We start from the raw sequence: 121,896 nt of genomic DNA, 5'->3' as shown, positions 1-121,896 counted from the left end.
TCCTTTGATCCAATAGGCATGAGATACACGTGATTGGCGTTTAAAGGTACCAATGAGCGATCAGCAAGCGAGGTTGACGTCCCGCTCGACCAACCGGCTGCGGGGAAGGGCTGATTGACCAGTCAGGGTGGGGAGTTTGTGGGATGAGTGGCACCGAGATGAACAAATCAGGCGGCCGGATTCTACGCTTGTCGTCGGCTGTTGTCCAATGGGGCGCGGGGAGGGGGGCGTGGCGGGGGGGGGGGTTGAGTTCCCGCCCAGTTCCGGCCTGCTGATCCAGGCGCCCAGTGACAGGCGGCGGCGGCGGCGGCAGCGGCGGAGTGAGTGAGGCCTGGTGTGCGACTCCCATTGTAAAACACCCTCCCTCCCTCCCTCCGGCCAGCCCGCCCGCCCGCTCGCTCTCTTCCGCCCGATTCTCCTTTGACCGAGGCGGCAGATTGTAACCCGAGAAGATGCCGGCGGTGTCCAAAGGCGACGGGATGAGGGGGTTGGCGGTGTTTATCTCTGACATTAGGAACTGTAAGTGGCTGCAGATGGATTTTATTGGGGGTGGGGTGGGGGTGGGGTGTGGGCAAGCCCTCCTCATGTATAATTCATCTGCCCTCTTATTTTTAAATATTGATTAGCTCCTTGCCTTCTTAATTAGTTAAATTTTAATGTGTCCATCATATATGTTTTATTATTGGGTTGTGGCCGAGGTTGGGTTGGTTTTAGTTGGGGTTGGGGGGGTTGCATGGTTTCCAGGGTGATGGCGCGGTGTGTTGTCGCCCCCAATGACAGGGATGCCACCGAGTACAGTCACACCCCGTCGGGGTGGTGTTAGTGCTTCTCCCGGGAGTTTTTTTGGACTGTTTCCAGTGTGTGTGTGTGTGAGGGTGGAGAGCTGGATAGGGGCGGTACATTTGAGGTTGATGTTGCTGCATGCCCCCCACCCCACCCAATCCAGCTCTCTCCCAACTCCTCTCCCTAGGGTCTTTGCTGTGCTAAATAAATGCGGGCAATCGTATTTAGCTCTGCCCTTGGAGACACAGGGCATTCATGTGCCTTGTGTGGGCACAGCACTCCATTTTAAAAGGAACAGGTACACCGTTGATGGAGCTGTAGATTGAGTGCTGATGCTCTCCCTCTTCCCCCCACCCCCCCATCCTCATGACAACCGTATCTAATTCTTGCATTTGTTCTTGGTATCTCTTCCCCGAGCCTATCTGGGATGCAGAGCAGGACCGGCGAGGTTGCAGATAAATGAACACAACAGCGAGTGCTGATGCTCAAAATGCAGGATCTGTCATTGAATAAGATGCCCAAAGGCAGAATTTTGCAACAAGGGCAAAAGCAAAGCTTTTAGTCTCCTTGAGCTTTTTGTCACAGTGTGTGCTTACTTGGGCTAATGCATTGAAGTATCCAGTGATCCAGCAAGATCAAATCTGCTGAGGATGTTGTAAGGCTGTTAATTGCATTCATCACAAAATCTGTAGTTAATGCACTGAAAATTACTGCAGCCCTGGTGTGGTGACTATCGGTTGCATTATTTCCTTGTTTCTCAATAGCCTTGCTAATATTGAACCTTGACCATCAACATCAGAGTCGCAAGTACAGCTCTACTACGAGACCACTCAAAAATGTTAATGACTGCACACTTCAGTTCCACGACAATGTTTGGTCCCTCTTCTGTTTTCGGAAATGTATCCTACTTATTTTGCTGCCACACTTTAATGGTCTGCTGAATACAGTGCCATCCGTATGCATTAAACTGGAAGGAATTGTAGATGTTGGTTTGCACTGAAGATAGGCACAAAATGCTGGAGTAACTCAGCGGGACAGGCAATATCTCTGGAGATAAATTCCTTCTCTCCAGAGATGCTGCTTGTCCTGCTGCGTTACACCAGCATTTTAGGTCTATTTGCATTAAAGTGTTCATATTTTTTATCACTAACTAATTCCAGGTTAACGGACAGCAATGTCCACATTTGCGTAAAGCATTATGTCACAATCCCAATTTCCAAAAGTAACCGCAAAAGGACTAGAGTCTTATCTGGACATCCCACTGTCGGCTTTAGTGTTTTCGTTGAGCAAAATTGCAAAGCCAAAGTCCTTTACAGTTTGTTTGTTCTGATCCACTATGTGTGCTTTTATTCATTACCTGTACGTTTGCACAGATTTTTGGTTTCTCTGCAGTCTGTGGGCCACCAGAATGCAACTTGAGTGAATATTCTGCATACAAAAACCTATATTATATCTATGTCATATGATCTCTTGATGTTGGTATATTTGCATCTTCTACTGGAGATTGTTAGATTGTGGTCAGTGGAAGTCTGGCTGATGGTTTCTCTCTTTTCCTTTACTTCCACTTTGCTTCATCTGAAGCCCACTGTTCACTTATGACATTCTGTTGGTCACTTTATGGATCAGGATCTCTACACTTACTCACAGTGGCCCATCTGTCTGAGCTTGGCACGGATTGGGGGCAGTGATAGTGGGATTTTCTGATCGATATAGCAGGTGATTCCAGTATCTGCTGGGCCATTGCCAGTATTGAGATCTTCCTTCCTTGCCCTGTTAAAAGTGCCAATATTATTTCTGAGGACTTCAGAATAGTTTTAAGAAGTGAAATTAATCAATATTGAAAGAAGTAAAATAGCTGATTATACCAACAATATGAAGAATGGATTCTCCAATTTTAGTGAAACCGCTGACAACTCCTCCTCCCCGTCCCCTTTCTCCCCAGCACCTCACTTTCTTCTCCCCCCCCCCCCCCCCATGCCTGGTGGCCCACCTAGACTTGCACCCATTTCTCCCCTCCCATCCACCTTTACTCCATCTAGCTTCACATTTTATACTCTTTAATCCTTTTGATCGCACCTTTTTTCATTTCTTTGCTTTGTCCAACCATCTACCTATCAAAACCCTCCCTTGCGTGGTTTCACCCATTACCTGCTATGCTTTGACCTGCCCTACTCTCCCAGCTTTCTTCTCACACCCACTGACTACCCAAACAGTCTGAAAAGGGTCCCGATCCAAAATGTCACCAATCCGGGTTCTCCAGAGATGTTGCCTGGCCCACTGAGTTACTCCCAACGCTGTGTGTCTTCTTTTTTCAGAAAATATCTGGCAGGTTGGGACCAAATCTGTCTGTTGAGATGACCCAGAGGTTGTGATGTTGGTCAACCAGTCTACTTCTGTGGCATGTAATTCTAGTCTTCTGTGTCTGCATCCATTTTGCATAGGGTCCACTTAAAATGTGGTAACACACTGGTCATTTACGGCACATCAGCCTCTGAATTCAGTACAGCATGTTTGCAGACGAGACACTGAAAATTGCGATTGCAACTGCCAGGATTTATATTGGATGGAAAACTATCTTCTGAAGAGAATAGCAAATCTTTGATCAAAACTGTAATTAAAGATCAAAGATCCCAGGCAGCATCCATTGTTGAAACCTCATAGTTACGTCAGGCAGGACCAGTTATTTTGGGTCCTATTATTAAGCTTGTGGGAGTTCAGTTGTTCAATTGAGTGCAGGCGGACAGCCATGTGAGCTCCTTCAACACCAGTCAATGATCTTTGGAAAATGTCTTGGGGAAAATTACTTGCATTTCCACAAATGCCATTTTTCACTTTGGGATGTATCGAAGTTCTTCACTGTCAATGACGTTCTTTTGAAGTTTAGTTTCAAAATGCAGTGTGGAAACAGGTCCTTCACTCCACTGAGACCATGCTGACCATCGATCACCTGTACACAAATTCCATGCCATCCCACTTTTGCCTCCAGCACAGTGGGGGCAATTTACAGAAGGCAATTAACCTACAAACCCACATGTCTTTGGAATGTGGGAGGAAACCGGAGCACCCGGAGAAAAATTCACATGGCCACAGGGAGAACATGCAAACTCCGCACAGACAGCACGCGAGGTCATGATTGAACCCGGGTCTTTGACGCCGTGAGGCAGCAGCTCTACCGCTGCGCCACTGTGCCATCCCAGGTGCAGGTACTATCACTTGTAATAGAATCAGACAAACTTAGAGCATAGGAAGCCATTCGGATTCATTCAGAAATAACATAAAGAAATGGCAAAAACAAGAGGGCATAACCTTAAGGTTATGGAGATGTGCAGGGCATGTTTTTTTACATAGAAGGTGGTGGACACCTGGAACACATTGGTGCTGCGGAAGCAGGTACGACGGTGCTGTTTTAGAGGCTATTAGATGCACACATGGATGTGCAATGGAGCGATATGAATCATGTGCAGATATGAGTTTGTCGGCAACGTGTATGGCACAGACATTGTGGGCAGAAGGGCCTGTTCCCGTGCTGTACTATTCTATGTTTTAAAAAAAAGGAGTTACTGTGATTAAGCCCCCTTCCCACCTTTCTGCAATCTTGTGAGCTCACCTAGATACTTGTTAAATTTAATGTGGGTTCAATAGACAATAGGTGCAGGAGTAGACCATTCGGCCCTTTGAGCCAGCACCGCCATTCAATGTGATCATGGCTGATCATCCCCAATCAGTACCCCATTCCTGTTTTCTCTCCATATCCCCTGACTTCGCTATCTTTAAGAGCCCTATCTAGTTCTCTCTTGAAAGTATCCAGAGAACCAGCCTCCACCGCCCTCTGAGGCAGAGAATTCATACCTCTATAGCCTCTTCAGGCAGAGAATTTCAGAGCCTCTCTCCTGTGGGTTTTTTAAAACAATTTGCAACACCTTTCTTCCTGCACATGCGCACACAAGCACGCCTTTTACCATTTACTTTAGGTCTATAACCAGTAGCTATTGACCGAGATCCGACACAGACAGTATGGGTCAGCTGTATTCAGCAGACCAAACCTCGCGATCGAAGAGGTCTGCACCCACACCACCGAAGGGCAAATGGAAACCATCACAGTTGCCCTCCCAAACATCTCTGTCACATCAGTGTATAAACCCCCCCAAAGTCCGTTCCTCCACTCTGAACTGCCAGACAGATGCAAGAGGAAATACCACATTAGCATTGGGGACTTCAATGCCCATAGCTCATTGTGGGGCTATGAAGTGAACAATCAAGATGGAGATGAAGTCGAAACCTGGCTCGAGTCGAAACACCTGACCCTGATCCATGACGCCAAACTGCCAAAATCTTTCCACAGTGCCAGATGGAAACGAGGATATAACCCAGACCTTGTTTGTGTGAGCAGCGAATTATCATCCAGAGCTGTGAAAGAGGTCCTGGACCCTATCCCCCATACGCAACACCGGCCAATCACCATAACCATCCCCTTCTGCAGAAGGTTCAATCTGCGGAAGGCCGACTGGCTGTCATTCCAACAGTAGATCGAAGACTCCATCCCCAGCATTCCATCACACCCCAACAACTATACCATGTTCACAGAACTGCTGAAAAGGTCAGCCAGGCGACATATACCAAGAGGATGCCAGACCGAGTACATCCCCGGGCTGTCGGAAACATCCAGCGATCTACTGAAAGCCTACCACAGGGCATACCACGAGGACCCTTTCTCCTCCACCACCATGGAACTCGGAGAGACCCTGTTGAACACAGTCGGGGAGGACCGAAGGCAAGTCTGGAAGGAGTTGATAGAAAACACCAACATGACCAATAACAGCAGGAAGGCATGGGCCACAATCCGCCGCCTCGGTGAAGACCATACCACACCGCCCACACTCACAACAGTCACAGCAAACTCAGTTGCAGCACAGCTGGTGGCAAACGGTCGTAGCCAAAACCGGCGCAGACCCACAGGAGAATACCGCCGGACCAGCCAGCGCTCTCACCAAGCCCTTCGACCTAGAAGAACTCGAAGCTGCAATGAGCATGCTGAAACCTGGGAAAGCAGCAGGAATCGACGATGTACTGATGGAAATGATACAGCACCTTGGACCTAAAGCATAGACCTGGCTCCTAGCATTGCTGAACTCATGCATGGCACAGAAAACAACCCCACCTGTATGGAGAAAGGCCAAGACTGTCGCAATTCCCAAACCTGGAAAGGACCCATCATCCCCAAAGAGCTACAGACCCATTTCCCTCCTCTGCATCACCTACAAGCTCTACGAGAGACTACTACTCCAACGCCTTATGCCACTTATAGACTCCAAGCTTACTAAAGATCAAGCTGGCTTCCGCCCAGGCCGCTCCTGTGCCGGGCAACTACTGAACTTCACCCAACACATTGAGGACGGTTTTGAGTGCAAACTCATCACTGGAGCAGCTTTCATAGACCTCACCGCTGCCTACGACACTGTCCAGCACTGCACCATGATCAGGAAACTTTTTGACATGACTGGTGACCTCGACCTGTGCCAAGTCATCAAAAGCCTTCTCAACAACAGGCGCTTCTTCGTTCAACTAAACGACAAGAAGAGCAAATGGAAAGCCCAAAAGAATGGCCTACCACAAGGCAGCGTACTGGCCCCCCTCCTCTTCAACATCTACACCAACGACCAACCACTTCCCCCACAATGCCGCCGCTTCATCTATGCTGATGACCTCTGCATCACCACCCAACAGGAGAACTTCCAGAAGATCGAGTCTGTCCTGGAAAGCGCCCTCCAAGAGATGACATCCTACTACAATAACAACCACCTGAAACCCAACCCATCAAAAACCCAACTATGCAGCTTCCATCTTAAAAATCAAGATGCAGGAAAACAACTGAGCATCTCATGGGATGGCCACAAACTCTCCAACCACTTCCACCCCGTGTACCTCGGAGTCACACTCGACAGGACACTCTCTTTCAAAACCCACCTTCAGAACACCAAAGCCAAGGTCAACACTCGCAACAACATTCTGCGCAAACTGGTAAACTCAAAGTGGGGCGCTGATCCACCAACCATCCGTGCAACTGCCCTAGCCCTGTGCTTCTCCACAGCTGAATACGCGTGCTCAAGCTGGAGCCGCTCCCACCACACCAAACTGGTCGACACAGCCCTCAACGGCACCTGCCGCATTATCACGAGATGCATAAAGACAACGCCAGTCCCGTGCCTCTACGCCCTAGCTGGTATTGCCCCTCCCCATATCAGACGATCCATCGTCGCCCAAGACGAGCGGAGAGCACAGGAGATCGATACCAGGCACCCCCTGCACAGACACACAGCACCTCCACCCCGACCAAATCCAGAGCCAGTTTCTTGCAGACAGTCCCACCTCTCCAGACAACCAAAGAAACAGTAAGGACCAACATCTGGAAAGATGAATGGAACCAGCTCAACACACGAGCCCACGACTGGATGGAGAGAGGAATCACTCCGACTGAATGCCTCGCTAGCGGGCACGACCTCCCATGGCCAACCTGGAAGACCCTCAACAGATTACGAGTAGAGCAGGGGAGGTGCAAAGCACTTATGAAAGCATGGAACTACCAGGCAGAAGACACATGCAGCTGTGGAGCAGTACAGACAATGTCCCACCTACTGGAGTGTGACGACGCCCCCCAGTGCAGCCCCCAGGACCTGGCTGAACCGACCCGACCAGCTGTGACCTGCGCCAGATACTGGCAGAACGACATCTGAGATTGCAACGGACTCGAAGAAGGACTCGAAGAAGAAGCTATTGACCTTTTGTCTAGGAGAAGTGGGCCCCAACTAAGCCTATCATAATTTTATACACTTTGCCCTTGATAATCTGTGTTAAAAAGAAAGTGAGACCAACCTGTCTCTCATTAGTAAAATGTTTCAGTCTTGTCAACATTCTCTGTACCACTGTTGGAAATATGGTCACCAATTTGTGCAGCCAGCTCTCCCGAACAGCAGTGTTATAATGATCTCGTTATCTGGTTTAGTGATGTCCGATGAAAGATAAACGCCGGTCCACACAATGGGCAGTACAGTGGTGCAGCAGTTATTGCTGCCAGCTCACAGCCGCATCCAAACATGCAGTCTGGATGGAGTTTGCACTCAGACCATTTAGGTTATCCCCATGTTCCAGTTTTCGCCCACATCCTAAAGACGTGGATTAATTGGCTACTATAAATTACCCTTTCACTGGGGGTAAATGGTGAAGGAATCAATGGATGCAAAAAGAGAGAACAATTTGCCGGATTGAGATTAATAACAAGAAACTGCAGATGCTTGTTTATACCAACGGAAAATACAAAAGGCTGAAGTAACTCGGCAGGTCAAGCAGCATCCCTGGAGAACATCGATAGACAAAGTTTCAGGTCGGAACCCCTCTTCATTGACGGTTGAGAGATGATAGGCTGAAAGGAAATGAGAGAGTGAGTAGGCATGGAGACATAAGGAGCTGCCGATGAGACAAAGTGCTGAAATATCTCAGCGGGTCAGGTAGCACCTCTGGAGAATATGAATAGGTGACGTTCGGCTCGGGACCCTTTGTGATGGTTTTGCTCTGCTGGGAGCCTGCATTGATGGTGCGTTGAATAACTATATTCCAGATCATAGTTAGTAATTTATAGGGAAGAGCTCCCAGCTCTTCTATATAATAGCCAGGGGGCCTTTAGTTCCCACCTGAGTAGTGAGAGGGAGTTTTGATTTAATGTCACACCCTCTCGGCTGTCAGTCTAGGATCAGTGCTCGTCTTTTTGTGGGTTTTATCCCGACCATCTGATTCTGAGTTGAACGTGCTACCTACCTAGCTGAGCAAGAAACAGACTGCTAGAGGAACTCAGCAAGTCAGGCAGCATCTGCGGAGCTATAGTGTGGAGTTTTCAATTTAGGAGAGGAGTGGATCATGGGGAAGGTGAAAGCCCTGGATGTTGCTGCTGTATGTGGAATAGGAAAGTTTTACATGTTATCTTAGTGAAAACTTGTTGCCAAAAGCCTGTTGCTTGAGGTGTAGGTGGTCTTCAGTTTGTGCCAAACTGGCATTTTTTTCTTTAGACTGCAGAGCTTTGGGGGGGGGGAAAGTGTGAGGAAAGTTATAGTTTGAGGTGTATAAGCGGGAAGAATTTGCGATTGAAGCTGAGATTTTGAGATGCTGATTAAAATACCACTTGTATAAGAATGTGGATCTTCAGTAGTGTTATGTTCAGTGTGGATAGAGGTCAGTGGGTAATTGATCTAGGGTGTAAGGGATTAAATTACCTATCTTAAAATAATAAACCAAAATGTGGAATCTAATAATTAAATTGGACAATTTGGAAAGCAGAGAACATTGTTGGTTGGATTGTAGGTGATTTTTTTCCTCTGTGGAGGATAATATGCCACGCTATAACCATGAAGTATGCAGTATGTTTAGTTCACATTAGCAAAGTAAATGCTTGAAGTAGCATAGGTTGACACAGTAAGACTAGAACTTTTAGATCTGGTTACATCAAGACGAAAAGCTGTTAGATTCTGATGCTGCTGCTGTTTGAGAGAATGATAGAGAGTGTGTTACTCCGAGGAATGACAGTGTCGCCTTGCAGGGTCATCTGTGTGGGATTTATCTTTGGGTTTTTGATCAATGCTGTCCACCTTTCTCGAGATGGATATGATGTCCAACATGCTAGCAAAGCGGCTGAAAGGCCTGCTCCATTTCCTGATGCTTACTGAGTGAAGAGGATGTTCTGATTAAAATGGTTGATGTGAAAGTCTGGGGTGAGTTATTGCTGGGATTTGGTGCATGGTGTGGATTCTTCTGGATCGAAAAAAAAAAAAAAAAGCTTTCTTGAGAAAATAAGGTTAATAGTTTTCTTGCCCTCTCCCCAATTTTTTTTCCTTCCCTGGAAGTACTGGGTCACAGTGGTAATGCAGCTCTCGAGAGCCTCATTTCATGGTCGAGTGCAGGTCAACAGTGTTGGCAGAATTAGTTGCTGAAACTCTGTTGCCACCCAACATCCACAGATGTGTTATCTACCAGGTCATCACTTCCCACTGTGGGTAACATTTTATTTCTTCACCCCGGGAGTCTGAAGGCCTGTTTTAACACTTCCTACTGCCTAATTCAGCATTGGGAACTTAACCTGGGCCTCTGACATGAGAGACTCAGTTCACTACTGTAATGCAGCTGGAAGTGTTTTGTTAAAATATTTTTGTGCCACTTGTGCGTAATGATATCATCGCAGATGAGAATTCTGGCTGGGGACCTTTCCCCTAATCACCACCGCGCGCTGCTTTTACAAAGCAGGCTTTTGGGAAAGCTGGAATTATTGACAATGTAGTATAAATGCCTCTCAATCTTATTTAAATACACATAATAATATTTTAAAAGGCTGTATTTCCAGATGTTTTAAACTAAGAGTTTGGCTCATAAATGTGTGGTATTGAAGAAGTCATTTTGTACTGCTCTGTGGAATATCAGACTTTGATCCACATATTGCAGCACATAGATACTGAAAGTACCTACATCACCATTGGGAGACGAGCATGGACCTTTGCCTGTAACTTAACTAATTTCTGCAACCGAAAGAAAGTACTGCTTGCTTGAAAGAAATCCACTGCACTTAAACCTTTTGTGATGAATGAATGAATAAGTTTATTGGCCAAGTATTCACATACAAGGAATTTGCCTTGGTGCTCCGCCCGCAAGTGACAACATGGCATACAGTGATAGTTAGGAATGACTCATAAAACATTAAACAATAATAATAAAAAATTATTGATTAAACATTTGCATTAAATAAAATACCAGAGCAAAAGGAGGCGACATATTTTTGGTTATTGAGTCGAGCTACTACTCGTGGGGAAAAAAAGCTGTTTTTATGTCTGGCTGTGGCAGCTTTGACAGTCCGGAGTCGCCTTCCAGAGGGAAGCGATTCAAAGAGTTTGTGGCCAGGGTGAGAGGGGTCGGAGATGATCTTACCCACTCGCTTCCTGGCGGGTGGGAATCTGCATGTTGGGATGACTAGATAAAAGGCACAGAATTTCTGCTCAAAAGTGGTATCAAAGGATTATGTCTGGGGAACAGGAATTTTTTGAAACTTTGCCAGTCGGGAATCAATATTACTGGCAATATTTCAGAAAGATTTCAAAAAGGTTTTTCCAACTTAAAAACTACTGCTTGCATCCTCTCTCTTCCTCTTATGGGAGAAGAAACTACTTACTGTCTCTGCCAGCAGTAATTTTTAGATGTGAGATCTTCCATCTCATTCTTCCTACGCTGATATGCAGATTTCCTTCTCCCTGCATCTCTGTGGTCTTGAAATTGTCAGTAATGCTTCATCATCATCATCATCGTTGAAAACATCAACGGGCACGGTGTCTTACAATACTATGTACGACAGTGATCGCAACTTCTACTGAAGTGTGGATGGCCGTTGGCTCGCTAGGAGCTCATCCGCCTTTTGACAGGTCTTGTTTTTAGTCCTGCTGGGGGTCCACAGCCCCCTCCTCACCTGGCAAACCAGGTGGGGGTGACGGCTTAATCGCCGACTATCCGACCATGGAGCAGGTAGCACGGGATTACATGGTACCCTTGGCGGGGGGAACTCCCCCCCGATCTGACCTAATGCTTGCTCACATCAAAAGTTGAGACCTAGATAATTCCTTACCTCCTATCTTCTTAGAATTTATAAAACTCCAACTTGCTTTACAGATAGCTTCTTTTCTGAAGAAGCCGCCAAAAGACATAACTTAGACATCTTGTCTAAGAGATAATATCTTGAACAATGCAGCAGTCCTTCAGTACTGCAGAGGCACATTGGACTTTGCTTTTATCTGAGGGAGCCAGACATTAGACTGCAGTATGTAGTCTAAGGCTGAGCTTCAAAATCCAAACAGTGCTAATTATAATTTCCTGGGATCCCCCCCCCCCCCCCATCACTGCTATCTAGCACTGAGCCTGGCATTTCACTAAAATATATTTGATTACTCATGTATTTTAAGTATTTAACTGAATTGGAAGGAATCAACACTTTTTTTAAAAATTGCCCTTGCCATACTCTAGAAAAATATTTCGCAATTCCGTCAACCAACTATGTGCATACTAATTTATTATCGATGCTAAACCCATTTTTGGTTCACCATTCCCTATTGTGATGCCATTAGATTGATAAAACTTGGATAAACTTGTGGAACATTTTGTCTGTACATTCAGCCTCTTATTTGCCCATCTGCATATTATATGTGATTTGAAGCAGAATATGGAGCACTTCAGTTCTCGTTGGCTCAGGATGTCCCTGATTCATTAGACTTTGTCTGCCCTCTAGCCCTTGGAGATCTAGCTAATGCTGGCATCTTGCATATCTGTTATTTGGTCCACCATTGGTGCCACACCTTTGTTTCCCTCTGCCTTTGATCCTGTTATTTCTAACCCCCTCCAACCCAAATTCTACTCTCCATCGTTTTAAAAGGCTGCTTAAATCTATTACTGGTCATCAGTCTTAATACTCTTTATGTTCTGGTCAAATTTTGTTTGATCCTGTTCATGTGAAACACCTGGGTTATCTTCACCATATTGAAAATAGTAGCCAAATGCAAGTTGAAGTTATCGGAGTTAAAAGAACAAGTAGAACCTTACTCCCCTCACCTGTCTGTCCAGATTCCCGTATGCCTGATCCAATATTTAAAAAAAATCTAAAAGATACCCAATTGATTTCCTAACCAAGTTTTGAAACAGTGTCTCTGTCACGTCTTTCTACAGTTTAGAGCAGTGGTTCTTAACCTTTTTGGCACCAGAACGCGCATACGTGAACAAAACACTGTGTGTGGTATGTACCTTTGTTGGGTTCCTAAACATGGGCTCAACAAATTGATATGGTATTTGTGTCCCCTTCATGACCCCCGGCAAAGCCCCAAACTACCCCCATAGTCACGACCCCCAGGTTAAGAACCACTGGTTTAGAGGGTGTTTTCATGGTCTTCATATTTGAAAGAAAATTATGTTGACTGAAATAATTTTTCTCTCTGGAATCCAAATGCAGAAGGTTCTCTGAAGAGCGATCAAATTTAGTTCTAGTTGCCCGTTCTTTATTTATTTTTTAATGTTATCCAATTCCTTTTTGTTGCTGTTAAATTTGCTTTTGCTGTTCTGCTTGTACATTTTTGTTTGTTTCCACATTAGCTAATTAGTGATCCTCTTACTAGTAGAATCTCATTCACTCTTCTATCGAAGCTCGTGATTTTGATCACATTATATCTCCGCACTGCTCCAAGTACAGGTATATGGTTTGCTAGTTTCCGTTTTCTTTTACAGGCAAAAGCAAAGAAGCTGAAATTAAACGCATAAACAAAGAGCTGGCAAACATCCGATCGAAGTTCAAAGGTACGTGCGTCCATTTGTTGATAGGAAGCTCCTTAAGAGAGAGATCAAGATGGTGGATATAGAATGGATTTTAGTCACTGACCACAGACCAGTCAAGGATTCCCCAACTTAATTGTCTGCAGAGGCAGCATTGGCAGAATATGAAGAGATGTATGATTTTTTGGGGGGGAGGTTCCTGGAGGTCTTTTTTCCACGTACATGGCCTTGGCGTTGACCTTGAGAGTGGATGGGTGTAAAATCGGTTGTAAAAGCTGCAAGCCAGCAAGTTTGGGGAAATTATACCCTTCCTTGGCCCACACAGCATTTGCAATCATACCATTGAATAAACCACAAGGTGGAGGCTATTTGCTAATCTTTAAATATCCACCCCCATCCTCCCTAATCACAGTGAACTTGTCTTTATTAACCTCCTGATGGCTTGTGGATAAACTAACGCACTCAGATGGAAGTCTTGATTGACGGATGTAGTGTGGAGATCGCCACAGACATTGTCACTGCTTTGGAAATTAATGGGAAGAACAGTACGTTCAGAACTTGAGAAACAAGCTCGCAAATTTAAAAAAAACGAATAATGTGCAAAAACGAATAATGTGCGGCTGTGCTTATTTCCTCAAGTGGAACTCGTTACCACAGCAATTGTTGAGCCAAATACATTTAAGGGGAAGCTAGATAAACACGTTATGGTGAAAGGAACAGAAGAGTTTGTTGATAAGGGGTGGGAGGAGGCTGGTGATGCAGAAGTGCTGATGTGAACAACCTATTTCAATGCTGGACATTTTCAATGCTTACCTTCCTGAAAAGCAGCGCATAATTCAAAAATATATAAATTAAGCACATACATTTAAGCGGGCATAAACTTGAGTGTGTCAAAAATACAGCATGTCAATTATGTTTTGGTATTAATTAAACAAGCCTGTTATTTAAAAAACTAATGCGTGTAAAACGTGAGGTGCCTGTAGTTTAACATTAGCTAAAGACTTTAAATTAACCAAAATATTTCACGAGTGCATGTGCGTGTGGTTGAAGCTTCATTCTTTCTTCCACTGGAGCTTTACTAATTATTGTGCGTGATGTTCACTGATGTTTGGTTCAGAGGTGATAGGTATAGAGCAGTAAATTATTTTGTACCTACTTTTGCAGCCAGTTTAGCGGGAGAAGGGAATTGTGAAGGATTAAATAGTGAATAGCTTCAGCAGAACCCATTAACCGTGTTATCTTTGGGCAGAGTTCTTGTACTCCGGTCCACCAACAGCTGTTGGTGTAATCCATAGTTATACAGCTCTTAAACAGGATCTTCGGCCCATCGTGTCCATGCTGACCATCCAGTTGCCATCTCTATTAATCCCATTTATCAGGATTTGGTTCATTCCATATCTTTTGCTTTGTTGACGCGAGTGCCCATTTTTCTAATGCCCAAGTACCTACCCCCACCACGTTTTCAAGAATTGCTTTCCAATTTGCAACCATCCTCGTATCCCCTCTCTTGATCCTCACCTTAAACCTGTGGGACCCAAAACATCACCCATTCCTTCTTTCCAGAGATGCTGCCTGTCCCGTTGAGTTACTCCAGCTTTTTATGTCTATCTTCGGTTATACCTGCCACCCTTCTTGAACAAAGCTACCACTTTCTCCGTCATCTGTAACCTTGGCTGCGGCCAGCAAAAGTGTTAAAAATTTTTATCAGACCTTTAGCGATCTCCTATGTTTGCCTTCCCTAGTAGTCTAGGGCAAACCAGAAAGTGCTGGAGCAACTCAGCGGGTCAGGTAGCGTCTGTGGAAGGAATGAATAGGGATATATCTCAACAGATTTATCCATGTTCATGCCAACTAAGACATCTAATGGATTTTTTTTTTAATGTTAACATGCATCAGACTATCCAGAGCCCCCTCCCTAAAATCTGCAAGCATAATGATTAATTTGCAATTATTATTGCTGCAAATGTCACAAACTGATACCAAAATCCTTTAAAAAAAAAACTTTAAAATCCAGTGTCTTACCTGGAACTCTAGCTTGCTTCCAATTCAACATTGCAACAAAACAAAAATAAACCAAGGTTCACTTGCTTCACCTTCCCCGTTCTAGTTTAGTTTAATTTAGCGATACAGCGCGGAAACAGGCCCTTCGGCCCGCCCAGTCTGTACCTTCCAGCTATCCCCGCACATTAACACTACCCTACTCGCACTAGGGACAATTTTACATTTACACCGCCAATTAACCAACAAACCTGTACGTCTTTTGAGTGTGAAACCAAAGATCCCGGAGAAAATCCACGCAAGTCACGGGGAGAACATACAAACTCTGTACCGACAAGCACCCGTAGCCAGGATCGGACCCGGGTCTCTGGTGCTGAAAGGCAGCAGCATTACCTCTGCACCACTGTGCCGCCCGAATAGTCTAATGATGCAGTAATAATGGAATTGAGTGATGGCGTCGATCAATCTGTTAATTTGTCTGCCAGTGATGTGAGTGGAAATCTCTGGAGGTGAAGAGCTTTGGGAACCACGGACCCAGCGTCATCTATTCATCCCAATCCAAGTTGTACTCAACACGCTTCCTGTCTCAAATTACTGGCATTCCGAATTTTAGAATCTTGTTTTGTGAGATCAAGCATCTGATTTGCATTTGAATGGAAATTCCACAGTTTCTCCGGGGAGCGGTTTGTTGGATTCATCACTTGTTCCTGAGACAAACGTTTCTGCAGATCAGATTTAAAATTGTCCGCTTCAAGTGTAGTCTGAACCCTCTGTTTCTCTTGCTGAAATTTAAAAAATGCTGAAATCAAAAAGATAAAAATGCCCGAAACACACAACAGGCCAGGCAGCATCTGTGACAGTGATGTTTTTTAAGGTAGACAAAAATGCTGGAGAAACTCAGCGGGTGAGGCAGCATCTATGGAGCGAAGGAAATGGGCAACGTTTCGGGTCGAAACCCTTCTTCAGACTGATGGACATTAGTTGAAGCTGCTAAATTTGCTTGGCATTCGCTAGTCTTGATCAAATACTGAAAAAACAGACATTCTATTGCTTTTCAACATTTGCTTCACATAGTAGTTCCTCCAAATCTAATGAACTGGTGCACCCAGTCAGTAGGTTGACTGCAGCTTGATGGGAAGAATTTTGGGAGGAGGATAATAGAGCAGTTCATGATGGTGAACTTTAGACAATAGATAATAGGTGCAGGAGGAGGCCATTCGGCCCTTCGAGCCAGCACCGCCATTAAATGTGATCATGGCTGATCATCCACAATCAGTACCCCGTTCCTGCTTTCTCCCCATATCCCTTCACTCTATCTTTAAGAGATCTATCTAGCTCTCTCTTGATAGCATCCAGAGAATGGGCGATGCCCATTCCTTCTCTCCTGAGATGCTGCCTCACCCGCTGAGTTACTCCAGCATTTTGTGTCTACCGTTGATTTTAACCAGCATCTGCAGTTCTTTCTTGCACTCTTTCATCTTAAAGCTATGTCCTCTGGTCCTCGATTCCCCTATTCAGGGCAAGAGACTCTGTGCATCCACCCGATATATTCCTCACATGATTTTGTGCACCTCTATAAGATCGTCCCACATCCACCTACGCTCCAAGGAATAAACACCTAGTCTGCTCAACCTCTCCCCATAGCTCAGGCCCTCGAGTCCTGGCAACATCCTCATAAATCTCTTCACCCTTTCCAGCTTAACAACATCTTTCCTGTAACTTGGTGACCAAAACTGAACTTAATACTTCAAATGTGGCCTCACCAACGTCTTGTGTAACTGCAACATAACCTCCCGACTTCCATACTCAATACTCTGACTGATGAAGACCAGTGTGCCGAAAGTCTTTTTGACCACCCTATCTACCTGTGACGCCTCTTTCAAGACATGGTGGAGAAATAACTGTTAACATTTCAAGGTGAAGAACTGATGAATAATCTTCAACCTGGAATATTGACCCGAAACATTGCCAATTCCTTCCCCCATAGATGCTGCCTCACCTGCTGAGTTTCTCCAGCATTTTGTGTCTACCTTCGATTTTACCAGCATCTGCAGTTCTTTCTTAAACATATTAACTCTCTTTCTCTGTCTGCAAGCTGCTGAATATTTCCAGCATGTCGTTTTATTTCCGTAATGGAATAACTGTCAGTGGAGAATTACAAAGTTGTATTCTGTCTTCAGTCAAGATTCAGTACCTAGAAATCTGTCAAGCAGAATATTTTGGTTTTGATTTCCATGCCCATTTTGTTCTGAAAGGGGGCCAGTTTTCAGTGTTACGCAGGTCCTGGGTTTAGCAGGAACTTGGATTGGGAAATTATTTAACATGTTAAAATTGGAGAACTGAGTTGGTTTAGTAATGGTGCTCACTGTAATCTGAGCGGCTGCAGAACCGGTGCGGTGAACCAGTCAGTGTGGGGCTGACTCCCTCCTCCCCACACACACACACACACACACACACACACACACACACACACACACACACACACACACACACAGTGGGTCAGCGCTTTTTTTTTGGGTTTCCTATGTTATTCTTTACCCTGTCCACCTAAGGATAAATGCAGCCAACTCGTGGAACTGAAAGAAAACAGCAACTTCCCTCAGCACATCCTGGCTTCCTGTCGCAGTCATGAGTCAGCTATTCTCTGAAATGTTCTCTCTCTGTTGGGGAAAAGGTCAACCATGTGCCTGCGGCCTGATCTGTACCAGGCTTTGGAGAGCATGAGTGGGATTTAGGTGACATGTGAAGGAGGGGGGGGGGGGGGCAAAAGTCCACAAATCCAAATAAACTCCTCTCCATTTATCATCAATGGGACTGAGAATGTTTGTACAGTTTTATGGATGCTGCATAATCCTCTCAATACTTGCCTAATTGACCATTTTCACATCCTAGAACCAATGTGGCAAATGGACAAGAGGTGCAGGAGTAGGCCATTCAGCCCTTCGAGCCAGCACCGCCGTTCACTGTGATCATGGCTGATCATTCACAATCAGTACCCCGTTCCTGCCTTCTCCCCATATCCCTTGACTCCTCGGTAGACAAAAGTGCTGGAGAAACTCAGCGGGTGCAGCAGCATCTATGGAGCGAAGGAAATAGGCAACGTTTCGGGCCGAAACCCTTCTTCAGGGTTTCGGCCCGAAACGTTGTCTATTTCCTTTGCTCCATTGATGCTGCTGCACCCGCTGAGTTTCTCCAGCACTTTTGTCTACCTTTGATTTTCCAGCATCTGCAGTTCCTTCTTAATCCCTCAACTCCTCTCTTTTTATTCAATAAAAATGTATTACAGAAGAGCCAAATCTTTTTCGTTAGGCCATGGTTTAATGGACTTCCTGGTTGCTACCCATTTTAACTCCTCTTGCCATTCCCATACTGACCTTTCTGCCCTGGGCCGCCTCCATTGCCAGAGCACGGCCACATGCAAACTGGAGGAGCAGCACCTTGTATTCTGCACGGGTAGTTTTCAACTCAACGGTATGAGCATTTGAATTCTCCGATCTTAGGAAACTAACCAAACGCCTTCTCTTCCCCCCCCCCCCACTCGGACGCATGCTCATTCCTCCCCTCCTGACCCCCCTCCCCTCATCCCCTTATATTCCTCCTCCTGGCTTTACAATTCATAACTCATCTCATTCATATCTCATACCTTTTTGTTTTTCATCTCTGTCCAACCACCTGCCTATCAAAAACCTCTTTTATGTGTCCATGTCACTTGTCGGGCTTTGATCTGCCCCTCTTTTTCAGCTTTCTTTCTGCACCCTCCACCCAACCCCCGCCCCCCTCCCCGCCCCCAATAATCACTCTGAAGAAGGGCCCCGACCTAAAGCATCACCACCTGAGATGCTGCCTAGCCTGCTGAGTTCTTCCAGCACTCTGTGTCTGCTCTTAGTCTTCCCAGAGGCCATTAGGACTGTAAACTCCTATCTCATCAGGGACTAACTTTACAGGACTATTTTACTGTTTTTTTTAAATTGCTGTTTTTTTTCCTTTTTTCTTCCGCCCACAATATTTAATCTGTAAAAGAATATGTGATTCTGTTCCATTCTGTTTGTAGTTTGTTTGTTTTTTGCACAAAGTCCGCGAGCATTGCCACTTTTCATTTCACTGCACATCTCGTATGTGTATGTGACGAATAAACTTGACTTGACTTGATGTCTACATAATTTCCACCAGAGGTTACTGCAGAGTGATCAGGATTATGAATTTGGGGTAATTAACCTCCCCCATCCACTTCTTCCTGAGGTGGGGTATGGTGCTGTGGCTGCATTAGGTATCCTGTGCACTTCTGAGAATCTCTTTTTTTCTGGTATAGGAGACAAGGCGCTGGATGGTTACAGCAAGAAGAAATACGTCTGCAAGCTTCTCTTCATCTTCCTGCTTGGCCATGACATTGATTTTGGCCACATGGAGGCAGTCAATCTGCTCAGCTCCAATAAGTACACAGAGAAGCAGATTGTGAGTATTTATTTGTGCTCGGTTAGAACTGTGGGGAGGGCCACTGCTGTGATTGTTAAATGCAGAGAAAGTTAGATTGAAAGGAAACGGGTCTGGTAAACACCAGTCACCAAGTTAGTTCCTCATTCAGCTTCACTGTTCAGAGATCGGGAAAAGCTCGTGACTCTGTGGAACAAGATTTTTGTTTAGGAATTTATCTTTATGAAATCTGGTTGTACTCGATGTTTCAACGCAAAACAAGGGGGTCACGAATCCTTCAACTAACGAGGATAACATAGCCAAACTGATTCTATATTTAAGCTGCACACAGACTTGCTCAAGCAGACCATTTCTTTAAATACTTTCCTTTGTATCACAAAACACGTGTGTGCTCGCTGCTGTGTGCAAGGAGAGGTTGTCACCAGTTTGAGCACAGTGAAGTCCTACACACAGTAATGAAATGATCATCAGTATCAACTAAGGTAGACAAAAATGCTGGAGAAACTCAGCAGGTGAGGCAGCATCTATGGAGCGAAGGAAATAGACGTTGCCTATTTCCTTCGCTCCATAGATGCTGCTGCACCCGCTGAGTTTCTCCAGCATTTTTTATCTATCCTTCGATTTTCCAGCATCTGCAGCTCCTTCTTAAACATCAGTCAATAGACAATAGGCTGCAGGAGTAGGCCATTCGGCCCTTCGAGCCAGCACCGCCATTCAATGTGATCATGGCTGATCATCCCCAATCAGTACCCCGTTCCTGCCTTCTCCCCATATCCCCTGACTCTGCTATCTTTAAGAGCCCTATCTAGCTCTCTCTTGAAAGTATCCAGAGAACCGGCCTCCGCCGCCCTCTGAGGCAGAGAATTCCACAGACTCACAACTCTCCGTGTGGAAAAAGTGTTTCCTCATCTCCGTTCTAAATGGCTTACCCCTTATTCTTAAAACTATTTAAGTACTGTAGTTTGAGAGAGAAATATTGGCCATGACAGCAGGGAAAGCTGCTTTCTTAAACTTTTCTTGCGTGTATACATTCACAAGTCAAATCAACTCATTTATTGATGTGTGTGTACATTTCTGATATTCAGCCCTGTAGGTTTTTGATGGGATGTACTTTGGTGTACGTGATTGCAAATGTGCTAAACATGGTACATGGGCCACAGAGGTTTCTCTTGTACATCAATGATTATTTATCATGAACTATTTGATTCTGTTGGCATTAACCCTCCCGTACCATGATTTGATCTAAATGAATACTCCAGATTTACATTTTTTTGTGCTCTTATCTCTTTTGGAAAATTTGTGTTGCAAATCCAAAGGTGTCAACAATTCATTCCTGGTAATTCAATATTTAGTTTAGAGATACAGTGCGGAAACAGGCCCTTCGTCCCACCGGGTCCGCGACAACCAACGATCCCCGCACATTAACACTATCCTACACACACACACTAGGGACATTTGAAATGTTACCAAGCCAATTAGCCTCCAAACCTGTGTGTCTTTGGGGTGTGGGATGAAACCGGAGCACCCCAAACTCGGGCAGGCACGGGGAGAAGGTACGTACTCCATATAGACAGCATCCATAGTCGGGATCGAACGCTTGTCTCTGGCGCTGTAAGGCTCTGCCACTATGCTGCCCTAGCTTTGTCAAAGCTTGGACATTAGAGATCAGTTTGTGATTCTTTCCTGTATCAACTCGAGCGTCAGAGTATCCAAATTGTGTTATGTAACAGGACCTTTGTAGCTCATTTACAATTTCCTCCAGGTTTCAACTTGTGTTTAGTCATGTCAAGCATGAATCTTCCAAGACTCCAATGGTCATCATTTGTATTGTGGCAGTTCTTTGTGACTCCAGCTTGAACGTGTGTTTTGTCTTCTCAGGGTTACCTTTTCATCTCTGTACTGGTGAACTCAAACAGTGAGCTGATCCGTCTGATTAACAATGCCATCAAGAACGACCTGGCCAGCCGCAACCCTATCTTCATGTGCCTCGCTCTGCACTGCATTGCAAATGTTGGCAGCAGGGAAATGGCAGAGGCATTTGCTTCTGAGATTCCCAAAATCCTGGTGGCTGGGTATGTAAGTCCTTCAACTGCAGTCTGCAATTGATATTTTTGTTTGTAATGAAATGCATTATCTGTAAAATGATTGCTGTGGCGCTATAGATAATGGAATTGAGTACTTCAACCTTTTTTTCTGGTCATAAGCAGCAGATTTAAACAATTCTCCATTTACTCCTAATAAACATTTTCACCAAAAAGGTTGAGTAATTTCTGCTGTGAAGAAATAGTTATATGCTATTAGAACATATAGCTCAGTACCTTACCTTAGGTGACAATAAAGGCAAACTTGAACATTGATACTAAGACCTGTTCTTCAGAAATGGGGAAGTGGATGAATTGTTTAATTATCTAACCAAATCTGTACCAGTCGTGGAAGTGTTTGATGAGACAACATTGAGCAATAGTTCCTAACCTAACCCCTCACTTAACAGCCCCACTGTCCACCCACTTGTTATTTGGGAAAGGTGGGCAGGGGTTCTGGGGTACTTCGATAATATTGGGCTAAACGGAAAAATAAATATATATATATAAATATACTCAGCATGTTAGCTGGCCTGGCTATAGGGTGCCAGGGGTCCATGACAAAGCTGTAACTCATTAAAAAGGAGAGACATGATCTCCCAGTTGCTAAACACTTCAACTCCCCCTCCCTTTCCCACACTGACCTTTCTGTCCTGGGCCTCCTCCATTGTCAGAGTGATGCACAGCGCAAATTGGAGGAACAGCACCTCATATTTCGCTTGGGCAGCTTGCACCCCAGCGGTATGAATATTGATTTCTCTAACTTCAAGTAACCCTTGCTTTCCGTCTCTCTCTCCATCCCTCCTTCTTCCCAGTTCTCCGACCTGTCTGACTGTCCCCCGATTACATTTTATCTCTGTATGCTTCGTTGTCACCTTCTCCTAGCTAACAATGATGTATCTTGCACGTTCCTTGAAGCACCATCCCCTTTGTTGTCTTGTTTTCACACCTTATCCTTCCTTATCTCTGTGTCTCCCTCTCCCCTGACTCTCAGTCTGAAGAAGCGTCTCTACCCGAAATGTCACCCATTTCTTCTATCCAGAGATGCTACCTGTCACGCTGAGTTACTCCAGCATTTTGTAATGTTGCCAGGTATTTGTTGGGGGTCCATATTTTAGTGTGCATAAATAAGAGATTTGGTTAAGAATGGGGTGCGAACTACTGAGATGTTGATGTGACCTCAAGTATCCATATAAGAAAGAACTGCAGATGCTGGAAAAATCGAAGGTAGACAAAAATGCTGGAGAAACTCAGCGGGTGAGGCAGCATCTAGTGAGCGAAGGAAAATAGGTGACGTTTCGGGTCGAGAGTCTGAAGAAGGGTCTCGACCCGAAACGTCACCTATTCCTTCGCTCCATAAATGCTGCCTCACCCGCTGAGTTTCTCCAGCATTTTTGTCTACCGTTGAGTATCCATATAAGTGTGTTTTGTGCCTACTGTGAAAATCATATTTCATATAACTAAATATTGCGTTTAAAAATAACATCCGATTTATTGCATTCTTTTTCTTGTGTGCATAGGCTAACTAGGATGTTCCAAAGCAATAAAAACAGAAAATGCTGGAAAGAAACTCAGCAGATCTGGTATCATGTGTACAAAGAGAACAAGAATTAGCATTTAATGCGTCAATGTGGCTGTTACACATCTTTGCCTGCAATATTACCCCTCTAACAACTCCTATAACTCACTTAATTAGATGGTCTGTCCAACGTGTGCCTATGGTAACCCTTGTGTGTCCTATCACATATATTCACTTAGTCCTATCGATCCCTCTGCCACCTTCGCTGCATCTTAACTATCTTTTCATCTCCTCTCTTCCAGTTTTGGCAAAGACCTGAAACCTCACTGTTTCACTATCCACAGATGCTGCCTGACCTGTTGAATGTTTCCAGCATTTCTGTTTTAGTAATTTAGTATTTACGGCATCTTTGTTTGTTTTTGATTTACTTTCAACAGCAGGATTCATTTCTGACCTTGAATCTGTTGACTTTATGTTGCCAGTGATACGATGGATAGTGTGAAGCAGAGTGCCGCTCTGTGTCTGTTGCGTCTCTACAAAACCTCCCCAGATTTGGTGCCCATGGGAGAGTGGACATCCCGAGTCGTGCATCTACTGAATGACCAACATCTGGTAAACAATGTTCTCTCTGCTTTTATTATTCTGTATAAATTGATGAATATAGTAAATTCTTCTTCCATTGTCCCCACCCCTGTGTGTGTGGGAGGTGGTTAGTGTGGAGCCGCAGCCACCCCTCCCCCTCTCCTGCAACCGCACGTTAAGGGAACGGGACCCAGCGGTCTCCCCTCCCTCCCCTCTCCCCACCCCATATCCCCCCCCCCCCCCCCCACCGTGCGTTTGGGAGGAACAGACCCAGCGGGTCTGCACTTGGTCTAGTTGTATTATAGAGCTGTGCCAAACAGTAAGACCCGACAGGTACACAAAAAAGCTGGAGAAACTCAGCGGGTGCAGCAGCATCTATGGAACGAAGGAAAAAGGCAACGTTTCGGGCTGAAACCCTTCTTCAGAAAGACCTGATATTTGGTGGTTCTTCTGCCAGAAACTGTAATTACCCAACTAACTCATCAAAGGGAAGATATGTTAGTTGGTCATGGGGTTTCATTCATTTTGAGCGCTTGAAGGAGTCTGAAGAACAGGAGCATGCACACTGAACCCATCTGTGTTTCAATATTCCGTGGGATCACGACCAAACATGTACCTCGAGTCCTCATTCCCATCGGATCTCCATGGCCCTTTGCTCGAGTTGTGAATATTTTCAACAACCAAGCATCCATGCAGGTGTATTACTGGTGGAAAGAAGTTTAAGTGTGATAGATGGTTTGCAGACGAGAGGAGAGTTGGACTAGTCTCGGCAACTGGAGAGCGTTCCATCATATCTGGATGTGCCTCGCAGATGATTTGAGGGCGGCATTATTGGCCTGTCCCACTCAGGCGATTTTTTTTTTTGGGCGACTTCCGCAAAATTTCCAACATGTTGAAAAATCTTCGGCGACGGTGGCGACAATTTTTGCTGTCGTAGGTTGATGTAGGTGTTGTCGCCAGGTGTCGTAGGTGAATTCCATTAAAACTAGTCCCTGGCAGTCGCCTAAGTGGGACAGACCCATTAGGAAGTGGGTAGCTTGGTGCAGGATAGCCTTGGCCTATGTTGATCTTTGAGGATGTAGCCTTTGTTGTTGAGGGTAGGACTCGTTGCTGGAGTCGCCACCTTGAACTACTGCAGTCCCTCTGTTGAAAGTGCCCCCACAATGCTGCAGAGTACAATGTTCCAGGATTTGAACATGGGAACGGTGAAATATTTCCAAGTCGGAATGTATGTGACTTGGAGGGGTACTTACGAGTGGTGATGTTGTGGATGTACTGTTGAAGTAGCAAAGGCGAGCAACTGCAGTTGTGGGCGGTGCACACTGCAGCTACAGCGTGCCAGTGGTGAAGTGAATGAATACTTACTGTGGTGCTTGTGAAGTGCGATTGTTTCTAGGTTCTTGCATGCTGTTGCGGCTATACCCTTCCAGACGTATAGAGAGAGAATTCCATAATTCTCTTGACGTTCCATGGAGATGGTGGGATGGGTGTGGGGTGGCAAGAGGGCTTTGGGATGGCACGAGGTAGGCCATTTGCTGCAGGATCCCAGCCTCTGATCCGATGTTACAGCTGCTGTCTTTATGTAATATTTCTGGCCATTGATGACTTCAGGAAGTTGAAGGCCAGGAACATGAAGGGGGCAGCACACATCATTCTGATAGACAATAGACAATAAGTGCAGGAGTAGGCCATTTGGCCCTTCGAGCCAGCATCGCCATTCAATGTGATCATGGCTGATCATCCCCAATCAGTACCTCTTTCCTGCCTTCTCCCCATATCCCCTGACTGCTATTTTTAAGAGCCCTATCTAGCTTTCTCTTGAAAGCATCCAGAGAACCTGCCTCCACCGCCCTCTGAGACAGAGAATTCCACAGACTCACCACTCTCTGTGAGAAAAAGTGTTTCCTCGTCTCCGTTCTAAGCCTCCTCCTCAGCACCCTTTCCAAAGCCTCTACATCCTTCCTGTAGTGAGGCAACCAGAACTGTAAGCAGTGCTCCAGATGGGGTCTAAGTAAAGCCCCTTAAAGCTGCTTGTGACTTCCTGACTATGTGTCAACAAATAAAAGCAAACATACCGTATTCCTTCTCTACCACTCTACCTGCTTGTGTTGCCACTTTCAGGGAGTTAAGGGCTGGAGCATCTACATGTGTTAAACCTGTTTCACAGGTGTGTCTGTTCATTGCAGGGTGTAGTAACAGCTGCTACCAGTCTTATCACCTGTCTGAGCAAGAAGAACCCTGATGAATTCAAGACGTGCGTCTCCTTGGCCGTCTCCAGACTTAGTCGGGTAAGTCATCCTGGAATCATGGAGTCTTCACATTCAAGCCTCCCTTGCTTTTGTGAAAATTGATGTCTCTTAGCTGATCTTTTTGCTGTGTTTTTGTGGAAACCATGTTTACTGCACTGACTGCTAACCTTCAGGAGTGATAGGAGCAGAATTATGCCATTCAGCCCATCAAGTCTACTTCGCCATTCGATCATGGCTGATCTATCTTCCCTTCTCAACCCCATTCTCCTGCCTTCTCCCCATAACCCCCGACACCTGTACCAATCAAGAATCTATCTCTGCCTTAAAAATAGCCATTGAATTGAGACTTCAGAGGACCCCATTGATGAAGCTGCTGTCTATTGTGTCTGAAGAAGGGTCTCGACCTGAAATGTCATCCATTCCTTCTCTCCAGAAATGCTGCCTGTCCCGCTAAGTTACTCCAGCTTTTTCTGTCTATCTGCAGTTCCTTCCTACACATTTCGTCTAATGTGCTCAGTCATAAAACTGGAAAACATTGTACAGTTTGGCGTAGACAAAAATGCTGGAGAAACTCAGCGGGTGAGGCAGCATCTATGGAGCGAAGGAAATAGGCGACGTTTCGGGTCGAGACCCTTCTTCAGACTTACAAACATACAGTTTGGGATGATTGGTCATCTTTCAGGACAGTAATTAATTACAAGGCAACAACAATGTCGACTGGGCCTCTAACTGGCAAATAAATTGAACACAAGTGAGGTATTGCATTTTGGTAATAAAATAAATGTGCATTTACTTGGAAAATTGGGATCTAAAATAAGGAGAGGGCATGTGAGAACAAACTCAAATATGATTGCCATGGTTATTGGCACAGGGCATGAAAAGAAAACCATGTGCTTAATATTTGTTACTAGAGACACAGAACTGAAAACGTACAGAGGTTATGCTAAGTATATCAAATCTTAGTGTGATGGCACTTGAAATCCTGAGTGCAGTACTCTAAACCACATTATCGAAAGGATGAAGAAACGCTGAAGGAGGGATGCAAGTATTTACTGGGATAGATGTCTACTGGCAGATGACAAATAGCTGCTTTATCTTTTTGTAGCCTCACATATCTATTATAAAATGCTGAAGAAAGGTCTCGACCCGAAATGTCACCAATTCCTTCTCCCCAGACATGCTGCTTGCCCCGCTGAGTTACGCCAGCATCTTTGGTGTAAGCCAGCATCTGCAGTTTCATCCTACATATTATAGCATTCTTTTGGAATTATGGAGTTTCTGTTTAAGATAGCACACAATTTCTGCTTTGTAGTGGAGCAAACTCGAGAGCCTCAATATAAAATAGGCACTGAAAGCCTCGTGGCGAATTCTTTAGATAAAGAGTGGTGAGAATTTTAAACTCGCTGCTATCGTAAAGACGGTTTGTGATTGAATAGATGCATTTAGAGGGAAGGCAGCGGAGGGCTGCAGTGATAAATAAGGAAATACAGCAGGATGTTCGAGTGGAATATAAAAACGGCAACGACCAGGGCTGAATTGCCTGTTTCTGTGCCATACGCTCCTTGTAGCGTGGAAAGCACACAAATAGACTTGCACCTGGCGGCTTTGGCAGGATGTCACAGGATGTACTGTCTCTGTGGGGTTGTATTCCAGTGAACGTTCTTTCAGTGGGACAAGTGATGGATGGGGTGGGAAGGAAACAAATGGTAGTGTAGACAATTTCTCTTATGTGACAGCGTTCATGCTTGCTTCGATGCGGGTTCACCTTTAGATCACCACTATTTGAGGATGGATAAAATGCTGAGTGCAACTATATTACCCTCACCTTGTTTAAAATAATGGAAGTCACATCAACCATATTAATGTATTTTCCATCAGATGCTTATATAGAGCCCTGTGCCCCACACTCCTCCTCGATCAAGAATGTCACTCGCCTTTAGATGTGTTGGTTTACAATTCAAATCCAAATGGTGCAATGGATTAAACACTGATCAGTAAACATCAAATTGATATCCTGCCCAAGCTAACGGGATCCCTGCAATCGTATACGGAATATACATATATTTCATTCTATGTGAAATGAGATTTCAATCCACCAAGTAGTGTAGAAACTGCAGAGGCTGAGGAAGGATCCTGACCCGAAACGTCACCTATCCATGTTCTCCTAAGATGCTGCCTGATCCGCTGAGCTACTCCAGCACTCTGTGCTTCTTCTCTAAGTAGTGTACTTTGGCCCTCAATGTAAAAGGACTTCAAAATTGCAGATCAAACTCCCTGAATTAGTCCGACCCAGTTGCAAAATGTTACACATTTCAAAATGGGGTACTGTTCTGAAGCTGGGGTCAAGGGAGACAGTTGAAGCAAAATAACAGGCATAATGTTAGTGAGCTGGGAATGATCAATGCAGACGATTGCCCACGATGAAGAGAGTTCATGGGGAATGGAATCAACATTTCTCACGAATATAAAAATCTAGATGTGTGCAGATGACCTGCTCAGTCTCACAAAGAGGGTTTGCTCACAAGGCACAGATAGGAGGAGTTTGTTTTCTCGTACTGAGTCGGGCTTTGGAATCAGGAAATAATAGGCGATGAGTCGTTGAGAATATTCTTGGCTCAGATTGAGAGAGAATTTTGGACTGTCAGAGAATCGATGGTTATGACAGCGGGAGAGAAAAGTATTGAGGTCAAAGATCAGATTCACAATAATATTGAGTGCCATTGTAAAAGAAAGATTATATGGCCTATTATGCTCTTCCGCATGATTTAGAGGTGCTTTCTCCACATGGAACAACTAGTTTCTCATGATCTTGTTCCTTGCCTGTTGCAGATTGTGTCATCGGCCTCCACGGATCTACAGGATTATACGTATTACTTTGTTCCAGCACCCTGGCTTTCTGTGAAGCTGCTGCGACTCCTGCAGTGTTATCCCCCACCTGGTAAGGCACCCTCACTGCTTATGGTTGTGCCCTGTGTTGTGATCAATAAATCTGAACGTGCTAGGATGCAATCTACCCATGGATCAGTACATACACATATACAACGGGTAACCAATTGGTTATGTTTTTATAGATGTCCGTAAGTCTATTTTGTCTGTACATCAGAAAATGCACAAAATCTGTTTGATATGGTAACCGTACCTCCATACTATTGTAATAAATGGCATCAATGGCACATAACACGCTAATAGTGAAGATCAATTACTCCAAGCGAAGATACAGGAAACTAGTTCTGCTACTCGTATGAGCGAATGTATGTACGCACATTTGCTTTTGTTTTTGTATGAATATGTACAAAATATATGTATATACTTGGTGTGTGTGTGTGTATATATGTAATATACACAGACATGCGCACACAAGGCATGCGGGTGCACACAGACACACATAAGCAGACACACGCGTGTGCACACACACATGTTTCTACCCGAAACGTCGCCAATTCCTTCTCTCCATAGATGCTGCCGCACCCGCTGAGTTTCTCCAGCATTTTTTGTCTACTTATCCTCAGGCCTGGACTAGCGACCTAGTGCAACAAGTGAACTTGTGAATCTAGATTGTTAGTCCAGGTGTGGAGTTTGAAGCCTGGTAATAATCTGGAAATTTACCATCGACCCAGTTAAAAAAAATAAAATAAAGTTACGGGAATGTTGCAAGAACCTATTTGGGGGTCACAGATGCTCCACAAGGGGGTGGGGTGGGGGGGGGGGGGGGTAGATCTGTCATCTTATCCTGTTTGGCCTGTCAGAGTTGGCTGGCCTAGAAATGCACTCTTTTCAAAAGTCGTGGAGGCAGGAACAATTACAACATTGAAGACATTTGGGCAGATGCATGGATAGGAAAGGTTTATTGGCCAAACATAGGCAAATGGGGCTTGTCAGCTTGGATGGGGCATCTTGGTTGGCATGGACGGGTTGTGCTGTCGGACCTGTTTCTATGCTAGACGACTCTGTAACTCAATTAGGAATGTCCCTTAAAAGCTGATGTTTCCTGGATCCTGAAATACGGTACACTTATTAAAAAAAAAATAATTAAAAAAAAGGTTAGGTTGCTTGATTGCGATGGATATTGAACTAAGTTGCACAGATGGACCCGGGTCAGATTGCTTGCACGCTGATGAATGCTTGGAACTTCCTTAGTCAGTCGGCGAGGGTGATTGTTTTACCAGGTTGCTTTTGCATCCTCTTGCAGAGGACACTGCAGTGAAGGGCCGGCTAATTGAATGTATGGAGACGATCCTGAATAAAGCTCAGGAGCCACCAAAATCCAAGAAGGTTCAACACTCCAACGCTAAGAATGCGATTCTTTTTGAAGCCATCAGCCTTATTATACATTATGACAGGTAGGTGAAACGGTGATCGTGTACGGCTTAACGGCATGGATATTTTGTGATGTAAATGATGCAGCTCGGACATTTGTTGAGAGGATTTGGCTTTGATGCTTTCCGTAATTATCTCAGGCTAAGGCTCCGCTCCGATGCCCGACCCCCGGGTCACTGTCCTTCACCTCCACCGGACCCCCATTTGATCACCCAATGCCGATGACTCTCAATCTGCCGATTGAGTGAAAGCAAATGACACTCTTATCAGTTTAGTTTATTGTCACGTGTACCGAGGTACAGTGAAAAGCTTTTGTTGCGTGTTACCCAGTCAGCAGAAAGACAATACATGATTACAATCGATCCATTTGCAGTGTATAAATACATTGTAAGGGAATAACGTTTAATGCAAGGTAGAGCCAGCAAAGTCCGATCAAGGATAATCCGAGGGTCACAAATGAGGTAGATAGTAGTTCAGCACTGCTCTCTGGTTGTGGTAGGGTGATTCAGTTGCCTGAGAACAACTGGGAAGAAACTGTCCCTGAATCTGGAGGTGTGCTCTAGAATTGTAATCCATATATAAGCATGGAAAAGAGAGTTGGATCTGTGTAGGAAGGAACTGCAGATGCTGATTTAAACCGAAGATAGACACTAAGCTGGAGTAACCAAGTGGGTCACGCAGCATCTCTGGCGAGAAGGGTTCCGAGGAAGGATTTCGACCCGAAACATCACCCATTCCTTCTCTCCAGAGATGCTGCCTGTCCCGCTGAGTTACTCCTGCTATTTGTATCTATCCTCAGAGAGTTGGATCTGATCTCCAAGATGGAAGTATAGATGAGAAACCAAGACTTGTGATAAAACATACCCTATGTCTTAGACTAGTTAGATCATTGATTCCAGCTGTGATTAAATGGAGCGCTGATGAAAAGTAAGTTGGACAAATGGAAATGGAACGACTGTGAACGCTCTGAGCCGCTGGCATGCAAATTGTTTCTGTTGCCATGGGTGCTCCTGATTCATGAGCAAGATTAGTTGTTCAAGTTATTGAGAGCAAGCATCCCTGCAATATCGGGGTGGAGATTGACTTGCTTTTGAGAATTAATCTTTTAACAGCAACTTTTTTTAAATTTCCTGGCAGCGAACCTAACCTGTTGGTGCGTGCGTGCAACCAACTTGGCCAGTTCCTGCAGCACCGTGAAACCAACCTGCGGTACCTTGCACTGGAAAGCATGTGCCTGCTGGCCGGGTCCGAATTCTCCCACGAGGCTGTCAAAACCCACATCGAAACTGTCATCAACGCACTGAAGGTAAGCTGCTTGATATTGAAGCAAATGCAGTTTGGTTTTCTTTAAGCCCACCAGGGCAAAGGATGTGGGGGTACAGGAGACTGAAGCCATTTTATTCTAGATTAAATAAAATAGACACAAAGTGCTGGAGTAACACACAGGGTCAGACAGCAACTCTGGAGAACATGGATAGGTGACTCTTTGGGTCGCGACCTTTCTTCACACTGATTGTAGGGGGGGTGTGAAAGCTGGAAGAGTGGAGGGGGTAAGACAAAGCATGGCAGGTAATAGATAAACATAGGTGAGTAGAGGTTCTAACGAGCATTGAATACCCCTGAAGCTGGATGCATAATACATGTGGTGTACAGTCTGCAAAAAGGGTCCCGGCACAAAACGTCCCCTGTCTATTCACTCCACAGACGCTGCCTGACCCGCTAAGTTCCTCCAGCACTTTGTCTTTTGCTCAGGATTCCAGGATTTACTTGTGTCTCCTATTATCCCAGTTAGCAATTAATTGAATTCCAACATGTGAAGGTCCCTTGATGTCTCAGTGGGCCATGTTTTCCTTCTCCCATTTGTCTCCAGACTTTCTTACCTTGTCAACTTTATTTCTTGGCGTTATTGATGCCAACATCATTGGTGTTGTGTCGTTGTCTCCTCGTGCTCCTGAGCGTCACGCAGTTTGCTTACACGATTAAAAAGAGTCTGCTCTGGTTTGTCTAGTTTGATTTCACAAGTGCCAAACGAGTGGTTTTATTGTACGAGAATATGATTGTTACTATGACTTTAAGACTTTTGCCTTCCATCACAGTGAGGAGGTGCCTGGTGCACTGTGGTGGATGTTAAATTTGTGTTTATTGTGTGTTTTTGTCATTTTTATTATATGTATGACTGCAAGACAACGAAATTTCGTTCAGACTGAAAGGGCTGAATAACAAAAATTAAAAATAATAAAATTCAATTCAATTCAGTGAGACCTGCGAGCACAATTGCAAGCCATTTGGCCCTCTGCTGCTTTGCTATTGACTTATGCCCCCTGTCATTCTCCTCCCACCCGACTTCTGACCATTCACCTTTGTATAATTATTTTGATTCTATTGATTCATATGCCTAAATCCTATTTGCCTCAATTATTCCTTGTGAGATGATTACCACTTGCTCATGTAAAGACCCGCGGCAGGGCCTTGCATCGCCCGGCGCGGCTTTAAGTGGCTGTGGGACTTGCTAGCGCCCGCCGGGGGCTTTGACTTTGACTTCTGGAGTGGAATGGAGAGCAGGGGAGAGACAAGACTTTGCCTTCCATCACAGTGAGGAGGAGATTCACTGTGATGGATGTTTGTGTAAATTGTGTTGGTGTGTGTCTTGGTTCTTTTCTTGTATGACTGCAGAAACCAAATTTCGTTTGAACTTCATGTGAGTTTCAAATGACAAATAAAGGGTATTGTATTGTAAGATATTATTCCCAGTGATTTCTAGTAAATTTATTTGTGGCTATTTTTTTGTATTTGTAAAAAAATCTCGACCCAAAACGTCACCCATTCATTCTCTCCAGAGATGCTGCCTGTGTTACTGAGTTACTCTAGCTTTTTGTGGGGTAGACAAAAATGCTGGAGAAACTCAGCGGGTGAGGCAGCATCTATGGAGCGAAGGAAATAGGTGACATTTCGGGTCGAGTCCTTTCTTCAGACAGCATCTCTGGAGAACATGGATAAGTGACGTTTTGGGTCCGTATCCTTCTACTGACTCAATGGCTCCAAAGATGCAGCTTGACCCACTGAGTTACTCCAGCACTTTGTCTTTTTGTTTTTGTAAACCAGAATCTGCAATTCCCCGCGTCTACATCTTGTATTTGTAGTCCCTAGCTTTGCAACTCCCATAAAAGAAACATCTTTTATATCTAGTCTGAAGAAGGGTCTCGACCCGAAACTGATTCAAATGAGTTTGCGACTGGGTGAGATTGACTCTATGCATTTGGAGAATGTAATGGAGTTTGTAATAATCTTTCAAAACTTAGTAATAATCTTTCAAAACTTAGTAATAATCTTTCAAAACTCTTTAGATTCTGGAGTAGTTCCTGAGGATTGGCGGGTAGCAAACGTAACCCCTCTTTTTAAGAAGGGAGGGAGAGAGAAAACGGGGAATTACAGACCAGTTAGTCTAACATCGGTAGTGGGGAAACTGCTAGAGTCAGTTATTAAAGATGGGATAGCAGCACATTTGGAAAGTGGTGAAATCATTGGACAAAGTCAGCATGGATTTACAAAAGGTAAATCATGTCTGACGAATCTTATAGAATTTTTCGAGGATGTAACTAGTAGCGTGGATAGGGAGAACCAGTGGATGTGGTGTATCTGGACTTCCAGAAGGCTTTCGACAAGGTCCCACATAAGAGATTAGTTTGCAAACTTAAACCACACGGCATTGGGGGTTCAGTATTGATGTGGATAGAGAACTGGCTGGCAAACAGGAAGCAAAGAGTAGGAGTAAACGGGTCCTTTTCACAATGGCAGGCAGTGACTAGTGGGGTACCGCAAGGCTCAGTGCTGGGACCCCAGCTATTTACAATATATATTAATGATCTGGATGAGGGAATTGAAGGCAATATCTCCAAGTTTGCGGATGACACTAAGCTGGGGGGCAGTGTTAGCTGTGAGGAGGATGCTAGGAGACTGCAAGGTGACTTGGATAGGCTGGGTGAGTGGGCAAATGTTTGGCAGATGCAGTATAATGTGGATAAATGTGAGGTTATCCATTTTGGTGGCAAAAACAGGAAAGCAGACTATTATCTAAATGGTGGCCGACTAGGAAAAGGGAAGATGCAGCGAGACCTGGGTGTCATGGTACACCAGTCATTGAAAGTGGGCATGCAGGTGCAGCAGGCAGTGAAGAAAGCGAATGGTATGTTAGCTTTCATAGCAAAAGGATTTGAGTATAGGAGCAGGGAGGTTCTACTGCAGTTGTACAGGGTCTTGGTGAGACCACACCTGGAGTATTGCGTACAGTTTTGGTCTCCAAATCTGAGGAAGGACATTATTGCCATAGAGGGAGTGCAGAGAAGGTTCACCAGACTGATTCCTGGGATGTCAGGACTGTCTTATGAAGAAAGACTGGATAGACTTGGTTTATACTCTCTAGAATTTAGGAGATTGAGAGGGGATCTTATAGAAACTTACAAAATTCTTAAGGGGTTGGACAGGCTAGATGCAGGAAGATTGCTCCCGATGTTGGGGAAGTCCAGGACAAGGGGTCACAGCTTAAGGATAAGGGGGAAATCTTTTAAAACCGAGATGAGAAGAACTTTTTTCACACAGAGAGTGGTGAATCTCTGGAACTCCCTGCCACAGAGGGTAGTCGAGGCCAGTTCATTGGCTATATTTAAGAGGGAGTTAGATGTGGCCCTTGTGGCTAACGGGATCAGAGGGTATGGAGAGAAGGCAGGTACGGGATACTGAGTTGGATGATCAGCCATGATCATATTGAATGGCGGTGCAGGCTCGAAGGGCCGAATGGCCTACTCCTGCACCTAATTTCTATGTTTCTATGTCTATGTTAAAGAAGGGTCCCGACCCGAAACGTCAGCTGTCCATGTCTTCCAAAGATGCTGCCTGACCCGCTGGGATACTACAGCACTTTTTTTCTTTTTTTGTAAACTAACATCTGCAGTTGGTACCGATATCTGCTCGTAATTGCCATTCTCGATTATGCGTGTGATAGATGCCTGGTGAAGTCAGGTCACACATAGGTGTTGGCACACGTGGCTCAGTAACTGAGTGTCATGGCTCACAAAACTGAATCATTGTGGTTTTAGGCGAGGCTTTGAATAGTTTCCTACCTCCCTGGAACCACAGCAAAAGGAAGGATGTGATCTGAATCCACCCACTTAATACTAATGCTTATGTGCAGCGGTTTGAATAAATTCTCCTCGGCCACCATTTTATTATATGGCATCATAATTTTCTATCTTTGCGTGTTCCACGTACAATAATTTTACGTAAAGGCCTTCCAGAGCACAAAGCCACATTTGTTTGCTCATCGAGTTCTTTTTCTGTGTTGCATAGACCGAGCGGGATGTGAGTGTGCGCCAGCGAGCCGCAGACCTTCTGTACGCCATGTGTGACCGAACAAACGCACCGCAGATTGTGGCTGAAATGTTAAGCTACCTGGAAACGGCCGACTATTCCATTCGTGAAGAAATTGTGAGTTGTGCTTGCTCCCTGCCTCTATTTCGAAGGCCATTTGCATCAATTAAAATCATGCAATTGGCATTAAGTACAGCACAGGAACAGGCCCTTTGGCTCGTAATGTCATGCCAAATCTGATGCCAATTCTTATCTGCCTGCACTTAATCCATATCCTTCCTGTCTCTGCGTATCCGATATTTAACAGACATTTGGACAGATACATGGATAGGAAAGGCTAGGCCTATTGCAGGCAAATGGGACTAGCCTAGATGGGGCATCTTGATCGGCATGTATGAGTTGGGCCGAAGGGCCAGTTTCCATGCTGTATGATTCTAAGCAGTAGTTCCCATCTGCCTTACAAGTCTGGTTAAAGATAATTCAAAGGTCTCCAATGAGGTAGATTGGAGGTCAGGACCGCACACCAGTTGATGAGAGTATTGTTCAGTTGCCTAATAACAGCTGGGAAGAAACAGTTACTGATCCTGGAGGTATGCTGTTTTAAACTTCTGTACATTGTGCCTGAGAGGAGTCGAGGGAGTGACCGGGGTGAGACTGGTCCTTGGTTATTCTGGCGGCCTTGCCGAGGCAGCATGATGTGTAGATGGAGTTAATGGAAGGGAGGATAAAATGTTCAAGAAGGAACTGCAGATGCTGGAAAATCGAAGGTAGACACAAAAGTGCGGGTGCGGCAGCATCTCTGGAGCAAGGTCTGAAGAAGGGTTTCGGCCCGAAACGTTGCCTATTTCCTTCACTCCATAGATGCTGCCGCACCCGCTGAGTTTCTCCAGCACTTTTATCTACCTTAACGGAAGGGAAGCTGGTTTGTGTCTTGGCGTCTTCTGTGCCAAGATGTAATTGGCATGTACAAGGGAAGGCAACATGAAGAAAGCAGCTGAAGCGTTGCCAATGGGGTAGGATGGTACTGGCAAGTCAATAGTGTATCTGCTACATGGTGCAACTACAGTGGGAGAACGATGAAGTCTTTGCATTATATAGCTGATCAAGCCACTATTAAGTCGCTTGGTCCCAGAGTGGACGGAACCAAAATGACCAGGAAGGTCGTGGTTATGCTTCACTTTTTTAAGATGTTTAAGTTGAGATGGACAAGATTTAATCCAAACCTTTGGAGGCCTCCTTTTTCACTTGGAGGGTATAAGGAACAAACTACTAGAGGAGGAGGCACATAATATAACAGCATTTAAAGAACATGTGGACAGCTGCATGGATAGGCAAGGTATAGAGGGATATGGGCCAGATGTGAACAAATGGGATTGCTTCGATAGGGTATTTTACTCGACATGGGTGAGTTGGGGCAAGGGATTGTTTCTGTGCTCTGACTCTATTCTCTCAATATTCCTCTGCTCTGCGTCTGGGAGACTGACCTTTTTATTTGTTATTGTTTTAGGTGCTAAAGGTGGCGATTCTGGCAGAGAAGTATGCAGTGGATTACACATGGTACGTCGACACAATCCTGAACCTCATCCGCATTGCAGGGGACTATGTCAGCGAGGAGGTCTGGTACCGAGTTATTCAGATTGTTATTAATCGTGATGACGTCCAAGGTTATGCAGCAAAGACTGTGTTTGAGGTAAGCATCCGACCGTACGGTCATAAGTGAGACAGGAGCAGAATGAGGCCATTTGGACAATCAAGTCTACTCCGCCATTCAGTCATGGCTGATCTATCTCTCCCTCTGAAACCCATTCTTCTGCCTTCTCCCCATAACCCCTGACACCAGTAGTAATCAAGAATCTATCTATCTCTGTCTTAAAAATATCCATTGACTTGGCCTCCACAAACCTCTGTTGCAAAGAATTCCACAGATTCGCCACCCTCTGACTAAAGAAATTCCTCTTCATCTCCTTCTTAAAGGAACGTCCTTTAATTCTGAGGCTGTGACCTCTAGTCCAAGACTCTCCCACTAGTGGAAACATCCTCTCCACATCCACTCTGTCCAAGCCTTTCATTCTTCGATAAATTTCAATGAGGTCCCCCCCTTATTCTTCTGAACTCCAGCGAGTTCAGGCCCAGTGCCGTCAAATGCCCATCTTACGTTAACCCACTCATTAAGGGATTCAAGATCTCTCTGAATCATAGACGTTAACAACACTGAAGGTCAATGGTTGCTTTATTGTCTCCCGTGTACCGGGTACAGTGAAATATAGAACAGCCCACTGTCCACATGAAAGAGGAGCCATTTTGGTGCCATTTTACAGTCCCAGCTACAGCTGGCCTCAAAGGCCTGATGCCACTTGTCACATTATGCTTGTGGAGGTCACGAGCCGGCTGGAATTATTCTGATTCCTAATTCATTGGATGTAGCCTGGAGGTTTTAGCCCTTTAGATGTCCATCCAGATATGTGAGAGACGTTTCTGCCTCCACACTCCAAATCCCCCCCCCCCCACCCCCCCCCCACCCAGCTTCTCGTTGGTGCGGCAAAAGATTCATCAATTTTCATCTATTAATTCATCTCCATCCTCTAATTATTGACTGCCCTGCAAAGAGAAATGTAACTAGCCGGTCAAGGCACCTCATAATTTAATACTTAATTAAATTACTAAAGAAAACAAACCCAGCCTAGTAATTTGTCCACATGACTACATTTATCTGGCCCGCAAATCTTTGCACTTTCCCTATTGTATACGTGTTCCTGGTTATGGCTTAACAAGGGTTCAACACAATTCGAACAGCCCGACCAAATGTTCTATGCCTCTGATTGAAAACTAGCTTAGATACAACCTTAAACATCTTATTTCTCTGTCCTGGTACCTTCAAGGATGTCTTCAGGATGCCAAGATCCCCTTTTCACATTTTCTTCCCATGCTATCATTTATAATGCATTACTAAGCCTCGTTTTCCCTTTCCAAAATGTATGACCTCATACTTCTATGGAGTGAATTTCATTTGCAAATTTTAGCCGACTTAACCAGCCCATTGCTATGTTCCTGCAGCTGCCAGCTTTCTTCATTATGAGGAGGCACACTGCCTTTTATTTTTAAACCAATCTTCTGCAGTCATGTTCCCTACGTTTAATGCCAAAACAATGATAATACACCCTGAGCAAGTATGGTGCCTACACTGAGCCATGCATATTCTTGCGTTCACTAAAACTTCAGTTGAATGGTCACCTCGGCCTGCAACCAATTAACCATTTTTGCATCCAACCTGTCCCTTTCTTTGGATCCTATTGGCTTTGAGTTTTCTGATCAGTCTGTCATGGGGGAACCACATGAATCTTAGCAGATCACTTAACCTAGACCATGTCAGATCCAATATCGTCACTGAACCATACGCCCTCAAAGCAAGTCAACAGGCCATTAACACATCATGTTGATTCTCTTTCATAATTTTTTCTAACCAATCATTTTTATTGCCCAGTAAATTTTTGTTCCTAAACTTTTGCTCTCATTTATCGTTTAAAAATAAATTGGATAGGTATATGGACGGGAAAGGAATGGAGGGTTATGGTCTGAGTGCAGGTAGATGGGACCAGGTGAGAGTAAGTGTTCGGCACGGACTAGAAGGGCCGAGATGGCCTGTTTCCGTGCTGTAAATGTTATATGGTTATATTAGCAACAGTTTTTTGTTTTTTTTTTACATTTAAAATTTAGCAGCCAGTCTTGCTCTGCATCTGTAAATACTGCCTGTCCGTGTTTCTTTCACTCTTTGAAACCTCTTGGCTCTGACATCGTTATTTGTGACCTTGTAATCTTGTATTACCCTTTGTCACAGGCCCCCCACCCTTTACCATTCCTCTCTTCTCTCTGACAAAGTCTCAGGTTGCTTGTTGGCCTCTTCCTTGCTAGTCACCCTTTGTATTGTATTATCACTTGTACCCAGGTCAATGAAATTCCTTTTGTGCATACAATGTGGTATAATAATCGCATGTGTAGCTATATTTGACTTGATCTTATTATTCCTACCTTCTCCCATGTTCCATCTCCCCCTTCACTCTTTGAACTATTCCTGCCTTGCTACATGTTACCTATTCTATTTGTTCTCGGGTTGCTGAAAATCCTTGGCCATGTTATCCCACACTTGAGGAGGTTCCAAACTGTATCGTGCTCTACTGTTACAAATCACCTTGAAATCCACCTCTCCTGCTGCTGGAATTTGCCACTAATTTTGTAAATTGACTCGCAATGTGTTGTATTAATGAATGTAGACAAAAGTGCTGGAGAAACTCAGCGGGTGCAGCAGCATCTATGGAGCGAAGGAAATAGGCAACGTTTCGGGCCGAAACCCTTCTTCAGACTTAATGAATGTTGGGTGAATGTTTTTTCTGATTATCTTTTTTGCTTCTTTAGACTTAAATATATTTGTTGTAATGAAACTGGTGCACCAAAGATTACAATGACTTGTTTTGTAGTGTGTTGACCTGATAGTTTATAGTATGTTAACCCAGGGTGGCACAGCAGTAGAGCTGCTGCCTTACAGATCCAGAGACCCACGTGCTGTCTATGAAATGTGTATGTTCTCCCCATGACCTCGTGGGTTTTCACCGAGAGCTCCGGTTTCCTCCCACGTTCTAAAAGTGTACAGATTTGTAGATTGATCAGCTTCATTAAAACAATTGTGAATTGTCCCTAGTGTGTAGGATAGTTGGTCGGCGTGGACTAGATGGGCTGAAGGCCTATTGCTATGCTGTACGTCTGAACTAAAACTAAGCCTAATAGTTCATGGTACTGGACTAATAACTGATTATTAGTTATTAGAGTACAGTAACTGGTTATTGGAGAAGGTGTTTAAATGTTAACTGTAAGAATTTCCTAGGTTCTTTAAATAGTCTCAAATATGAAACGGAAGGCCCAACTGGCCTTGTCCTGATTGTGGTTTGATGTCATCCTTGCAATTGATTTACAACACCTTCTGGCTTTTTGTTTTCTAAAAATGATAAAAGCACGGGACAATGTTTCCATTGTTAGAAAAAAATCAGAGACAAATGCTGCAGTCTTGAGTTAAACATGGGATCTGTGAAGAGAATGATTTCAAAGAAGTGTTTTGAGGGTGAGCAGAATGTTGAGCATTTGGCTACAAGTGAGATTGAGATTGTGAATACCCGCTTTATGGTGTAAGATATCTCAGTCCTAAATTGCCTGCTGCTTATTCTTAAACTGTGACCCCTAGTTCTGGGTTCCCCATGTTGGGGGAGTCCAGAACCAGGGGTCGCAGTTTAAGAATAAGGGGTTGGCCATTTAGGACTGAGATGAGGAAAAACGTTTTCACCCAGCGAGTTGTGAATCTGGAATTCTCTGCCACAGAAGATAGTGAAGGCCAATTCACTGGATGTTTTCAAGAGAGTTAGATTTGGCTCTTGGGGCTAATGGAATCAAGGGTTATGAAGGAACAGGGTACTGATTCTTGATGATCAGCCATGATCATATTGAAGGGCCGAATGGCCTACTCCTGCACCTATTTTCTATGTTTCTAAAATTGGCCCAAGCATGAGGGACACCCAATCTGAGGAAGGGTCTCAATCCGAAACGTCGCCTATTGACTCAGTCTGAAGGGTCTCGACCCGAAAAGTCACCTATTCCTTTTCTCCAGAGATGCTACTTAACCCGCTGAGTTACTGCAGCACTTTGTGTCTACTTTCGGTGTAAACCAGCATCTGCAGTTTCGAGCTACACATTAGAAATGCACCCTTTGGTCTCTCCCACCCCGCATCAACAATTAAACAGCCTCATTTTTAAGCTAATCCTCCCTAACCCTTTTTTATTCTCACTGCATTCCATTCAACTTCCACCCAGTTTCTACCACTGCCAGTTTACTCTCCAACCTGCACAGTGTTTGGGGTGGGAATCTGTGAACACACCGATGAAGAGCCCTCAAGATCTCTGGGAGAATGCGCAACCTCCACTCACATATCACTGGAGGTCGGGATGACTGGAGATTTGAGCCAATAGCTCTGCTAACTGCACCACCCCTAACGTCGTGCCAGTAGGAAGGATTGTTAGGAAATCTGTTGGCATTAATCTATTTCTGTCCTTTGTCTTCAGGCACTCCAGGCCCCAGCCTGTCACGAGAACATGGTGAAAGTAGGTGGATATATCCTAGGAGAGTTTGGGAATCTCATTGCCGGCGATCCACGATCCAGGTGAGCTAAAGGAGGTAGAAGAGGTGGCCTGCCTCTTGTATTGCGATGAGAATGTGCCGATTTGTACTGAGAGCCTGGCTGTTAACGCCGTTAGCCAGGGACTTGTCTTCCTGTTCCTTTGTAGCACCGTGACGTGCCACAAAGTCATCAGTAAAGTACATTCTGAATGTGCCGTCAAAAGCTGATTGTTTCCAGCAAAGGGTCTGTGATCCAATCACTATTGGTGCCAGAATTTTTGATCATTACTGGTGGTCTGGTGTGTCTCAGTTGGTGACTCAGTACGGGTGTCGGGGGTTGTGGGGAGAAGGCAGGAGAATGGGGTTAGGAGGGAGAGGTTGATCAGCCATGATTAAATGGCGGAGTAGACTTGATGGGCCGAATGGCCTAATTCTGCTCCTATCACTCATGAACTTGTGAACTTATGAAAATGTGTCCGTCCCTTGCACTAAAGATGTGCACAGTCCCCTGTAATGCTCCCATGGTCCTACCGTACTGCCCATACTCCCCTCCCCACTCTCCCCCCCCCTCCCCCCCCCCTCTTTTCCTGTATTTACAGTTTTTAATTGCAGATTTGCAGAATATGCTGCGTTTTGCTTCACGTTTTGAGTGGTGATCAGCGTCCCACACCTAGATTTGCCCCTCAACATTCCACTTTGCCAATGAACCATTTTACACCTCATTCTTTTTACTGTAAAGAGTGCATGCAGGAATATTTCTTGCAAGATGTAGTTTGTTTCCCCACATCATTGTTATTGTTTTTACGCGAGAAGCCTATTGACACAACAATGGATTTTTCCAATGGCCAGTAAAGATGAAGGCACAAGTAGCCTGGTGTTTAAGTATTCAAGAAGGAACTGCAGATGCTGGAAAATCGAAGGTACACAAAAATGCTGGAGAAACTCAGCGGGTGCAGCAGCATCTATGGAGCGAAGGAAATAGGTAACGTTTCGGGCCGAAACCCTTCTTCAGACTGAAGAAGGGTTTCGGCCCGAAACGTTGCCTATTTCCTTCGCTCCATAGATGCTGCTGCACCCGCCGAGTTTCTCCAGCATTTTTGTGTACCTTTGGTGCTTAAGTATGTTCTTTGCGCGTTTCCCTTCTTTCTAATGGAATATTGGCCAGCTAAAGGCATTGATGACGCACACAATACCTATAGAGAAATTGTTATTGTGTTTGCCCTTGCCCAGAATAGTTTAAGATAATTTAAGGACCCAATGTAAGCAAATGGGTGGATGGGTATTAAGGTTAGCATGGACATGATGGGCCGAAGAGCCCGTTTCTGTGCGGTACGATTCTGACTCCATGCATCATTTGTGTCTATGGAAATCTGCGGCAGCTTATCCTGCTTATTCACAAGTTGCTCCTTGAAAGTGGTGGTAAACTCTCTCGTCTTTGACCAGTGGTGGTTCCCTCAATGGACACATGAGAATTTTGATGATAGCAACTCGGGATTCCAGATTTGTTGGATTTTTGAGCAAAGGAACAAGTGCTGGAGGCGGTCAGATGAAGGGTCCCTGCTCAAAATCTAGTCTGTCCATTTCCCTGCATAGATGGTGCCTAGCCTGATGGTTCTCTCAATGCTCTTTGGTTGAGGAGCTCCTGGATATTGACCCTTCAAACACTCAGGAACATCCACACACAATACCTGGAGAGAAATTGATCTTATTTTTGCCCTCATCCAGTATATCTTGAAATAAATTACTGAGCCAATGTCTGTCTGTGGAATTCTCTGCCGCAGTGGAGGCAGCTTCTCTGGATGCTTTCAAGAGAGCTAGATAGGGCTCTTAAAAATAGCTGAGTCAGGGGAGAAGGCAGGAATCGGGTACTGATTGGAGATGATCAGCCAAAATCACATTGAATGGCGGTGCTGGCTCGAAGGGTCGAATGGCCTATTCCTGCACCTATTGTCTATTGTCCTATCTTCAATCCTGTATGGTGGAAGAGTTTTGAGAGAGATGGTATTTGATAGTTTGGGAGATGGATGCTAATGAGTAAAGCCTTTGGAAAGGAGAAGATGCTCAAGGCGTTATAAATGTATGGAACAAAAACAGCGCACCAGCTAGTCCTTTCCTCAAATGTCATTTTTCATGTCATTATGTATGCGCTATTTTTGTAATATGTTTATATTTTCTCTCCCCTTTCTCCCTATCCTTTTAGCCCCTTAGTTCAGTTCAACCTGCTCCATTCCAAGTTCCACTTGTGCAGTGTCCCGACCCGCGCTCTGCTGCTCTCCTCTTACATCAAGTTTGTCAACCTTTTCCCCGAGACCAAGGCCACCATCCAGGATGTACTGCGCAGTGACAGCCAGCTCCGCAACTCTGACGTGGAACTGCAGCAGCGGGCTGTGGAGTACCTCAAGCTCAGCTCAATTGCCAGCACTGATGTTCTGGTAGGTAAAAAACCAGAGCCCGAGTTGTTCTGTGACACGATACGATAGAACTTTATTTATCCCAGGAGGGAAATTGCTCTGCCAACTACAGTCATAAAACGCAACAAGATTCATGAAACATGAATTTAAAGTGACGAGTCCAGGATTGGGCATGTGCAAAGATTGGAGGGAGGGAGGGAGGGGGGGGGTGGTGGTGAGGCAGGAGTCAGTCTACCCTACAACAGAAGGGGGAGGATTTGACCTCCCGGTGGCTCAGCACTTCAACTCCCCCTCCCATTCCCCGTCCGACCTCTCTGGCCTGGGTCTCCTCCATGGCCAGAGTGAGCAACACCGGAAATTGGAGGAACAGCACCGCATATTCCGCTTGGGGAGTCTGCATCCTGCGGGCATGAACATTGAGTTCTCCCAATTTTGTTAGCCCTTGCTGTCTCCTCCCATCCCTCAGCCCTCGGGCTCCTCCTCCTCCTTTTTCCTTCCTTCTCCCCACCACCCCCTATCAGTCTGAAGAAGGGTTTCGGGCCGAAACGTTGCCAATTTCCTTCGCTCCATAGATGCTGCTGCACCCGCTGAGTTTCTCCAGCACTTTTGTCTACCCTAGGTATTTTAAGTCTTTGATCTCTGCTTATTTCCTCACTTATGGGGGAAAAAAAGATGTTAATCGTGTTATATTTTAATTAATACTATGGACTAAAATTAAGCTGTGACTGCAATTTCTTAGTGAATGTGTCCATGTCTGGGGATTATTTGTTCAATAAGAGGGGCACGGTGGCACAGCGGTAGACCTGCTGCCTTGCATCGCCAGAGACCTAACTTCGATCCCGACCATGGGTGCTGTCTGTACAGAGTTTGTACATTCTCCCCGTGGCCGGATATTCTCCGGTTTCCTCCCACTCTCCAAAGACATGCATGATTATTTGCCTTGGTATAATTGTAAATTGTTCCGACTGTGTGTGTGTGTAGGATAGAATAAGTGTGCGGGGATCGCTGGTCGGCACTGACTCAGTGGGCCGAAGGGCCTGTTTCCACACTATCTCTAAACTAAACAAAACATTGTTCAATTGGTAAAATGCAGTTGTGGTTTACAATGTTTTACGTCCCTAAGTATAACTCATGATCTATGCTATGTTACCTGCTCTCTCCTGAGGCTGTAGTAAGAAAACCAAGACCAAATTTGTTCCTTCCAAACAAAAGCTTTTTGCTGTACCTCAGTGCAGGTGAACTAAATGCTCTATAGTGACACCTGTGATGATCTCTCTGGCAAAATAGACAATACCAGCACCACCCATTTATAACATGATAAAAGATTGCTAAAGCACACCACAGCATTATCCACTAACATTGATTCACGAGATTGGATGGCAGGCTAGATAATGCAAAAGTTAAATTAAAGGTGCTGGTTTTAAGGATGCCTTTAGAAAAAAGAAAAAATAAATAAAAAGGCTTGGCCAGAGAATGTTAGAGAGCAGCTGAAAGAAGAGGCAGCAATGGTGTGAAGATTGGAGTATAGAAATCCGAGTTACAGAGCTGGTGCAACCTTGAGAAAGGGAGGTGAGGAAGTGAAGGGGAAAGATTTAAAAATGTGGACAAGAATGTTTTTAATTGTAGTATTCCCGCCATTTTGCTTGACTCGATTTCACGAAGAGGGAAGTTAAATTACAGGGGATGACATAGGGACATATCCGCTCCTTCCTCGGTAGCAGACTTCTCTCTGCCCCCTTTCCCCACCCCCTTTCTCCCTCCCCCCCCCTATTTAAGGCGTCTATTTTTCCACGTTGTTATTTCTCTCTCTCGCTCTCTCTCGCACACTCTCACACTCACACACACACACACACACACACACACACACACACACACACACACACACACACACACACACACACACACACACACACACACACACACACTCTCACACTCACACTCACACACACACACACTCTCACACACACACACACACACACACACACACACACACTCTCTATCACTCACACACACACTCTCACACACACACACACACACACTCTCACACACACACACACACACACACACACACACACACACACACACACACACACACACTCTCATTCACTCACTCATTGCCCCTTTTGTTCCCTACTGCACTCTAGGCCACCGTGCTGGAAGAGATGCCACCATTCCCCGAACGTGAATCCTCTATTCTCGCCAAGCTCAAGAAGAAGAAGGGACCAGGCACAGTAGCTGAAATGGAAGAAGGGAAGAAGGAACAAACAGAGGTGAACGGCGGTGTGGAGACTGTTGTGAACGCCAGCACAGTGGTGAGTGAGTGCACCGTTCATGGAGCGCCAATATTACATGTCAACGTTACAACCTGCTTTGCTCCATCAAGGACCATATGTCAGACCAGGCACAGTACGTGGCACCTTTTTCTTCCAGTTCAGCAGGTTGTGAGCTCCATTCCAGCCACTTCACAAATTTGGAACAATTTCCTCAGTGCTTTATAGGGGAAGCGTTGCACAGTTAGAAATACCATCTTAATTACAGTGGTCTGGAAGCTGTCCTTCCCACCCTTGTCCAATAACCAGGCATGAGTGGAAGAAATGAATTAATGCAGAAAAGGGAACTTGGATCATGTGGTCTTGAGCACAAAAAAGTGAAATGATAGGGAAAAATCAAAAACAGAAATGGGACTAAGCAGAGAAGTATCCTCGTTATCATTATTTAGTCACAATGAATGTGTGGAATAATGAGGGGATTGAGCAGTTTATTGTATAGCATTCCATGGATTCCTTCACTTTGTCTAAAGGATCTGTGTAGCTGGTGGGGTTTGGATGACTGTGGCCCATTGAATTGGCCTGTAATTTTCTTGGAAGTTGCATGATACGACAATAATGATGTTGCTGACCAACTGGAGTTATCAACCTATGTCAATAAGTCCACTTCAGATGCCAATTTCACATGAGAAAATTCAGTTGGTGGAGAGTTAGAGATGTATGCCCAGCCCGTCTATGCCAATCCCACCCGCCTACTTTAGTACCATGTCATTCTCTGCCCTTTCATTCCTGTACCTGTCACGGTACCCATTTAATATTATTACAGCTTCCACTACATCCTCTGGCCGCTCATTTCAGATGCCAATTAATCTTTGTATGGAAAGACGTACCCTTCAGACCTCTTAGAGTCATAGAGTGATACAGTGTGCATACAGGCCCTTTGGTCCTACTTGTTCACACCGGTCAACATATCCCATCTGCACTGGTCCCACCTGCCTGCATTTGGTCCATATCCCTCCAAACCTGTCCTATCCATGTACCTGTCCGTTTCTTAAATGTTGGGATAGTCCTGCCTCAGCTACCTCCACTGGCAGCTTGTTCCATACACCCACCACCCTTTGTGTGGAAAAAGTCACCCCTCAGATTCCTATTCCTCTTGTGGAAAATTTGTTCCCCTTAGATTTCCATTGGCATGTGGAACCCGAATGGGAACCAATGTCAGGTCAACTTCTCCCCATTTCCACTGAGCTCATTATGTCAAATTAGATCAAGGGGGACCTTGTGGTGGTGGGGGGGCTGCAGCGTCACACACACACACACACACACACACACACACACACACACACACACACACACACACACACACACACACACACACACACACACACACACACACACACACACACACACACACACACACACACACACACACTCACTAACCACACACACACACACACACACCCACACTCACTAACCACACACACACACACACACCCACACCCACACTCACTAACCACACACACACACACACACCCACACACACACACACACACCCACACTCACTAACCACACACACACACACACACACCCACACTCACTAACCACACACACACACACACACACACACACACACCCACACCCACACTCACTAATATCACACACACACACACACACACACACACACACACCCACACACACCCACACACCCACACTCACTAACCACACACACCCACACACACACACACACCCACACTCACTAACCACACACACCCACACACACACACACACACACACACTAACCACACACACACACACACACACACACACACACACACACACACACACACACACACTCACTAACCACACACACTCACACACACACTCATTAACCACACACACACACACACACACACCCTTGATATTATATTAATATTATTCATTCGCTCCCTTTACCCCATCCCCGCCCTATCCACTCACTCATAGCCCCCAACTCGCAGACGTCTAAATAGTTTGTTTTTGTAAGTGAACTACCTGATTTGTAAAAAATAGCGACTTATTCCAGTAAATCCTTTCCAATGAGGTAACCAGTCACTCAGTGAAGCAGTGTTTGCACAGATTTAACTTAACTGCTTTTAAAGCACAGGCTTTAAAGCAGGTGAAGAGAAACAGCTGGTCCTACCATTTAATGTTGGGCTGTATTAATGAACTGTGAGTTGGTGCTGTGATTTCTGGCTAATCTATCATTGATTCTCTTGTTTCATGCAGTCCACACCCTCGCCTTCTGCCGACCTGCTGGGCCTGAAGAGTGCCCCTGCCAGTGGGGGCAGCCTGCTGGTTGATGTGTTTTCCGATGCTATGCCCGCCATTGGGGCTCTGGCACCCGGAGCTGAGGACAATTTCTCCCGGTAAGTGCAGAGGATGCAGTCCGTCTCTTGTTAGTTGAGGAGGTGGGTTTGCCACTCTGGTGCCATTTAATTTCAATCCGGCCAGCACAAATTCATTGCTTTGGCGATTGAACGATACCGCACGGCACCGCACGGCAACTGGCCCTTCGGCCCACCGAGTCCACGCTGACCATCGATCATTCCATGTTGTCCCACTTTCGCATTCACTCTCGAAGCACGAGGGGCATGTAATAGAAACATAGAAAATAGGTGCAGGAGGAGACCATTCGACCCTTCGAGCCAGCACCGCCATTCATTGTGGTCATGGCTGATCGTCCCCAATCAATAACCCGTGCCTGCCTTCTCCCCATATCCCTTGATTCCACTAGCCCCTAGAGCTCTATCTAACTCTCTCTTAAATCCATCCAGTGACTTGGCCTCCACTGCCCTCTGTGGCAGGGAATTCCATAAATTCACAACTCTCTGGGTGAAAAAGTTTTTTCTCACCTCAGTCTAAAATGACCTCCCCTTTATTCCAAGACGGTGGCCCCTGGTAATCTACAAATCTGTACGTCTTTGGGTTGTGGGAGCACTCGGAGGAAACTGTGCAATTGGAGAACGAGCAAACCTCATACTGACTGCACCCGAGGTCGGGATCGAACCCGGGTCTCTGGAGCTGTGAGGCAGCGGCTCTACCAGCTGCGCTACTGTGCCGCTCCAAATGTGCATCACTCCAAAGCCAATTCTGCAATGGATGCCTCCAAAGCAAGTCTAGTTTACTGTTGTATGCACAAGCTCGATGAAGTACAGACAAATACAATGAAAGTCTTGCTTGCAGCAGCTTCACAGGTGCAGAACTCCGACAGTCACACAAAAACACCAATTATACATAAATTCCGCATGTCAAAAAGAAATGGGGGAAAAAAAAAGACTTTGCTAAACACAAGACATTAGTTCACAGACTATTAGAAAACAGAAGTCTATGGTAGTGAAAGAGGGAATCTTTAGTGTTACGTTATTGAAGTAGGATTAGGATTGCATGAATTGGTTCAAGAACCCTCTTGAGTCAGAGGGCAGTTATTCTGTGGAACTCATTGCCACAGAGGGCTGTGGAGGCCAAGTCAGTGGATATTTATAAGGCAGAGATAGACAAATTATTGATTTGAATGGGTGTCAAGGGTTATGGGGAGAAGGAAGGAAAATGGGATTAGGAGGGCGAGATTAGCCATGATGGACTTGATGGGCCGAATGGCCTAATTCTACTCTTAGAACTTGTGAACCAAATGGTTTTCGGAAAGTAGCTGTTCCTGAATCTGGTGATGTGGAACTTGAGGCTTCTGTATCTCCTGCCCGATAGTAGCAACAAGAGGGCAGGGCCCAGATGGTGGGGTTGGTTCCTTGATGGTAGATACGGTTGCTTTGATGCAGTGCCTTGTGTAGATGGTATAGGTGGGTAGGGCTGTGCCGGTGATAGACTGGCACAGGACTAGCACTTTCTGCAAAACCCAATGCATGGCTTTGTGTTGGAATTTCCACACCAGGTCATGATGCAATCAGAATTGCTCAATCAGAGTAAATATATTATGATTCGTAACGCTTGTGTGAGATGTTTTTTAAAAGCATTCATTTATGTACACTCCACTGCGAATCCTTGGCTCAGATTTCCTTCTTCATTTAACTGCTGTGATATTTGGACAGTTCCCAGTAATTCTGAAGTTCTTGTACATTAGGGATTACCACAATACCCAGCTAAGTTATGACGAAGCACAGAGGTAAAATATTTTGGGTTTTGTTTCTATGCATCTGAGGGTGCACGGAAACAGGCCCTTTGGCCCACCGGGTCCGCGCCGACCAGCGATCCCCGCACATTAACACCATCCCACACCCACTAGGGACAATTTTTACATTTACCAAGCCAATTAACCGACAAACCTGTACGTCTTTGGAATGTGGGAGGAAAACAAAGGTCTCGGAGAAAACCCTCGCAGGTCACGTGGAGAATGTACAAACTCCATACAGACAGCACCCGTAATGGGGATTGAACCCGGGTCTCCTACGCTGCATTCGCTGTAAGGCAGCGACTCTACCACTGCGCCACCCTGACTGCCAACTGTTCCTGGACATGGCGTAACTGGCTTCAAATAATAAACTCAAAGAAACACTGCACTCCCGGGATTTGAGCTTGTGTGCATACAGAATAGGGGAGCTGAGCCCTTCACCCAATCCCAAATTAAGATGCTGCAGTTTAAGTCTGTAGTCTTATCCATGCACCTGGTGTTGCTACTGGCACCACTTGCTATTACATACGTGTTAACTAATGTCAAGTGTTTGCTTAGGTAGGACTAACACAATTTCGTCTCCGCAACAGAAGGTTTAGTATTTGTGTTCCACCCCAGGATTTGAACAAGCAATCTAAATGTTTCGATTAGTTTATTGTCACATTTACCGTGGTACAGGGAAAAACTTTTGTTGCGTGCTAACAAGGCAGCAGAAAGACAAAACGTGACTACAATCGATCCATTTACAGTGTAGAAGAGGAATCCGTGCAAGGTGAAGCCAGCAAAGTCCGATCAAAGATAGTTCGAGAGTCACCAGCTCAGTTGCCTGACAACAACTGGGAAAAAACTGTCCCTGAATCTGGTGGTTAGCATTTTCTGTACCTTTTGCCCGATGGGAGAGGTGAAAAGAGGGAGTGGCCAGGGTGCGACTGGTCCTTGATTATGCTGCTGGCCTTGCTGAGGCAGAGTGAGGTATAAATGGAGTCAATAGTCAATGCAGTATTAGTATTGAGGGTGTGCAGCACAGTTTAAAATGTTAAACTCCTCTGGCAGGGTCAGTTTGTTAATGGTTTATGTGGCTCTGGAGTTCACCACAAGAGGTCCCGTCTTAACTCCTGTAATAGCAGCAACATCATTTTACTTTGTGAAGTCTTTTGAGATGGTTCCAATAATCATTCAGAGGCTTGTGGTCACATTGCAAGGCGAGGCAACATGGTTTTTCCTCTTCACATCACTCTTGCTTCGGGAGTTGACAAAGGCAGTGCAAATAAAAACTAGTTTAGGTCAGGGGGAGTCTCCCCCCCCCCCCGCCACGGGTACCATGTAATCCCGTGCTACCTGCTCCATGGTCAGATAGTCGACGACTAAACCGTCTCCCCCACCTGGTTTGCCAGGTGAGGAGGGGGCTGTGGACCCCCAGCAGGACCAAAAACAAGACCTGTCAAAGGGCGGATGAGCTTCTAGCGAGCCCACGGCCATCCACACTTCAGTAGAAGTTGCGACCACATAGCATTGTAAGGCACTGTGCCCTTTGATGTTTTCAACAATGATGATGATGATGATGATGATGATTATGCAGCAAAATGCACCAGTTTTACTCTGCCTTGGATCCTGTGTTGGCAATCTGCATTGGATCTAAACTTTGGCCCAAAAGATGTCAAATCCTATTTTGAGTTACTTATCTCTGACATTAATAATTGGTTTATTTAGTTCATTGTCACGTGTACCGAGGTACAGTGAAAAGCTTCTGTTGCGTGCTGTCGGGTCAGCAGAAAGACAATAGATGATTACAATCGTGCCATTTACAGTGTACAGCTACATGATAAGGGAATAACATTTAGTGCAAGGTGAAGCTAGCAATGTCAGGTCAAGGATAGTCTAATGCCCCTGTCCCACTTAGGAAACCTGAACGGAAACCTCTGGAGACTTTGCGCCCCACCCAAGGTTTCCGTGCGGTTCCCGGAGGTTTTTGTCAGTCTCCCTACCTGCTTCCACTACCTGCAACCTCCGGCAACTACCTGCAACCTCCGGGAACCGCACGGAAACCTTGGGTGGGGCGCAAAGTCTCCAGAGGTTTCCGTTCAGGTTTCCTAAGTGGGACAGGGGCATAAGGGTCATCATGGAGGTCGATAGTACTGGACACTGCTCTCTGGTTGTGGTTGCTAATTATCTGTCTAATATGTAAGCAGGTGTCACCAATGTATTTTTCTTTCTCCTTAAGTGCACAGTTGCAATGCATATCATTGAAATTGGGGTTTGTGGAAAGGATACCAGAATTCCTTTTACCTTTGGGAACAGTGCTCAACTTTAGCCCAGACCAAATATGATTGAAGTCATCTTTTGTTTAGAAGTGAAATAGGTGTAGTCGGCTTCTGCCTGGTTCCTTTGTCCACGGCTATGATTCTGTGCTAATGACCACGATTATCAAGTAAAAATAGAGTAAAACTGTCCTCTTACTGCTGTAAGGAATGGTCTCTGAACTGGTTGATGTGAATTGGTACAAAAAGCTCTCTGCTCCCTGACAATGGGATGGTGTCACACATGACCTTTGTTCTAGGTCTAGTCCAAGCAGTGCCCAATGTTAAACGAGCAAATGTCACCTTCCCCAGCACAGGCATCTCCTGTGCCCATCTACAAAATTTAATCTAATGCTCATTTTTAAATCCATAGATTTTACGGAGAAAGCTTGCGAGATGTTTTGGAGTGGTTATGTAGAGCGGTTGTATTGTGATTTTGGTCTCTCTTTTTTTCCTCTCTCTCTTCCTCCACACGCTTGCCTCTGCTTTTGGGATGGAGCAGAAGCTTGGATCTGCCGAGTGAAAGCCCTACCTCGTTGTTGGTGGATGCAGCCCTGGGTCCAGAGTAAGCCATCAACTGCCGAGATAAAGCTGGACTGTTCCCATCCCATCTTCCTTCCTTCTCCCCGCCCCCCCTCCCCTCCCCTCCCCTCCCCCCCCTTCCCCCCCCCCCCCCCCCCCCCCCCCCACCACCGTCCCCACTTTGAACCAGTCCAGGGTCCAAAATGACTCCCATGTACATACTACACGTGACATTCTGCTCCTTATTTTGGCCGTCACAGTCCAAAGTCTCACAGTAAGCGAGGGAGGGGTTTTGAAACTGCTCTTGTCCACAGCCTCTAATTACTAAAACATGTTAGCTGCCTGCAAAGTCGTACTGACGTTTTGAAGTATTTTTGTTTTTCAGTTCAAAGCTTTCATCGTGATTGCAGGCAAAGGCATCTCACGGGAAGATGTTAATATATTCCTTTTGAGTTAGTTGCATGTAGTGACGATCTAAAGGGTCCAGTAACTAAAACCACATGAGGTTTACTAATGAGCGGACAAGTAATCTGCCGACCATGTACAGGCTGGGCTCACTTCTGGGTTTGTGTTTGGGTAATGGTGGTTTAAACAGGTATATAAAACCTAACATTATTCGGGAGACATGAATTTGGTTTTGAGAATTTAAGAGCTTGAGAATGTACTTCAACAAAATTATTTTTTTTGGTTCCAGGTTTATTTACTATCGATAATGGTTAAATTAAAACTCCGACAATGGTTAAGTAAAACTCCGATAATCCCCAGGACTTTGGTAGGTTAGATTAGCTGGCTCCCTGGCCTACTGTACATCACTCCTGTTAATTCCCAAGCACTTTTTTAATTTGCTCTTTTTGTTTGGGATGTTATTTGATAAACTAATGGGGTTCACCAGAAAATTTAAAGAGAGCGAGTAAATGCGCCGTATCTTAAACTGACCCCTGTTCCGGATCCGCATACTTTTCCGGATCCCAACTCCTGGTCTGTAGTCTGGACTCAGCCCCGGCCACTCTTTGGATCCTCTGCTCCGGTATCTCTCTGGATCCCTGGCTCACGATCTGGATTAGTGAGCGAGCCAGATACTTCTTCTTGCATATGGCGTGCACAGCCTAAAGTTGTACGACAACTCCCACCCCAGCCAGATACTGAACCCACAGGACTTCCAAACCATTGGTGGGTGGACTTTCAGAGTTTTATTGTACCAGGCTACAACCTTGTTCACTAATGCCCTTCAGGGAAATAGATTGCTGTCCTTGCCTGTATGATCTCAGGCTCACAGCAAAGTCTTCTTTCATAACAGCCCCCAGAGTGGCTAACAAGCTACTGCACTACCATTAGGGATGACCAATAAATGGTGGTAAATTAATGAAAAATAACCTTGTGGTTTAAATTGTGCAATGTGACTCAAGAAGCCAGTCTCTAAATCGGAAGTAGATGTGTAATGTGAAATAAGGGCATGTGCTGAATTCATGGATTGGTGTTGTCCTGGTTGCATTCGGCATGTATAGGCTTGTGTGCATTGACTAGGGAATGCTCTTTGCTTGACATGTTCTATGTCCACGCTTCAATCTGAACGCAGATTTGAAGTGGCTTGAGTGAAGCCAACTTTTCTATGGCTTAACAAACCATCTGCTGGAGGATCTTAGCGGGTCGAGCAATATCAGTGGATGGAGAAGAATGGTCGACGTTTCTGGTTGATTCTGGCAATGGTACAAGGCTTAGTTTGGAGATGGAGCATGAATACAGACTGTTCAGCCCACTAAGTCCACGCCAACCGTCGATCATCCGTTCACCCTGATTCTATGTTATCCCACTATCCCACTCCCTACACACTAGGAGCAATTTCCAGAGTCCACTTAACCCATAAACCCACCCACCCACAAATTCCTCGTATGTTGCAAAACATACTTGGCGAATAAAGTGTGATTCTGATTCTGATTCTGACATCGTTTGAGATGTGGGAGGAAACCGGAGCACCCGGAGGAAACCCACTCCGTCACAGGGAGAACGTGCAAACGCCGTACAGACAGCACCCAAGGTCAGGATCGAACCCGGGTCTCTGGTGCTGTGAGGCAGCAACTCTACCAGCTGTGCTATTGTGCCGGCCTAAATGTCAGCTGTTCCTATCCATCCATGGGCGCTGCTCGAATGCTCCAGCAGATTGCTTGTTGCTGCAGATTCCCGCATCTGCAGTCTCTCGTGTCTCCGTCCTCTGTGGCTCTGCATGGGGAGAATTTGACCTGAACCGTCTTTAAGTGGAACGAAGTGCGCTGATGAGTAGCTGGTTTGAATCTTTCTCCGTTTCTTATTTTCAGTTTGGCGAATGTTACCTGTTGCTTTTGTTTGAATGAAAATGAGCTCCGGTTTCGGGCAAGTGATTTATCGACCGCAGAACGGACGGACATATTCCGTACGCCCGAGTCTCACACCACAACCAGTAATTGAGCAATGAGTCAAATCTGTTGAAGCTCGGTCCAAATCACTTGCCCCCTAAGTTGAGCTTTTCATTTTCTTTCAGGTTTTTTTTGCTGCAAAGGTCTTGGAATTCCATGCCCATTAATTGGCTTTTGATTAGATTGTAGTGATTATACTTGTTTTGTAACATAGCATATCTTGATATCCGGTAACTCTTGACACTAGAATTGCATTCTGTAACTCGATTATTATGAGCCACTTCCAGGCCATTGGCTTATTTTCTCATCTGTCGTTGTATCTCTTGTTGTAGACCACCACTAACCCTGCCTATGGTTGGCAGTCATAAGGTGTGCCATATATCTGGATGGAAGCATGTGTAAGACAGAACTGCAGATGCTGGTTTAAATCGAAGGTAGACACAAAATGCTGGAGTAACCCAGCGGGCGAGGCAGCATCTCTGGAGAGAAGGAATGGGCGATGTTTCGGGTCGAGACCCTTCTTCAGACTCGACCCAAAATGTCACCCATTCCTTCTCTCCAGAGATGCTGCCTCACCCGCTGAGTAACTCCGGCATTTTATCTACTCTGGATGGAAGCATATGCTTCCAACTTCCTTGCTACTTCCTTGTCCTTCTCTCCAAAGTTGGCCAAGGAATGGCTTGGCTTGCACTCAGCGAGCGAGTCCCACGCAGAATGTATTGATGCATCTGGTTGGTTGTAATTCCATGGGGCCATTGACACATGCATTTCCCAGTTCGTAACCATGCTGACAGCTTACTCAATCTCAAAGAGATTTGGGTTGTAACCTAAATGTGTAGGAAGGAACTGCAGATGCTGGTTTACACCAAAGATGGACACAAAATGCTGGAGTTACTCAGCAGGAGAAATCAACATTGGTTTCTCTAATTTCAAGTAACCCATGCATTCCCTCTCTCTGACCTTCCCCCACCCTAGTCATCTTGGCTAATTTCACTGCTCGTTACCCTTCCATATCACCTCTTCCACAGCAAACAATGGACCATTGTGGGCTCTACTTTTCCTGAGTCATCGGTGGTGGCTTTGTTCTCTACCTTTTCATACCTTTAGTTTCCCTCTCCCTTGACTCTGAAGAAGGATCTCGACCCGAAACACCACCTATTCCTTTTCTCCAGAGATGCTGCCTGACCTGCTGAGTTACTGACCCGCATTTTGTGTCTTATCTTGGTTTGTACCAGGCATTTAATTTGTTATTCCTAATTGAAGTGGGGGAAATAAACAGCAATAAAAGTGAGAAATGTTGGCTGTTGTTCAAACCACCGAATGAAGCTGCACTTCATTGTATTGTCCAGGCTAGTCTTTGGTGGAATGACTCAGTGTCTCAGCATGTCACCAGATATCTCCATGTCATGAATGATGTTATGAAAGTTGCAGCCTGGTTCTGGTACACGTCTAGGTACACGTCTAGGCCTGTGAGATTTCAGTTTAGTTTAGAGATTCAGCATGGAAACAGGCCCTTCGGCCCAGCGGGTCCACACCGACCAGTGATCCCTACATACTAACACTATCCTACACCCACTAGGGACAATTTTTACATTTACCAAGCCAATTAACCTACAAACCTGTACGTCTTTGAAACATGAGAGGAAACTGATCTCAGAGAAAACCCACGGGGGGAACGTACAAACTCTGTACAGACAGCACCCGTAGTCAGGATCGAACCCGGATCTCTGGCGCTGCATTCGCTGTAAGGCAGCAACTCTACCGCTGCACCACCATGACTGCCCGAACCACCCCGGTATACTGTTTCTAATCACATCCCAATGACCTGTGTGTCTGTACCAAGAGCTTGTTCATGATGCTTCCAGAGGTCAAAGTTTGGTTTAGTGTAGAGATACAATGTGGGAACAGGCCCTTTCGGCCCACCGAGTCCCCACCGACCAGAGATCCCCGTTCACCTGCACAATCCTACACACACTAGGGACAATGTACAGTTTTTAACAAGGCCAAATTAACCTGCAAGCCTGTACGTCTTTGGAATGTGAATGTGGGAGGAAGCCGGAGCAGCCAGAGAAAACAAACGCAGAGAACGTACAGACTCCGTAGTCAGGATCAAACCCAGGTCCCTGGTGCTGTAAGGCAGCAACTCTACCGCTGCGCCACCGTGCCGCTCCAAAGTGTTGGGTGAGGTAGCAGAGGCAGGTGTGATTTAGGGGCAGGAAGAATCAGCAACGTTAGGAAAAGACTCTGAGGAGAGAGGCCAAACCTGTGTGCCATTATCCTGATTAAATGCTGTCCAGCATGGATTTTTCTTTTTGATGATTTGAAACTTGTGCATGCTCCCTTCTCCGAGTACTATTAACATTCTGCCTCTTCAATTAAACCTTTTTACCTTTAATAATGTTAGTGTAAGTGTTTGCAAAACAATCCGATGCTTATTAACACCATTGTGCTTTATACCCCCACGTCGTTTCTCTGTAATAATTTCTCTCTCTGCCCCTCTCTCCTTGTGCCCTTTTGTTTTTCCTTTCTCTCTCTCTCACTCTCTCTTTCTCTCCCTCGCTGTACCCCAGTGGTGTCACGACTGTGCCTACTGCTGGCTCTGAGGATGCTTCTTTGCCTGTGCCTGACGCTGACGATCTCCTCAACAAGTAAGGAGATTATTTTGCTACGTCTGTTGCAGGATGCTTTCCTCTCCTACGTGAGCGCGAGGTGTCATTTGAGAAGCAAAGTCGAGACTGCGTGCGTTTTTTTTTGTTGAGAGACAGCCCCCTCCTCCCTCCACTACAGATAACAAAGTTCAGCAGTTGTAGCTGGCCACTGGCTATTTATTCAGAATTGATTTTTGTAACCGGTGCTCTGTGTTTATTTTAATCCAGTGGTTTGCTTTAATGTTTCTGACAAGGAAGACCAAGTGGCCTTTAACCCACACAATCTTTGTGCCATCGTCTTTAGTGAGTGTATTTTCCCTGGGATAGATGGCAGAACAAATTCAAGAATGATACCTGAGGCTAAAAATATTGAGTCAAAAACCTGTATGTATTCTCTTGATCGTTACAGATTATCGACTAATCTTCAGGTTAATTAAGGCGTTTGATGAGATAGACACAGAAATTAATTCTTTCCTCTTGTGACCAAGTCCAAAACAAAGAGGTCATGCAAAATGAGAATCGGGCTATTTTGGAATTGAGTCAGGAAGCACCTCTTCATACACAGGGTGATGCATCTCTGGTGCTATGCACTCTGTTCACCACAGTTTTAGTTTTTGAAGGAGTATTATAGAAGTAGTGAGATTTTTGTTGGGAAAGGAAGATAAACAATACAGAACCAAGATGAGTAGTTTGGTTTAGAGATACAGCATGGAAACGGGCCCTTCGGCCCACTAAGTTGATGCTAACCATTGATCACCCGTTCACATGCTAGTTCTACACGCTCCTACAAACACGCACGTCTTTAGGATGTGGGAGGAAACTGGAGCATCCTGAGGAAACCTAGGCGGTCAGAGGGAGGACATGCATACTCCACACAGACAGCACCCAAGGTCAGGATCTGGCGCTGTGAGGCAGCAGCTCAACCATGTGTACTCGTCCTATGCCAAGTAGAAGAGGTTGAGTTACACATTAGTGTAATGATCAAATCATGACCAGGGTGAGTCGTACAGTTGCCACCATTTGGTGCCACATCACCAAGTGTCACCTGCTCTAAATTGACTCCTGTCGCAAGCCACACCATTTGCCTCTCTCACGTAGGCAACTGTGTACGTTTCCACGGGTGGTTAAGCAGAGGTGGAGAATTTTGGAAGTTGGTGAAAACTGTTGTACATTGTGAGGTTTTTCATTGCTTTTGAGGGACCAGTGATATGATGAAGCAGGGCCTGGAGTTTATGTACTTTTCATTGCCAATGTGTTTCATGGTGCTCCACTACCACCTGCTGGTCAGCAGCTGTACTCTCTAATCTCGAAAAGGCAGAGTTGCAGGGACAAAAATGAGTGAACGATTTATCATTCTTGCAATCTCATTACAAATCCTACAGGTGGATAGTAAGGACAACTAATTGTAGAGTTAATTGCCCGATTATTAGATGGTTCAAATTGGATTTGTTCGGAAGGTGCCAGGGTATCGGGCTTGGGAAAAGCTTTATTCCTAGGAATCGAAAGGTGATCTGATCAATACATTACATAGGAATATGGCAAGTTTTTTTTTGGACAGCTAGATCAAACTAGTCCAATGATACAGCCTGAGTAACCTGTGCATCACGAAGGAATAAATGTATTATTGATAGACACAAAATGCTGGAGTAGCTCAGCAGATCAGGCAGGATCTCTGGAGAACATGGATAGGTGACATTTCGGGTCGGGACTGTTTCCGAAGGGTCCCGACCCGAAATGTCACCTATCCATGTTCTCCAGAAATGCTGCCTGACCCGCTGAGTTACTTCAGCACTTTACGTCTTTCTTTGGTATAAACCAGCCACTGCAATTCCTTGTAATTAGATAATATTCTCTCTATGCCAGGTGTATATAAGGGAAAACTAGATGGGTTTTAGCCAAGAGAATATGGAATAGATGAACACAAGGCCTTGATAGTCAGGTTAACTCAATCAATCAATCAACCTTTATTGTCATCTTGCAAAGCAACAGTTGTACAGTGCAAAATGAGAAGACGTTTCCCAGGGAATATCGGAGCATCGCACATGAAACTTAAACATTTCACACATAATAACAGTAAAAACAATCCAGTCCCTGATGAAACAGTATAAATAGTTAAAAGCAGGTAAAACAGCAACATTAAAATACAGTAAAAACAGTCATTAAAATGTCCAGGGCAGCTGATTTGAGTGGCCAGTGCCAGAGTTATTAAAATATCAGTGCAGTATTTGTGACTGTTAGATACATACATTAGAGTAAAAGTCAGTTGCTTGAGAATGAAAGGTTGCATGCTGGCCATGGCTAAATGGCTGAAGAGTGATGAACTCTGATTGCCTGAAGCATGGGCTTTGCTCAACTGTGGAGAAATAGGTTAAATATTAGCATGGCTCAGCCTGCTACTGAGTGTAAACAAGCATGGGGAGGCAGAAGCAAGGGACTGCTGGTTAATACATAAATAGAGACAGAGTGCCGGAGTACTTCAGCAGGTCAGGCAGCATCTCTGGGGAACACGGAAAGATGACGTCTCGGGTCGAGACACTTCTTCAGTCTGAAGAAAGGTCATGATCCGAAACGTCACCTATCCATGTTCTCCAGAGATGCTGCCTGACCTGCTGAGTTATCCCAGCACATTGTATCCTTTCGTGGGGAGTGAGACACTGTACTACACAGCAGGTGAGGAGCAGTGTGTTAGTGAGGTTTTGAAGTGAGGGGCCTTGATATTAACAGTGTGCACTGTAGACATCGCAGGGCTGCAGGGTGAGGTGGCCTTTGCCCGAAACCCTCCAGGTGAATGCTCACTCTCTGCGCACATATCACACACATGGGACATTTTGTCTTTTGATTTTTAAAATCTATCTCCACTCTTTTGCTCTCTTAAACCTTTGTAAACTACCCACCACAATTAGAATCTGTCTTCATCAGTCTGAAGGTAGACAAAAGTGCTGGAGAAACTCAGCGGGTGCAACAGCATTCATCAGTCTGAAGAAGGGTCCTCGACTCGAAATGCCATCTATCCACCTTCTCCAGGGATGCTGCCTGATCCACTGAGTTACTCGAGCAGCTTGTGTCATTCTTTGGATTTTGTATTTCCCCGCTTGGGTTGGATCTGAAGAGGGAAATTTGAGTTGTAAAAAGATAGGAGTTGGATTCTGTGGGGGCAAACCTTGTAGGACAATGACCATGAACACCAGGCTTATCGGGGAAGTGTTGATGTCTAAATGTGAGCAGCAGTTAGGCCTGGGTTTGGGCTGCTGTTTCCGCTAGTGTGATGCTTTGGCTGTATCTTTGAACGGTACCTGCGAACATGACTGACTCTCTTGCCTGCTCTTCACCCGTCCCTCTTCCTAACCTAGGTTTGTTTGCAAGAACAATGGGGTCCTGTTTGAAAACCAGCTTCTCCAGATTGGAATAAAATCGGAATACCGGCAAAACTTGGGTGAGTCATCGAGTGATACAGCGTGGAAACAGGCCCAACTTGCCCACACCAGCCAAAATGTCCCAGCTACACCAGTTCCATCCGCCCGCGTTTGGCCCATATCCCTCCAAACCTGTCCTATTCATGTCCCTGTCTATTGCTCTGGTGCAAAAGATGTCTTTTGCTTTGCCTTGATGATGCTTGTTTGGCTTATGTTAATATTTCAGGTATTCACTCTTGCAGCAACATAACCCTTTCCTGTTGTATTTGAAAATATAAATCTTCAAGTTGTTTGGTGCTTTTTCCTTTCATCCCATTTTTTTCCAAGTTTCTTGAAACTAGACTTCCGGCAGCCATTACTATGACAGGCTGTATCATGAGAATCAATTGCCTATTATTTGCCTTCTAAAGGCAATGCTGTCCAAGATGGATCCTGTCCCAACCTTTTAGTTTGGTTTAGAGAAACAGCGCGGAAGCAGGCCCTTCGGCCCATCGAGTCCATGCCGAACAGCGATCCTTGTACACTAGCACTAGGGCCAATTTTACAATTTTTACTGAAGCCAATAAATCTACGAGCTTGTACGTCTTTGGAGTGTGGGAGGAAACCAGAGCACCCGGAGAAAACCCACACGGTCATGGGGAGAACGTACAAAATCCGTACAGACAGCACCCATGGTCAGGATCATACCCAGGTCTCTGGCGCTGTAGGTAGCAACTCTACCACTGATACCCACACATAACTTGCACTATATTGGATCATTCAGCGAGTAACTCCCCTAATCTCCATCACAGTGTACGTCACTCTGGGAAACCCCAAGATCCTTTTCATAAAGCTATTTGAGATCTAACTCTTTAAAATGAAAGAAAAGGCTTCCAGCTCTGCATGTTGTGCTTGCTTACTGTTTCCATTTCGAAGATTAGATTTGCTGATGAACAGACATTTTGATTTCTAAACCAATGTTTTGACTGGCTTTGCTGAAGGCCTTGGCAATGCCGCCATCAAGAGTACTGATTACTTTCTTGTGTCTCTGCATCTAGGTCGAATGTACCTGTTCTTTGGGAACAAGACTTCAGTCCAGTTCCTCAACTTCATTGTAAATGTTAACTGTCCGGGCGACCTGCAGAGTGATATCCTTTTGATGTTATTTATTTATTTCTGCTCAACTTGAATTGGGTGAAAGGGTCAACAAAGAATGTGGGGAGGATGTTTCCACTCGTGGGAAAGCCTCGGACCAGAAGCCACAGCCTCAGAATAAAAGGATGAAGCCTTTAGTAAAGAGATGAGGAGGAATTTCTTCAGTCAGAGGGTGGTGAATCTGTGGAATTCATTGCCACAGACGGCTGTGGAGGCCAAGTCAATTAATGCTTTTAAGGCGGGGATTCACAGATCCTTGATCGGGAAGGGTATCAGGGGTTACGGGGAGAAGGCAGGAGAATGGGGTTGGGAGGGAGAGATAGATCAGCCATGATTGAATGGCGGAGTAGACTTGATGGGCCGAATGGCCTAATTCTGCTCCTAGAACCTATGATATTTATGGATACATTGACAAAGACCAGCAGGAAGTCCTGTTTTGGTTTAAGTAATGTCGGAGAATAGACAGTAGGTGCAGGAGTAGGCCATTCGGCCCTTCGAGCCAGCACCGCCATTCAATGTGATCATGGCTGTTCATCCCCAATCAGTACCCCGTTCCTGCCCTCTGGAGAGACTGATGCTGCCTGTCCCGCTGAGTTACTCCAGCATTTTGTGTCGATCTGGTTAAGGAACTTAATTGTTTTTTCAAAGTAGTACTTTCAAAGTGTACTCGCAATTGTAAGATAGGAAATGCCACTGTACTGAGTGAGGGCACTTAAAAAATAACTTGGAAGAAGGAAGGGGAAAGTGAGTGCCTCACAATAAACAGTTGTGATAACCTCATCTATTGCATCCGCTGCTCTAGATGTCAGCTGATCTACATCGGTGAGACCAAGCGTAGGCTTGGCGATCGTTTCGCCGAACACCTCCGCTCGGTCCGCATTAACCAACCTGATCTCCCGTTGGCTCAGCACTTCCAACTCCCCCTCCCATTCCGAATCCGACCTTTCTGTCCTGGGCCTCCTCCATGACCAGAGTGAGCACCACCGGAAATTGGAGGAGGAGCACCTCATATTCCGCACGGGCAGTCTGCACCCCAGCGGCTTGAACATTGACTTCCAATTTCCGGTAGCCCTTGCTGTCTCCTCCCCTTCTCAGCTCTCCCTCAGCCCTCTGGCTCCTCCTCGTCCTTTCTTCTTCCCATCCCATCAGTCTGAAGAAGGGTTTCGGCTCAAAACGTTGCCTATTTCCTTCGCTCCATAGACGCTGCTGCACCCACTGAGTTTCTCCAGCATTTTTGTCTACAAACAGTTGTGGTATATTCCTTAACGCTTGCCACAGCTGAATCTTCAGGCTAAGCCTGTGGAGCCCATCGTGGAAGGTGGAGCGCAGGTTCAGCAAGTCATCAACATTGAATGTTTATCAGATTTCACCGAAGCCCCTCTACTCAACATTCAGTTCAGGTACCGTGTTCCGAATGTCATCAGCTTCTCCCTGTTGTTGGTGAAACCTCTCTCACTTTCTATTTTCTTTTCTCCTCTTCCTCTCTGGTTCTTTGCTTCCCTTTTTCTCCAAAACTCCTTGCTCCCCCCCTCCATTTGTGCATTCAATTCATCCTTTAAAGGTCCTCGGCAACAGGCCTTAAATCTAGGCCCAAGAGGAGAACTGTTACCAACTATGAATCTCAGTTTCCTCACATTGTTCAATGTCGGAGCTTTGTGTCACACATGCAAACACACAGTGAAATTCTTTTTATTTTTTTTTAATTTTAATTATTTTTTATTGAAAGCATATGTACAAATGATAATAAACGACAAACTGGTTACAGAGTTCTTACACAGCTTCAATTTTGTGAAATTGAAATTCAGTGAAATTCATTTTGCATGTATTACACCTGCGGGCGCCGCCATTTTTGGCGCCATTATTCAAAGTCCAGTCGATGTACAGGAGCATGAACTGACGTCCCTCTCCTCTCCTGGCCCGGCCATCTTTGTGTCCCGGGGCCGCCTCCTGCAGCTCGATTTGTTACTAACACCTGTGAGAGAGAAGCGAATGTCACCAAACTTCTGAATTCTCTGGGGTGGAAGGAACCCTCTCCAAGACAGACGTGAAGCTCACCGTTTGACCTGTTTTTACAAAATGTTAAATGGTCAGCTCGACATAGACTACAAGACCTACACCAAACCCAAACCAATTAGGAGCAGACGAGGGCATTCGATCCAATTTGTGATCCCAGCTACAAAGACAGATGTGTACAGCAATTTGTTCTTCCCCCGCACAATTAAAGCATGGAATAATCTCCACCCTACTATAGTTACCCAACCAGATGCAACTACATTTAAAGTAGCTCTTTCTTCCCAATAACCCTTTCTGGCTTAAGCCCTCCCTCCACCACCTCCAGTTTAAATTCCATTTGGAATATTTTGGAGGACCAAGAAACCAAGAACCAAGAAGAACCATCCTAGCAGGTGCTGGAAGCATTGATTGTCCCGGTTCACCTTCCACCGGCCCATTCCCAGCCCTTGATGTCTCCAGCGGCTCTCTCCTGGGTTCCGGGCGGGCACAGCTCCGGCACCTCGGGAAGACTTCTGCCCCGCAGCCCGGACCTGCTGTTGAAATGGGCTATGCCAGTGCTTCTCACAGTCTTTGTTTAAAGAATATACCCCAATTGTGATTGTTTAAAATCCTCCTTTTCCTTTGCTAGATATGGCGGAACCTTGCAAAATATCACCCTCAAGCTGCCCATCACCATCAACAAGTTTTTCCAGCCAACAGAGATGGCATCTGAAGATTTCTTCCAGCGCTGGAGGCAGCTCAGCAGGTACAGGAAGCCCATCGTAGACACGGGGAAGTACATCAGTAGGGAGGAGATAGTGGGCAGTCGCGAGGTGGATTGGATAGTGGAGAGTTTGCGCGTGGAGATTTGTAGATGGCGCAGCTGCCTTGCATTGTAACCACTCCAACTTTCAATATCGGCAGGGACTGCCGGCGTTATTGACCAAGCTTTTTCGTTCTCTTGCTGTCTCCATAGCCCCCAACAAGAAGCACAGAAGATCTTTAAAGCTAATCACCCTATGGACACAGAGGTTACCAAGGCCAAGGTAAGCCTTTCTACCCCTCTTCCATGACCTGCACCCTCCCGAAACGAAATCCGTTACCTCAACGGGCAAGTCCACCAAGCGACCGAACTGCGCCGACCAGGAAAGTTGTGCCAAGTCATTGGCTTGGCTGAGGACCAAGTGCTGGGACATGGGATTGGTATAGATATACGATAAGGTGGGCCAAGGGGCGTGCTTCTGTGCTCTACAGCTCCAAGTCCTCTATACTTGCAAAGAGTTATGCCCCTGTCCCACTTAGGAAATCTGAACGGAAACCTCTGGAGACTTTACGCCCCACCCAAGGTTTCCGTGCGGTTCCCGGAGGTTGCAGGCGGTTGCCGGAGGTTGCAGGTAGTGGAAGCAGGTAGGGAGACTGACAAAAACCTCCGGGAACCGCACGGAAACCTTGGGTGGGGCGCAGTCTCCAGAGGTTTCCGTTCAGGTTTCCTAAGTGGGACAGGGGCATAAGTGTGCAGTGAGAGGAATGGGGTCAACTAGGTATAGAGAAGGTGATGCATGTAAGGTGAAGTTTGGTCTGAATACATTTGATCTTTACCAAGGAGGTGGATGTTGACAAAATGTCACTGAGGTAGAGGTAGTAGGGTTACTGAGCAGACGAAAACTGGTCAGGAGAAAACGTGAAAGGCTGGCTATAACTAGTCTTGGCAAACATAACAATCGCCCATCTTCTTGGTTACTCAAGTTCAAAGTCATGAGAAATTGGTAGCGGTGTGGAATGAGCTTCCAGTGGAAGTGGTGGAGGCATGTTCGTTGGTATCATTTAAAAATAAATTGGATAGGCATATGGATGAGAAGGGAATGGAGGGTTATGGTATGAGTGCAGGCAGGTGGGACTAAGGTGAAATAAAAGTTGTTCGGCACGGACTTGTAGGGCCGAGATGGCCTGTTTCCGTGCTGTAATTGTTATATGGTTATATGGAATGTTTAAGAAGGAACTGCAGATGCTGGAAAAATCGAAGGTAGACAAAAATGCTAGAGAAACTCAGCGGGTGAGACAGCATCTATGGAGCGAAGGAATAGGTGACGTTTCGGGTCGGGACCCTTCTTCAGACAGATGTGGGGGTTGGGGGGCGGTGGGAAGAAGAAAGGAAGACGCGGAGACAGTGGGCTGCAGGAGAGCTGGGGAGGGGAGGGGAAGGAGGGAGACAGCAGGGACTACCTGAAATTGGAGAAGTCAATGTTCATACCGCTGGGGTGTAAACTACCCAAGCGAAATATGAGGTGCTGCTCCTCCAATTTACGGTGGGACTCACTCTGGCCATGGAGGAGGCCCAGGACAGAAAGGTCGGATTCGGAATGGGAGGGGGAGTTGAAGTGCTTACAGTACGGAAGCAGACCGCTCAGCCTGACCAAACACTACTGGTGCTTACAGTGTACCACAACCTTCTCCCACCTTCCTTCTCTTCTTCACCTCTCTCTCTCCCCCCCCTCTCCAGCTTCATCTTTAAATATGCTGTACATCCCAAATACTCCCTATGGCATCCAGTTCCACCTTCCTCATTTTTTCTGAGCAAGATTTCCTTGTGGTTGTATTCCTGGATGAGTTTAGTTTCGAGGTACAGCGTGGCCAGCAGGCTCTTCAGCCCATCAACATTCTTAAGGGGTTGGACAGGCTAGATGCAGGAAGATTGTTCCCGATGTTGGGGAAGTCCAGAACAAGGGGTCACAGTTTAAGGATAAGGGGGGAAATCCTTTAGGACCGAGATGAGGAGGACATTTTTCACACAGAGAGTGGTGAATCTGTGGAATTCTCTGCCACAGAAGGTAGTTGAGGCCACAGTTCATTTACTATATTTAAGATGGAGTTAGATGTGGCCCTTGTGGCTAAAGGGATCAGGGGGTATGGAGAGAAGGCAGGTACAGGATACTGAGTTGGATGATCAGCTATGATCATATTGAATGGCGGTGCAGGCTTGAAGGGCCGAATGGCCTACTCCTGCACCTATTTTCTATGTTTCTATGTTTCTCCCACCTTCCTTCTCTTCTTCCCCTCTCCGCCCCGCCCCCCCCCCCCCCCCCCCCAGCTTCATCTTTAAATACGCTGTACATCCCAAATGCCCCCTATGGCATCCAGTTCCACCTTCCTTACTTTTTCTGAGCAAGATTTCCTTGTGGGAGTTTAGTTTCAAGGTACAGCGTGGCCAGCAGGCCCTTCGGCCCATTGAGCCTAGGATCTCAGTTTATTTCTGTGTCTTCCTCCACCCGGCAGTTGATAGGATTCGGCACCGCCCTGCTGCAGGACGTCGACCCCAACCAGGACAACTTTGTCGGTGCGGGAATCATTCACACAAAATCCATCCAGGTTGGGTGTTTGTTGCGGTTGGAACCCAACGGTCAGGCTCAGGTTGGTGACGTTTAACCTCAGCGTACAGTTATTTAATGGCGTGAGGGAATGTTGGAATGCGTTTGGGGTAAAAATAGGGAACGAGACTAATGGGTGAACTGTGTTCGATGCCCAGGCTTACACTGTCTGGACAAGATAGTGACACATCATATACACAAAAAGCTGGAGTAACTCAGCGGGTCAGACAGGAGAGAAAGAATTGGTGACGTTTCGTGTCGAGACCCTTCTTCAGACGCTTCAGTGACCTATCTTCTGAAGAAGGGTCTCAACCCAAAACGTTACCTATTCCTTTTCTCCAGAGATGCCGCCTGTCCCGCTGAGTTACTCCAGCTTTTTGTGTCTACCTGCGGTTTAAACCAGCATCTGCAGTTCTTTCCCGCACAAGATGCACATTGTTCTAGGGTTTAGTCAGCCCGACTATCTTTTTGATGGGTTCCCGTGTGGTCGGGACTTGCATGTTGATATGATTTGTTGTGTAATCTTGCTTTTCTCTCTCTCTCCCCCCCCCCCGCATCACAGATGTATCGCCTCACACTACGCACAAGCAAGGAAACTGTGTCGAAGCGACTATGTGGATTACTGTCCCAACAGTTCTAAAGTCTGCCACATGTAATCGATCTCTTACACTATACTGCGTGTTTGTGTGTGTCTGAGCGTGAGTGTGTGTATGTGTGCACGAGTACATGAAGGTCCTATATCCATGCCACATCCAGTGAAATCTTCAAGTATCATGTGACGTCCTTTAACTACAGTATATGTTTACGTGATTGTTCTGTGGAGGTTTTCCTTCTTTTGCTATTGTGGAGGGATTTGGAAAGTTCTTTGGTACACGCGGCATCAAAGGTGGCAGCGATGAGCGGGGTTGTAGTGCAGTCCGTGACACCCCATAGTATATCCTCTCCCTGTGATATAATAACTCGGCCAACATACTGAGAGGACTTTGATTATAATTCCCTCCTGCAACAAGGAGTGACTGTGGACACAAAATGCCGGAGTAACTCAGTCGGGAGAGGCAGCATCTCTGGAGATAGGAGGAATGGGTGAGACCCTTCTTCAGACTCTCTTTCTCTCCAGGGATGCTGCCTGTCCCGCTGAGTTACTCCAGCATTTTGTGTCTATCTTCGGTTTAAACCAGCATCTGCAATTTCTTCCTACCACAAGGAGTGACGGGACTCGAGTGCACGTCACTCAGCAGAGTGGTTCCTCTCAATCCCACTGCTTGGGTCAGTACGGCCCACCGCACAGTGGTGGGCCACGTACTAACCAGGAAGGGTACAGGCGGTGTGTGACAAGCTAGCTACTCCCCTTGGGACCAGTTGAGGAAAGGAGACAATCTTTGAGGCGCTCTCTGGAAGTGCTTTGGAGATGTCCTGTGAAGGTGTGGAATCAGACATGCCCCACAGTCGAATGGCCCGTCGAGGCTGACTGGGAGATTTAGGCAGAGCGATGGGGAATGTCTACTATGTGTGTGTGACCCAGTGAGAAGTTGCTGCCATCAGTGATGGTGAGTGGGGGAAGGCAGGATACTGTCCAGTAGACACAGGATAGCTACCCCCTTCTCTCACCCCCTTTACACCTGAAGAGCTGATGCCCGATTACCAAAAGACTTGCTGTCCCATCTCGCTGTTAATCGATATAGTCATTTCTTATATTAAAAAATGTATGAAGTAATTGTAAAATGTATCTGTATATAACTCTTTCTTAGAGCTGGATAGAAATACCTGTACGACCAACTTACTCTGTGGTCTCTGATGTTAAATTAGCTGTTTAAATGTCACCATTGAAAGTTAAAGGGTGGGCATTTTTTTTTTATTTTAACCTTTTGCTGAAGGTTTTGTTTTACATGCAAAAAGACTGGAACTCCCTGAGATTGTTCCCTTCCAATCTTCCCTTTGAAACTACACACCATCCGTTAGTAGTTTTTGGAAAAACCCTCTGCTCTATGCAACTGCCAACCCTTCCGACCATCGCCATGCTGCTTGTACCTTACCCCCCTCTTCCCCCCCCCCTCCCTCTCTCTCCCCTCTCTCCCCCCGCCTCTCTATCCCTCTCCCCTTCCCCTCTATCCCTCTCTCTCTCCCTCCCTCCCTCTCCCCCCCCCTTCCCCTCGCCAGAATGAGTTCCAAAGTGCGTGCTATTGTGCATGATTGCTTAACATTGCGGGAACGAACTGAACAGAATAGTTTGGTTTCCTCCGAGCTTGCTTTCATATCAGTGATAGTCCTTTTCAGTTTGGAGCGTGGAATATCGGCGTTTGTGAGCTGGTTCCAAGGATTGCCTTTTGCATTTGCACTTCAGCGGATTAAAGGAATCTAATGCAGCCTCGTGAATCGAGGGAGTTGGGGCAGGAATGCAAAACGCACCTTGAAGCAGTCTCCTCGTCCACAAGGTTAAGTTATCCACTTTCCTCCCCTTCTGCTCCCAACTCCAAGCAACGTTCCCCCCATTTTCTGGGGACATCTTGTTAACCTCCAGCACTGGCCGGCTTGCTTGCGAATCCCTGACTCCACTTGTTTTCAACCTACTACTTTCTGTGGCGTCTCGTACAAATGGTGGGCAATCTTGTGCTGTGCGTACCCTACCTAGATCAGCTGTAACTTCTCTGCTAATAAAGAGGATCCCGTCTGCCTAATGCCTGTACATAAAACTAACTTGTGCAACTGGACAACCTGGCAATGGGGTTTCTTTGTAGTTCTATGTGAAATGGCAAAAACCGCTTTGAAAGACTTGATCTCCAACAATAGCACCAGTATGTTCATTGGTGGTGGGTGGGGAGGGGAGGGTGGTGGTGGTGGGGGGGAGGGAAACCATGTTGAATTTTCACTGTCAAGTAATTATGGACCAATAACTAATGGAGTTGCTGTGACCTCGGAAACAAATGCTTGTCAAAATGTAACCTGCAAGGAAAAATACAAGAGAACAAAGGATGTGAATAAAACTCCCAGCCTTGTCATTACTGCAAAACACTCACTGCATCACCTCGGGCAAAGTTCTCAATCTAGACGGAAGAAATGCTGGAGAAACTCAGCGGGTGAGTCAGCGTCTATGGAGAGGAGGAATTGGCAACGTTTCGGGTCCTTCTCTCCATAGACGCTGACTCACCCGCTGAGTTTCTCCAGCATTTTTTGTCTACCTACGATTTTTTTTTTCCAGCATCTGCAGTTCTTCCTTAAATGTGGAATTTCTTCTCAAATGTGCTCTTGTTGGTTGTTTGATGTGCGCAGTTGAAATCTAGTCATGAATTTAAGGCCCCCGCCTCTGTGGCAGAAGTCGTAATTCTTCCAGCATCTGCAGTTCTTTCTTAAACACCTCAAATCCTGCTCTGCCGTTCATGCTGTATATGCATAACACCCATCCGAGAGATAATGCATTCAAACTAGTTTCAATATTTCACAATTTCTTCGAAAAATGTGTCAGTGGGGGATGTAGCATAGTGGGAATTGAGATCAGGAATAGTCCCTGTGAACTGGGGTTAAGGCAGGAGATAGTTTTGATATTGTACATTTTGTTCTTTATTTAATATTTCTGTTATGAATTCTTACACTTGTGTAAATTTAACTCTATTCACAACTATTAGCAACCAGGCGCAATTAAGCTGAGGTTTACATGGGCTGTTTCAATTCTAAGTGTGAACATGGGGATTTGTGACTCACTGCTCATTTCAAGAGATGCATGCAGGTGAAATGCAAGTGTTTGGGAACACTGAAAAAGTTGACAGTGAAATCCTCACGAGGAAGGCCAGTGCAACTGACACCTGTTGAAATATGGTCCAAGAATCAGAAAATAGATACGGGGTAGGCCATTCAGCCCTTCGAGCCAGCACTGCTATTCAATATGATCATGGCTGATCATCCCCAATCAGTACCCCGTTCCTGCTTTCATCCATATCCCTTGATTCTGTAATTCACTCCTATTTAGTTATATATGATTCCCAGTCTACAGTGATGCCTAAAACTATTCTCTGCTCTCTGACATGCTGATGTTTCAACACCTTCAGGAGTATTTTACAGAAGGAAATATTTCTATTAATTCCAACTATGAGAATTATTTTGTGTGTTTTCTACATCTGTTTGAACTGGGGGAGAAATGTGGGTCTTGGCTGAGATATTCCAGATATTTTACCTGCTGGTGAGCATCCCTGTTGCCCCATATTGGTCTTTCCAGGTAGACAAGAATGCTGGAGAAACTCAGCCGGGTGAGGCAGCATCTATGGAGCGAAGGAAATAGGCAACGTTTCGGGCCGAAACCCTTCTACTGACTTGATCTTCCCATGTTGCTTGAGCCTTCAACCATCTTGGATAAGGCAGTAGATAAACATCTTGCATTCCCATTGATGGGGGGGACTTGATCCTGCTGACTATGATCTGCATGGCTTTCCCCACCACAAGCAGAGAGGTGGGAAGGAGCTTGATTAGGAGTGTTGCCTGGAAGCTACAATAAACTCTCATCTGCCTTGTCCAAAAAACCCCCCATGTTTACCGATAAAAAATGAGTCGTTCTGTATTAAAGCAATTTAACAGTGATGTGAAGCACTTTAATCATAGTTTGACTGTAAGATATTGTGTGATCTATAATATAATATTTCATCTGTGTGGCTCTGGCCTTTGTCCTGAGATGTGCTGGTAATTTTGCAGTTTACGTGGCAGAGAATTGAACTCATTGGCATTTTAACATTTTGTTCAGAAGCTGATGTATTTATTAGGACAGCTGGGGGTAGTTAAAAGGATCATTGAAAGAACGGTGTGTGTGTGTGATATCCAATTCCTGCTGCTTGCAAACTTCATGTAAACCACCACATTTGCACGTTCTCACCTGTGACCATGTGGGTTTTCTCCGGGTGACAATGGACAATAGGTGCAGGAGTAGGCCATTTGGCCCTTCGAGCCAGCACCGCCATTCAATGTGATCATGGCTGATCATCCCCAATCAGTACCCCATTCATGCCTTCTCCCCATATCCCCTGACTGCTATCTTTAAGAGCCCTATCTAACTCTCTCTTGAAAGCATCCAGAGAACCTGCCTCCACCGCCCTCTGAGGCAGAGAATTCCACAGACTCATCACTCTCTGTGAGAAAAAGTGTTTCCTCGTCTCCGTTCTAAATGGCTTACCCCTTATTCTTAAACTGTGGCTCCTGGTTCTGGACTCCCCCAACATCGGGAACATGTTTCCTGCCTCTAGCGTGTCCAAACCCTTAACAATCTTATATGTTTCAATGAGATTCCCTCTCATCCTCTGCTCTGGTGCTCTGATGCTCTGGTTTCCTCCCACATCCCAAAGACGTGCATTTTTGTAGGTTAATAGGTGTCTGTACAATTGCCCCAAGTATGTAGGGAGTGGATGAGAAAGTGGGACAATGATGTAAATGGGTGATTGCCTGTTTCCACGCTGTATCTCTGCGGGGAAAAAACCCTAATCTTCATGTGACGTTGAACTGTGGGTTTACATATGTGCTCCTGCAGTGGTTACATTTACATTTATTTGGGTGAACAAGTTGCATTAAACCCACTCCTTGTTTGCTCTCCATCTGTTCCATTCCTCCTGGAAGTTGCGATAGGAGTTGCTTCCCCCACTCCATCAGGCAGTGCGTTTCAGATAATCAGCATTTATGAACATTCTCATCTCTGCTTCTTTAGCTTTGTGCTTTCAGGTTATCCCTTCTCCCACCTGAGTACATTGTAATTATTTCACCTTTAGAAACATAGAAAATAGGTGCAGGAGTAGGCTATTCGGCCCTTCGAGCCTGCACTGCCATTCAACATGATCATGGCTGATCATCCAACTCAGTATCCTGTACCTGCCTTCTCTCCATACCCCATGATCCCTCTAGCCACAAGGGCCACATCTAACTCCCTCTTATGTTATGAAAGTTGGGAAAAGAGGCTCCTTGTGTCCCAGCTCTGTGCCCGTTGCACCAGAATCTACCATGGAGATTTTTTAAATTTTCTTTCTGTGCTCCCTATTTGTTTTGGAGAGTTTCAAATTGTGTTCTGAAATAGCCGGTTAGATCCTGGCTGTTCTAAACCTTGCCTCGCGTTCAGTTGCGTTATAATTACAGAGTTCTGGCCTTTCACAGTCCCCCTAGTGAATGAGTTCCGCCGGTGGAGAGAACATCGATATTTCTGGTCACATTTAAAATTGTGAGGTGGCTGTCGGTCGGTGGAAAGTCTGCACTGAACTTCAATGAGGCCTGAATTTCACTTTTTTTTAACATTCATTGAGAAGATTCCGGCACAGTGGTCACCATGGCGGTACTGGCAGTGTCGACGTGGAAATGAATTGTTACACAAAAATATCTTGGGTTCAGATCTAAACTTCTGTGACCAACCTATAAAGATCACCATCTCCTCCCCACCCATGTTGATCTTAATGACACTATGATGATAGAGATGTGTGGGGGGGGGGGCGGCGGGCGGGGGGCGGGGGGCTACTGATTTATACCACATGGCAGAGAAGGAAAAATGGGCATGAAGCAGAGCTTTTGGAATTGTAGAGGAAGGATTCTGCACTTGGTGGAGAAGGTGTGAAAGTTGGTTGGGGGTGCAAAGGTTTGGGATGAGGCAGAGATCAGAGATGACATTGAGGAGGTGTGGATAGAGTGGGCAATAGTCTTGTCAGGAAGCAAATGGCCTTCTAGAGAGTGTGTGGAGCCATCACGAGGTGTGATGACCACATACCAATACCTCGACTGCTCATGTGGAGGCAGGGGTGAAGTGGTTACTTCACATCCAATTGATTTTGACCGGACTGGAACTGTGGGCATGTTTCAAGCATGCACGTGCCCCACTGAGGAGAAACCTGTGGTGCCGGGACCTCTGCAAGGGGTCTAGTAGTTTTGGAAAGAAAACTGGTTACATTTTGGAGGAGGGCGGCAAGAATTGAACAAATCTGATCCAGAGACCATGTAGAAACATTATGTTACAATGCAATCACTCTCATTAGAGGAGTGGCTTCTAACATTGAGTATAGGTGTTGTTTGCAGCCATGTGATCCTCATCAGTGTTAAATGACAAACATTTAATTGAAGAATTGTGCAATGAAGGACAGTATTTAGATAAACGTTAACCATTATGATCAATCCCTGTCTCTGTGCCTGTTTATTTTACTGCAATTGGATGACTTCCACAAGGGGAATGAAGCAGGTCCATTCAGAATAAGTGGGTCAGGATTTGGCTTGCACATAACTTTCTCTTGCCACCTCCAGGTAACTTAATAGCTAACCAATACTAATCCCACCTTAAGCAAATGGCCACTCTTCACAGCCTTGCCTAAGCCACAGTCTCCAGAAGAAAAGGTACATTTAATTCAAGTAAAATAAGGACATCATTATTTTAATCTATTCTCACTGTCACTGTGCATCGTGGAATAATTTAAAATATTCTTCTGGAACTGAGCAAGATACGCACTTCTGCATTCCTAGTACTCCTGAAAATTCATTAGTCATGCAGTGTGAAAACAGGCCCTTCAGCCCAACTTAGCCACACCGACCAATACTACGTCCCATCTACACCAGGCCCAAATCCCTCCAAACCTGTTCTAACCAAGTACCTGTCTAATTATTTCCTAAATGTTGCAATAGTCCCTGCCTCAACTACCACCTCTGGCAGCTTGTTCCATTCACCCACCACTCACCCTTTGTGTGAAAAAGTCACCCCTCAGTCCTATTAAATATAATCAACTTGTATTAGTTTCGAGTATGTATATGAAGGAACTGCAGATGCTGGTGTAAACTAAAGGTAGATACACAATGCTGGAGTAACTCAGTGGGACAGGCACAGCATCTACGTTTCGGGTCGAGACCCTTCTTCAGACATTAGATTCAAGTATGCTTCATTTTTAAGAGCCTGCAGCATTTGAAAGAGAGAGCTGGGTGATGCAGTTCCATTGGTGCCACAGGGATCATTGTTCAGTGCCAGTAAGCTGACCTTGTGAAATAATTAATGGTATAACCCTTGTACACAGGTCAGGGAATGTAGTGATAGGAGCTGGATGCTTAAAGGGGAGTGGAGCCAGTTAAAGTGATCAAACTGCGGGGCAAACATTCTTTGAACAATTTTAGTGTGAAAGTGCTTTTAACATTTCTGAAGCAGTGAATGAATGATGTAGGAAAGGACTGCAGAAGCTGGTTTAAACCGAAGATAGACACAAAATGCTGGAGTGACTCAGCGGGACAGGCAGCATCTCTGCAGGGAAGGAATGGGTGACGTTTCGGGTCAAGACCCTTCTTCAGACTGTGAATGAATAATACTAAGCATGCAGGTACAGCAGGCAGTGAAGAAAGCCAATGTCATGTTGGCCTTTATAACAAGAGGAATCCTGTATATAGCAAAGAGGTCCTTCTGCAGTTGTACAGAGCCCTAGTGAGACCATACCTGGAGTATTGTGTGCAGTTTTGGTCCCCTAATTTGAGGAAGGACGTTCTTGCTATTGAGGGAGTGCAGCGTAGGTTTACAAGGTTCATTCCCGGGATGGCGGGACGGTCATATGCTGGGAGAATGGAGCAGCTGGGCTTGTACACTCTGGAGTTTAGAAGGATGAGAGGGGATCTCATTTAACATATAAGATTGTTAAGGGTTTGGACACGCTAGAGGCAGGAAACATGTTCCCGATGTTGGGGGAGTCCAGAACCAGGGGCCACAGTTTAAGAATATTTAGTACGCCATTTAGAGCGGAGACGAGGAAACACCTTTTCCCACAGAGAGTGCTGGAGTAATTACAGGTCATCCCTGGAGAACATGGATGGATAGGTGACATTTTGGGCCGGGACCCTTCTTCAGACTGGAGAAGGGTTCTGACCCGAACCATTAGCTGTCCATGTTCTCCAGGGATGCTGCCTGACATGCTGAGTTACTCCAGCACTTTGTCTCTTTTCTCGTCTCATTGCATTCTTTGGATCACTTTGAACCAAGGTTTAATTTAGATATATAAAATCAGAGGCCCAGAAGAATGATCTGGTTTTTCCTTAAGAGGACAACAATTTGGGACATTCAAGTTGAAATTGTGGAAGGACTAGGAGGTGATTAAGAAAAAAATGTCTTTACTCAAAGTGCGGTGAAAAAAGGAACCCTCACGGTGTTTGAAACATCACGTTATGAACTTTGAAGAACCCTGTGGCTGAAGATGTGGGAGTGATTTTTGTAGCACTTGTTTTTGAGCAGCAGAAACAAGGTGGCCTGAAATGACCCTCTCTGCTGTAACTTTCGATTGACTGCAGCTGATTTACTGCATCTTACTGCACAGATAATGCAGCAAGTCTTTGATAACACAGTCGTTCAGGAAAAGACGCACATACCATTTCCTGTACATCGGTGCAGCCCACTACTTGTGTTGAGGGGAAAGCAGAAAATTAATGGTGTGGGATCTTTAGTTAGATTTAGTAGGTTGTGTCATGGAAAAATCAGAATTGGGAGTTTCAAGTCAGAGTTTATTGTCATGTGTCCCAGATAGGACAATTAAATTCTTGCTTTGCTTCAGCACAACAGAATATAGTAGACATGAATACAGAACAGATCAGTTCATGTACGAGGTGAATCGAGGCAATGCTGCTTAATCTAGCACCTCATTCATCAATGGCTCCTGGTTCCACAGCAGGGGACAAGAAAAGACACTTCCTCTGGATTAGCCCGGGGTTATATCACTTCCAACAAAGGTTGAAAGGAGATTTGATGGGTACTGGAGCTTGGCGAGAGGGATAAATAGAAAAATCGCTCAGTTGGACCAGAGGCTCAAAGTGGCAGTAAAAGATACAAGGAGGTAAGAAGCCAGGAAGAGTTTTTGGTTACAGAGAGAACTTCTGGATTGGAAATCCACTGCCTGCAAGGGTGACAGAAAATACCCTCAAGATTCAAGAGAGTTTATTGTCATGTGTCCCAGATAGGACAATGAAATTCTTGCTTTGCTTCAGCACAACAGAACATAGAAGGCATGAATACAGAACATATCATAGAAGCCCTTGGGTTTGAGGGGGAAATAGAAAAACACAGAGGAGGGAAAATGGCTTTGGGGCTGGGGCTGGGGGGGGGAGAGGGGAATGGTTTGAATGGATTCTTGTTTCAATCTATATTGGGGGCATCAGTCAGACCCTCTTTAGTCAGAGGGTGATGAATCTGTGGAATTCATTGCCACAGACAGCTGTGGAGGCCATCAATCGATATTTTTAAGACAGAGATAGATAGATTTATGATCAGTACGGGTGTCAGGGGTTATGGGGAGAAGGCAGGGAGAATGGGGTTAGGAGGGAGAGATAGATCAGCCATGATTGAATGGGGTAGTAGACTTAATGGGCCGAATGGCCTAATTCTGCTCCTATCACTTGTGACATTGACAAGACAAGCCTCTTTTGGCTGGAGAACGTAGACAAGGTGACAGACAAATGGATAAGTTGTATCATTTATATATCATTCCATGATGGACGACAAACACGGTCATGACAAATACTAGCTCATCCCAACTGTTCTGGCTCAGCTCTGACAACAAAGGCTCTTGCAAAAGCCTGTGATGTTAAACGTGATGGTCATCTTTTAGGACCGAGGTGGGGAAATCTTTTAGGACCGAGATGAGAAAAACATTTTTCACACAGAGGGTGGTGAATCTGTGGAATTCTCTGCCAAAGAAGGTAGTTGAGGCCAGTTCATTGGCTATATTTAAGAGGGAGTTAGATGTGGCCCTTGTGGCTAAAGGGATCAGGGGGTATGGAGAGAAGGCAGGGATGGGATACTGAGTTGGATGATCAGCCATGATCATATTGAATGGCGGTGCAGGCTCGAAGGGCCGAATGGCCTACTCCTGCACCTATTGTCTATGTCAGGGAGTGGCTCGTTGGTGTGTGGTTCAAAGATGCGTTGATTACATCTGGGTTCTGCGGGTTGGTGTCCGAAAATAAATGGTGGCATGAAACAGCAAGATAACAACAACTGATGTTGTGAAAACAGGCTAAAACATTAAGGTCCTGTTGATGTATTGACTAGTTCAGTGTTAAAGAACAGCGCAACAGCAAAGACTTCAAGAAACTTGTGTAGCTTAAGGGCCTGTCCCATTTGCGCGTCACGCAGATGGTGCGTGAAGATTTTGCAAATACCAAAACCCTGGGGCACCGTGAACCAGGCACGGGTAATGCACACCTTGCGCGCATCACGTGACGCGAACATGATGTCGCTAGAGAACTTCAGACATTGGAGGTACAGCGCAGAAACGGGCCCTTCAGCCGACCAGCGATCCCCTCGTACACTTTCACTATCCTACACACTGGGGACAATTTACAATTCTTAACAAAGCCAACCACCCAATACATCGTTGGAATGTGGGAGGAAACCAGAGCGCCCGGAGAAAACCCATGCAGTCACAGAGAGAACGTACAAACTCTGTGTACAGATAGCACCCGGTAGTCAGGATCGAACACAAGTCCCTGGCGCTGTGAGGCAGCGACTCTACCTCTGAGCCACCGTGCGGCCACACCCCAGCGCCCATCTTCTCTCCTTCGAGAGCATGTGGCAGATCATAGCTCAGCAGGGCACTGTTCCACTCGCAGGGCTGGTTTCAGGCCTACCACTGGACGGCCTGAAACATGGACATGGATAAACAAGTACTCACCGTGGCCACTCCTGGGCCTGGTGATGCACCACAAGCATCGTTGAGCACAGTCCAGAGAGCCGGGAGGGAGCACCAGCTGGGTAACTCCGACGGCCACCATGCCTGGGATGAAGCCTCCCAGGTAGCGGTGTGGAGTGAACTGGAACATGGTCACCAGCTGCTTCACCCCTCGCCTTAGGGGGGAGGGGGGGGCGGCTACCGCGACCCCAGTTGGCTCAGAACGGCACTTCTTTCGTTAACAGGTTGAGCGTTTTGGTGGCGATGTTGCGCAGGGTGAAGGTGGGGGTCTCGGGCGTGAAGGTCAGCAGCAGCTGGTGCTGGCGGGTCTGGATGCCGTAGCTCTTGTGGTCGTCGGCGGCAACGTAGCACTCTGTCGGCGAGTGGGTGAAGCCGGCGTGGAATTCCTCGAGGAGAACTGCTGGAGGAAGGTGGGAAAATTAGTCTGTACACTCCCAGAGGTGCGTGGGGGGGGGGGGGGGGGGGGGGGAGTATGAAAATTCACAGCTCCACATTCAAGCACAATACAGGGGCGTTACCAGTGGCGGATTGGCCAGGGTGTCAGCTTGCCCGATGGCAAGTGGGCCCCTGATGAAGTGGGCTCCCTCTATATCAAGTGGGCCCCTGATGGTGGGCTCCCCTATATCAAGTGGGCCTCTGATGAAGTGGGCTCCCCTATATCAAGTGGGCCCCCTATATCAAGTGGGCCCCTAATGAAGTGGGCCCCCTATATCAAGTGGGCCCCTGATGAAGTGGGCTCCCCTATATCAAGTGGGCCCCTGATGAAGTGGGCCCCCTATATCAAGTGGGCCCCTATATCAAGTGGGCCCCTGATGAAGTGGGCTCCCCTATATCAAGTGGGCCCCTGATGAAGTGGGCCCCCTATATCAAGTGGGCCCCTAATGAAGTGGGCCTCCTATATCAAGTGGGCCCCTATATCAAATGGGCCCCTAATGAAGTGGACCCCCTATATCAAGTGGGCCCCCTATATCAAGTGGGCCCCTAATGAAGTGGGCCCCCTATATCAAGTGGGCCCCTGATGAAGTGGGCCCCCTATATCAAGTGGGCCCCTGATGAAGTGGGGCCCCTATATCAAGTGGGCCTCCTATATCAAGTGGGCCCCCTATATCAAATGGGCCCCTAATGAAGTGGACCCCCTATATCAAGTGGGCCCCCTATATCAAGTGGGCCCCTAATGAAGTGGGCCCCTATATCAAATGGGCCCCTAATGAAGTGGGCCCCCTATATCAAGTGGGCCCCCTATATCAAGTGGGCCTCTGATGAAGTGGGCTCCCCTATATCAACTGGGCCCCTGATGAAGTGGGCTCCCCTATATCAAGTGGGCCTCTGATGAAGTGGGGCCCCTATATCAAGTGGGCCTCTGATGAAGTGGGCCCCCTATATCAAGTGGGCCCCCTATATCAAGTGGGCCCCTAATGAAGTGGGCCCCCTATATCAAGTGGGCCTCCTATATCAAGTGGGCCCCTATATCAAATGGGCCCCTAATGAAGTGGGCCCCCTATATCAAGTGGGCCCCTAATGAAGTGGGCCCCCTATATCAAGTGGGCCTCCTATATCAAGTGGGCCCCTATATCAAATGGGCCCCTAATGAAGTGGACCCCCTATATCAAGTGGGCCCCCTATATCAAGTGGGCCTCTGATGAAGTGGGCTCCCCTATATCAACTGGGCCCCTGATGAAGTGGGCTCCCCTATATCAAGTGGGCCCCTGATGAAGTGGGCCCCCTATATCAAGTGGGCCCCTAATGAAGTGGGCCTCCTATATCAAGTGGGCCTCCTATATCAAGTGGGCCCCCTATATCAAGTGGGCCCCTAATGAAGTGGGCCTCCTATATCAAGTGGGCTCCCCTATATCAAGTGGGCCCCCTATATCAAGTGGGCTTCTGATGAAGTGGGCTCCCCTATATCAAGTGGGCTCCCCTATATCAAGTGGGCTCCCCTATATCAAGTGGGCTCCCCTATATCAAGTGGGCCTCTGATGAAGTGGGCTCCCCTATATCAAGTGGGCTCCCCTATATCAAGTGGGCCCCTGATGAAGTGGGCCCCCTATATCAAGTGGGCCCCCTATATCAAGTGGGCCCCTAATGAAGTGGGCCCCTAATGAAGTGGGCCCCCTATATCAAGTGGGCTCCCCTATATCAAGTGGGCCTCTGATGAAGTGGGCTCCCCTATATCAAGTGGGCCCCTAATGAAGTGGGTCCCCTATATCAAGTGGGCCCCTATATCAAGTGGGCCCCTAATGAAGTGGGCCCCCTATATCAAGTGGGCCCCTAATGAAGTGGGCCCCCTATATCAAGTGGGCCCCTGATGAAGTGGGCTCCCCTATATCAAGTGGGCCCCCCTATATCAAGTGGGCCCCTGATGAAGTGGGCCCCTGACGAAGTGGGCCCCTGATGAAGTGGGCCCCCTTTGTCTCCTGGCCACCAATATTTTAGACCCAGTCTGCCACTGGGCGTTACTAAATAATAATAATAATAATATATTTTATTGTCATTGCACATAAGCACAACGAGGTTTGGTATACAGCTTCCATCCGATGTAATAACATAAATAAATAATACAATTTGGATTTAGAAATGCACCCACATTGTGATCAGTTCTAGGGTGCAATCTAAGAAATCCTGAGGTAGACACAAAAATGCTGGAGTAACTCAGCGGGTGAGGCAGCATCTATGGAGAGAAGGGATAGGTGACGTTTGGGGTCGACGTTTCTTCATACTGATGTGGGGGGGGGGGGGGGGGGGCGGGAAGAAGAAAGGTAGAGGCGGAGACAGTGGGCTGTGGGAGAGCTGGGAAGGTTGAGGGGAAAGAGGGAGGAAGCAGTGTTGTCTACCTTCAAGTGTCAAGTGGGCCCCCTATATCAAGTGGGCCCCTAATGAAATGGGCCCCCTATATCAAGTGGGCCTCTGATGAAGTGGGCTCCCCTATATCAAGTGGGCCTCTGATGAAGTGGGCTCCCCTATATCAAGTGGGCCCCTGATGAAGTGGGGCCCCTATATCAAGTGGGCCTCTGATGAAGTGGGGCCCCTATATCAAGTGGGCCTCTGATGAAGTGGGGCCCCTATATCAAGTGGGCCCCCTATATCAAGTGGGCCCCTAATGAAGTGGGCCCCCTATATCAAGTGGGCCCCCTATATCAAGTGGGCCCCTAATGAAGTGGGCCCCTAATGAAGTGGGCCCCCTATATCAAGTGGGCCCCCTATATCAAGTGGGCCCCTAATGAAGTGGGCCCCTAATGAAGTGGGCCCCCTATATCAAGTGGGCCCCCTATATCAAGTGGGCTCCCCTATATCAAGTGGGCCTCTGATGAAGTGGGCTCCCCTATATCAAGTGGGCCCCCTATATCAAGTGGGCCCCTAATGAAGTGGGTCCCCTATATCAAGTGGGCCCCTATATCAAGTGGGCCCCTAATGAAGTGGGCCCCCTATATCAAGTGGGCCCCTGATGAAGTGGGCTCTCCTATATCAAGTGGGCTCCCCTATATCAAGTGGGCCCCTGATGAAGTGGGCCCCTGACGAAGTGGGCCCCTGATGAAGTGGGCCCCCTTTGTCTCCTGGCCACCAATATTTTAGACCCAGTCTGCCACTGGGCGTTACTAAATAATAATAATAATAATATATTTTATTGTCATTGCACATAAGCACAACGAGGTTTGGTATACAGCTTCCATCCGATGTAATAACATAAATAAATAATACAATTTGGATTTAGAAATGCACCCACATTGTGATCAGTTCTAGGGTGCAATCTAAGAAATCCTGAGGTAGACACAAAAATGCTGGAGTAACTCAGCGGGTGAGGCAGCATCTATGGAGAGAAGGGATAGGTGACGTTTGGGGTCGACGTTTCTTCATACTGATGTGGGGGGGGGGGGCGGGAAGAAGAAAGGTAGAGGCGGAGACAGTGGGCTGTGGGAGAGCTGGGAAGGTTGAGGGGAAAGAGGGAGGAAGCAGTGTTGTCTACCTTCAAGTGTCAAGTGGGCCCCCTATATCAAGTGGGCCCCTAATGAAGTGGGCCCCCTATATCAAGTGGGCCTCTGATGAAGTGGGCTCCCCTATATCAAGTGGGCCCCTGATGAAGTGGGGCCCCTATATCAAGTGGGCCTCTGATGAAGTGGGGCCCCTATATCAAGTGGGCCTCTGATGAAGTGGGGCCCCTATATCAAGTGGGCCCCCTATATCAAGTGGGCCCCTAATGAAGTGGGCCCCCTATATCAAGTGGGCCTCTGATGAAGTGGGCTCCCCTATATCAAGTGGGCCTCTGATGAAGTGGGCTCCCCTATATCAAGTGGGCCCCTGATGAAGTGGGGCCCCTATATCAAGTGGGCCTCTGATGAAGTGGGGCCCCTATATCAAGTGGGCCTCTGATGAAGTGGGGCCCCTATATCAAGTGGGCCCCCTATATCAAGTGGGCCCCTAATGAAGTGGGCCCCCTATATCAAGTGGGCCCCCTATATCAAGTGGGCCCCTAATGAAGTGGGCCCCCTATATCAAGTGGGCCCCCTATATCAAGTGGGCCCCTAATGAAGTGGGCCCCTAATGAAGTGGGCCCCCTATATCAAGTGGGCCCCCTATATCAAGTGGGCTCCCCTATATCAAGTGGGCCTCTGATGAAGTGGGCTCCCCTATATCAAGTGGGCCCCCTATATCAAGTGGGCCCCTAATGAAGTGGGTCCCCTATATCAAGTGGGCCCCTATATCAAGTGGGCCCCTAATGAAGTGGGCCCCCTATATCAAGTGGGCCCCTGATGAAGTGGGCTCCCCTATATCAAGTGGGCTCCCCTATATCAAGTGGGCCCCTGATGAAGTGGGCCCCTGACGAAGTGGGCCCCTGATGAAGTGGGCCCCCTTTGTCTCCTGGCCACCAATATTTTAGACCCAGTCTGCCACTGGGCGTTACTAAATAATAATAATAATAATATATTTTATTGTCATTGCACATAAGCACAACGAGGTTTGGTATACAGCTTCCATCCGATGTAATAACATAAATAAATAATACAATTTGGATTTAGAAATGCACCCACATTGTGATCAGTTCTAGGGTGCAATCTAAGAAATCCTGAGGTAGACACAAAAATGCTGGAGTAACTCAGCGGGTGAGGCAGCATCTATGGAGAGAAGGGATAGGTGACGTTTGGGGTCGACGTTTCTTCAGACTGATGTGGGGGGGGGGGGGGGCGGGAAGAAGAAAGGTAGAGGCGGAGACAGTGGGCTGTGGGAGAGCTGGGAAGGTTGAGGGGAAAGAGGGAGGAAGCAGTGTTGTCTACCTTCAAGTGTCAAGTGGGCCCCCTATATCAAGTGGGCCCCTAATGAAGTGGGCCCCCTATATCAAGTGGGCCTCTGATGAAGTGGGCTCCCCTATATCAAGTGGGCCTCTGATGAAGTGGGCTCCCCTATATCAAGTGGGCCCCTGATGAAGTGGGGCCCCTATATCAAGTGGGCCTCTGATGAAGTGGGGCCCCTATATCAAGTGGGCCTCTGATGAAGTGGGGCCCCTATATCAAGTGGGCCCCTAATGAAGTGGGCCCCCTATATCAAGTGGGCCTCTGATGAAGTGGGGCCCCTATATCAAGTGGGCCTCTGATGAAGTGGGGCCCCTATATCAAGTGGGCCCCCTATATCAAGTGGGCCCCTAATGAAGTGGGCCCCTAATGAAGTGGGCCCCCTATATCAAGTGGGCCCCCTATATCAAGTGGGCCCCCTATATCAAGTGGGTCCCTATATCAAATGGGCCCCTAATGAAGTGGGCCCCCTATATCAAGTGGGCCCCTGATGAAGTGGGCTCCCCTATATCAAGTGGGCCCCCTATATCAAGTGGGTTCGATTCTTCCAGCATCTGCAGTTCCTTCTTAAACACTAAGAAATCCTGAGTGTGATTGCCAACTAGCATTGTTAGGATGCTTTATGATCATTGTCTAGTCATTCCTATGGGGAAATGGTCCTACTTCGATGTGAAATGGTCCACCACGCGCACAGCAGGCAGGACCGACTGGAATAGCCGTTCTCAGCACGGGAGCTCGATGGAAAACAGAAGACCATTTGCGTGGCTGGTCATGTATTCTTGCTATTGAGCGAGTGCAGCGTAGGTTTACAAGGTTAATTCCCGGGATGGCGGGACTGCCATATGCTGAGAGAATGGAGCGGCTGGGCTTGTACACTCTGGAGTTTAGAAGGATGAGAGGGGATCTCATTGGAACATATAAGATTGTTAAGGGCTTGGACACGCTAGAGGCAGGAAACATGTTCCTGATGTTGGGGGAGTCCAGAACCAGGGACCACACACACACAGTTTAAGAATAAGGGGTAAGCCATTTAGAACGGACACTTTTTCTCACAAAGAGTGGTGAGTGTGGAATTCTCTGCCTCAGGTGGAGGCCGATTCTCCGGATACTTTCTCTTGAGCTAGATAGGGCTCTTAAAGATAGCGGAGTCAGGGGATATGGGGAGAAGGCAGGAACGGGGTACTGATTGGGGATGATCAGCCATGATCACATTGAATGGCGGTGCTGGCTGGAAGAGCCGAATGGCCTACTCCTGCACCTATTGTCTATTGAGGTTATGTTCACCTACCAGGTTTGTCCTCACTTGCTTCAGCTGGGAAGTACGCAGAGACGGCCAGGGTGTAAAATTGCCGCAGAACTGATCTGCGCCTCTCAGGACTGAGTACTGTTGCTGTTACGTAAAATAAATCACAGTTAATGCCTTTCCATACGATACGGTAGAACTTTATTCATCCCAGGAGGAAAATTAGACAATAGACAATAGGTGCAGGAGTAGGCCATTCGGCCCTTTGAGCCAGCACCACCATTCACTGTGATCATGGCTGATCATCCCCAATCAGTACCCCGTTCCTGCCTTCTCCCCATATCCCCTATCTTTAAGAGCCCTATCTAACTCTCTCTTGAAACCATCCAGAGAATTGGCCTCCACCGCCCTCTGAGGCAGAGAATTCCACAGATTCACAACTCTCTGGCTGAAATTGATCTGCCAGCAGTCATAAAACACAAATAAATGAAATGAAAGTGACAAGCAGAAAGGAATGGTGATGTACAAAGATTGGGGGGCGGGGGGTGGGGGGGGTCAGTCTACCCCACGACAGAAGGAGGAGTTGGACAGTTTGATAGTCAAAGGGAAGAAGGCTCTCCTGTGGCGTTCTGTATGTCGAGAGACATGAAGCTACTCTATGTTCAAGAAGGAACTGCAGATGCTGGAAAATCGAAGGTACACAAAAAAGCTGGAGATTCTCCCAATTTTGTTAGCCCTTGCTGTCTCCTCCCATCCCTCAGCCCTCGGGCTCCTCCTCCTCCTTTTTCCTTCCTTCTCCCCGCCACCCCCTATCAGTCTGAAGAAGGGTTTCAGCCCGAAACGTCACCTATTTCCTTCGCTCCATAGATGCTGCTGCACCCGCTGAGTTTCCCCAGCATTTTTGTCTACTATCAATTACTATCAATCCAGAGAGAAAAGTTCAAATCCCAACATGTGGAATTTAAATTCAGCTACTCCCAACTTCAGCTACTTGGAGCTTAGCACTACAAGTGAAAGGTGACCACAAAAATATGGGACTGCTGTATAAACTCACTGGGCTCACCTTTATCCTTCAGGGAAGGCAACTTTCCATCCGTACCTGATCTGCATATGCTAGTTTACACCCAAGATAGACACAAAATGCTGGAGTAACTCAGCGGGTCAGGCAGCATCCCTGGAGAAAGGAAATAGGTGGCATTTCGGGTCTGAAAAAGGTCGCCTATTCCTTTGTTCCAGAGATGCTGCCTGACCCGCTGAGTTACTCCAGAATTTTGTGTCCATCTTTGGATTTGTGTGTGGTTCTGTTTCCCGTCTAGGTGACAGGAATAGCAATGCAATCGGAGGCACGGTGGCGCAGCGGTAGAGTTACTCTCATGCAGCACTCGAGACCCGGGTTCGATCCTGACTACGGGGGCTGTCTGTACGCAGTTTGTACGTTCTCCCCGTGACCTGCGTGGGTTTTCTCCGAGATCGGCGGTTTCCTCCCGCACTCCAAAGACGTACAGGTTTGTAGGTTAATTGGCTTGATGTAAAAAAAAAGTAAAAACTTGTCCCCAGTGTGTGTAGGGTAGTATTATTGCGCGGGGATCGCTCAGTGGGCTGAAGGGCCTGTTTCCGCGTTGTACCTCTAAACTAAACTATGCACGCCGAGCTGTTTCCTCTACCTTCTCCCAATTGTGGGTGTAGTGAGGGAAGGGGGAGGAGAGGATAGGAAGCCAGTCCTGGATGCCATCAGATGGAGCAGGTTCAACTCCTTTACCATGCACCGGCAGAGTCCCACTTACGTGTCCTTGGCACGCAAATTACGCAACCTCGTGGTCGCGTTGAGGCGCAAGGGCATTGTGTGGCCAGCGCGGGGCCGGTCCCACTGAGAAGCGCGGAGGGGTATGTAGTTGTGAGCGACATCTCGCGGGGCTCTGAAATTTTTGTAGCGAACAAAATCTTCGCGCGCCAACGGCCTGTCGCGTAACTGACGGCCAAAGTGGGACAGGCCCAAGACCCTGGAGTGACGCAACGTCTCACCTTCAACAGCAGCAGAAGCGGGCAAACGATCGCCGAACTCGGCCTGGGGCTCACGGCCGTTGCGGTCCGGATCCGCCCCCACTTCTACTCCCACAGCGGGGCCAAGAAAATTGAAGATGGACACACAATGCAGGAGTAACTCAGCGGGACCGGCAGCATCTCTGGAGAGAAGCAATGGCTGACGTTTCGGGTCAAGACTCTTCTTTTCAGACTGAACACGAAACGTCACCCATTCCTTCTCTCCAGAGATGCTGCTGGTCCCGCTGAGTTACTCCTGCATTTTGTGTCCATCTTCAAATGACGTCACGAGCTCCAGACGGCTGTGCGGGCGCATGAAATCGCGCGGGACCGTCGCGGCTCAACATGACGTAATTTGCCTGCCAAGGACACGTAAGTGGGACAGGCCCTTTAGGCAATGCTGCGCTAGAGGTCGGTCACTGTTGCCATCAGCTGTAATGCAGCTCAGCTGGATGCTTACCCGGCAGCTGGCTGCTTTCCACACCATGGGGCTGCAAGGTGAATAGATTCTTGTTCTGTTCCCTGTTTATTAGCAGAAGGCTGGAGAAACAAGACCAAACCATAGATCAGCCAAAGCAAAAAAAAAACAAAAAAAAACAGCTGAATGAGGAGATATGGTAATCAGCCTTGAGAACTGCTTGGATTGGTATTTCTATCAACAATTCACAAACCACTGTCCCCGAGCCTGAACAAAGCACAACCTCAGCAAATCAAAGTGAATACAAGAACTCTGCACCATGAAAGTGCAAACATTAGATAATTAGCCATATTTAATACCTGGACCAAGATGCAGATGCTGAACCACTATCTAGAAATTGGAACTGGTAGAATTCGGATAGAATTCCCAAAAGGTTCTGTACTCTCTACTGCTCCCACGATACCAAACTGATATTAGAAGTACCAATCCATCTCTTCGGCAAACAATCCCAATGAACCAAGGCGCGTCCCCAATACTCCTGTCTTATAAAATCTTAAGGAACCAAAATTGCCGCTTAAAATCTCAATGGATTCACTCTTTTTCATTCATCACCACCCCTCCTAAACAAAATCCCACCAAACCATTTTGTAACCCCATATTCAACACCACTAGGGCAGCATGGTGGTGCAGTGGTAGAATTGCAGCTACAGACACCCGGGTTTGTTCTTGACCAAAGGTGCTAGCACTATGGAGATTGTACGCTCTCCCCGTGATCAACGTGGGGATTTCACCGGGATATCCGCTTTCTACCCCCCCCCCCCCCCACACTCCAAAGACGTGCAGGTTTGAGGGTCTCGACCAGAAACGTCACCCGTTCCTTCTCTCCATAGAAACTGCCTCACCCGCAGAATTACTCCAGCATTTTGCGTCTACCTTCGATTTTATCCAGCATCTGCAGTTCTTTCTTACACCTAGAAACCTGCACGTCTTTGGAGTGTGTGGTAGGAAACTTGGAAACTTAGGGGGTTGGACAGGCTAGATGCAGGAAGATTGTTCCCGATGTTGGGGAAGTCCAGAACAAGGGGACACAGTTTAAGGATAAGGGGGAAGTCTTTTAGGACCGAGATGAGGAAAACATTTTTCACACAGAGAGTGGTGAATCTGTGGAATTCTCTGCCACAGAAGGTAGTTGAGGCCACAGTTCATTGGCTATATTGAAGAGGGAGTTAGATGTGGCCCTTGTGGCTAAAGGGATCAGGGGTTATGGAGCGAAGGCAGGTACAGGATACTGAGTTGGATGATCAGCCATGATCATATTGAATGGCGGTGCAGGCTCGAAGGGCCGAATGGCCTACTCCTGCACCTATTTTCTATGTTTCTATGAAACTGGAGATCCTGGAGAAAACCCACGCAGGTCACGGGGAGAACGTACTAACTCCGTACAGACAGCACCCACAGTCAGGATCGAACCCGGGTCCCTGGCGCTTGTCTGGTCTGGCGGACATCTCTCATTTTATTTCAAATATCAAAGGACAACTTACCCAATAATGCTGTGGTGTAAAGGAATGCAGATGGGGAAAGTACACTGATGTAAGCTGAGGCATGTTTTTAAAGGTTCAAGCACTGGGTTCCAGAACCGTTCCACTAACTGCAGGCAGGAGAAAGAAAATGCAAATATCGTTACATATTGCAGGAACAATGTACATCCAACTCTTTCGACGGCATTAACCCAGGTGACCAACCCCCTTCCAGCCGCTTGCACTGTATATGATACTCTGCGGAGTAGCTGACTCGGCTACTTTCCACGTTTGCGAATAGGTCAGTAAAACGACCTCCAGCTTCTCTGCTGATGCGGTGAAATCTGGTCACGGAGAGTGATAATCAATTCTGTCACAAAAAATCCTTCTTCAGGTTTGCTCTCCCAAACTCACACAGTGCCGCAGCTGCTAGATCTGCTGCCTCTCAGCTGCCAGAGACCCGAGTTTGATCCTGACCGCGGGCGGGTGCTGTCTGTGTGGAGTTTGCACGTTCTCGTGCGTCTGTATCTAGATGCTCTGGTTTCGTCCCATAGCCAAATGACGTGCAGGCTTGTAGGTTAAATAGGCCGCAGTGTGTGGGGAGTGGTATGCAGAAGGGAGATGACACTAGATTATGTTGAACGATGGTCAGAGTGGACTCGAGGGGCTGAAGGGCCTGTTTCCCTGCTGGATCTTTCAATCAATCAACCGATCCAGCATCTCATCTTCGTGCAGTAACTTGTGGTTAAAAGATTTACTGGAGAGTTGGGGGGGGGGGAAGAAACCGCAATGTTTCCCTACGAGAAAATAACAGCAGCGTGCAAAAATAAAATTCAGAGCTGACAGATGGATGACGACAGTGTAAAGGACCTTTGCCTCACCTCTGTCTGAACTTGCTGCAAAGATGGAGTTGGTCCACACAGCAAGCACACGTCCACTCCAGGGACCAACTGAAAGGTCAGCAGCCTGTGTGGTACCTGGAACAAGAGAGGGAAAGGAAATTAAATCATTATGACCAAAACTTGAGCAAAAGACTTGTAATGCATGTAGTGCTGAGGCCTAATAAGGCATTGGTCAGACTGCATCTGGAGTATTGTGAGCAGTTTTGGGCCCCATATCGGAAGATGGATAGAAACGTAGAAAATAGGTGCAGGAGTAGGCCATTCGGCCCTTCGAGCCTGCACCGCCATTCAATATGATCATGGCTGATCATCCAACTCAGTATCCTGTACCTGCCTTCTCTCCATATCCCCTGATCCCTTTAGCCACAAGGGCCACATCTAACTCCCTCTTAAATATAGCCAATGAACTGGCCTCAACTACCTGTGCTGGCGTTGCAGAGGCACTAGAGGAGGTTTACAAGAATGATCCCAGGAGTGACTGGGTTAACATATCATGAGTGTTGCCGGCACTGGGCCTGTACTCGCTGGAGTTTAGAAGTACCGAATTGTGAAAGGCCTGGATAGGGTGAATATGGAGAGGATGTTTCCACTAGTGGGAGAGTCTAGGACAGGGGTGGGGAGCCTTTTCATGTTGGAATGCCGCATTAAGTTAGCTGTAATCTAATAAGGCCGCATCGATGAAACTTCAATTAGATATACTTCAAAATGTACATTATTTTGTAAAAATCTAACTACTATGAAAATGAAAAAAAATTGTTATTTCTAGTCAACTAACCTCTTAATGACTTTATTGTGCCTGTTTTCTAGAGTCTAGAGTAGCATTAGAAATAATTCATGACTGTTAACAGGTGTTAAAATAGCCTTTCTTCTCCCCACCCTCCATCAGTCTGAAGAAGGGTTTCGGCTCGAAACGTTGCCTATTTCCTTCGCTCCATAGATGCTGCTGCACCCGCTGAGTTTCTCCAGCATTTTTGTGTACCTCCTGTTAAAATAGCCCTCATGACTTGCTAATGTTTTAATAGGACTAGAGGTCATAGCCTCAGAGTAAATTGACGCACCTTTCGATAGAAGAGGAGAATTTCTTTAGTCAGACGGTGGTGAATCTCTGGAATTCATTGCCACAGACGGCTGTGGAGGCCAAATCAATGCATATTTTTAGGGTGGAGATTGCCAGATTCTTGATTAGTTCGGGTGTCAGGGGTTATGGGGAGAAGGCAGGAGAATGGGGTTGAGAGGGAGAGATAGATCAGCCATGATTGAATGGCGGAGTAGATTGATGGGCCGAGCGGCTCGATTCTGCTCCTGGAACTTATAGAAACAGAAAATAGGTGCGGGAGTAGGCCATTCGGCCCTTCGAGCCTGCACCGCCATTCAATATGATCATGGCTGATCATCCAACTCAGTATCCTGTACCTGCCTTCTCTCCATACCCCCTGATCCCTTTAGCCACAAGGGCCACATCTAACTCCCTCTTAAATATAGCCAATCAACTACATTCTGTGGCGGAGAATTCCAGAGATTCACCACTCTCTGTGTGTAAAAAATGTTTTTCTCATCTCAGTCCTAAACGATTTCCCCTTTATCCTTAAACTGTGACCCCTTGTTCTGGATGACGGCAAGGTTTAGGAACATCAGAGATGCACTTTAACACAAACCGTCCACCCAGAGAGTATCTGCATGGCACATTTGCTGCGACACATTGATTGGCTTGCCTCATTGGGATTCAGGAGCAGCAACAAATCGGAACTGAAGAGATTGGCAATAATCACATTTTTGAAAGGAGGCAGCCATGCCCGCTGATGAATAAGCAATATCCAAAGTACTGCAAACACCTGTGAAGTCAGGCATCTTCTGTAGACAGGGAGTTGACAATTCAGGTCAGAGACCTCTCTCCAAATGCAGCTCGAGCTGCTGGGTGCGGAATTCTTAGTTGTGTTTTGATTTCGAGTTCCTACAGTTTCTATTTCCACGTACAAACGTATAAATTAGGAGCAAGTGTCGGTCATTCAGCCCATCAAGTCTGCTCTGCCACTTCATAAATCACAGCTGGTCCGATTGTAATGTCATCCAATATGAAGAACCTTTCTCCCTCTTGCTACTTTGATGCCACCGGGTGTGTACTCGCTGGAGTTTAGATGGATGAGCGGAGACCTCATTGAAACTTACCGAATAATGAAAGGCTTGGATAGAGTGGATGTGGAGAGGATGTTTCCACTGGTGGGAGAGTCTAGGACTAGAGGTCACAGCATCAGAATTAAAGGACATTCCTTTAGGAAGGAGATGAGGAGAAATCTCTTTAGTCAGAGGGTGGTGATTCTGCGGAATTCTTTGCCACAGAAGGCTGTGGAGGCCAAGTCAATGGATATTTTTAAGGCAGATAGATAAATTGTTAGGTAGACAAAAATGCTGGAGAAACTCAGCGGGTGAGGCAGCATCTATGGAGAGAAGGAATAGGCGACGTTTAGGGTCGAGTCCCTTCTTCAGACTGATTCTTGATTAGAATGGGTGTCAGGGGTTATGGGAGAAAGCAGAAGAATGGGGGTTAGGAGGGAAAGATAGATCAGTCATGACTGAATGGCAGAGTAGACTTGATGGGCCGAATGGCCTATTTCTGCTCCTATCGCTTATGATTTTACACAGCATCGGAGAAATTATACTGAAGTCAGAGAGAGGGACAGTTCAAGACGGAACACATATACGGTTTCACCATACTGAGATAGTCAGCATATTACTTTTCAACATACAACTTCTCTATTCATAATTAATGTATTTTTACATTTGTTAAGAATCTAATGGTGCAATCAGGAAGAGAGTCATTCCTTGCTGAAGTTATGCTGACAACAATTAAGTCTACTTCCCAAGATTCCTGCTTGTGAAACAGAACAAGTAATAGAACTACAAGCTTCTCGATAGAATGACAGGACATTTCAGGTCGGGACCCTATCGAATCTGAAGAAAGATCTCAACCAAAACGTCGTCTGACCATTGTCCTCCGCATATCGGCCCTGCATGGCCCGCTAAGTTCCTCCAGCAGGTTGTTTTTTGTTGTTGCTCTAGTTTGTAGATGGTTATGTGTTACTTACAGTAGGGCTGCCTTGTGGCAAGTAGATGGGGTAGTCCCGTGATGAGTTTGGTGCCAGCGATCCAACCAGCCACGTCAACAGAACCACCTCCTGGGCGGCCAGTCGCCACCACTTCTCCGTGGCCACGACCACTTTGCCCATGACCATCAGGCACCCAAAGTTGCTCTGAGCCGCAGCCACAAATACTTCCAGTGCTTCCTGAAATAATGAGCAACTTTAGAAAATATACAAGGAACTTGCATTTCTATAGAACTTACCCGCCTTGTTTTCGGGATTTCCCAAAACACTTTTACGGCCTACTTATAGGGATTCTTATCCTGTAGACACTGTCAAAATGTAGGAAACTAAGTAGGGAATTGTGCACAACAAGCCCCCACACAGTGTTATAGTGACCAGGAATTTGGCTGCGTCTTCTTTCGTGTGGCATGCACAGCCTAAAGGTGTTGGACAACTTGTTCTATTTGATCTTCCGTTTGTGCACGTCGAGTTGATTGCATTAGTCGAAACAGGGTGGACCACGTGAAGGTTGCAATCTTCCACCCCAGGAATTTGGCTGAGTGAACAATATAGGTGAGGATTCCAGGGAGAACACCACTGCTCCTATTCAAAGATGTGAGCTATTTTACATTCACCCAGAAGAGCAGGCATGTCAGGTCTCACCATGGGAGCAATAATAGTCCACGGATTATGATGATCTGCTGTTTCTAAATTCATCCAGATTGAGTAGATAAATTTACAAGGGACATATGACATAGGAGAATGGGGTTAGGAGGGAGAGATAGATCAGCCATGATTGAATGACAGAGTAGACTTGATGGGCCGAATGGCCTAATTTTACTCCTATTCCTTGGATTCCAACTAGGTTCCCTCGCACGTTGCCCTCCGCATATGATGAAGGGTCTCGAGCCGAATCGTCATCTATTCCTTTTCTCCAGAGACGCTCGCTACCTGACCCGCTGAGTTAGTCCAGCATTTTGTGTCTGTTTACCCGCAGGACAAATCATGTTCCCATTAATAACCAAAAGGCCACTCCAAACATGGCAGCCCGGACTGTGGCCAATACCTTCATAGGCAGGGAAGTACATTGGAGATAGACACAAAACGCTGGAGTAACTCAGCGGGCGAGGCAGCTTCTCTGGAGAGAAGACGTATTTAAGCCGGCATCTGCAGTTCTTTCTTACACAAGAAAACTGGAGAGTTGGACTCAGAAGATGAGTCACAGAACAGCAAGAAAACAATGGCCGAGTATATTTAGATTTATAGAAACCTTTCAAATATGTCTCACAAAGGATGTTGGCCAACAAGGTTAGAGCACGGAATTGAACCAGTGGATGAATATATTTAGATTTACAGAAAACGTAGGTTTAGGTTGTGGTTTATTATAGCACATATACCAAGGTACAGTGAAAGGCTTTGTTCTTTGCATGCTATCCAGATAGATCAGACACACTATAAATATATAAATACAATCTAGTCAAATTCAAGTACAATAGGTAGAGCAAAGGGGAAGATCGAGAGTTCTCAGCATTAGATACAAAATACTGGGTTAACTCAGCGGGAATAGGCAGCATCCCTGGGGAGAAGAAATGGATGATGTTCCTTCTCTCCAGAGATGCGGCCCGTCCCGTTGGGTTACTCCAGCATTTTGTGTCTATCTTCGATTTAAACCAGCATCTGCAGTTCCTTCCTACGCGGTCCAGTTCCGTAGAGGGGTGGGGAGATTGCAACCTTCACGTGGTCCACCCTCTTTCGACTAATGCAATCAAGCCGACGTGCACAAACAAATAGAACAAGTTGGCCGACAACTTTAGGCTGTGCACGCCATGCGCGAGAAAGGAGAAGTTCCGTACACAAAGACCAGTGTCCACAATGGGGTAGAGGTGAATGGGACAGTACCCTACGCTGGTGGGAATAATGTCTCATGTAGGATGTTGGTCATTCAAGGTAACAGACCAGCATGAATTGAGAATATATTAACAGACAGAAACAAAGAATGCGAACAAATGAATTTTTGGCATGTTGACAAATTCTGGCATCAAATAAATCTAAGCTTCTTGGCTTTGCTGCCCAAAAGAGAAAAGCAGAATTTTTTTTTTTTGAATGGTGAGAAATTAGGAGACATTGATGTTGAAAGAGACCAGGGTGTTCCTGTCCCCAAGTCACTGAAAAGTCAACACACAAGTGCAACAAGCAATTAGAAAGTCCAATGGAATCTTGGCCTGTGTTACACAAGGATTCGAATGCAGGAGTAAAGATGTCTCATTGCAATTCTATCAGGCCTCGGTGACACCGCATCAGGGGAATTATGCAAAATGTTAGTGTTCTTATCTAAATAAGGATACACGTACTCTAGAGGGAGCAACAAAGATTCATTTTTTTATAAAGGACGCAAAGTGCCGGTGTAACTCAGCAGGTCAGGCAGCACCTCCAGAGAACATAGAAACATAGAAAATGGGTGCAGGAGGAGGCCATTCGGCCCTTCGAGCCAGCACCGCCATTCATTGTGATCATGGCTGATCATCCCCTATCAATAACCCGTGCCTGCCTTCTCCTCATATCCCTTGACTCCAGTAGCCCCTAGAGCTCTATCTAACTCTCTCTTAAATCCATCCAGTGACTTGGCCTCCAGTGCCCTCTGTGGCAGGGAATTCCACAAATTCACAACTCTCTGGGTGAAAAAGTTTTTTCTCACCTCAGTCTTAAATGGCCTCCCCTTTATTCTAAGACTGTGTGGCCCCTGGTTCTGGACTCGTCCAACATTGGGAACATTTTTCCTGCATCTGGCTTGTCCAGTCCTTTTATAATTTTATATGCCTGTGGAACATGGAAAGGTCCCGACCCGAAATGTCATCTGTCCATGTCTCAGGTCAGAGGTCAGGACCTATCCGTGCTCCCCAGAGATGCTGCCTCTCCCGCTGAGTTACTCCAGCATTTTGTGTCCCCTTTTGTAAACCAGTATCTGCAGCTCCTTGAGCCTAAAGTTTCATTAACCTGTTCCCAGGAATGACAGGTTTGCCATTTGAGAAGAAACTACGCAGACTGTGTCAATGTTCCCCAGGACTTAGAAGCGATTTCATGAGAACGTACAAAATTCTTGTAGGGGTTATAGTTTTAGAATAAGGGATTGGCCATTTAGGATTGATGCGAGAGAAATCTCTTCATTTGAGGGGGCAAACGCATTGGAATTATCAACCTTGGAAGGCTGAGAGGGCTCAGTCACGGAATTAATTCAAAATAGAAATCAACAGATATTAAAGTTGTCAAAGATAATAGGGTCAGTGAAAGTAGAACAAGGCAGAGGATTGGATGTGATCTGCAGGAATGGCAAGGGCCAGATGGCTGGCTTCTTGAGTTTTTGTGCATCTAACCCCGTGCTGTGCATGGCCTGGGAGCATTTGATGGTACAGAGCAGCAGTGATTTCACTCTCTGTGCTGTCCCTGCCCTGGGAATGTACGAATTAACAATATAACGAGACTTGCTAAATTTTTAACCTGTGCCTGAAATGTTTGATGGGAGCGTGAATGTAACCTGTGCTCCAACTGAATTCTCAATGGTTCTTGGTTTCTTGGTCCTCCAAAATATTCCAAATGGAATTTAAACTGGAGGTGGTGAAGGGAGGGGAATGCACAGGGAAGAAGAGGGAATGTAGTCGCTCCATATTTAATCTATGCTATAACTGACCCAAGATTATTTGCTGCTGTCAATGAACACAAAAGAGTAACAAAACTAGTTTAGTTTACTTTAGAGATAATAATAATAATAATGGATGGGATTTATATAGCGCCTTTCTAATACTCAAGGCGCTTTACATCGCATTATTCATTCACTCCTCAGTCACACTCGGTGGTGGTAAGCTACTTCTGTAGCCACAGCTGCCCTGGGGCAGACTGACGGAAGCGTGGCTGCCAATCTGCGCCTACGGCCCCTCCGACCACCACCAATCACTCACATCACACATTCACACACAGGCAAAGGTGGGTGAAGTGTCTTGCCCAAGGACACAACGACAGTATGCACTCCAAGCAGGGATTCGAACCGGCCACCTTCCGGTTGCCAGCCGAACACTTAGCCCATTGTGCCATCTGTCGTCCTTTATCTCACCCAGTCCGCGCCGACCAGCGATCCCCAAACACTGGCACTATCCTACCCAATAGGGACAATTTATATTTATTACCGAAACCAATCTTTGGAGTGCGTCTTTGGATGAAACCGGAGTACCCAGGGAAAACACACGCGGTCACAGGGAGAGCATACAAACTCCGCACAGACAGCACCCGTAGTCAGGATGGAACCCGGGTACTCTCCCGCTGTAAGGCAGCAACTCTACCGCTGCCGCCCTCCAAGATTCTTCATCTGGGCTTCAACCCATCTGTTTTTGACACTTATAAAGTGTTCTTGAAAACCCTTCTGTAAATAATGTCAACATTTTAAATCATTGTTGATCACTTCCAGTTAAGGCACTGAGGATGATCGGCATCAATCTTACTTGGTGCAACCGAGTACAGCTCTTCTGCATGCTCACATCCCCACCAACCTGCAGTATTGCTGCATCGGGAGACACTATACAATCCACACATAGTGTCAGGTCTCCAATCCAATCTGACGCAGTCAGCAGACTGTCAATCAACTTGTAACAGGCCTGGGAAAACAGCAGTAGAACCTTCATTTCACACAAGTAGATTGCAAACAAACATTTAAACGCAAGTCCAGTGTTAAATAATAAAAAGTCAGGTTGCATTGCCTTTCTGGGTTATAATTTGTCAGTGAGAAGCAGATTCCTTCAAGCAGCCATTTGGAAAGTTGCAAAAAATTATATTAATAATCTGTTTGGACTGCCAAGTCTTTAATATGAAAGTAGAAATGGGAGACAACAATTTTATATCCCTGTCTTTTTCAAGTCAAGTCACTTTTATTTCTATAGCACATTTAAAAAACAACTCTCGTTGGCCAAAGTGCTTTACATTGGTATAAGAATAGTATAAACAAACAACATTGGTTCATAGATTAAATACAAACATCACTACATACATGTAGCCCTCGCTCAGAGGACGTCAAGAAAGGCTTGGGAGTAGAGATGAGTTTTAAGTCTCGACTTAAAGGAGTCGATGGAGGGGGCAGTTCTGATGGGAAGGGGGATGCTGCTGTTCCACAGTCTAGGGGCTGCAACCGCAAAGGTGCGCTCGCCCCTGAGCTTATGCCTAGACCGCGGGATGTTCAGCAACCCCAAGTCGGCCGATCTGAGGGACCTGGAGGTAGTGTGGTGGGTAAGTAGACTTTTGATGTAGGTGGGGCTTTGTAGACATAAAGGAGGATCTTAGAAACATAGAAACATAGAAATTAGGTGCAGGAGTAGGCCATTCGGCCCTTCGAGCCTGCACCGCCATTCAATATGATCATGGCTGATCATCCAACTCAGTATCCCGTACCTGCCTTCTCTCCATACCCTCTGATCCCCTTAGCCACAAGGGCCACATCTAACTCCCTCTTAAATATAGCCAATGAACTGGCCTCGACTACCCTCTGTGGCAGGGAGTTCCAGAGATTCACCACTCTCTGTGTGAAAAAAGTTCTTCTCATCTCGGTTTTAAAGGATTTCCCCCTTATCCTTAAGCTGTGACCCCTTGTCCTGGACTTCCCCAACATCGGGAGCAATCTTCCTGCATCTAGCCTGTCCAACCCCTTAAGAATTTTGTAAGTTTCTATAAGATCCCCTCTCAATTTCCTAAATTCTAGAGAGTATAAACCAAGTCTATCCAGTCTTTCTTCATAAGACAGTCCTGACATCCCAGGAATCAGTCTGGTGAACCTTCTCTGCACTCCCTCTATGGCAATAATGTCCTTCCTCAGATTTGGAGACCAAAACTGTACGCAATACTCCAGGTGTGGTCTCACCAAGACCCTGTACAACTGCAGTAGAACCTCCCTGCTCCTATACTCAAATCCTTTTGCTATGAAAGCTAACATACCATTCGCTTTCTTCACTGCCTGCTGCACCTGCATGCCCACTTTCAATGACTGGTGTACCATGACACCCAGGTCTCGCTGCATCTCCCCTTTTCCTAGTCGGCCACCATTTAGATAATAGTCTGCTTTCCTGTTTTTGCCTTGAAATTTATTCTGAACTTTTTGAGACTGTTCTAACAAAATCTCTCTATCCTGTCTTATCAAACACATTCACCTTAGTAGAGAGGCAAGAGATTGCAGTTGCTGGAATGTTGAGCAAAGAACAAACTGCTGGAGGACTCAGCAGGACAGGCAGCATCTGTGGTGGGAAATGGATAGACAACGGGTTTTGGGCCAGACCCTTCTTCTAACTGATGGGAGTAGAACGGTGAACGCTGGCAGAGAGAGAGAGAGAGGCAAGGGACACAGTGAGGTCCAAACTTCGGGGATCCGAGCAAGATGGTGATTGCAATGTGGTACGCACTGCTTGAGTAGGTGGTGGAGCCAGGTACTCTCACAACACGCAAGAAGCGTCTGAACAAGAATCGCAAAGGCACATGGACACAAAAAAGCTGGAGTAACTCAGCGGGACAGGCAGCATCTCGCAGAGCAGGTGATAGACCAAGTGCATGCACAAGGGATTAGCATAGATGGCTGGCACAGACGTTACAGGGCCCGTTTCTATGCTGTGTGACTACAATCACTTCCTCCACACATGGTTGTTTATTTATAACACAATTCCGAGATGTCTAGCGTTAATTCTTAGCTCATACCCTGCCAGTCCTAGATATTGTGGTCCAAGACTGGAGAATTATGCCACTGTTCATTCTGTTAGCAATTCTCAATACATTTAAAATACATGGATTAGGAAAGGCTGAGGGATATGGGCCAAAATTGGGCAGGTGGGACTGGTGTAGGCAGGGCATCTTGAACAGCATGGGCAAGTTGGGCCGAAGGGCCTGTTTCCACGCTGTATGACTCTGTGACATATGGACTCTCCCAACAGGACTCATTCCAGAAGCTAAAAAGATGGCATCGCAGCTTGAACTCAGAATAACCCACCACAAGGTTCCACAAAGAGCAAAGCGATAGGTTAATGTTCCGCCACTGACAGTTTCAGGAGAAATAGTGGCAATTAAGCCAAGGAGAGTTTCACGGCTCATGTTCAGAAGAGAAGCTAATGACCCTGTCCCACGGTGCGAGTTCATCTACCGAGTTAAAAAAAATCAAACTCGTGGTAGGCACGGAGAATGAACATAGCGGGTACGTCGGAGCTCGGGGACATCTCTTAGCGGCTCATAACGCTAACGGCAGGTACTCAGGAAGACTCGCTAACGGCAGGTAAGCTCGGGAAGACTGGTGAAGATTTTTCAACATGTTGAAAAATGTACACGAGAGCCCCGAGTACCGACGAGCGGCCATTACCGAAAATCTCAGAGTTCATGGAAACATAGAAAATAGGTGCAGGAGTAGGCCATTCGGCCCTTCGAGCCTGCACCACCATTCAATATGATCATGGCTGATCATCCAACTCAGTATCCTGTACCTGCCTTCTCTCCATACCCCCTGATCCCTTTAGCCACAAGGGCCACATCTAACTCCCTCTTGAATATAGCCAATGAACTGGCCTCAACTACCTTCTGTGGCAGAGAGTTCCAGAGATTCACCACTCTCTGTGTAAAAAATGTTCGAATCGGGGCAAACTCGGGAGAGCTCTTGGAATGAACTCGTACCGTGGGACAGGGCTTTAAGGAACCCCTTATATCCTTCGGGAAAGCACACAGAGCCTTGTGTTTAACATAACAATTGATAGCCCAACACCAAAGTTTCAGTTTGGGCTCTTTTTGTTGGGACTTTTTTTGGGGCTCAGGTGCTCAATCTAGACAGAGAGAGATAACTACACAACCCACTTATCTTCAATCAGCAACCAGTTACTCACCCGCAGTTCCCGCTTCAATCGCTCCACGTTCTTGAGGTTCACCAGATCGTCCAAGCCAATCACCAGGACCTTCAAAGATCAGGAGCACAGGTTTAGTGCAAACCAACACCAGCGGACACAACAGCTCATGGTCTGCCAAGGATTCAGTGTGCAATTACAGTCGGGCTGTGCAAAACGACCAACAATGCCACAATGAGAGTCAGTCCAGTTGATAGGATTAATTGGTGGAGTTGAACTAAGGAAAACCTTGACCCATTGAATTAAATGGAGAATGGAAAGTCATAGTTTCCATTTTTATGGAAAGTCATAGTTTCTGGGACGACAGATGGCACAATGGGCTAAGTGTTCGGCTGGCAACCGGAAGGTAGCCGGTTCGAATCCCGCTTGGAGTGCATACTGTCGTTGTGTCCTTGGGCAAGACACTTCACCCATCTTTGCCTGTGTGTGAATGTGTGTGAGTGATTGGTGGTGGTCGGAGAAGCCGTAGGCGCAGATTGGCAGCCACGCTTCCGTCAGTCTGCCCCAGGGCAGCTGTGGCTACAGAAGTAGCTTACCTCCACCGAGTGTGACTGAGGAGTGAATGAATAATGCGATGTAAAGCGCCTTGAGTATTAGAAAGGCGCTATATAAATCCCATCCATTATTATCATTATAGTCATAGAGTGATACAGTGTGGAAACAGGCCCTTCGGCCCAACTTGCCCACACTGGCCAACATGCCCCAGCACACTAGTCCCACCTGCCCACATTAATACATGAATGTTCTATCCATGTGTTGCATTCGTTCCAAGCTAATAAACCAACAAACCTGTACGTCTTCGTCGAGTGTGGGAGGAAACCGAAGATCTCGGAGAAAACCCACGCAGGTCACAGGGAGAACGTACAAACTCCATACCGACAGCACGCGTGGTGGGGATCGAACCTGGGTTAATGGCGCTGTAAGGCAGCAACTCTACCGCTGCGCCACCATGCCACACGTCCAGAGCAATTTGTCCAGTCCAGTCCACGCTCTAGGTGTTTAAGATGTTGCTGCACCCGCTGAGTTTCTCCAACACTTTTGTCTACCAGACTCTGGGTGTGATGAGCAGTGCATGTTCCAGGCAAGCCCCAGGCTGCTGCGGCCTCCTGCTTGTATGTCAACCTCTGATCCACGATTCATTATTCTGCTGTGTAATGCTACAGCTGCTGCAGACCTCTTTGGCTAAAATATCTTTTGCTGCACATGCTATACATATGCAAGGAACCATAGATGGGTCCTGACCTGAAACGTCACCTGTCCATGTTCCAAGGAAGTACAGATGCTGGTTTACAAACAAGACACTAAATGCTGGAGAATGGATTTGAAAGACCTTCCAAATTTAGTCCAAGTATCTCAGATACGTCCTACACAACCCTGCAAATTAATCTTCTGCCAGGGCAACTTCACAAACCTCCCACGTCGCTACTTAGTCTCCTGGAAACCTGAGGGCGGGCGCTGAGAGTTTTGTACAGCTCAACCGTTTTGGAATAAACTCTGGAATGAAACCACTATCCATAATAAATAGCCAATCTACCCAATCATAAATCCAATATGCCACAGAAGGCTGTGGAGGCCAAGTCAATGGACATTTTTAAGGCAGAGAAAGATAGATTCTTGATCAGTACGGGTGTCAGGGGTTATGGGGAGAAGGCAGGAGAATGGGGTTAGGAGGGAGAGATAGATCGGCCATGATTGAATGGCGGAGTAGACTTGATGGGCCGAATGGCCTATTCCCCTCCTATCACTTTATGACCTATGACACAACAATAAAACTTCTTGACAGACACAAAATGCTGGAGTAACTCAGCGGGACAGGCAGCATCTCTGGAGAGAATGAATGGTTGACGTTTCGGATCGAGACCCTCCTTCAGATCTGAAGTCTGAAGAAGGGTCTCGACCCAAAACATCACCCATTCCTTTTTTCCAGAGATGCTGCCTGTCCCGCTGAGTTCCTCCAGCATTTTGTCTCGATCTTTGGCGTAAACCAGCATCTGCAGTTCCTTCCGACATGATAAAATTTCTTGGATACTTCTAAATTTAACCTGAATAAGAAATGAGGAAGACACCCAGCACTTTATGTCTCTTTTTATGCCTTTTTTTGTAAATCAGCATTTTCAGTTCCTTGTTTAACCAAGAAATGAGGAAAAACACTGTAGGGGTGATCGCTGGTCAGCGCGGAGACGATCAGGGCGAAGGGCCTGTTTCTGTTCTGTATCTCTAAAGTCTAAATATGGATATGCAGGGAGTGGAGGGATAGGCATTATGTGCAGGTAGGTAAGGGATGATCCTGGTATCATGTTTGGCACAGACATTGTGGGCCGAAGGGCCTGTTCTTGTGCTATAATGTTCTATATTCTATAATAATAATAATAATAATAATACATTTTATTTATGGGCGCCTTTCAAGAGTCTCAAGGACACCTTACAAATATTTTGCAGGTAGAGGAAAAACATGTAAGGGGAATGAAATAAATAGTAGAGACATGACTAGTACACATCTATGTACAATAGATGAAGAAAATCCTTCAAATCCACCACCATTTGTACCTCCATTTGGGAGGCACGGTGGTGCAGCGTTACAGTTGCTGCCTTACAGCGCTGGAGACCCGGGTTCGATCCCGACTACGGGTGCTGTCTGTTCAGAGTTTGTATGTTCTACCTGGGTTTTCTCCAAGATCTTTGGTTTCCTCCCGCACTCCAATGACGTACAGGTTTGTGGGTTAACTGGCTTGGGTTTGTATACTTGGTATATGTATAAATTGTCCCCAGTGTGTGTAGGATAGTGTTAGTGTGCGGGGATCGCTGGCCGGTGCGAACTCGGTGGGCCGAAGGGCCTGTTTTCGTTTTGTATCTCCGAACGAAAGTAAAATTCACAAGAATCAGATTTCAAACAAAATAGTGATAATATCCCTTCCCATTGTGAAACAGCCTGTCCTTACCTCCCACTGCCACTCCCATCGACACTCTCTGTTCTAGAAATAATGCTATCTTCCACAATCACACCACATAATTAAAGTCAGGTATTACCCCAGGCACTCCCCGGGACTTGACATACTTCCCAACTGATCGTTTGAGGGTCCAACTAGTTGAGTATCCACTAGTTTTGTGTTCCCTGTTCACAAATCCAAATACATTTCCTATAAACCCTTCTCTGCTGCCTCACCAGAGCTAAAGTTTTAGGACATTGGTCTAGAATAAGTTTAGTTTAGTCTGGGGCTCCCTGTGGCTCAGCACTTCAAACCCCCCTCCCATTCCGAATCCGACCTTTCTGTCCTGGGCCTCCTCCATGGCCAGAGTGAGCACCACCGGAAATTGGAGGAGCAGCACCTCATATTCCGCCTGGGCAGTCTGCACCCCAGCGGCATGAACATTGACTTCTCCAATTTCCGGTAGCCCTTGCTGTCTCCTCCCCTTCTCAGCTCTCCCTCAGCCCTCTGGCTCCTCCTCTTCCTTTCTTCTTCCCACCCCCCCCCCACCCTGCATCAGTCTGAAGAAGGGTTTCGGCCCGAAACGTCGCTTATTTCCTTCGCTCCATAGATGCTGCTGCACCCGCTGAGTTTCTCCAGCATTTTTGTCTACCTTCGATTTTCCAGCATCTGCAGTTCCTTCTTGAACATTAGTTTAGTCTGGTTTAGCTTAGAGAGACAGCATGGAACATGGCCCTTCGGCCCATCAAATCCACGCCGACCAATTGTTCTCATGAAAGTTAATTGGAGGCATTAACTCTGTTTCTCCCTCCACAGCGACTGTTTGACAATCTGCATTTTCCCCCATTTTCTATTTTTATGCGCAGTTTGAAGCCTTATAGTATTTTGCCAATGTGCCAGTTAAATTGTACATTGTACAACTAGGACTGGTAACACAGATAAGATAGGGAGACGTCATGGAGGAGTATGAACACAAATATGAGATTTTTAAATGTCCAGTAGATTTATGAGGATGTTGCCAGGACTAGACGGTTTGAGCTTTAGGGAGAGGTTGAGCAAGCTGGGACTCTATTCCCTGGAGCGCAGGAGAATGAGGGGTGATCTTATTGACGTGTAAAAAAACATTGAAGGAATAGATCAGGTAGATGCACAGCTTCTCTCGCCCAGAGTAGGTGAATCGAGGACCAGCGGACATAGGTTTAAGGTGAAGGGGAAAAGATTTAGTAGGAATCTGAAGGGTAACTTTTTCACAGAAAGGGTGGTGGGTGAATGGAACAAGCTGCCAGAGGAGGTCGTTGAGGCTGGGACTATCCCAAAGTTTAAAAGGCAGTAAGACAGGTCATTGTGCAGGATGGAACTGCAGATGCTGGTTTAAAAAAAAGATTGACACAAAAAGCTGGAGTAACTCAGCGGGACAGGACGCGCCTTGTCTCTGGAGAGAAGGAATAGGTGACGTTTCAGGTCGAGTCCCTTCTTCAGACTGTTAAAGGCAGATAATTGGATAGGACAGGTTTGGAGGGATATGGACCAAACGCAGGCAGGTGGGACAACAGTAGCTGGGATATGTTGGCCGGTGTGGGCAAGTTGGGCCGAATGGCCTGTTACCACGCTGGATCACTCTATGACTCTAGGGGAGAATTGGAACAGTAAAATACAATTGAAAGGCAGCCAGTCACAGCAGTCACCCATATCCCATGCAGATGAACTCACTCAGCAAATATTATTTTCTATTTAATGTTTGACCTTTGTTGAATTAATGTTGTCTGTGGTGTGAAAGAAACCACCTTCTATTTCTGGCATCTGGTGTTGGCACATAAGCGCACACAAACGCCAACGCCCATGCTCAAAGGAAGGAGAGCACGCTTTCTCTTAAGATAATTGGCGCACTTCACAACCTCAGGCCATCCAGAGCGCTTTACAACCAAGAAAATGCGATCTCAGTAGTAAAACAGGAAAATGGAAACACAAGGAACCTGCAGATGCTGGAACCTTGAGTGGAACATAGTGCTGACGTAACTCAACGGTCTGTGGCTGGGCGACGTTTCGGGGTCAGGACTCTTCTTCAGACTCCACAGGTATCCAATATCGGAAAGGTGAAGATCAATTTGCACACAAGCTCCAACGTACAGCAAATCAATAATTATCAGATAATCAGTTCTTAGTGACGGTGGTTGAAGGATGGATCTGGGCCCTGGGTGAATTTCCCACTCACTTTGCCAAAGAGCCATTACATGCTTTGCACCAACATGATTGAACGGAGGAGTAGACCCGATGGGCCGAATGGCCTAATTCTGCTCCCAGTGGTCGCGACCTTGGTTCAACATATTACCTGAAAAATAAGGCCTACAAGAGTGCAGCAATGCATCTGATGCACTGGGAGCAGACCTGCGTTATGGGTGTTGGCATGGGTCACACACGCTGCCTCAATGCTCCAATGGCCCGGGTTCAATACTGACTGCCGTTACTGCCTATGTCGAGTGTGCACGTTCTCACTGTGGAGAACCCGCATGGGTTGTCACCCAGTGCTCCGGTTTACTCTCACGTCCCAAACCTGTGTGCAGACTTTGATTTTACAGAGAGGGAGGTGCCTAAATGGAACAGGCTGCCAGAGAAAGTTGTAGAGGCGTGGACAGTGACACCATCTGAAAGACACTTGGACAGGGGATGGGAAAGGTTTGGAGGGACGTGGCCAGGTGCGAGGGCAGACAAGAATTAAGAGTGTGATTGTAACAGCCTGCATGTGTGGCTAATAACAAACCCTGCTAATCGGACTTTGCAAACTCACCATGGCACCGAACACGTTGTCTAACAGGCGGCTGAGGTAAAGGTCACTGGCATCTTCCTCAGAGCTCATGACGATGAGTGTGATGCTGCGTAACCATGGAAACAAGCTGTTAGCACAGTATGGACTCAACTTTCCCAGGTATATTTTTTCAAGGCCTTCTACACCGAGGGGCTACTCATGTGTATCTGGTATGCAGGACGTTGACTCCAAGGACCGAGTGGAAATAACATGCCTTTCTTCGACAGAATTATTAGCAACACGAAGATTTCGTTCCTCAAGATGCTGAACCACCTTTCTAGCCAGTCACAACCCCGGACCTGCAGGAGAACACCAGCGGGGTTACTTGTGGGCGTGTGATCATGTGAGAGTCGCGCACTGCAGCAGAGTCACTGCCTAGCCATGGGTGACGGCAGCAATTAAGACATCTCAGATGTACATCGACCGTCACTGCTCGTGACCAAACGGAACAAAACAAATACAACTCTGTCCCTGGGCCCTGGTCAAAGGACGTGGATTGAAGTCCCACTCCAGAGACACAAATATAAAAACCCAGGGTCATACCCTCAGGACTGGACTACAACATGCTGAATTTTGGATGCAATACCCTAATATGTGAATGAATTAATAAGTTTATTGGCCAAGTATTCGCATACAAGGAATTTGCCTTGGTGCTCCACCCGCAAGTGACAACATGACATACAGCGGCAGTTAGGAATGACACATAAAACATTAATAATAAAACATTATCGATTAAACATGTGATTTAAATAAAATACCAGAGCAAAAAGAGGCTACAGATTTTTGGTTATTGAGTAGAGCAACTACTCGTGGGGAAAAAAAGCTGTTTTTATGTCTGGCTGTGGCAGCTTTGACAGTCCGGAGTCGCCTTCTAGAGGGAAGTGGTTCAAAGAGTTTGTGGCCAGGGTGAGAGGGGTCAGAGATGATCTCACCTGCCCGCTTCCTGGCCCTTGCAGTGTACAGTTCGTCAGTGGGGGGAAGGTTGCAGCCAACAACCTTCTCAGCTGATCGGACGATTCGCTGCAGCCTCCGGATGTGTTGCTTGGTGGCTGAGCCAAACCAAACCATGATGGAGAAGGTGAGGACAGACTCTACGATGGCCGTGTAGAATTGGACCATCATTGCCTGTATGTGTATTTGTATTTGTGTTTTCCCTGTACCATCCCCATAATGAATAACAGTTCAGTTCCGTCCACAAGAGTGATCCAAAACTTCCAGACTATTTCTGTAATTCTCCATTCCATTTCATTGTTCAACAAAGCCCAAAAGATTTGAGGAACAGCACCAACGTCTGACTCAGCTCACTGCACCATTCAGAAGTCAGAGATAAGTTTTCCAGTTTGGCCAGATCTGATGAGAGATCTCAAACAGTAACATTACCTCTCTCTCTCCACGGATGCTACCTGATCTATTACGTATTGGCAGCATTCTCATTTATTTCAGATTTTCAGCATCAGCGTTTTGTATCCAACCGATTCAGCACTTTTTCTTTCTCCCCTCTCTCCTCATTCATCTACGTTTTATTTAATCTCCTTCAGACAGATCAGTCCACAATTAGCAGGCTGCCTCTCAATCTGCACCACCACCACTTGGTCTCTAACATACTCACACATTCTCTTTGTTAACTTCTCCCTTTCCCATTTTCTGCAACTTAAAACATGCTGGTTATCTAACTTCTCCTCTGGTCTGATGGAAGACCTCCCCATAGATACTCCTTGATCTGTTCAATAATGACAGCATTTTTGCTAATGTTTCAGATTTCCAACCACTGCAGAGTTTTGCTTTTTTAATTATTAAGGGCGGCAGAGTTGCGCAGCGGTAGAGTTGCTGCCTTACAGCGCCAGGGACCCGGGTTTAATCCTGACTACGGGTGCTGTCTATATGGAGTTTGTACGTTCTCCCGTGAGCTTTTTCCGGGTGCTCCGGTTTCAGTTGTATGTGACTGTGTGCGTTTTTTCCGGGTGCTCCGGTTTCAGTTGTACGGTCTCCCGTGAGTTATTTCCGGGTGCTCCGGTTTCAGTTGTACGTTCTCCCGTGAGTTTTTTCCGGGTGCTCCGGTTTCTTCCCACATTCCAGCGATGTGTACGTTTTTAGGTCAATTGGCTTCTGTAAATTGACCCCATTGTATAGGATACAAGACTGGGTTAACATAAAACTAGAGTACAGATGATCAATGGCCGGTGTGGACTCGTTGGGCTAAAAGGCCTGTGTCCATGCTGTTCCTCTAAACTAAACTGAACTAATATTGGTCAGTAATTGAGATGGGTTGTTTCAAATCCTTTGAGCTTTGTATGCATTTCCACAGAGAGAAGAGAGCAGTAGCTGATAATATGTTTTGACCAAAGCACAGTAGCACAGCTGGTAGAACTGCCACCACACTGTGCCCGAGACCTGCGTCGGACAATCCTGACATCGGATGCCGTCTGTGTGGAGTTCGCAAGTTCTCCCCATGCCCATGTAGATTTTGCTTCAGTTTCCTAAAGACATGTGGATTTGTAGGTTCATTAGTCTCTGTAAATTGTGTATAGGGGGTGGATGAGAAAGTGGGATAACATAGAACTAGTGTAAACGGGTGATCAACGAGGACTCGGTGGGCTGAAGAGCCTGTTTCCCCACCATATCTCTAAAGTATAATAATGCATAGGGTCGTGCAGCACGGAAACAGGCCCTTCAGCCCAGCTTGACCATGCCAACCAGGGTTCCCCATCGACACTATTCCCATCTGCCCGTGTTTGGCCTGTATCCCCCTAAACCTTTCCTATCCATGTACCTGTCCAAATGCCTTTGAAATTGTGTTATTGCACCTGCCTCTGCTACCTCCTCCAGCAGCTCATTCCATATATCCATCACCCTCTCTGTGTAGTACTTAAATGGCGTTGAAAAGCTAAAATTAGACAAGGAGAGCAACATTGGATTTCTAAATCCAGGCACTGCTACCAGAAATAAATTCTTCTCATTGCACAACTAAGAACACTAAATGTCCAGGGACAAAAAAACAAAATCTGGTTCTTTCCAGCCAACTCCCTTGCATCCTCAATCAAAATGATTTACTGAGATGTCCTTAAATATACCTTCCTCCCACAACATAAATAATCCTCTGTGCAGGAAGGAACTGCAGATGCTGGTTTACACCGTAGATACAAAATGCTGGAGTAACTCAGGCAGCATAGAAGGAATGGGTGACTGCAGTGGGTCTAGGGTACATCAGCATCAGTGGGGAGGTGGGGGGGGGGGGGGGGGGGGGGGATGGGGGAATGTTTTTGGGGTAAAAATAAGCAACTTGACCGATGGGTGAAATGTGTTCGATGCCCAGGCTTACACTGTCTGGACAAGATGCACATCATAGACACAAAATGCTGGAGTAACTCAGCGGGTCAGACAACATCTCTGGAGAGAAGGAATGGGCGACGTTTCGGGTCGAGACCCTCCTTCTGTCTGAAGAAGGGTCTGGACCCTAAACGTCACGCATTCCTTCTCTCCAAAAATAATCCTTTTAAGTTTTTTGAGGAAGTGATTTTAAATGTAATTCTGTGTACGTCCCACTCTGAGTCAGACTCAGTGATATTTTTTCACACCTCACCTGTCCCGGAAGACTCTCCAACAGACTCTGGTGTTGTCAGTGCAGGTGCTAGTCAGCAGAACGTCCTGGTTGCTCCCGAACATGTGCACGCCATTTAGGGAACCAATCACAGAGAATGGGAGCTGAAAATAAAACGGGCAACTTTCTGAGATAAATAAAATCATATGGTCCACTGAAGCGGTTTCCCTGCATCCAGACAGTGTTTAAAATGATCTGACAGGGGAGCCCATCGCACTTCCAAACGCGTGCCTTGCAGATGGTAGGAAGATTCTGAGGTGAATCATCGCTGCACAATACCCAGCACGTAAGCAAGCCAACAAAAACAAAAAAAAATCAGCTGATGCTGGAAATCTGAAATAGACAACAGGAAATGCTGGAAATATTCAACGGGGCATGCAACATTGTAAGGAGAGAGAGAGGGAAAAAAAGGGTTAACACTCTAGGTCAATGGCCATTCCATTGCTATTCCAAGGAGGTGGAGGAAAACTGCAGATGCTGGTTTAAATCGAAGATAGACACAAAGTGCTGGAGTAACTCAGCAGGACAGGCAGCATCTCTGGAGAGAAGGAATGGGTGACATTTCGGGTCAAGACCCTTCTTCAGACTGTTCCAAGGTGGGTTTATTGACCATAAGTGTTATTATTGTTCCTCTCTTCACACATGGTGTCCTTCTTCTTGTACCCAAAGTATTTTGTCCAATAACCCCCCCCCCCCCCCCCCAGGACGATACCGGGATGGATTTCAGTGAAATGCTGCTGAATGTCAAGTAAAGATTGATGCAACCTCACCTGCTGGAGGTTACTGCCAGACAATCGTGCGACAACACCAAAGAATTCAAAAAAATGGGCCGGCCAGAAATTACACCCGTTTGCACAGAGCAGCGAAAAGCTGGGAATCTCGCTGCCTTCAAAAGAAAAAGTCCTGCTCTTATAGGCAGGGTGGGCTAAAATTTCAAATTTATTTTTCCTTTCAAAATATACTTTATTCAAGAAATAAATATATCCAATACATGATCCTTACAAGACTCCATCCAATATTCTCGGAGGCTATACATGAAGAAGGGTCTCGACCTGAAACGTCACCTATTCCTTCGCTCCAGAGATGCTGCCTCACCCGCTGAGTTTCTCCAGCATTTTTGTCTACATACATACATTCAATGCTGTTGACACAAATTACGCAAATTTATCCCGCACCCTTGCCACTCATGTGTCCCACTGGCGAGGAATTCCTTCCCTTATTTTGCGGGGGGTCTCCACCACACCCTGCCCCCCATGTCCAGCAGCAGAAGGACCCTAGACTGTGGTCCTCCCCCACCGAGCCTTGTCGTTGGCTGCACCAAGCTTCAGTGCGTCCCTCAACATTTTGATCAGGTTTGAATTAAGATTAACATTATCCACGATCCACTTGAATGGGCTACTCCTGTTGAGGCAGCATCTATGGAGCGAAGGAAATATTCAATGTTTTGGGCCGAAACCCTTCTTCAGACTTTTTAGGCAACGTTTCGGGTGTGAGACTGGGTGGTTCTAGACTTACTTACCAGTTCAGCTTAATCGTCACCTTACACATCCACACCGCCACCATAGATGTAGTATGTACAAGATGCGATACAGTAACTCATGAAGGGTATTCCAACAACACTTCATCAAATCTAATTCACCTACCATGACTAATGAGGCAACATCACTGCCACCAACCAGCCTGAGTCACAAACCAATTTGATTTGGAAGTATGCCTGTTCTCTCATTCATCACTGGATCTAAATCCTGTACCCTCCTACACAGTGTGGGAAAGCCTTCACTGGAGGAACTGTGACAGGACCTCAGGCAACTCTCCACCACTTTCCCAAGGCAATCTGAGGTGAGTAAATAACACCAGCCTTTCTCTCCTTTCAACATTGGATAAAAATGGCCCACTTTTTTTAGACAGCACATTTTTTAAATCCAATTAAATGATAAATCAGATCAGATGAGAATTCTGACAGTGATACATCCCAAAGAAGAATAGGCATCACATCTTCTGCACTCATCCTAATTAAGGAACTCCTAATTAAGGAAAACCACTTCCATTACCACCATCCTTCAGGATAATAATGCCTGCATACACGATGAATTGCACTGGTTTTGTTTTGCAATATTTCTGTGATATTTAGTGATCAACATAACTTTATTCGAATGTCATACAAAAGACCATTTTAGCCAGAAAGATCTTGCACAATGCACGAATGCACGAATGCACAATGAAGCTTGAACAGTGAGTTACCTGCCTGCTCTCTCCCTTGCTCCTGCAGTACAGGGGCACGCCACTGTTGGTTGCCAAGCATAATAGCTGCACACTGCCCGCCATGTTGTTGGGCCAACACCGCCTTCTCTTTCCCGACGCATGACGGGGGATATCGCCCGTCGCCCCGGCAACCGCCGCCTCTCGTCGCCCCGGCAACCACCGCCGCCGCCTGACAACCCGTCGCGCATGCGCATCTGCCCAAACACTCACTCCCATAGAGTTCCATTGCAACTGGATTGACCCATTGATGAAAATATCCTCACTATTTTTAAAAAGATGCACAAACAACATACTTCCAGCGATGAATAAAGCAAACTAAAACTTAAGGACAATAGGGCAGTGAAAAGTACTTTGCAGGAAGGAACTGCAGATGCAAATGGTGTGTTAGCATTCACAGCAAACGGATTTGAGTATAGGAGCAGGGAGGTTCTACTGCAGTTGTACAGGGTCTTGGTGAGACCACACCTGGAGTATTGCGTACAGTTTTGGTCTCCTAATCTGAGGAAAGACATTCTTGCCATAGAGAAGGTTCACCAGACTGATTCCTGGGATGTCAGGACTTTCATATGAAGAAAGACTGGATAGACTTGGCTTGTACACGCTAGAATGCAGAAGATTGAGGGGGGATCTTATAGAAACGTACAAAATTCTTAAGGGGTTGGACAGGCTAGATGCAGGAAGATTGTTCCCGATGTTGGGGAAGTCCAGAACTAGGGGTCACAGTTTAAGGATAAGAGGGAAATCATTTAGGACCGAGATGAGGAAAACATTTTTCACACAGAGAGTGATGAATCTGTGGCATTCTCTGCCACAGACGGTCGTTGAGGCCAGTTCATTGGCTATATTTAAGAGGGAATTAGATGTGGCCCTTGTGGCTAAAGGGATCAGGGGGTATGGAGAAAAGGCAGGTACAGGATACTGAGTTGGATGATCAGCCATGATCATATTGAATGGCGGTGCAGGCTCGAAGGGCTGAATGGCCTACTCCTGCACCTATTTTCTATGTTTCTATGTTTCTATGCTAGTTTAAACTGAAGATAGACACAAAAAGCCGGAGTAACTCAGCGGGACAGGCAGCATCCCTGGGGAGAAGGAATGGGTGATGTTTTGAGTCGAGACCCTTCTTCAGACGAAGGGTCTGAAGAAGAGTCTCGACCGAATCGTCACCCATTCCTCTCCCCAGAGATGCTGCCTGTCCCGCTGAGTTACTCTGGTATTTTGTGTCTATCTTTAGAGAAAAGTCCAGCACAGGAACAGGCCAGCACTCCAGCACTACAACCACGTTTTAACCCACCGTATGCTTCGGTGTCACCTACTCCTTACTAACAATGATGATCTATTCCACATTTTCCTCGATCTCCATCCCCTATGATGTCTCGTTTTCACACCTTACACTTACTTACCTCTGTGTTTCACTCTCCCCTGACTCTGAAGAAGACCTTTGACCCAAAACGTCGCCCATTCCTTCGATCCAGAGATGCTGCCTGTCCCGCTGAATTGCTCCAGCATGTTGTGTCTATCTTCGGTTTAAACCAGCATCTGCAGTTCCTTCCTACACAGGAACAATCAAGTCAAGTCAACTTTATTTGTCACATACACATACAAGATGTGCAGTGAAATGAAAGTGCCAATGCTTGTGGGATTGTGTAAAACAGGCCCTTCAACCCACAATGTATGTGCCGGACATGATGCCAAGATAAACTGATCTCCATCTGCCCGACACATCATCCATATCCATCCATTCCCTCATATCCATGTACCTATCCAAAATCTGTTTAAACATTACTATTGTATCTACCTCCACCACCACCCCAGGCATTGCGTTCCACCTCTCTGTGTGTAAAAAAACTTGTCCTGCATATTTCCCTGAAACTTTTCTCCTGAAAGCTATGCCCACTTGTCTTTGATATTTTCATCCTGGGTAAAAGTTCTGACTGTCTACCCTATCTATGCCTCTTGTAATTTTATATACTTCTATCAGGTCTCCCTGCAAGCTCAGGAGTTCCAGAGTCTATCCAAAAGATAGACACAAAGTGCCGGAGTAACTCAGCAGGTTAGGCAGCATCTTTGGGGAAAAAAAGGAATAGGTGACGTTTCGGGTCGGCAACCCTTCCTCAGACTGAAAGTAGAGGCGGGCACCTTGTAAGTAATACTACCTAATCCAGGGAGCAACAAAGTTATTGAAGTTATGATTTCTACCCGAGTTAGGGAGGTGGCGCAGCGGTAGAGTTGCTGCCTTACAGTGCTTGCAGCGCCAGAGACCCGGGTTCGATCCCGACTACGGGTGCTGTCTGTACGGAGTTTGTACGTTCTCCCCATGACCGCGTGGGTTTTCTCTGAGATCTTCGGTTTCCTCCCACACTCCAAAGACGTAGGTTAATTGCGATGAAGGTTAATTGGCCTGGTGTATGTGTACAAATTGTCCTAGTGTGCGTAGGATGGTGTTAATGTGCGGGGGTCGCTGGTTGGGGTGGACTCAGTGGGCCAAAGGGCCTGTTGCCGCGCTGTATCTCTAAACTAAACTAAACTAAACTATAAGGACCTAAGAAATAATCAGTGTTTCTCCTTCAAACAAATACATGATCGATTTGACAACAATGTTTTTTTTACACTGGTTTGGTTAGAAAGTTCTCACAAGTTTTAAAACCTTTGCTAACAGTATGGAATTGGCAGAATGTGAAGGTGAAAACTCTTGGTCTCAAATGTTGCCTAGCCTGCTGAGTACTTCCAGCATTATCTGTTTTATTTTGGAGTTGTTCAATGTTAGTTCAGAGCTTTATAATCAATTAAAAGTAATTCTTTGGTTTGTAGATCAATAAAATTTGATAGGCAATTAATAAATGAAAAACGATGCCATTATATTCCTGTTAACTTTTACATTTAATATTAATATCTATCTGTGCAATTTTTAAAAATCTGCATATATATGTAGCGGTTTCACACTGGTATTATGCATTTGCGGCTAATGGGAGCACTGTGATGTAATTACTCACAAGGGGAGCTAGTTACTGCAGGGAAAGAATCATGGAGAATGTACAACACATGAGGCCATTTGGCCCTGCTTTCCATGCTGGCCATAAGTAGTGACCCAGCCTCCCTGTCCCTAACCACTACAGGTCCAACTCTTATCATAATATCTTTTTTATTGTCATTGCACATAAGTGCAACGAGATTTGGTATGCAGCTTCCATCCGATGTCATAACTTAAATAACTAATAACATTTAGATTTAGATATTGATATCCCGAGAACATGGATTGTAGTAGAACAGTAAAATAGTCAAAACAGTTCAAACAGACTAAAGTGCAGATGTATCTGTGCGACGTGACCATCCGAGGGAGACAGTCCAGGGGGGGTGGGGGGAACTCAGCAGGGCCGGTTCAGAGCCGCTATAGCTCTGGGAATGAAGCTGTTCCTGAGTCTGGAGGTTCGGGCATAGAAGGCCTTGTAACGTCTGCCGGAGGGAAGTAGTTCGAACAGTCCATTACAAGGGTGTGAGGAGTCTTTATGGATGCTGACAATTGAAGGTTGCAATTTAAATATGCATTCAATTATTTTGTGGCTGTGATGTGAATTTCTACCGTTACTCCTTTTTGAGGCAGTGTCTATCAGACCACCATTATCTTTGGGATGAAATCTTCTTGCGTATGGCGTGCAAAAGCCTAAAGTTGCAACACGACTTGTTCTCTTTGATCTTCTGTCTGTGCACGCCAGGTTGATTGCATTCGTCGAAACAGGGTGGACCACGTGAAGGTTGCAATCTCCCACCCCTGGGATGAAATCACTTTATTTCTAATCTTTTAATTTAAATGTACTTAAATCCAACTCGCACACTCCTTGCTTTTTAACCACCTTCCTGTGGAGAATATGTCCTTCCATTTAGTATTTATGATACTGTGGCGGTCCCTGGATATTAGGCCACTCCTTGGGTCATTCCCCTCGGCATTTGAGGGACAGGGATGAGGGGCTGAGCCACAGGCGTCTGGTTTCTGCTCAGGGGTTTTTCTGGGAGTTTTGTTTTTTCCCTGCGGTGGAACGCGTTGTGAGTGGATGCTCACCACCATCATTAAAGAACCTATGAACCTGCCTGGCATCTAACCTTTTTCTGACCGCCCCCAGGCCACTACAATACGACACGATAGAACTTTATTTATCCCAAGGAGGGAAATTGCTCTGCCAACAGTCATTAAAAACACAAAATACATGAAACATGAAATTAAAGTGACAAGTGGAAAGGATTGGGGATGTGCACAGATTGGGGAGGGGAGGGGAGGGGAGGGGAGGGTCAGTCTACCCCACGGTCTCAGTCTACCCCACGACTGAAGGGGGAGGAGCTGTACAGTTTGATAGCCACATGGAAGAAGGATCTCCTGTGGGGTTCTGTCCTGCATCTTGGTGGAACCAGTCTGTTGCTGAAGGCAGACAAAAATGCTGGAGAAACTCAGCGGGTGCAGCAGCATCTATGGAGCGAAGGAAATAGGCAACGTTTCGGGCCGAAACGTTGCCTATTTCCTTCGCTCCATAGATGCTGCTGCACCCGCTGAGTTTCTCCAGCACTTTTGTCTACCTTCGATTTTCCTGCATCTGCAGTTCCTACTTAAACACTGTTGCTGAAGGTGCTCCTCAGGATGACCAGTGTGTGTCATGGAGGGGCTGAGCTGTATTGTCCAAGTCCTCCTTAACATGACATACCTGAATCCAGTCTTCCTTCAGCCTTCATCTGTTTCAAATGGAACAACATGAGTTTATTCAATATTCCAGTCCTGGTGAAACGGCCGGAAATCTCTGCAATCTTCCCAGAGCAATCACATCTATCCTTCAATGTGGTGATGATCACCAATGCATAGCCAAGGCTTAACTTGTGTTATGGAGTCCTGGAGTCATACAGCAAGGAAACAGGCCCTTTGGCCTAACTCATCCATGCCAACCAAGATGTCAACCAAGATGCCAACCAAGAAAGCATGCATCGCAGCTTGGTTTGGGAGCAGCTCTGCCCAAGACCCTGAGAAATTGCAAAGACCATCACACAGACCATTGACTCCATCTACACTTCACGCTGCACTAGTTTAGTTTAGTTTAGGGATACAGGATGGAAACAGACCCTTCAGCCCACCGAGTTCACGCTGACCTTCACCTATGTTATCCCACTTTCGCATCACACACACAGTGGGGACAATTTTCAGAAGCCAATTAACCTACAAACCCGCACGTCTTGGAGATGCCACAGTTTAAGAATAAGGGGTAAGCCATTTAGAACGGAGACGAGGAAACACTTTTTCTCACAGAGAGTTGTGAGTCTGTGGAATTCTCTGCCTCAGAGGGCGGTGGAGGCAGGTTCTCTGGATGCTTTCAAGAGAGAGCTAGATAGGGCTCTAAAAGATAGCGGAGTCAGGGGATATGGGGAGAAGGCAGGAATGTGGTACTGATTGGGGATGATCAGCCATGATCACATTGAATGGCGGTGCTGGCTCGAAGGGCTGAATGGCCTACTCCTGCACCTATTGTCTATTGTCTATTATCTATTGAAACCAGAGCACCCGGAGAAAACCCACGTGGTCTCAGGGAGAACGTGCAAACTCCACACAGACAGCACCCGAGGTTAAGAGTGAACCGGGGTCTCTGGTGCTGTGAGGGTACACCACCATGCCTCCTAATTTTTTTTTGTGACTTTCTCTTTTTTTTCCAAAATTCCATGAAGTTGTAAAGAAAAAGTGCGTGTGCATTTAGACAGATCCCCCCCCCAAACTATTTTTGACACAAAAAGCTGGAGCAACTCGGCGGGTCCGACGGCATCTCTGGAGAAAAGGAATAGGTGACGTTTCAGGTCAAGCCCCTTCAGGTCAAGCCCCTTCTTTAGTCTCGACATGAAAAGTCACCCATTCCTTTTCTCCAGAGATGCTGCCTGACCCGCTGAGTAACTCCAGCTTTTTGTGTCTATCTTCGGTTTAAACCAGCATCTGCTTTTTTATTTTATTTTTATTTATTTTTTATTAGAAGTAGACATATTATAAAGTATAGTTGCATATTATAGTAAAAAAACTTTTCATATACATCAATCATACATTATAAAAATGTTCAATTGTCGATTACTTCTACTTCTAGTGGGTTTTTTTTTTATATAGAAAAAGAGAGAAAGAGAGAGAAAAGTTACAAATATCAAAAAAAACAAAAAAGGTGGAATGGATTACTTATAATACGTCATTGGAGATAGGTTCGTAGATTATAAAGTATGACTTTTCATCTAATCCTGAGTTCAAGTTTCAGTTGGGTTTTCGTGCCGGGCCAATCTATCCCGTCAGATAATTAATGAATGGAGCCCATATTTTTTATCAAAAAGTTCTTGTTTGTCCATTAAGACAAGTCTAATTCTTTCTATCTGCAGTTCATTCCCCCACAAACGATTTCCTCTATTTCACTTCTCTTTGGATAATAATATTGTAGTTCGCTTTTGCAAGAATGGGAAATGAGCAAACCTTGACCAACTGAACTGGAGAGGGTGACTGGAGCAAAGTTTAAAGGAAATGTGCGAGGGAGGTTTTTTTGCACAGAGGATGGTGGGTGTCCAGAACAGGTTGCTAGAGTTCCCACGATAGACTCACGAGACACTAAGGTAAACGCACGGGCCACTACGTTCTTAAAACGAGTTTAAATGTTACAATTTTTAACTTCAGCAGTACATTTTACTCGTGGCAAACTTTAAACATGTTTGAATTTTTCCAAGAGTTAACAGGTTTCCCGGGTACCTGCCGTTAACGCCACGAGTCGCTAAGTTGCGTCCACGAGTTCCGACGTTCCCGCTACATTAATTGTACGTAGTTACCATGAGTTAAATTTGTTTTAAACTCGGGGTACCATGTGGATCAACTCGCACCGTGAGACAGGGGTTTAAGTCATGGTATTGGAGATAGGGTGGTAAAGAAAGCTTTTGGTGTGCTGGCCTTTATAAATCAGAGCATTGAGTATAGAAGTTGGGATGTAATGTTAAAATTGTACAAGGCATTGGTGAGGCCAATTCTGGAGTATGGTGTACAATTTTGGTCGCCTAATTATAGGAAGGATGTCAACAAAATAGAGAGAGTGCAGAGGAGATTTACTAGAATGTTGCCTGGGTTTCAGCAACTAAGTTTCAGAGAAAGGTTGAACAAGTTAGGGCTTTATTCTTTGGAGCGCAGAAGGTTAAGGGGGGACTTGATAGAGGTCTTTAAAATGATGAGAGGGATAGACAGAGTTGACGTGGATAAGCTTTTCCCACTGAGAGTAGGGAAGATTCAAACAAGGGGACATGACTTGAGAATTAAGGGACTGAAGTTTAGGGGTAACATGAGGGGGAACTTCTTTACTCAGAAGTGGTGGCTGTGTGGAATGAGCTTCCAGTGAGGTGGTGGAGGCAGGTTCGATTTTATCATTTAAAAATAAATTGGATAGTTATATGGACGGGAAAGGAATGGAGGGTTATGGTCTGAGCGCAGGTATATGGGACTAGGTGAGAATACGTGTTCGGCACGGACTAGAAGGGTCGAGATGGCCTGTTTCCATGCTGTAATTGTTATATGGTTATATGGTTATTGGACAGTTGGACACATTTGGATTTCTTTTGGTCTGGAGCGCCAGAGGCTGAGGGGAGACCTGATATAGAAGCATATAAAATTATACGTGGCATAGCGAGGGTCGACAGAACCATTTCCCATGGTGGAAATGGCAACGGCTGGAGGGCAAAGCTTTACAGAGAGAGGGGCAAAGTATGAAGGGAATGTGTGGGGCATGTTTTTTTATACAGAGAGTGGTGTATGCCTGGTACTAGCTGCTAGAGGTGGCGGTGGAAGCAGATACATAACGGCGTAGTGGATAAGCAGCG

General features: G+C 46.1%; 2 protein-coding genes across 6 annotated transcripts; one reads left to right on the top strand and one right to left on the bottom strand.

Moving 5' to 3' along the window:
- Positions 1-290: 290 nt before the first annotated feature.
- Positions 291-71,399, top strand: ap2a1 (adaptor related protein complex 2 subunit alpha 1). Of its 4 annotated transcripts, XM_033013269.1 has the most exons (24): positions 291-519; positions 13,075-13,143; positions 19,427-19,569; positions 21,427-21,620; positions 23,631-23,760; positions 25,917-26,018; positions 28,809-28,917; positions 30,169-30,319; positions 31,434-31,602; positions 35,640-35,777; positions 37,168-37,350; positions 41,763-41,860; positions 44,018-44,249; positions 46,373-46,540; positions 48,761-48,900; positions 53,457-53,519; positions 58,437-58,514; positions 61,865-61,947; positions 62,965-63,054; positions 64,338-64,461; positions 65,703-65,819; positions 66,030-66,099; positions 68,327-68,461; positions 68,981-71,399. In XM_033013269.1, exons 1-24 carry the CDS (start codon positions 453-455, stop codon positions 69,056-69,058), a joined length of 2,931 nt encoding a protein of 976 aa, XP_032869160.1. In that variant the 5' UTR covers positions 291-452; the 3' UTR covers positions 69,059-71,399. The 4 variants fall into 4 exon arrangements, with proteins under 4 accessions (XP_032869160.1, XP_032869161.1, XP_032869162.1 ...); XM_033013270.1 differs by lacking the exon at positions 53,457-53,519; XM_033013271.1 differs by lacking the exon at positions 58,437-58,514.
- A 5,820-nt stretch (positions 71,400-77,219) lies between these two features.
- fuz (fuzzy planar cell polarity protein) lies at positions 77,220-114,129 on the bottom strand. 2 transcript variants are annotated; one of them, XM_033013273.1, is made up of 11 exons: positions 114,022-114,129; positions 111,763-111,884; positions 108,165-108,249; positions 102,435-102,503; positions 99,087-99,191; positions 94,552-94,749; positions 91,448-91,543; positions 90,591-90,697; positions 89,092-89,171; positions 86,637-86,738; positions 77,220-80,466 (listed from the first exon to the last, which is right to left on the bottom strand). In XM_033013273.1, the coding sequence occupies exons 1-11, from the start codon at positions 114,103-114,105 to the stop codon at positions 80,264-80,266; spliced, it is 1,251 nt and encodes a 416-aa protein (XP_032869164.1). In that variant the 5' UTR covers positions 114,106-114,129; the 3' UTR covers positions 77,220-80,263. The 2 variants fall into 2 exon arrangements, with proteins under 2 accessions (XP_032869164.1, XP_032869165.1); XM_033013274.1 differs by having other exon boundaries at positions 79,835-80,463.
- Positions 114,130-121,896: the final 7,767 nt, after the last annotated feature.

The sequence above is a fragment of the Amblyraja radiata genome, chromosome 38, assembly GCF_010909765.2.
Source record: "Amblyraja radiata isolate CabotCenter1 chromosome 38, sAmbRad1.1.pri, whole genome shotgun sequence".
Taxonomy (NCBI): Eukaryota; Metazoa; Chordata; class Chondrichthyes; order Rajiformes; family Rajidae; genus Amblyraja; species Amblyraja radiata.
The sequence above is the reverse complement of the archived record's forward strand: the minus strand, read 5'-3'. Positions and strand labels throughout refer to the sequence as shown.

Coding starts and splice junctions, on each gene's coding strand:
- fuz (XM_033013273.1), bottom strand. CDS start 114,105: ATGGCGGGCAGTGTGCAGCTATTATGCTTGGCAACCAACAGTGGCGTG. Junction 111,885..114,021: donor GCAAGGGAGAGAGCAGGCAG/GTAACTCACTGT, acceptor TTTTATTTTCAG/CTCCCATTCTCTGTGATTGG. Junction 89,172..90,590: donor TTACACCACAGCATTATTGG/GTAAGTTGTCCT, acceptor TTGTTTCTCCAG/CCTTCTGCTAATAAACAGGG.
- ap2a1 (XM_033013269.1), top strand. CDS start 453: ATGCCGGCGGTGTCCAAAGGCGACGGGATGAGGGGGTTGGCGGTGTTT. Junction 30,320..31,433: donor CTTATTATACATTATGACAG/GTAGGTGAAACG, acceptor ATTTCCTGGCAG/CGAACCTAACCTGTTGGTGC. Junction 65,820..66,029: donor CGCTGGAGGCAGCTCAGCAG/GTACAGGAAGCC, acceptor CTGTCTCCATAG/CCCCCAACAAGAAGCACAGA.